General features: G+C 36.2%; 4 protein-coding genes and 1 long non-coding RNA gene across 13 annotated transcripts in view; 3 read left to right on the plus strand and 2 right to left on the minus strand.

The window, feature by feature from the left end:
• Positions 1 to 7,338: 7,338 nt before the first annotated feature.
• Positions 7,339 to 18,587, plus strand: herc56.1 (HECT and RLD domain containing E3 ubiquitin protein ligase 56.1). 2 transcript variants are annotated; one of them, XM_067405411.1, is made up of 25 exons: positions 7,634 to 7,714; positions 8,214 to 8,258; positions 8,631 to 8,748; positions 8,831 to 8,907; positions 9,019 to 9,240; positions 9,359 to 9,450; positions 9,549 to 9,679; positions 9,818 to 9,945; positions 10,046 to 10,116; positions 10,208 to 10,317; positions 10,544 to 10,603; positions 10,691 to 10,796; positions 10,879 to 11,068; positions 11,154 to 11,317; positions 11,417 to 11,491; positions 12,026 to 12,121; positions 12,209 to 12,292; positions 12,386 to 12,487; positions 12,617 to 12,757; positions 13,450 to 13,616; positions 14,895 to 14,955; positions 16,972 to 17,042; positions 17,251 to 17,434; positions 17,529 to 17,631; positions 17,849 to 18,587. In XM_067405411.1, exons 3-25 carry the CDS (start codon positions 8,726 to 8,728, stop codon positions 18,058 to 18,060), a joined length of 2,670 nt encoding a protein of 889 aa, XP_067261512.1. In that variant the 5' UTR covers positions 7,634 to 7,714; positions 8,214 to 8,258; positions 8,631 to 8,725; the 3' UTR covers positions 18,061 to 18,587. The 2 variants fall into 2 exon arrangements, with proteins under 2 accessions (XP_067261511.1, XP_067261512.1); XM_067405410.1 differs by lacking the exon at positions 8,214 to 8,258 and having other exon boundaries at positions 7,339 to 7,714.
• Positions 18,588 to 19,827: 1,240 nt separating this feature from the next.
• Positions 19,828 to 53,463, plus strand: herc3 (HECT and RLD domain containing E3 ubiquitin protein ligase 3). 2 transcript variants are annotated; one of them, XM_067405408.1, is made up of 25 exons: positions 19,828 to 19,958; positions 21,338 to 21,660; positions 25,076 to 25,235; positions 27,844 to 27,920; positions 28,013 to 28,234; positions 29,004 to 29,095; positions 29,358 to 29,488; positions 30,600 to 30,754; positions 31,209 to 31,282; positions 31,658 to 31,782; positions 32,933 to 32,992; positions 35,005 to 35,116; positions 35,345 to 35,534; positions 35,620 to 35,783; positions 35,973 to 36,086; positions 36,799 to 36,822; positions 36,902 to 36,991; positions 39,470 to 39,640; positions 40,543 to 40,686; positions 41,399 to 41,565; positions 46,069 to 46,132; positions 48,967 to 49,049; positions 50,830 to 51,013; positions 51,120 to 51,222; positions 51,894 to 53,463. In XM_067405408.1, the coding sequence occupies exons 2-25, from the start codon at positions 21,435 to 21,437 to the stop codon at positions 52,100 to 52,102; spliced, it is 3,141 nt and encodes a 1,046-aa protein (XP_067261509.1). In that variant the 5' UTR covers positions 19,828 to 19,958; positions 21,338 to 21,434; the 3' UTR covers positions 52,103 to 53,463. The 2 variants fall into 2 exon arrangements, with proteins under 2 accessions (XP_067261509.1, XP_067261510.1); XM_067405409.1 differs by lacking the exons at positions 19,828 to 19,958; positions 21,338 to 21,660; positions 25,076 to 25,235 and adding an exon at positions 27,632 to 27,761 and having other exon boundaries at positions 51,894 to 53,462.
• A 1,294-nt stretch (positions 53,464 to 54,757) lies between these two features.
• On the minus strand, positions 54,758 to 118,990 carry fam13a (family with sequence similarity 13 member A). 7 transcript variants are annotated; one of them, XM_067405402.1, is made up of 27 exons: positions 118,812 to 118,990; positions 113,644 to 113,842; positions 110,625 to 110,834; positions 106,846 to 107,023; positions 100,807 to 100,954; positions 98,968 to 99,054; positions 97,042 to 97,134; positions 94,528 to 94,620; positions 90,484 to 90,707; positions 85,199 to 85,240; positions 80,151 to 80,192; positions 79,826 to 79,993; positions 77,786 to 77,942; positions 72,691 to 72,764; positions 72,110 to 72,149; positions 65,515 to 65,617; positions 61,875 to 61,940; positions 59,854 to 60,070; positions 59,630 to 59,771; positions 59,327 to 59,408; positions 58,883 to 59,088; positions 58,704 to 58,787; positions 58,522 to 58,617; positions 56,447 to 56,530; positions 55,796 to 55,992; positions 55,020 to 55,121; positions 54,758 to 54,896 (listed from the first exon to the last, which is right to left on the minus strand). In XM_067405402.1, the coding sequence occupies exons 1-27, from the start codon at positions 118,836 to 118,838 to the stop codon at positions 54,773 to 54,775; spliced, it is 3,285 nt and encodes a 1,094-aa protein (XP_067261503.1). In that variant the 5' UTR covers positions 118,839 to 118,990; the 3' UTR covers positions 54,758 to 54,772. The 7 variants fall into 7 exon arrangements, with proteins under 7 accessions (XP_067261503.1, XP_067261502.1, XP_067261506.1 ...); XM_067405401.1 differs by lacking the exon at positions 118,812 to 118,990 and having other exon boundaries at positions 113,644 to 113,956; XM_067405405.1 differs by lacking the exons at positions 56,447 to 56,530; positions 118,812 to 118,990 and having other exon boundaries at positions 113,644 to 113,957.
• Positions 65,684 to 75,909, plus strand: LOC137033201 (uncharacterized). The gene is made up of 3 exons (XR_010896831.1): positions 65,684 to 65,819; positions 71,554 to 71,640; positions 74,560 to 75,909. It is a non-coding gene; the product is annotated as an uncharacterized lncRNA (long non-coding RNA).
• Positions 118,991 to 121,253: 2,263 nt separating the features above from the next.
• zgc:154142 (uncharacterized protein LOC555481 homolog) overlaps positions 121,254 to 144,179 on the minus strand; it is a 24,042-nt gene continuing 1,116 nt past the window's right edge. The window contains exons 2-20 of the mRNA XM_067404122.1: positions 144,126 to 144,179; positions 142,364 to 142,457; positions 141,743 to 141,883; positions 141,338 to 141,435; positions 138,905 to 139,031; positions 138,574 to 138,798; positions 137,904 to 138,125; positions 133,332 to 133,472; positions 130,543 to 130,779; positions 130,156 to 130,341; positions 129,027 to 129,136; positions 128,554 to 128,654; positions 126,790 to 127,067; positions 125,302 to 125,465; positions 123,656 to 123,839; positions 123,338 to 123,556; positions 123,084 to 123,224; positions 122,599 to 122,823; positions 121,254 to 121,402 (exon numbers count right to left, since the gene is read on the minus strand). The exon at positions 144,126 to 144,179 is cut by the window's right edge and continues 83 nt beyond it. Of these exons, the coding sequence (XP_067260223.1) occupies positions 121,254 to 121,402; positions 122,599 to 122,823; positions 123,084 to 123,224; positions 123,338 to 123,556; positions 123,656 to 123,839; positions 125,302 to 125,465; positions 126,790 to 127,067; positions 128,554 to 128,654; positions 129,027 to 129,136; positions 130,156 to 130,341; positions 130,543 to 130,779; positions 133,332 to 133,472; positions 137,904 to 138,125; positions 138,574 to 138,798; positions 138,905 to 139,031; positions 141,338 to 141,435; positions 141,743 to 141,883; positions 142,364 to 142,457; positions 144,126 to 144,179 (3,096 nt within the window). The remainder of the gene's footprint in view (positions 121,403 to 122,598; positions 122,824 to 123,083; positions 123,225 to 123,337; positions 123,557 to 123,655; positions 123,840 to 125,301; positions 125,466 to 126,789; positions 127,068 to 128,553; positions 128,655 to 129,026; positions 129,137 to 130,155; positions 130,342 to 130,542; positions 130,780 to 133,331; positions 133,473 to 137,903; positions 138,126 to 138,573; positions 138,799 to 138,904; positions 139,032 to 141,337; positions 141,436 to 141,742; positions 141,884 to 142,363; positions 142,458 to 144,125) is intronic.

Consider the following 144,179-nt stretch of genomic DNA (forward strand, 5'->3'; position numbering starts at 1 on the left):
TGACTTGCAGTATATGAAACTGGTAAGACATAAGCTTTAGATATCATGTAGCCATTGACCCTGCATTTAATTGCCTTTCTTCAGTCTCATATGAACAGAAATGTGAATTTTATAAATATATTATGCTGTGTAATATATTATAAGAATGTATTCAAATTGAAACAGTTTTGTATTTAGTGCTGAAACAGTGTGTTTGAACATGTCAGACAGATAAAAATGTCAGTTTTCTTTAATGAATTGAGGTCTAAGTATGCAAACTTTATTGGAAGCTTCAATCAAAAATTCTTCAGATAACATTGTGAAAGAAACAGTGCCTTATTAAAGGGCAAAGTAAAGTTATTTTTCTTTTTTTGCCTTTGCTTTTTTTCTTCTTAGTGCTTAACGGCCAGATTTAACCTTTATTTTTACCAACTCGTTGTATACTGTAGTACTTGATTTACTGTAAAAGAATGACAGGCAAAATTTAAAAAATGAAATTCCCCTTAGCCACAGGGTAGAACATTTCACAGAAAGTCAAGTTAAGGCAAAGCACCAACCCTGACCAGAGGCCTACACAATTTCAATGAAACTGGACGAAATCAGAGATGAACATAAAACATGAAAGAGTCATCAGACTCATTACTTGTTTAACATGTTAGGATCAGTGCGATGCCATTTCTAAATGTGACTTGATGCTTGAACTTTTCTTGATACTTAACTTTTTCACACTTAAAAAATGATTGCACACACTCTAAAAAATAAAACATTGGTTCAACAACAACAAAAAAAAAAATATATGTTAATGTTCCACTAAAATTTTTAACTTAAGCCAATTGGGAGAATTACATTAATTCAAAGCAATATTTTGAGTTGAACCAACATAATGTTTTAAGAAAGATAAAGATGTTTCTTTGCCACAATAAAAACACACTTATAAGTAACATGAACTTAATAACTATCAACATGAATACAACTATTTAAGTTGATCCAACATACAATAAAACTTCTTTTCTAAGTAACATGATCTTACCAAGCACCGCTTGTCACCATGATGGTAACTCTCTAAAAACCCACATTAACACATTAACTCTTCTAGCATAACAAAACCTCAATTACTGCTAAATCTCCCTTACCATTAATCTTGTGCAAAAAAAAAAACATTATATAACACTTAATTTTAGCATTTACTCTCCCTTTCAAGTGCCATGGGCAAAGCATGATGGGAAATATAAATCCCAGCCCAGTTAAAAGAAGTGTTCATACAACTCAAAACAATGAAACACGTTTACACGTCATCAAATTGTATTTTACATTAACAGAACTTAAAATTAAATACATTTTGATTAACTGAAAATGTTAAACTATGACAAGTCATGATAGTATATCGAATCAATAGGCATAATTTGTGTGTCATCCAAGCTCAATAAAATAACAATTACAAGTAAAAAGTCTAACAGAATTTCAGAACTTGATTTTTTATTTCACAACAATATATATATTTATATTTAAGTAATGACTAAAGATCCCCTGAATTAGCTTTTAGAGTGCAATAATGTTTACAAGTATACAATAAATAGCAGTAGTTCCTGTTGATAATTATAGGTTTGAGATCAGAAATAAATGATTTAAGAAAGCAACAAATAAGTAAATAGGAGAAACTATAAAAGGCAATATACACTTGCATTTATACATTTTAAGAGTTCGCTTCTGGGCATATCATTTAATGGCACAGAACATAATCAGTGCCCGAGCAAGTGATGCTTACTGGATCATTCCAACTCTGAACATCATAAAACAAACCTGCAGTGTCGAGTCTGGTGCCAATATTACGCTGGTGTCATCATCATTTTAACACTTCGTTCTGCCAAGCACTCTAAACATCATCAAGTGGTAGGGCAGCCATGACTAGTACAAGAATAGATAGATTTCTATTCTTACACTAAACTATCACTTTCTGAGCATGTTGCATGTAACCGTGGATCTCAGTTGAAAGGTCAGTGATAATTGTAGTCACACCTGACTTCACCAGCTGGTTGACATGAAATGTTTTTGAAAGCTTGCATGTTAGCATCCCAAAGAATACTTTCAGGAATCTTTTAAGAGATTGTTTTCTTTCTTTTACTGTCAGAACTATGCCGCAATTTTTAATGTCTCTTTATAATCATACAATAATCAAAAATCAACTTTTCAAATAATTCCCTTTCGAGTGAAGATCTTCTCATTCCAAACAAGACCGCACCCGTTGTGTTATCATTCCTGACCTAAGATAGACGCTGAACAGTCAGTGATGAATCAAAGTACACATGTGGTTCCAAAGTTTTGGATTGTTTCTACTGGCCTTAATACAGACTGCATGTTGTTTTTCTGCCAAGCAAACATGCAAATATTAGGTCTTTTAAATAGTGTGGAATTTTTAATGACATCCTCAGATAAACATTTCTGTACATCAAATGGCACAATCGTGAATCATGTATTGCTTCTGAAATCATTTTTAAAAATCTACAGTTTGCTGCAATTTAAGACGCACACTAAACAACAACAGAAAACAGGTTAAAAATGCACAAATACCAGAGGTGTAAAGTCCAGGGGTCAGAAAGTAAAAGTCCTGCCATATTTTTTATTCCACCCACTGAAGCAGTGTCAGAGTTAATGAGATAATTAAGTAATTAATTGAGTGATGATTGACCATTATTGAAGACACCTGATGATAACAAGCAGAATCATTTCCATCATGGAGTTCAGGGTTTGCTTTAGTTAAACTCTTGACCCTTGACATTTTAATATTAGATTTGGGCTGTTGTAACTGAAATATAACAGCCAGCCAAGCAAAGAGAAAAGATGATCAGGTGGTGTTGATTATGTTTTCACATAATTACAATTTGACCTGAATCACTGCACTCATTTAGAACCCAATCTCTGAGTTAGGTTTGCTTTATTGATTACAGCAGCACTGTGATTCTACAGCAGAAGATCAACTTTTTCAGTTTAAGCCAAAGAACTTCTTAAAAGTTGTTCTGATCAAAATATAAAAAAAAAGGATCTTTTTTCTTCCGGTGGCACAAAGTGACATCAAGAATCGGCCTGTGAATCGCAACAGTGGTGACCATCAAAAAGTATGTTGAAGTGCATTCTGGGAGCCACCAATCAAAATTCATCCATGGCTCCCATCATGCATTGCTGCATGAATAAATAGAGCTTAATTGTTTTAGTAATTTCCTTTATTCTCACTATTTTTTTTTCTTTTCTTTTTTAATGTGACTTTTTAGTAGCTTGTTTTCTAATGTTCAGAGTTGATCTGTTTATCAGAATATGTTGCTTGTCGCTGTCATTGAGATTCAGATTATCCTTCAGATTATATTGATAAAGCTGATCTTCTGCTGTAGAATCACAGTGCTGCTGTAATCAATAATGTAAATCTAACTCAGAGATTGGGCTCTAGATGAGTTCACTGACAAATACTTTTAGTAAGCATAAACAGTTTAAAGAAAGTACAAGTTGTTTATTTATTTAAGCATTTGAAAGGTAATCATCACTGTTAATGAAGTCCTGGAGTAGATTAAATGCATAGTTGAAATATTTAAAAGTGTCAATTTGGCATTATATGTCTATGGATGTAGTTCCCTTTCATGGGAACTCGAGCTGCGTTGAGACGCAGCGTCTCGTTCCCTATTCAGGGAACCAGGGTTACATACATAACCTGAGATGATCTCATGTATGCATAGGCCTAGTTCTAAAACTAAAACATACTAGTATGTGTCTGGGCTTGATCCACATGGTTTCTGCATAGTTGTACAGATAGGCTAGTAAATGCCATACAGAAGGGAGTATTAATCATAGCTGACAGACTGAAGCATTATTCACTCTCATCAACCTTAGAGCTTATAATTATCAAGTGACATGAGACATACAGGTGTTTTCACTGAGGAAAATTGTTGCACTTGCTGTCCACCTTCTCTCTCAGCCACTTGTACAAAAATTATACATGATGGAACAGAATTATGAGAACAATATAAGGTAACCATAAGAACCATATGATGGTCGAGGCCTCTCCATTTCGATCAGTTTCTGGCAGTATGTCGATAAATTCAAGTCTGAAATCGTTTCACACCAGATAGCAATTTTATGCCGGCCCAAATCCGGCCCACATCTGCCACACGTGGTATGATGATCTGGGCCACATGTGGCGTGGAATGATGGCATTTGGGCGGATTGCTCCTGTTTACCAGATTTGAGCCACAAGAAGGCCATAACAATGCCACATGTCAGCCAAGAGCAAAAAAAAAAAAAAAACAGAACTGGACCTCATCTGAGCCACAAAGTCTTTATATACTGTATTATTAGAAGTGTTTGTCAAACACATATGCAGTAGTAAAGAAAGCTAAAATGAGATCAGGTGATGTTAGTTTTATAATTGCCGTGAAATAGCCTGAATCACTGATGTTGTTTGAATGTAATAATTGTGTTATGTCCTTAAAACATTTAAATTACAAACCCTGTTTTACTGCAATATGAGATCACACTGTATTGCAGAAATCCATTAGAAAACTGAAGACAAAAAAAAAAAAAAAATGCAAACATTAGCAATTATGTACAATGACAAAGACAGATATGAGCAATCAGCGTATGAATCTCAACAAAATACTTACACAATCAGATCAACTCTGGACATCACAAAAAGCTACTAAAAGACAGAAGAAAAACCACAGTACAAAAAAAAAAGCAAATAGTTAGAATTAAAGAAAATAATAGGGAAATTCAGTGGCATAATTATTCATAAATATTCATGCTGTGTTCCCACATGAATTGCAGCATGACACTTTTGATTGTCACCATTGCATTGACGTCTTTGTGTCATCATGGAATATTTTTGTTTTTTTTTAATCTTCTAATTCTAACTGTTTTCTAATTTTAATGTATGCAATGTAAATGTATTAACTGCACAACACAATTATTAGATACATACAGTGGCATGAAAAAGTGTGTGAACCCCTTGCAGAATCTGTGAAAATGAGAATTATTTTAATAAAATAAGAGGGATAATAAAAAATGCATGTTATTTTTTGTTTTGTACTGTCCTGAGTAAGATATTTTACATAAAAGATGTTTGCACTTAGTTCACAAGACAAAACAATAGCTGAATTTAATAAAATAACCCCATTCATAAGTATGTGAACCATTGATTCTCAATACTGTGTGTGGTTACCTGATGATCCACGACTGTTTTTATGTTTTGTGATGGTTGTTCATGAGTCTCTTGTTTGTCCTGAGCAGTTAAACTGAGCTCTGTTCTTCAGAAAAATTCCTCCAGATCCTGCAGAATCTTCAGTTTTGAAGCATTTTTGCATATTTGAACCCTTGCATTTTTGAATTATTCACCCAAAAGTCAATATTTATACACTTCAGTCTAACCACAGGCTCTACTCTTCAGCACAATGGTTACCCCAAAAACTCAGACATACCAGAAACCATTTTAAATTCCAAAATAATAGAACAATAAACACTAACAGATCTCCCTCTATGTTAATACTGAGCAAAACACATGAAATAACAATTAATTTAAACATTGACCCTTCATTTAACAATCAGAAGCAAAGCATGCTGGGAACTAGAAATCTGCTGTAAGTCATTCCATGAATGTGTGTGTTAGTGTGTATTAGTTAGTTTCATATCACAAATGATAGAGTACTTTATTTAGTTATTAGGACCCGAGCACTTATAGTGTGAGGACCCTATTGTAATCACTCAGTCTATTATTCTTCTTCTCCGAAATGAAATGCATTTTTGAGGGCCTAAACATGCTTGAAAACGTAATAATCTTTGCACACGTGTCAGAAGTAGTGAAAATTTATGGCTGGGTTTCAGAATTAGATGTGGCAGAATGGCTCGATAGCGCCACCTACAAAATTTCAATTAAGTGCCCTTTGCGCTAAGTTTCACATACAAATATGAAATTCGGTAGATAGATGTAATAGCCCAATACCTATAAAAAAGTCCCTGGGAGCAAAATCTGAAAACCCGACAGGAAGTGAGATATTTTGAATTTTCTCTGCAAAATTTTGGCAGTTTTTGCCATTTCCAGACTTTAACGAACTCCTCCTAGAGATTTTATTAGATAAATATCATATTTGGTCAGTCTAATCTAAAGACCTTTGCAACGTTAAAGGATTAGTTCACTTTCAAATTAAAATTTCCTGATAATTTACTCACCCCCATGTCATCCAAGATGTTCATGTCTTTCTTTCTTTTTTAAGGTTTTTGATGAAAACATTCCAGGATTTTTCTCCATATAGTGCACTTCAATGGAGCCCAAACAGTTGAAGGTCAAAATTAGTTTCATTGCAGCTTCAAAGAGCTTTAAACGATACCAGACGAGAAATAAGGGTCTTATCTAGAGAAACAATCGCTCATTTTCTAAAAAAAAAAAAAAAATTGTATACGTTTTAACCATAAATGCTCATCTTGAACTAGCTCTCTTCTTCTTCTTCTTCTCTATTAGAATTCCAGCAGTGTAGACACTGCTAAGTAGCTACATTACTGCCCTCCACAGGTCAAAGTTTGAACTAAATTGTCATAGACAATATGCTAGTGCAAGTATATAACAATTAGTTCAAACTTTAACCTGTGGAGGGCAGTAATACACTCAGTGTCTACACTGCTGGAATTCAAATAAAGAAGAGAGCTAGTTCAAGATGAGCATTTATGGTTAAAACTTACATAATGTTTTTTTTTTTTTTTTTCAGAAAATGAGCAATGGTTTCTCTAGATAAGACCCTTATTTCTCGTCTGGGATCGTGTAGAATGCTTTGAAGCTGCAATGAAACTAATTTTGACCTTCAACTGTTTGGGCTCCATTGAAGTCCACTATATGGAGAAAAATCCTGGAATGTTTTCATCAGAAACCTTAATTTCTTTTCGACTGAAGATATTCAGTTACAGTCATAGCGCCACCTGCGGGCAACAGGAAATGTCATGTTTAACTCCTCATAAAGCAGGGGTGACCAACTCTGCTCCTGGAGGGCTGCCGTCCAGCAGATTTCAGTTCAAACCCGCCATAGGCTATGTTGTTGTGTTGCACTTCACCTTTATGAAACGTGGTTTAAGCACGTAACGCTCAATGATAACAAGTAAGCAGTAAAGAGAGACGTTTGTACTTTCAAAAGTTGTTTGTCTGAAGTTATTACGCATGTAAACAATAGCCTACATGTCCACGTTCTCGCGCAGTTTCAGCACGTCACTCTTTTTAATCAGTTGGCTGCACAAAATAACTAAATTATATACAGTCTTTGGTGTGGAGGAGTTTCACCTAGATTTTGCTTTCGTTTTCCGATCATCATCAATTCATTCAGTGACTCTGACTCGCTATAAACGCGGAAGAATAACAACAAACATTACTTTCGTTTCGTGGGAAATCGTGTCGTTGATTTGGAAACAGTCCAGCAGTTTCGCTCTCGTTTTCGAATTGTATTTAACGAGAGGATGCAGAGAGACACTGCTGGAGTCTGAAGGTTTCATCCGTCAGCTGTGAACATGTTGTGTTACTGGGGAGCGCCGGTCAGAGAGGGCTTCGGTTTTCCGGACAAAGTCAAACATGGCAAATGTGGAATACGATCCATGTGTCCGAAATCAGGAGTTCAGGACGTGTCAGCTGGAAGGAGTTTTGTTGGATTTATCCGGGATGGGAAGGTCTCGGTCTTGAGATTGCGCGATGAAGACTATAATCAAGATGGAAAACTAAGTATGTTGCACTACATGACACTTGTTCATTCATAAAGTTGACATCGATAGTAATGGCCTAGGCTACTTAACAGATACAAGTCTTGAATCTTTTATTTTCATATTGCCTAACTACATGAGTTATCACAGCTAATGTTCATCTAATTTATCAATGCAAAAATGTTGTCTGAAAACGCATACAATTGCTGATAAAGCAATTGTAATAGTAACAGCTCTGTTATAGTCAGGGATGAAGAACTCAACTAAAACAAACGCTCATCTCCATGATGGTGACCTCAAACGAAACATTTTCAATAAGACATCAACATCTAAAAACCTCTGTTAAGAGCTTCTGTAGACGTGTGACAGAAATAAAGTCAGTCTGATTAGTAATAAGTGAAGCTGGTAATGCTGTTTGTGGAGTTGTTTAATCAGATCTTCAGAGATTTAATGTCTTTTATCTTCAGTTCATCTAAGGCTGTGGCTGAAGAAAGTTGTAGTTTTATTTCTCTTTCTTTCAGTGTTTGTTCACAGCAGGTGTTTGAATGATTGAAAGAATGTTTCAGGTCAGGAACATCACACTAACCTTTAAATAACGTTCTACTAACATTGAGGAAACTGGACATTTTTATGTTCTTGGAATGTTACAAAACAACGTTCTTAGATTCTTAATTTTAGATCAAAATTAAGTTGAAAGAACATTTGAGGAACATCATACCTTATAAAAACGTTCCTATAACATCAAGAAAACTGGACGTTTTTTACGTTCCCAGAACCAACACTGAAAATTTAGAGAATGTTCTTATAACAAAATTCTGTTAGCTGGGATACTATACTGTATAATGTTTGTGGAATTAATTATAATTATATAAGAGTCTATTTGTATGTTTACAGTCAGAACAGAAGTTGAACTGATGAAAATATTTAATTTACTCCAGAGCAACTGCAGCTAAAGAAGAATGACAGAATCAGATCGATTGTCTGTGGAGGAGCTGATGCGGTTCTTCTTGCTAATGGAGGAAGAGTTCTCATTATGGACAAATCTACTGTGTGCAGGTATGTTTATGTAGGCAAAACAGTAAAAATTACCATAAATTGTAATAACATATATATCTGACAGATTGTCTTGTCCCTGCAGGCCTCTCAAAGGTCTGGAAAACAGGCAGGTGAATCAGATCACATGTGGAGATCAGCATTCAATGGCATTAACCAAGGGTATTCACGACCATTTCATCTAACATCTGATGTTTTGTTTTAATCTTTTGACATCTCATGAATTGATTTGCATTTGAGTGTAGATATGCAGAGCTGTTGTTGGTCTTTCAGATGGTCAGTTGTTCGTATGGGGTGAAAACTCTCACGGTCAGCTGGGTTTAGGGAAGGGAGAGCCGAGCACTCTGTCTCCTCAACCGCTCAAATCTCTGTGTGGGATCCCACTGGCTCAGATCAGCGCTGGAGGAGACCACAGCTTTGTGTTGTCTCTCTCTGGAGTCGTGTTCGGATGGGGAAAGAACTCGGCTGGACAGCTGGGCCTCGGAGACACTACAGGTCTGAATACTTCATGTACAAACTAAACCAGTAATAGTATAAAAGCACATATAAATGTACTAAATTTGTGCAATACTGTGTCAAATCTAAATCAAAGCATGACGTTTTTTCACCACAGACAGACACGTCCCAACGGTTGTAAATAGTCTGAACCGAAAGAAAACTGTGTCCATCTCATGTGGAGGAGAACACACTGCCACTCTATCAAAGGTAGTATGTTGTACTATATCATACATTTATGTCTTTGATATTAGATTAGAGGATTCAACAAGCTTGACAGAAAATGTATTAAGTAGTTTATCTTTCAGGGCGGCACAGTGTTCACATTTGGATCCGGAGGTTTTGGTCAGCTTGGGCACAACTCGTTTAAAGATGAACATCATCCGCGGGTGGTTGCTGAACTGTGGGGATCTAAAGTGTCACAGGTCACATGTGGGAGGTAAACTTGACTTTTCACAAGCTTCATTAGCAATCAGTATCTCAGAGCAGTAGCAGATTTATTTCTTTTCTTGGTTAACATGTCAGATATATGAGTTCAACTCAGTAATTAGACATTGGTTTTTTTTCTTGTATAAAGACGTCACACACTCGTATCAGTCTCATCGTCCAAACTGATCTACTCATTTGGATGTGGGATGCAAGGGCAGCTGGGAAATGGAGAAATGATCAAGCAGTCTGTGCCTTTCCAAGTAGATCTGGCTACTGGTAATTAAATCTTTTAGCAGTAGGTTATTTTCTCATGAATACTTTTGTACTCAAGATGTTACTCAGTCTGAACTCTAAACTAAATGTTTGTTGCACACAGAATGTGATCATAAATATATGATTAAAAAACTCATTGCTGGGGAGAATCATTCCTTTGCCTTGTTTTTCAAGGTACAGTAAGACAGACAGATTTCATTCACAATTTTTTTAAACAATTAAATTATTGCTGCACTGTGATTACTTATGTTTATGTATTTTGTAGGAACTTGGGAATGAGTCTAAACCAAATCCAAGCAGAGGGATTTTGACATTAGATGACAGAATGATTGACCGATGGGTGTTTGAAAGGGATTTATGGAAAGTAATAAAGAAGTGAGTGTTTGACTCAGTTTTATCAACAGTGCTTCTATTGAGATTCTAATGCTAAAAGCTGCTGAGTTTATGTGTACTACTGTACAGTAGGTCAATAAAATAGTCTTTCTTTACATCTTTCTTAACAAGTGATTCAAGAAATATGTTCCAATGAGGTGATGAATTTTAGACATAGGAATTAATATCAATAGACTATAAAAACAAAGTGTTGTTTTGATATTTACAGGGACATAAACACAGTGTTCTCCTCGGCTGCCTCTCTGAATGGAAGTTTCCTCAAAACAAGGTAAATATCCTAATCAGAATGAAAAAAGTAGTTCCTCCTTTTTGTGCCTAAAATGACTTTGACTTTAATGTAACGTTCTGTTTGTAGTTGTGATGATCATTACCAGACGTCTGTGGAGAATTGTGGGTTGGATTTTGATCTGGTTAAAACATCTTTTGCAAAGTTATCAGAGAATGAAAGGTTGATCTCAGAGGTAATGATGAATCCAACATTTGCAAAACATGTTCATTACATTTTAAACAGTGAGATGCAGATGATGTTTTTTTGTACCTCAGGTAGTGAAGGTGGTTCAACAGAAACTGCTGCCGTCTTTGAGTCCAAATCAAACTGGTGTTGAATCCCTGAGACTTTACCTTCTCCTCCCTGAGCTCATCAGAGGACTCCAGGAACAACAAAGAGCTGAACTCATTGGAGCACTGGCCTCCAAAATCCTTGATCTGAAACCTGCAGCTCGCAAGGTGTTAGGTAAAGATGGAGGACATTTACATCCTTTGTGTTGTTGTCCGTGTAGTATTTGTATTTTTACGTGAAATGTATGTTATATTCTCAGAGACATACTGGTCCAAACTCCCTTATGATTGGCTCAAAAACTTGGTGGACATATTTCAAAAAGAGTCTGCTGTGTTAATTGGCAGGATTGCTGTTGAAAAGTTGAACTGGGACATATCGACACACCTACCAAAATGTGTGCGGATCCTTCAGATAGTCTATCAGGTGACTTTATTACACATTAGATCAAAATTAGATCTAAAATAAACATTTAACCATATTATTTTGATAAAAGTTGTTTCAATAAGTGTTTCTGTTGGAAAGGTCTGCTGCAGTGCCCACAGAGACATCACAAAGAGTGATTTCATCATTCATGAGGTCAATGGTCTCCTAGACGTGGTGAGAACCAAATCATTTTGAAATTCTAGTTGCCAACCTATATGGGCTTTTCAATGACCGATGATGTTACTGTATCATCTACTGCATGGGTGTCCAATCCCACTCCTGGAGGGCCAGTGTCCTGTAGAGTTTAACTCCAACTTGTCCCAACATTCCTGCCTAGAAGATTCCAGTAATCCTGAAGACCTTGATTGGAAGAGCTTGTTTTAGTTGTGTTTAATTGGGGTTGGAGCTAAACACTGAAGGACAGTGGCCCTACAGGACAGGATTGCACACCCCTGATTTACAGTATATCTATCTTTTAATACATTGGCTACAGTAAATATGGCAGCAATGCTCAATTTATGTTTGAAAAAAAAAAAAAAAAAACATCATCAATTGACAAGACTGTTGTTACATTTTAGAAATGACACTCCTGTTACTGCTGTTACCCATAGTTATCTACTGATAATTTCTGCATTGGTAATGATATATTGATCATCAACCATTTATTCCCACTTACAAAAAATAATTTTGTTTACCCCAAATCAACAGCTGCAAACCACCAATGAAGATATAAATAACAACTGGCAGTGGTTTAACTTGTCTGGACATATCAATGCATTGGTGGCACAGCAAAACTACTATGATGTGAGCACCAAAGACTTTTCCCCATATCTGTTATGTATGCAAATTTCAGATGAAGTAAGCATGATGTTTCAATTTCTTTTGTTACAGACAATCTTAAAAAATCTTATATCACTTCCATGTATCTTTAACCTGGAGGCCAAATGTAGCTATATGAAGAACAGAGTGTTGCAGGTAATTTTGCCTTGACCTAACAAGAAAAATCCTGTGAATTACATCTGTATCCATGTTCTTTTTTAATCACAGAATGAAATGCTTTAATTGCAGGGTTGTCTAAAGCTCGCTCTGAGACGCACAGCACTGCTGGAGGATTGTTTCTGTCAGCTAAGAACGGTCAGCCAGCAAGATCTCGGAGGATGTTTTCTGTCGGTAAGTTTTGACGAATAGAAACTTCATTTTGATTCAGTTTGATTTCAAAGTTTTTTTTGTGTGCAGTTGTTATCATACAAACTGTTACGAGCTGCAGTATAAATGCATTCTTTTGGTTATCTAACATAGGTGTTTTACACAGAGGATATGACAAAAACAGATGTCAACAAGAGAGACTTTTTTCTCAATGTGTTTCAAGAGCTTTGCGCACCAGAGTATCAGCTGTTCATGTACAATGACAACAAAACTTTGAGCTGGTTCCCGACAAAGGTAAGGCAAAGACTTCAGTGGTAACATGTTTAGTAAAGTCAGGTAACATACCTGAAGCTGGGTGCTCACCTTTACAGTCCTTTATGACTGTTGCTTGTCAGACTGTATGAACTTGATCCCCACTATTAAGTCATGTCACACTGTGGGATCTCAGTTATCATTAATGTCAGAATGTACAACAATCAAGACGTGTTAAAAATGGACACACACCCCAAGCGAACGTCAAACTACGATCAAAGTCTTCAGATTTTGGCCCAGGATCTGAGAAATCGTTTAGGATTCACAAAATTTGTCTCAGCCTGTCAAATCATGGCCAAAATCTTAGAGTGTGAACCCGGCTTAAGGGGCCATTTGCACAGAACATGTTTTTTGTTTGAAAAAAGTGAGGTGCAGTCAGTGGAATGGGGGAAAAAAAATAAGGAATCAAGACTTTTTTTTAAAACTGTAACGTCTTTTAACAGTGTTTTTAGAATGCTGTCATGCACTGCTAGACACTGCAAAAGACATGAGCGCAATGGTCAAACACATCCATCCAGCATGTTTAAAACAATGTAAAGTAGTGCAGTGAAATGGAAAAATGCTTTCTGTGTGAACGGCCCCTAAGATACCTAATGCCTCTTTTGTGTTTTCCCATTAATTTACTTTTTTATTATTGTTCTCTTTGGCCTTAACCACTCATTATCCCACACCAGCCCAGCGTGGAGAAGGAGAATTACTTCCTGTTTGGGACTCTGTGTGGCTTGGCCTTCAACAACAACTCTGTAGTGAATCTGCATTTTCCTTTAGCTTTGTTCAAGAAGCTTCTCAATGTCAAACCATCTCTAGAAGACTTGATAGAGTTCAGTCCGGTTCTTGGCAAGTGAGTGTTTTTACAACCAATGTTATTTTGATATTCTTTTGATTATCTTTAGCTTCTGTTGAAAATGAGCTCAAAAGGGAAATATGTATAATTAATTACAATGAATTATAATAAATTATAAATATTTGGATTAGTTTCAGAATTCATATACAATCATTTAATCAGTTTGTCCACCGAACAGAGAGCATAATCAGTTATCAATTGTTGTCTTGATTCTCTTGGTTATCTTGGTAGATTTTTGTTTAAAGGTGCCCTAGAACTGTTTTTTTAAAAGATGTAATATAAGTCTAAGGTGTCCCCTGAATGTGTCTGTGAAGTTTCAGCTCAAAATACCCCATAGATTTTTTTTAATCCATTTTTTTAACTGCCTATTTTGGGGCATCATTAACTATGCACCAATATATAGGTTGCGGCCCCTTTAATTCTCGTGCTCCCCCACCCCCGGAGCTCACGCTTGCCTTGAACAGCATAAACACAGTTTACATAGCTAATATAACCCTCAAAATGGATCTTTACAAGACGTTCGTCATGCATGCTGCATGCATACATAGGATCATGTGAGTATAGTATTTATTTGGATGTTTACATTTGATTCTGAATGAGTTTGATAGTGCTCTGTGGCTAAAGCTAACATTACACACTGTTGGAGAGATTTATAAAGAATCAAGTTGTGTTTATGAATTATACAGACTGCAATTGTTTAAAAATGAAAAGAGCGACGGCTCTTGTCTCCTTGAATACAGTAAGAAACTATGGTAACTTTAACCACATTTAACAGTACATTAGCAACATGCTAACGAAACATTTAGAAAGACAATTTACAAATATCACATGTCAGTTATTATTGCTCAATCTGCCACTTTTCGCTATTGTTCTTGCTTGCTTACCTAGTCTGTTGATTCAGCTGTGCTCATCCAGACGTTAATACTGGCTTGTCTAATGCCTTGAACATATGCAAATATTGGGGGCGTACATATTAATGATCCCGACTGTTACGTAACAGTCAGTGTTATGTTGAGATTCGGCTGTTCTTCGGAGGTCTTTTAAACAAATGAGATTTATATAAGAAGGAGGAAACAATGGAGTTTGAAACTCACTGTATGTCATTTCCATGTACTGAACTCTTGTTATTCAACTATGCCAAGATAAATTCAATATTTAATTCTAGGGCACCTTTAATGACTGCTAAAATGTATGTCCTTGTTCTATGTATGTGTATGTGCTGCCACCTATCATTGAGTAACATTGTTTAATGAATCTGAAACATGATATTTTCAGGAGTTTGCGGTACATCCTGGACTACAGTGATGATGTTGAGGAAATGGGCCCGTTATTCACGGTTAGTTTGTTTGGTTCTTGTGTTATCATGTGCAGTAATGTAGCTTTTAAAGACATCAGGTCTCATTCACTAATAATTGTGTGGATTATTAAAATTTATGCACACAGAAGAACTTCTCACGAAAATTTTTCGCCTCTCATTAAACAGCTATAAATATCCAAATCTGCATTTTTAGGCAGAGGAATCTCTCAGCTCGAGCAACAACTCTCCAATTTCTTACTCTTTATGATAAAATGTATTTAATATGAAATATCTATGAGTAAAATTTCATCTTAACATGTTTGTAAGGCCACCCACCCATACAGAATTTTGTTATAAGAACGTTCTCTACATATTCAGTGATGGTTCTGGGAATGTAAAAAATGTCCAGTTTTCTTGATGTTATAGTAACATTTTTATAAGGTATAATGTTCCTCAAACGTTCTTTCAACTGAATTTTGATCTAAAATTCAACATTGTAGGAACGTTCATTTGTAACATTCCAAGAACATGAAAATATTCAGTTTTCTTAATGTTAGTAGAATGTTATTTGAAGTCTTGTATGATGTTCCTGTAACATTCTTTCAATCATTCAAACACACATATCCGGGAACTGCAGGAAAAGCAGTAGAGTACCGAGCATAATCTCCATCTGCTGAAACATTTTCAATAAGACATCAACATCTAAAAACCTCTGTTAAGAGCTTCTGTAGACGTGTGACAGAAATAAAGTCAGTCTGGTTAGTAATAAGTGAAGCTGGTAATGCTGTTTGTGGAGTTGTTTAATCAGATCTTCAGAGATTTCATGTCTTTTATCTTCATTTCATCTAAGGCTGTGGCTGAAGAAAGTTGTAGTTTGTGTTCTTATTTCTCTTTCTTTCAGTGTTTGTTGACAGCAGGTGTTTGAATGATTGAAAGAATGTTTCAGGAACATCATACTAACCTTTAAATAACGTTCTACTAACATTAAAGGATTCATTCACTTTTAAATAAACTTTTCCTGATAATTTACTCACCCCCATGTCATCCAAGATGTTCATGTCTTTCTTTCGTCAGTCGAAAAGAAATGAAGGTTTTTGATGAAAACATTCAAGAATTATTCTCCTTATAGTGGACTTCAATGGAGCCCAAATGGTTGAAGGTCAAAATTACAGTTTCAATGCAGCTTCAAAGGGCTTTAAACGATACCAGATGAGGAACAAGGGTCTTATCTAGCGAAACGATCTGTCATTTTCGGAAAAAGATACAACTGTATATGCTTTATAAACACAAAATATACTTCTGGTTTCTGCATTCTTCAAAACGTTTACGCTTTGAAACTGGCGCCGCGTTTGTTCTGTAAGTAGAATAGGAAAGGTGTAGAACATACAGCGTAAACGCTTTGAAGAATGCAGAAATCAGAAGTATATTTTGTGTTTATAAAGCATATACAGTTGTATTTTTTTTAGAAAATGACTGATTGTTTCGCTAGATAAGACCCTTATTCCTCGTCTGGTATCGTTTAAAGCCCTTAATTTCTTTTCGACTTATGAAAGAAAGACATGAACATCTTGGATGACATGGAGGTGAGTAAATTATTAGGAAAAGTTTATTTAAAAGTGGACTAATCCTCTAAGGAAACTGAACAATTTCATGTTCTTGGAATGTTACAAATCAACGTTCCTACAACGTTGAATTTTAGATCAAAATTAAGTTGAAAGAACGTTTGAGGAACATTATACCTTATAAAAACGTTCCTCTAATGTCAAGAAAACTGGATGTTTTTTACGTTCCCAGAACCAACACTGAATATTTAGAGAATGTTCTTATAACAAAATTTTGTTAGCTGAGCATACATTAGAGTATGTGATTTTTGTCGTATTGTTTCGTTTTCGTTTTTCATTTTTTTTTTTTTTATAAATTTTGAATATACTTTGAAAATTTAATGTTTGTACTGTATATGCAGATTGCATACAACATTTTCAAGGTTAGTGAATGAGACCCATTATTTCCTAAAAAAAAAAAAAAAATAATAATAAAAAAATTTTTCTACATAAGATCTCTTGGGATGGAACAGAAGTAGAACTGGATCCAGCTGAGCCAGGAAAAATTGTCACAAATTATAACAGGTCCGGGTTTTTATAATTTTATAAAGAAATCTTATTATATTGAGATATAACTGTCACTAGAACATTGTATTCTTTTTGCTTATTCTTAATCATGAACATAATTATTAATCACACATTATTCTAAATCTTAGATAATATTTGATAATCTTAGTAAAATGCAAAACTTAATTGTTTTTCTGTTTTTCTTTATATATAATTTCTGCAACAGAACTGAATTTGTGGACAAGTATGTGGATTATATCCTGAATAAATCAGTAGAGGAAGTGTTTGAAGAGTTCAAGAGAGGCTTCTTCAATGCGTGTCACAGACACTTGGTGAAGATGTTTGAGCCGGAGGAGCTGAGAGGAGTTCTGGTGGGCAATGAGGAATATGACTGGGACATCCTCAAACAGGTCCATGTTATGTCAAACAGAAATGTCATAACTACTCTGCTCTTAACATTGTGAGCAACTAAATACTGACTACATTTATATGTTTGATCATTAGAACACCACATATGAAGGATTATTTTATGCTGAGCATCCAACCATCATCTCATTCTGGGAGGTGTTTGATGAACTGACATCAAATGAGAAGAAGGCCTTTCTATGTAAGTTCACTAGTGATTCTATGGTGCTGTGATTGTGTCTAGTAGTTAGTGAAAATTATGTTTGCCGAAATGAGATCTAATTTAAGAAATCTTAATGTTTTTGCATCTACTCTAGCTGCTCCTAAGATTTTGAGGTAGTGACTTTGACCTGTATGCCAGAACACATCTACTGTAAAGTGCTTTCAGTTAAATCTTTCCCCTGTTTTCTTCTCTCAAGTGTTCTTAACAGGGTTTGAGAAAGTGCCCATTCTGGGAATGAGCGCTGTGAAGATGAGAGTAAGACCCCTGTTCAACTTTACTCAGGACCATCTCCCAGAAGCCCTCACCTGCCATGCTCTTTTAGAACTTCCTATTTATCAAAGCAAGAAAATACTCAGGGCAAAAGTAATTGAAGCCATCAACCACAAGAGGGGGTTCTGGGAAGAGTGAGACAGATGCTGGAGTTCTGAGATCATCTGTGTACTCAAGTCACAGATCTAATAACTTGATACTTGATCCATGATCAAGGCATTAACCGTGTCTTAAACATTGGGGGACCAAACTATTTTTAAAGGAATATAAGGTAATAAAGAAGAACTCTAAACTAGAATTTACTTGAACTATTTGCAAATAATATTTTTATTTTAAATATGCACATTCACTCTTATTTGTATGCCTAATATGTTGAAAATGGTCCTGTTAATATGTCTTGTCTCGTTACATTCAGTTTTGAATGACATGAATCACATAAATGACCTGAGACGGTGGAATGTTTGTAACAGCTCATGCTCAACGATCAGTTCCTGCTGTAATACCTAAGGAAAAAATGTTTGCGGTTATAAAGCAATTTTTGATAACAATGTTTACATTTGTTTTTTCACAAACAGATTCCAGGACTTTAACACTAAAGGAATTTCTTTTCCAACTGCTGTAATGTGATGTGTTGTATTTATGAACTTAATTTAAAATAAACATGTCTTAATAAAATGGATCAAACTAAATGTTGGACTAATTAAAAAAAAAAAAAAAAAACAGTAGGCTATAAGAAAATAATAGTCTTTAAATTTATTTTAAAAATCTTTAAAAAAGACTGGGGCAAAATGAAAAAATTCAGTCCTCGTCCAATATCATATAGTTTAGGAAAATATGTTATAAGAATAAAATAAATAGCCCACATTAAAGTAAAACAGAAGCATTTCCTCAAAATATTAAATAAATACCCTATAAAAACATTATAATTATATTGTAGTACAGTAGCATGTTGTATTTTATTATTATTGCTTTTTTTCTATATTATTGCTATTTCGTGTACACTGACTGAAGGCAAAACTTAAATCAAGTCAACCTCCAACACTGCATGTTTGTTAATAAACTATATGTGAAAAAAAAATCCTCAAACGACCCAGAAAAAAAAAAGAAAAATGAAAAATTATATTTTATTCATATGTTATGCTATGTTCTCTGTAGTGGACACCAGGACTGAGTTGTTTAAAATATAAAATGGCAAAACAATGGGATATTTTTTTTAAATTATTATTCACCTATCAATTTTTAGGTTTCATGATTTTTTTTTTAAACAAACTTTGTTTAAAGATGATTCTCAACTATGTTATAAAAGATATAATGGAATTAATTGATATACCATTTTATTTTATGCAATATGTGGGTAAAATAGCCATGGATTTTTCCATTCAATACAATGCATCTATAAACTGTATCTTATTTGCATATTAATATATTCTTGAGGTAACATGTAATGAAACAAGAAGTGTAATAATGGGAGTAAGATTTGGCAACATTTTCATAATAATATCTAATGTCCTGTTTTGTAACAGAAAGTCATATTTTGATTAGAAACTCCATAACATTTTCCTGAGATGTTGATTTATGACAAACAATTTAAAAATAATCCAATTTAAATGATAATTACAAAATATTATCATATTTCCATAAAAGTGCTAAATTTTATCACTAAATTAATCTTAGTCATTTTTAAAGTTGTCATGGTGAAACCTCCAAACATTTGGTGTCTCTGAAAAGCCCTGAATGTGCTCTTTACAGGACATTAATGATGTCAGAGAAAACACTACAGAGGACAAAAGTCTGTTCCCGGGTCACAGGAGGATAAGTACACGTCAGGAACACGTACAAAAACACACAACCATACTCAATGTCGCCCTCTATTGTCTCCAGCAGTAAGTATGGCTCTGGGCTGGTTGACAGGTGTCACGTGATCAGTGACGCCGTAATCTGAGTCGTAACTTCCTTGTTTTTGTCGGAACCATTAAACTGAAACCATTTCAGTAATATACGGACAAATAATCAGGAGACGAAATGCATTTTACCAGGTAACACTATCTACTACCTAAGAACATTTTTGTTTTTGACTTGTGTCAGTTAGAAAACTGCATTTGCGTGATAGAAAATGACAGTTTGGTGAGTGTCAGTGCGTTGTTATGTGTCAGTTTGTCCTTACATTATCCTGCATATTAGTATTGAGCCACTGTATTTAACGCGTAGACAGTTTAAGCATTAATGTCTGCAGTATATGCACTTAAGTTTGTTTTGGCTTATTAAAGACGTGAAACTGAAATATGTCAGGATTGTTCTTACAGGCCGAACTCATCTTGGACAGATTGTACCCACATATGGAAGATTTCGTCTGTGTTTCTAAACCTAGTGCGCTACCTACCAACCTAGAGAACAGTTCTAGACATTATAGGCACTTTCGCTAAGCAATGTTGACGCCCCTAAATCGCACCAGTCGCATATGCAAAAAGTCGAACGTTCGTAACGCCCAAGAATTTAACAGAATATTTTGGAACGCGCTTAGATGCTCTGACATTTAGTTTCGAACGTGCGGAATTTGTCGATGATGCTCAAAAATTTGATTCGAATGTTCAGAACACGCCTATGATTCCCAAGACATTAGATTCGAATGTTTGGAACCTGTTTATAATGCTCCAAAATGCAATTCTAATCAACAGAACGTACCTCTGCCATAAATTCACTTTGAACGTGCAGCATGGATCATGACGATCCATTAGAATTCGAATTAAACTTTAAAATCTCTCTGTAAGTACGAATTTAATAGGATATTTTGAAACACGTTTATGATGCCCCATCAGTAAGATTTGAACATTCGAAATTTGTTGATGATACTAAAAAAATAAATTTGAATGTTCAGAACACGCCTATGATTCTGCAGAAATTAGATTTGAACCTTCAGAATTCGAAATGTGAACGAAAATGGAACATGTCACTTGATTCAAACTTTTGGAATGTGCCAGGTGCATTAAAATAATTTCGATAGACATTATTTTATATCTCTATTAGAAAAATAAATAAATAAATATATATATAACTCTTCCCAGTATGTTCTGAATGCATGTAGGTGGGTTTAATCAAATAATAGTTTTCCCCTCCCTAGACATACATGCCCAATTTTATGTTTCACATAGTGAATTGTGATGAATCAGTAGGTTTTGGAAGAGTTAGGCGGATGGATTAGTAAATCTATGATTTTATTTAACCAGAAAAACCACATCAGGTGATTTATGATCTGCATTCTAGTCTCAAGTGCCTGGCCCTCCACACGAGCTGTCATTTACACACACGCTGCCCAATATGGAAACAGGAATGGGGCGTGACCTCTTCCCTTCCCTTCTACTGAGTTCTCACCCATTTGCTTCCCAGTATCTTATGCCAGACTTTTGTTCTGTTCCAGATCCGTCATTTCCAGGCGGAGACGGCAAGGCGGTACAGCCTAGGAGCTCTCCCTTATCCCGGATCCTTCCATCTGTCTCTCTCTTTATGTGTGAATCATGATGCTGTGCTGGGGAAGCAGTGCCTCGGGTCAGCTGGGCATCGGTGCGTCAGAGGCGTCTGTCTTTGAGCCCAGGAGCTGTTGCATGTTCGATGGGAGGGGTCTTAAAGAAGTGGCATGTGGAAGCCAGCATTCGCTCTTCCTGTTGCATGATGGGAGCGTATACACCTGTGGCTCCAACAGCAGCGGTCAGCTGGGCCATGACAAGCGAGGATGCAGGCCAGGTAACTGACATAACCTGAATTTGAACATACAGTACAGCATGATTCATGACAGTGATGCTGCAGAATTTAAATCAGACTTTCAGAACATGTCAGTAATGCACAAAAAGTTGTTAAGGATGCTCTTGTCTCTCCAAAAGATTATATTATATAACACGCCTCCTGTGATGTCCCATCAATTAGATTTGGACATTTGGAATTTGTTGATGATGCTCAAAAATTAGGGCGTTTTCACACCTATGAATTGTTTGTTTTGTTCCGAAACAGGGACTAAATTTGTTACAATGTTCCTTTTCCTTCTTGGTTCGGTTTGCTTTTACAAGGCAACATTTCAGAGCGTACCAAAATGTGTTTATGCAAGTCACATGCGAGTACATCAGTCCTCTTACTGGTTTTCTCAGCATCATCCATCGAAATCATTGACAAGTTCGCTCCATGAGCTTATTGCGGCTTTATTTGTAACTGTCGAGACACACGCAAACACTATGCAAATGTAGCCATCATTCCTGATGTTAAATTATATACAACATTCGTATTGATACTGCGACAAATTCAAGCTTGTTCTCTCTTGATCTCCCAGCGCTGTCTTGTAGGCCAACTGTGTCGAGACCATATGAATGTTATAATGCAGGCAGGTAGAGCTGGAATCAAGGTTTCGTTGGGACAGCATTCTTGCACGAAGCACAATTACACAACATTTTAAGACCAAGAAGCACTCTTTGGTTTTCGACTAGGGTAACTAATGTGTTCACTCACAGAATCAGACAGTACTGCTTTTTATATAACACATTTCCCATTATGAATTATGATATCGTTTGGTCCATTGGGTTTGTTTGCTTTCACATCTCTCTTGTCTCGGTACATTTGTTTGGTCTGCTTTTGGTGCACACCCGAATGCGATTGCTGCATTCACACCTGCTCAAACGAACCGCACCAAGGTGGACAATGAAAACACCCTTAGATTTGAATATTCATATCATTCCTACTGTTTCACCGAAATTAGATTCAAACATTTCTAACCTATTTATAGTGCTTCAAAATGTAATTCTCATGCTCAGTACATACCTTTACCCTGGATTTATTTTGAACATAATATAATATAATATAATATAATATAATATAATATAATATAATATAATATAATATAATATAATATAATATAATATAATATAATATAATATCATTTGGCACTGATGCTCCAGAATTCCATTCAAGCTTTCAAAATGTATGTTTGTATGGATGCATTTATTATGCATCAACAATTCATACATTCAATTTGAACGTACAGTTTGAAACATGGCACTGACGCTCCAGATGCGCCTATGATGCCCCAACAATTAGATTGTAAATTGTTCAGAATCTGTTGATGATGCTCATAAATTAGATTTGAATATTCATACCACACCTATATTTGCATTACGTAACGTTTCCTTTCATGCAATGCCATAATAATTGATGGAATAAAGGTTTTCCAGTCTTTGCACATTGAAATGTTAATGAATGTAGTCTTTTGTGTTTAAATATAATGAATTTCTCATGTTCCTGCTGAAGTTTTATGTCCCATGTCAATTAATTTGACAATCTCATGTAATCACAGTATGTTTTGGCACACACCTAAAATTAGGTTCTCAGAAATAAGGCAACAAACTAATCATGTGGCATTACTTGCTTGATCATGCTATTATTATTATTGTGTTACAGTGTATTAACAGTCAGGGATGACAGCAGATCTTGTTTTATCCAGCATGCATTGGGACTCGCCAGTCCAGGGTTGTTAATCCGGTTTATAAGAAAACAATTCCAAGCAGCAGACGGTCTCTCACATGTCTGTGCTAATGAGATCGCACCATTTGTTCAATACAAGGCCCTGTTATGTGATTTGGAACGAGGGACATGTAAAAGAAGTCAAGAAACTAGTCTCATTCCCAAATGATAAATCAGAAAATAACCCAACAAGAAGCACTACTGCTTGATTAAATGTATTCAAGTCATTCTATGTCCAACGCAGAAACCAGATACGGATTCAAGAAACTGTATATGAATCTAATGTGTAGAATGATACATATTTTGACTCTAAAAGGGTTGCATTGATTGTAGAAATACATACTGGTAAGGTTTTGTTCTTTGTTTTTCAAATAGCTGTGTTGCTATTACTTACTGTAAATTCATAAAATTCTTAACAGATGTTGAGCATTTTTTTTTTTTTTTGTCCATCAAGATTGCAGCTTGCAGAGATTCAGATGATTTTGATTTAGATGCTACAATGAAAAGCTTTTGCGAGGAGTGTGTGTTCCGAAATGCCCTACATTTTTTTTCGAAAATGAAAGTTTTTTCTGATGCTGTTTTGGTTAAGTAGGCATTCAGTTTCGTCTCGCCACATTCACACGGCACAAGTTTTTTTTTTTTTTGTGGTTTCCTTTAAGCCACTGCTGTATTGCTGACATCTTGATGAGAAGATAAAAGATTACATGTGACATTGTTTTGATGCCACACAACCTAGAAGATTGTGATTGGTCAATATGTTTTTGAAAGAAGTCTCGGTAACACTTTACAATAAGGTTCATTAGTTAACATGAACTAATAATGAACTGCACTTATACAGCATTTATTAATCTTTGTTAATATTAATTTCAACATTTACTAATACATTATTAAAATCTTGTTAACATTAGTTAATGCACTGTGAACTAACATGAACAAACAATGAACAACTGTATTTTCATTTACTAAAGTTAACGAAGATTAGTAAATACAGTAACAAAAGTATTGCTCATGGTTACTTCATGTTAGTTAATACATTAACTAATGTTTAACTAATGAACCTTATTGTAAAGTGTTAACGTCTCTAATTCTCACCAAGGCTGCATTTATTTGATCAAAAATACAGTAAAAACATTAATATTGCGAAATATTATTATAATCTAAAATAACTGTTTTCTATTTGAATATTCTGTGATGTCAAAGCTTAATTTTCAGCATCATTACTCCAGTCTTCAGTCACATGATCCTTCAGAACTCACTCTAATATGCTGATTTGCTGCTTACGAAACATGTCTGATTGTCAATGTTGAAAACAGTTGTGCTGCGTCATATTTTTGTGGAAACCCTTTATTTCGTGATTCTGTGATAAATAGAAAGCTCAAAAGTGCGGCCTTTATTTGAAATTGAAATCTCTACATACAAACATTATAAATGTCACATTTCCTCCATTTAATGCATCCTTGTGGAATAAAAATATTAATTTCTTTAAAAAAAGAACTTTTGAATGGTAGTGTTCAGGGAATTCTAATTTTTTTATATACCAAAAACATTATAGCAGTTACAAACCTTTTACTGCACAAAGCAGTACCCGTCGAATTCACAAGGCCGGAGTGTGATATTTTCATCTAATAGATTTGTTTGTGTGTGTCTCTCATAGAGCTGGTTGGAGCTCTGGATGCTCAGAAGATAGCCGGCGTGTCGTGTGGTCAGGCTCACTCTCTGGCGGTGAATGAGCAGGGGCAGGTGTTTGCCTGGGGTGCTGGAGAAGGAGGGCAGCTCGGTCTGGGTACGGCTGAAGAGGCGGTTCGCGTGCCCAGGTAAAACATCACTTTTTAATGCAAAGTTTTCATAAATGAATAAGAATGTTTCATAAAATTTTAAATGAGAACAGTCTGACTAAAACACCTAATACAAAGTCCTCTGTGAAGCACATGCTCTGTTGAAATCAGATTTTCCTTAAAAATGTTTAAATTTGGTATTGTGCAAATTAAAGGGATACTCGACATAAAAAATGAAAATTCTCTCATCATTTATTCACCCTCATGCCATCCCTGATGTACTGTATATGACTTTCTTTCTTCAGATAAACACAAATAAAGATTTTTAGGAAATTAATCTGTCTCTGTAGTCCAGATAATGCAAGTGAATGGTTTCCGATTGTGACGGTAATTCATTCGACCCCAGTGGATGAATCAATGGCTGCATTCAAATTCGCATACTTCTCTACTATATAGTAGGCGTAAAACATTATGTGACAAAAGAAGTATGTTCGACATCACAGTACTCATAAAAGTGTAGGCAAAAAGTACCCGGATGACCTACTTCTTCCGGAGAGATTCTGAAGTGCGCATATGATGGACACTTTACTATCCCATGAGGCCACTGGAAAGGATTTGTGAATGGCGTTGAAGTGATGCAACTGATGCTGGTCGGTCACATGATAATGACAACATGGCGAATGTAGTACATCCAGATTACATTCATACTACACACATTCATAATATATAAAACATACTTTTTTTAGTGGTCGTGAAGTAATTACTTATTCAAAGTAAGTACAGCCTCAAGACAGTATGCGATTTCAGACGCATCCATTGTCTTATGAAACAAACAATAGGTCTACTGACACGAGCGTTTTTGTTTGTTTTTTTTTGACATACAAGTGTTCATGGGGGGGTGTTGTGATACGTGACGTAACGGCATTGTGAAGTTTGTGCGAGAAGTAGAATCGCAGAGAACCACCACTTTACACAAACTTGACGCAATTACGTCATGCTTCACTACGCCCCCTAGTGATCGCTTGTATCGTTTGCTTCAGAAGATATTGATTTATCCTCTGGGGTCATATGGATTACTACAATCATCATGATTCATGCACTCACAGAGATGGATTATTTTCCTTCATTTGTGTTTATCTGATGAAAGAAAGTCATATATATTGAGGATGGCATGAAAGAATTTTCATTTTTGTGTGAACTTTACCTTTAATGCACATCTTGTTTTTTATCTGCTCTGCATCAGAACCAAAATTCAAGTTTCAAACATGATGCTTTGTTTCCTGTTATTTTGATTCCAGTGTAAATGCATTTATACCACATTTACAGTTACATCCTTTTTTCATCATATTCGACTTCCTTTGCATTGTGAAGTCTGCCCTAGATAGGGGAATCTAACTGGCTCCTAATCTCATGAGGGGGTCTCTGCATGGGGCCTTCCTCACCGCAGGGGTCTCCCGAATGCAAGTGATTTAGACTTAATGATAGTTATAATGTGCTATTACTGAAAGCTCTTCTGTTCTGTTGTGGATTAGATGTTTGCTCTAGTATTGCTGAATAAACCACAACAGATGGAACAACATTTCCTGACATTTATTTGAATGAGATCATCACTACTTCACAAGTATAATACAACCAGAGAGGGTTAATGATTGAGGGTTATTTATTTGGTTTCACATTTTGCAATGTGATCAAGACCACTGGGATTCGACTGTGAGATTCCTGGCCAGTCAATAAATCATGAATTTCTTTATTAAATATTTGGATGCTTTGATAATGCTTTCAGCTGCCAATAATAGTGCAGTACTCTCAGCTCAGCTCAACCATATGTAGCTCTTTGCTGCTTAACATTCACTGGTCAACCTGCTACCTTTGACCCTTTCCCATAATTCTATATGTCTGTCCTATTTATATGCTTTCAACAATTAAAGTGGCTGAGAAAGTGTATCTAATTTGCACTTATTATTATATTTAAATAAAAATAAATAAATATATATATATATTTTTTTTTTTTTTTTTTTAAATGATCAAAATAATTGGGAATAATTATGTTTTTGTTTTGAAGGGAAAACACATTGAGAATTGTTTCGTTTATGATTTAAATAATTAATGCATCAAAGCATTTAAATCCATTACACAGAATACCTCAGATTTCTCTCCACAATCAATGCAGAAAATATGAAAAACATAATAAATTGGTGATGCACCAAGTACCCCTGGAATATGAATATTTATATAACCTTCTGCAATGGATTTTGCACAGATGTGTCACTCTCTCAAAATGCATATTTTTGATTATTATATAATTATTTTGTAATTTGTAAAAATCATTTGGAATGAAGATTTCTGTTTAGAAGTAAAAAAAAAAAAAAAATCCTTGAATTCAAATTAAAGTTGCAATTACATAATTAATAATCAAAGTGTTAAATCCATTCTATAGAATTTCACAGATTTCCCCCCACAATTGGTGCAGAAACTGAAAAAGAACCTAGTCATCGATTATATATGTTGAATGGTTCTTATTCTCCAACATCACCATAACAGTTAAAATGGAGTAGCATTAACCAGGTAAATTTGTTAGATGTAGTCTAGAACTTGTCTTCTTAAATACTTTTCTGTATTTTTTCTATATTCCTTTTTATTTTTTTAGGTTGATTAAAAAGTTGTGCGAACATCGAATCTCACAAGTAATGTGTGGCAACCAACACTGTATAGCACTTTCAAAAGGTAAGAGCAGATGTTGTGTCAGTCGTTTTTCTTTTCTGTTGTGCTTCTGCTGTGTCAGTTAAAGAAGATTCCCGCTGTCCTCCTCTTCTCAGATGGTCAGTTGTTCGTATGGGGAGAGAACTCCAGTGGTCAGCTGGGTTTAGGGAAGGGAGAGCCGAGCACTCTGTCTCCTCAACCGCTCAAATCTCTGTGTGGGATCCCACTGGCTCAAATCAGCGCTGGAGGAGACCACAGCTTCGCCTTGTCCCTCTCTGGAGCTGTGTTTGGCTGGGGGAAGAACTGCGCTGGACAACTAGGCCTCAATGACGAGCAAGGTAAAACACACACGCTGATCTAGTGGTTAAAAATCTGCTCTGCGAAGGTTGTTGGTTTGAATTCTGCAACAGACTATTCCTGAAACTTTTATACCCTTCAGTAAGGTGCCAAAACTTAGGTTTGATTTGTCAGTCCAAACTGAATATGATTAAAGAGGACCTATTATGCCTTTTTTACTCTCTTTAGTGTGTAATTTGCTGTTTGAGCGTGAAAAAGGTCTGCAAAGTTACAAAGCACAAAATCACTCCAAAGGGAGTTATTCTCTATATCAGTGTCCACTGTTTCTGAACTCCCTATAAACGCCTCCATTGTAGTCTTGGGTTTTCTGCCGGGAACAAACATCTCTCAGTATACCTTATTTAAATAATTCCTGTCCAAGGCATATGCAAATAAAGGGGTGAGACATGGTTTAGTTAGTAGTGTGTTGAATCTCACAGATATGATAAGGGGCGTGACATTTCCCGTACACGCTCGAAGCGGTTGACCAATCACAAAACACTGGTCCAGCCGACCAGTCAGAGCACATTGTGTTTTTGAGGAGGAGCTTCATAAAGACAGGAACTAAACAGAGCCTTACTGACAGACTGGGAAGAGAGTTGCTGCAACAATGTCAAATATGTGAAAAATAATGTTTTTTGAACATTCAAGCATGAAAACCTGTTCTAGTAGACCCCAAAAACAAAATCAAGACTTTGAAAAAGGGCATAATATGGCCTCTTTAATAGACTGGCATAATGTTGCCTGATATTTTTGTCTGTAATCTCATAGACCGGGCTGTTCCCTGCCACATCAAGTTCCTGCGGTCACAGAAGGTGGTGTACATCAGCTGTGGAGAGGAACACACCGCTGCCTTGACAAAGGTGTATTGCAGTATGCTGAAAAACACATGCTCCAATCATTTTTAAAACAATTTTTTAAATATTTTAAATATTATCAAGTTAAAAATTGAGACAAATTGCTACAGTTACTTGAACAATCCATTAATTTAATCTTTAATCTTTTTTTTTAATGATTGTTTCTAAGAATTTTTGTTGAACTAGCTTGCTAAAAGTTGTTTGATTTCATTTTTGATTTTCGGTCTGGAGCATTGAAGCATTGCTGTTTGTGCCGTGTTTGTTTTAGGAAGGGGGTCTGTTCACATTTGGAAACGGTTCAAGAGGACAGCTGGGCCACGATTCCACCAACAACGAGCCTCTTCCACGCAGAGTTATGGAGCTCATGGGCACTGAGGTGTCTCAGATCGCTTGTGGGCGGTAAGTATATGTACTAGACAAGATGCACATTCTGTGTCCATCTGTTTCAGAATGATGTGCTGTTTTTCTTTGAAAGTGTTAGATTTTGTTTGTGTCATATCCAAAAATATATACTGATAGATAATGCATATATTTGTTCTGTTCAAAAGTTTGGGTTCATCAAGATTTTGTTTTTTTTAAAGAAATTAATACTTTATTAAGCAGGGATGCATTAAATTGATCAAAAGTGACAGTCAATACATTTAAATAAAAAAAAAAATTGTTTCAAATAAATGCTGTTCTTTTGAACTTTCTATTCATCAAGAATGCTGAAAAACAATGTTTCACGGTTTTCACAAAAATATTAAGCAGCAAAACTGTTATCAACATTGATAATAATAATAAATGTTTCTTGAGAATCAAATCAGCATATCAGAATGATTTCTGAAGGATCATGTGACACTGAAGACTGGAGTAATGATGCTGAAAATTCAGCTTTGATCACAGGAATAAATGACATTCTAAAATATATTCAAATAGAAAACCGTTATTTTAAATTGTAATAATATTCCACATTTTCTTACAATTACAATATTTCACAGTACTTAGTTACTGTATTTTTAATCAAATAAATGCAGCCTTGATAATAAGAGACTTTCAAAAACATTTAAACAGTAGTGTACATTATTCCATTTGAAAAAGTATGATTTAAAAATAAATGAATGTACATTAAATTGTATTATATCATACACCTGATCTCTGGAAATCAACATCCATTGAAAAAATATGTATGTTAACAATTAGTATAGATAATTATTTAAATGAATCAACTATTGTATGCTGCCACTAATTTGCAGGAACAAAAATATGGTGTAGAAGCATAAAAGATCGTCATTCTGCAGATGCTATTATCCATGACTTGCTTTGCACTTATTACAAGGCCATTTCTTTACAAATACTATTTATACTCCTCCATAACCTTACTTATTATCACTCAATTGCACCTCATATCTCAAGCACTGTGCAACATGCATGCAATAGTTTTTTTGGTTTAATATCGTTTTGTGCATGCAGTCATCAGAAAAGAATGAGATGGGATATTTCACAACATGTCTCTGTGTGTACGTCACAGGCACCACACCCTGGCATTCGTGCCCTCAACGGGCCTGGTTTATGCTTTCGGCTGCAACACTCAGGGCCAGCTGGGCACAGGCCTCCGAGGAAATGCAAAGAGCCCACTTCCTGTCAGAAACATCCAACCCCTGTGCATTGGAAATACATACACAAGTACGTACATATGATCACCAGGCCATTGTGGAACATTCTCTATGGATTACATAAATCCTCTAAATAAGTGATAACAAGCTAAATGTTAATTACAACTTACCTCTAACTGGAGTGACAGGGATAGTCAGATATTAATAGACGCAGTTGAACCTTTGTAATGCGTCTGATTGGTGAATCTTCAAAAGCTGTTTGAATGTGTAAAAAAAAAAAAATAGTAATAATTTGTAAATTAGTCTTTTTTTCTCCTTCAGGTTCCTCTGATATGTAAGCAAATATTATTGAAATCACAAAGTCGACATGCATTTTGCAGAAATGTGCCTGTATCAATTGTAGCTTCTCTTCTCTAAAAGCACATTGTTTATTTAAAAAAGTCTTGGGGTTTCTTTACAAATGATTCTTCATGTTCTTTTATATAACTATAAAAGGAACCATTCTATATGTTCTTTTTCTATAGAAGCCGAGCGCTACACCGTCAGTAAAATTCACAGTGGAGGTGATCACAATTTCCTGTTGTTGTCTGCCAAGGAGGTAACCTTGCTGCTTTTCGCTGTAGTATCATCAGAGCTGTCATCAATGTATTCCTCGATATCTTCTCATGAATTGAGTAGTGTGTACCTGCTCATACAAATGTGATGCATTTGATGTTTATTTGATCAATCTTATCTGCAAGTTTGATTGGTCAGTAGCTACTGTTATCCACATGGTGGCGCCGATACATCAATATAATGGTTTTCGGGATCAGCATAAAGACTGATGCCCTGTTTTGTTTCATTAATTTAGTTTCTGTGTAGGACAATTAGGAATTTGCCCAATTAACACTGAAACACTTGTTTACAGCCGGAGTAAATTTTGCTCTGGGGTCATCATATTACATTTCTAAGTGTGTTGTGTGTTTGAGAACAGGGTTTATCTTGTCCTGAGGATTTCCGCATCATAAATAGCACCAAAAGCATCGCTCTGATTAATTCTGAGAGTCTGGACAGCTGGAGGATGAAGCTCCATGACAACAGCGATTCAAGCATCACCAAGTGAGTGTATGACTTCATCCGGTTTACAGTTATGATAGAGGCCTTACGGAAATATTCAACTTTAGTAATGTTTTATCATTTCTAAGGCAAAATTAACTGCATTTTAAAATATTTAACTTTCATAATATGACACACACTACCATTCAGTCAGTAAGATTTTTTAAATGTTTTTGAACAAAATCCTCACCAAGGCTGCATTTATTTGATCAAAAATACAATAAAATCATGATAAAAATCATTTTATCAATAAAATTGATACCGGTGATCAAAGCTGAATTTTCAGCATCATTACTCCAGATTTCAGTGTCACATGATGCTTCAGAAATCACATTTCTGATTATTATCAATGTTGAAAGCGGTTATGCTGCCTAATATTTGTATGGAAACCATGATAATTTTTTTTTTAGAATTCTTTGATGTATAGAAAGTAAAAAAACAGTATTTATTTTAAATATAAGCCGTTCATGTTGTGTCGTTGCTACGGAAGAGGATTAGGGTCAAGCAATAATAACAAAATAAAACCATCTCAAGATTAAAGTTGTTAAATTTTGAGAGAAAACTTGTTAAATTTCGAGAAAAAAGTTGAAATAAAATGTTGAGAATAAACTCATTAAATTATGGGAAAAAGGCGTTAAATTACGAGAACAAATTCGTTAAATTATGAGAAAAATGTCGTTAAATTACAAGAAAAAAGTTGTTAAATTACAAGAACAAATTCGTTAAATTACGAGAAAAATGTCGTTAAATTACGAGAAAAAAGTCGAGATAAAATGTTGAGAATAAACTCATTAAATTATGAGAATAAAGTCATTAAATTACGAGAAAAAAAGTCGTTAAATTATGAGAAAAAAATTGTAATTTAACGACTTTATTCTTGTAATTTAATGAGTTTATTCTCAACATTTTATCTCGACTTTTTTCTCGAAATTTAACTTTAATCTCGAGATGGTTTTATTTCTTTATTATTGCTTGACCCTAATCCTCTTCCGTACGTTGCAGAATGAAAGTGTCAATTTAAAAATTTTTAAAAATATAAATTTTATATATAAATTGAAAAAAAAAAACACCTTTTTATTTTTTGTTTTTTACACTGTATAAATATATTGATTTGAATTCAATGCTGATTACAAAAATCTTCCCGTCCTTCTAGTGACATCATACTCCTGTTGTCCTCAACTGCATGTTGGAATGCCAGCTTTTTGGACCAAAGGTGAGCAGTTAAGATGTTCCTGCCTTGCATTCCCATGTCAAAAAGCATAAGTGCACGGGGTAATGCCATGGAGAGTGGAGCGCCTTTCCATAGGTGACTTCTGCTTAATGTCAGGAGGCAAATTCTTCGCAGGCACCCGCAGGGCTCCTGGTTACAGCTCTGTGTGTAAAAGAGCAGTCCCTCTTTCAGAGCAAATGTGATTCGATGGGGATCTTATTCTGAAGAGAGACTCTAGAAACCTCATTGTGCCTGATGCAGTTCTTGATGTTCATAATCTGCACTGCGGCCGAAAACATTTCAAGAGATTATCTGGTTACATAAGGAACAACTGGTGTTGCTGCCGTTCAGACAGGGTATTATGATTTCTGAGGTCAAGTCTTCATTTTATAATGCGGTTTTGGATATTTGATTAAAACTCAGCTGTGCACATGTTCCAACTCCGGGTTGGCGGGCATTTGGAGCGACACATGGACTCTATGGCACACAATGAACTCTAGATCAAGAGTTGAGGTTTCTGTAGAAATTTTCACTGCTGACTGGGCAGCTTTATTTCTACAGATTGAATTGGATCAAACTGATTTGGAATTAGATCAAGAAAATCTAATTAAATAAAAAATCACTGCCTGAATTGAAATGAATCAGATAGACCAAATCCAGTTAAATCTTATTGAAATAATTCTGATTACTCAGTCAAATTAAAAATGAATATGATTGGTCAAATGCAGTTGAATTGAATTAGTTTTAAATGAGTTTGATTGATCAAATTCAATATAATGAATCAGATTATTCAGATCCAGTTAAATGTAATTGAAAGGAATTGGATTGATCTAATCCAATTGAATCAAGTTGAAATTAATCAGATAATTGGATCAGACTCCATTAAATTGATTCATATCAAATAAAATCTGAACGACCAAATAATCATACAAAGACATGCAAAAACAAGAGAGAACAAACCAAATATTAATAATTGATTATGTTGTAATCAATGTTTGCTTTTTCCTGTGAGCTTTTTATTTTTTGTTCTTCCCATATATTTAAAATATTATATTTAATATAAAATATTTTCCACATATTTTGATGGTTTAATCAAATTTGTATGGTCATTAAAAACAAATATCCTCCCTCCTTTCCATCTTTCCTTTCAAAATTGCAAATTTAACTTGTAAAAATCATGTGAGACGCCTCTGAGAGGTCATAATACCAAATCATTCCGATGCCAGACTTTGGCTCACATTTGAGATGCTGTGCAACGAAATTGGTCCACTGGTTAGTCCAGTTATCCAATCACATCCACTGTTGATTCAAAGTCACATGAGTTTTTTTGTTGAGCATCGAGGGATTTATTCTGTAAATGTGTTTCCATCTTAGTTCATGCACATCTCTTCTTATCGAATAAAAAATTTTTCCACCTAAATTGAGTGCATACATTATTTAATGTGCATTTTTAGAATTTATTTATCTTGATATCCCAAAAATGAGCATAAAAATAGGTGATGGAAACATAACTATTGAAACTGGACACATATTAATGTCCTGGTGTCGTTTATTATAGATCAACCATCTTACCCGGACATGCTTAAAATACACTGGCCTCGGTTCATATTGTCATGCGTATGGGGTTCACCGGTCTGTAGTGCAGGATCAGCATCAGGCTTAAACACCTGCAGCTCTGTATTTACACCCAGCGTGTGATCCTACTTTCATCCCTCCAGAGCGACAGACACAGATAAAGAGCAATGGAGAGGACAGGCCTTAAATCTCCTCACCTCAGATCCCTCTATTTGTTCATCTGTTCCTTAACCAGTTCCCAGGCCAGGACCCACTGTTGCTTGGATATACTAAATCTCAATGTTATATGTTTCCAAATGGTTTTAACTTATATAGCAACTAATTCAGCAAATGCATTTTTTCTAATCTTAAATTAGTCAATTAAATTTGTACAGTATTAGATTTCATATCTTTTTGCAAACCAACATTTGGAAACCAGTTTTCACTTGCTGTTTTCACAGTGATGACGGACATTTTAAGACAAACCCCAAAGTCCCGGGCATCGATTTCAATGCCGTTAGGCTGCTTTTTGAGACGCTTATGAAACCAGCCTTCGCAAGACTTTTGGAGCAGGTGTGTGCTTTGATATGTCACCATAATCATTTATTTAGGTCTTTAATGCATTGCGTACTTGGAAGGCAATTACTCTGCTGCGAACATTAGCATGTTTCTAAAACATTCAAAGCATTCAAAAGAACAGCATTTTTATTTGAAGTACAAATCTTTTGTCTTCACTGTCACCTTTGATCAATATATATATGTATTTTTAATAATAAACCACTTTCAAATGTGTTCTTCTAGGCCACAAAGAGCTTTGAGAGTCTCCTAATCCCCCAACTGCCCTGCTCTCCTCCTGACGTGGAAGCCATGCGGATCTACTTGATCCTGTCTGAATGTCCCGCTCTCCAGGACTCCAAAAACTACATCTCTCTCACCATCCCTCTAGCCATGGCCATCCTCAGATTAGACGCCAACCCTAGCAAAGTGCTCGGTATGACGTCGCCAACATGTTCCACTGCCCAGCAAAGTTCAAGATTAAAAAGTCTTTTGAAATGAATCTGTATGCTGTTTCTCAGATAACTGGTGGTCTCTGATGGATTGCGAGGTTTTCTCCAGACTAGTGGAGATGTACAAAAGCATCGTTGTGTTTCTGTTGACTGGCGGGAAGGCGCTCCTGGTGCCTGTGTTTCTGGAGAGCTACACCAGTGCCGCCCTTCGACTGCTGGAGAAACTTCACAAGGTACAGCCAAAATCCACACAACAGATTTCGGTTTTAATGAGTAAACGATAAACTGCTTATTAATAACTTATTAATTCCCCAGCTGAATTGCTGTTTTTCATCTGTTTTTGCAGACATACTTGCAAAATTTAGCTTGCGTTGTTGAATGATAAACTACTGTTAGTGACGGATCCAAGTATTTTGCTGCAGGTCAATCTGAAAGCTCATCATGTGGAATACAACCACTTCTACATCCCTGATATCGCCACCCTGGTGGACATCCAGGAAGACTACCTCAAATGGTTTCTGCGCAAAGCTGATATTGTGCGTATATTGCTGCACGTAGGCCTTTTGTAGATGAACAGCATTTATAGATGCTTGCTAAGGGTTGCATATTTGCATGCAAGTTATGTTTCCATTCAAAGTTGCAAATTTAACTCATGTAAAACAATTGCAAACAAAGCACCATCCTTACTTCCTGGGACATTGGTGTAAAATATCGGGGCTCTTTTTCTGTACATCAGATGAATGTACATGCAGATGAAACGCAATAAACATTATCTTGGCAGATGCTTAAGTTTGAGAAGGGCATTCCAGAATGACCAACCAACATTTGAGATGCTGTGCAATGCGATTGGTTTGCTGGTTAGTCCAGTTATCCAATCACAAGTTTTTTTGTTGCGCATCCAGGGATTTATTCGGTAAATGTGTTTCCGTCGGTATTTAATGCGCATGTCTTATTGGATAAAAATATTATCCGCCTCAATTGAGCGCAAGCTTTTGATGCACATTTTTAGAATTTATGTGCATCTTAGCATTTTCATCCATTGTTTTATTTTTTTTTATGCGATAACCCAAAATTTTTATAATAATGGATGGAAACATAGCTAATGTTAATGTGAACATGAACTAGACCCCACTATGTACACAAAATGTTATCGTTTCACATAGACATCTCATATCTTGATTAGCCCAAGCTGAAAAATAAAAGTACCCCATAATTTAACATATATATTCTCCTTTTGTTTTATTGTAGAAAATGCGATACCCTCCAGTGCAGGTTTGTTGATTCAATAACTCAGTTTGTTTTTAGACAATTGTGATGGTCTCAGCTTGATCATCTGAATCTTATTTCCCAGGGTTCTGTCACGTTATGTGCCTATCCGTTCATATTGAACGCGCAAGCCAAGACAACCGTGCTGCAAACAGATGCTGAGCTGCAAATGCAGGTAAAAAAAAAATAACACAACTCAACACTCAACTCTGAGTTGTTAAAGGGATAGTTCACCCAAAAATGAAAATTTGATGTTTATCTGCTTACCCCCAGTGCATCCAAGATGTAGGGTGACTTTTTTTTTTTCAGTCGAACGCAAATTATGATTTTTAACTGCAAACGCTGCCGTCTGTCAGTCAAATAATAGCAGTAGATGGGAACTTCAACTATAAGAATGAATAAACCTTGCTTAGACAAATCAAAATTAAACCCTGCGGCTCGTGACGACACATTAATGTCCTAAGACACAAAACGATCGGTTTGTGCGAGAAACCGAACATTATTTATATCATTTTTTACCTCTAATACACCACTATGTCCAACTTCGTTCAGCTTCCTGTTAGTGAGGTCAAAAAACGCGTTGTGATGACGGAAGTGATGTCTCGCCCATATACTTCAATGAGCGCGAGACATCACTTCCGTTGTCAGAGCGCGATCAGAACTCACTAACCGGAAGTTGAACGAAGTTGGACATAGTGGTGTATTAGAGGTAAAAATTATATAAATAATGTTCGGTTTCTCGCACAAACCGATCGTTTCGTCACGAGCCGCAGGGTTTAATTTGGATTTGTCTATGGAAGTTTTTTCGACTCTTATTGTTCAAGTTCCCAATCACTGCTATTATTTGACTGATAGACGGCAGCGGTTGCAGTTAAAAATCATAATTTGCGTTCGACTGAAGAAAAAAAGTCACCTACATCTTGGATGCACTGGGGGTAAGTAGATAAACATTTTCATTTTTGGGTGAACTATCCCTTTAACTTGCACCACCGTTCAGAAGTTTGGGGTCAGTAAGATTTCTCAATGCTTCTGAAAGAAGTCTCTTATGCTCACAAGTCTGCATTTATTTGATCAAAAATACAGTAAAAATAGTAATATTGTTAAATAGTTTTACAATTTAAAATTACTGTTTTGTGTTTTGCTAGTTTAATGTTATTTATTTCTGTTTTCAGCATCTTAACTTGCTTTAATTTGGTGCTCAAGAAACATCTGAATTATTATCAATGTTGAAAACAGTTTTGCTGCTAAATATTTGTTTTTGCTGATAAATTTTTTCAGGATTCTTTGATGAATATAAGATTCAAAAGAACAGCATTTATTTAAAAGAAATCGTACTGACAGCAAACTTTTGAAATGTTGTTAGCTTTTACAAAGTAGTATTTTATTTCCACTATTTTTTTTTCATATGTTTATAAGCATTATACATTTTAGTTCCAAAAATGACTTGGTTTGACAAACACAATGTTTCCTATTAAAGGTGCCCTAGAACTTTTTTTCAAAAGATGTAATATAAGTCTAAGGTGTCCCCTGAATGTGTCTGTGAAGTTTCAGCTCAAAATACCCCATAGATTTTTTTTAATTCATTTTTTTTAACTGCCTATTTTGGGGCATAATTAGAAATGAGCCGATTCAGGGTGTGTGGCCCTTTAAATCTGGTGCTCCACACCCCAAGAGCTCGCGCTTACCTTAAACAACATACAAAAAGTTCAAACAGCTAATATAACCCTCAAAATGGATCTTTACAAAGTGTTCGTCATGCAGCATGTCTAATCGCATAAGTACAGTGTTCATTTTGATGTTTACATTTAATTCTGAATGAATTTGAGTCTGTGCTCCGTGGCTAACGGGCTAATGCTACACTGTTGGAGAGATTTATAAAGAATGAAGTTCTGTTTATGAATTATACAGACTGCGAGTGTTTAAAAATGAAAATAACGACGGCTCTTGTCTCCGTGAATACAGTAAGAAACGTGTAACTTTAACCACATTTAACAGTACATTAGCAACATGCTAATGAAACATTTATAAAGACAATTTACAAATATCACTAAAAATATCATGATATCATGGATCATGTCAGTTATTATTGCTCTATCTGCCATTTTTCGCTATTGTTCTTGCTTGCTTACCTAGTCTGATGATTCACCTGTGCACAGATCCAGACGTTAATACTGGCTGCCCTTGTCTAATGCCTTTCATAATGTTGGGAACATGGGCTGGCATATGCAAATATTGGGGGCGTACATATTAATGATCCCGACTGTTACGTAACAGTCGGTGTTATGTTGAGATTCGCCTGTTCTTCGGAGGTCTTTTAAACAAATGAGATTTACATAAGAAGGAGGAAGCAATGGAGTTTGAAACTCACTGTATGTCTTTTCCATGTACTGAACTCTTGTTATTCAACTATGTCAAGATAAATTCAATTTTTGAATCTAGGGCACCTTTAAACAAAGAAGTTAAAGTGGACATATTACATTAGTTCATGTTACAGTTACGGCCTGGCAAAATTATGATTTGCTATTGGTTTCAGAGCAGATACAGAGGATGTGCTCTGCATGAATAGTACTATTATCGTCTCATAAATATACACAGGGTTTATGAATAAGACTCTTATTATTTGACGTGTTTTGCCTGCTTCATTACTGTACAGATGGCTGTAAGCGGCGCTAACTTGCACAACGTCTTCATGCTGTTGACAATGGAACCTTTGCTGGCAAGAAACCCTTTCCTTGTGCTTCACGTACGAAGGAACCACTTAGTCAGCGATGCTCTCCGGGAGCTCACAGTCTACAATGATGTCGACTTGAAGAAGCCGCTCAAGGTTTGTCTTTGTCATTCCAATGCACATTGTAGCATATTTTGAAGAACCACCCACTTAGACATAAGTTTGACTAACATAAAATCTTATTAAATTATGCCCCTTTTCACAAGATGTAATATAAGTCTCTGGTGTCCCCAGAATGTGTCTGTGAAGTTTCAGCTCAAAATACCCCAGAGATCATTTATTAAAGCTTGTCAAATTTGCCATGCCTTTAATTGCAAATGAGCTGCTGCTCCCTGCCCCCTTTCCAAAAGAGGGCGGAGCTCTAACAGCTCGCGCTTCGGTTGCTCAACAACAACAAAACTGAAGAATCTCACGCAGTCAAAATGAGGATTGTCAGTAACGGTGTTCAGCCTTACATTGTTCAAACCGGAGTCGACACTGATGGAGAGACTCAGGAAGAAGTTACAACTTTTAGAATGAATCTGGATGTTTCTGAATGGTTAGTGGATAAATTTATGTAGTTGATGCGGAGTTGATTCATCATGGAGTTGAACTCATCCACTAGTATGTGCCGTCATGTTAATCTTTTGTGCAAATCCAGCGTTAAATTGACCCTCGTTTGTGAAGCAGTTCGGCGTAAAATGACGGCATGGCAATGACACTATCTTACAACAGCTCTTCCTCTTCTCTTCTCCCCCCCTTTGTTGTGTGTTCTCGAGGGTGGCATTTATGTAAATTTTTTGGGTTTGTGATGTCCCCAACCCAGGAAGAAGCTCCTTGTAGTCCCTACCAGCCTTTTGTTGTAGTCCTTAAAAAGCGATTTCTGTGAAAAAAAATACCTCCCTTTGCATTGAACTTTGAGCGTTGTAACTTTGCAGACGTTTTTGCTCAATAAGCAACATTACTAACTTAAGTAAAAAAAAAGAAGTGAAATCATAATTAGCCTTTAATAATTGCAGGTCATCTTTGATGGAGAGGAAGCTGTGGATGCTGGAGGAGTCACCAAGGAATTCTTCCTGCTCCTGCTAAAAGAGCTGATGGATCCGATCTATGGCATGTTCACGCAGTATTCAGACTCCAATCTGCTGTGGTTCTCTGACAAAGTGAGTTCAGCCTTAGTTACTACTACAGAGTTCAACATTACATGATAAACTTATAATCAACGAATTTAAATGAATAGTTTTATATTTCTTCATTGTTTTGGATTGTCATTCACAATGGGATTCTAGTTCTTTCCCTCACTAGAGCCGTTAAGTACACAGTCTTGTACCTTTGTGTTTTTGTCTGACTTTTTGCTTTAAATAAAAGTTTGTAATTTTGTTTTTCACTTCGTAGCTGGTTGGTTTGTTTCATGACTTATAACGCTTTTAACAAAGACTTTTTAAAAAACTATATGGAAAATTACTTTCAACGTCGCTGAAAAAGAGGGTGGGCACTAATGCACTCTATACAGTAGGTGTTTCTCAAAGTGCCGCGTGATTGAGAACATAAACACAGATAATCTTATCGGCCTGGCGATTTTGAAATATCTGGACCAGCTCAGCTGTTTTCATGCAAACATGATGATCCTGCTGGATTTTTCTATGGCATGATGACTTCCAGAACACTTCAGCTGTGTACAAAACAAGACTGAGGACTACACGTGATTCGACAAAGTTTAATGAGTTCAATTTACTTTCTCTGCTGGAGAGACTTTGTAGACAAACATTCTTGGATAATTAAAGGGTTGTAATGGAAAGATGGCTTTTAGATAAAGAAATCTTGGTGACATCAGTATTTTTATGTATAACTCATGTCTGTGCATTTGCATTGCAGTGTTTTGTGGAGCACAACTGGTTCCACTTGATTGGGATCATTTGTGGTTTGGCCATCTATAACTCTACTGTGGTGGACCTGCACTTTCCCCTGGTGCTCTACAAGAAGCTTCTAGACGTTTCACCCACTCTGGATGACCTCAAAGAGCTTTCGCCTACAGAGGGAAGGTATGCAACATGATGCTTTTTTTGACTGTCTTAAAAGTCAGCATGAAACAGAAGGTGCAATAGTCTTTTCTACCCTACTGTGACATATTTCTGAGTAAAACAGCTTCTTGAACAAGAAAAAATGACTTGATTTCATCCATGGAGAATTTATTGGTTGATCGGATCACTGTGGTTTGCTATTGGTTGATCTCATGTGAGTGACAGGTTGTCCCGCCCTCACGCCAGTAAACACATCATGAATTTAAAAAATAATAATTATGTGCACACATACAATTTTTATAATAAATATAATAATACTCCACTATTCCATAAAATAAGAATTGTCCATTTTGATTTCATGGTGACTTTTTGTTCAAAAATGAAAATTCTATTATGACTTAAAAATGGCATAAAAGTAGTCCATACAGACATAATTCACAAAAAACCTTCTAATTCGCTGTAGCTCTCTATATGAGGTAGGGGAGTTTTTAAAATAGGTATTCCAGAGTTGCCGAATCCAACTTGTTCAAATTAAGCCTGTCTGTATCTAAACTTGTACCACTTAGCTCTTGTAGGCAACATGTTGTTGTTTTTCCACGAAAAGTCATCACTCGCTAATCAAATCAGCTCGGCCTCCCACAGACCACTGTATCACAGCCCTCGTTAGACCAAATCAATGGAGTTCCTGTGACCCCTGAGGCTTTACTGAGAAATCGAAGTCCTAAACGGACTGCACAAACCAGTGAAGAGGAACAGTTTTGTCTCATTTTTCGCCCTACGCGCTGTGTCCTTTGCCACTGCATTACAAAAACAAGTTGTTTTTTTATGTAACATTAATTAAAAGCCACCCAAAAAGCTTTTTGAACTGCTCAAGTTTGTGAGTCACCATCAGACCACTAAATGGTTACAGAAGGAGATCAGCCCTGCTCAGAGTTGATGGCTGGTTGAAGCCTGTAATCGTGTTTGTGGTTTGCGTCTTCAAGGCTGTTCCCCACATACTGTAGTTCATGAGTCATATCACCTTATGAAAACAGCCGTCAGCAGACCTTGACCTGGCAATTACAACTCCATGGTGAATGATTTTCTTGTGTGCTAATGCGTTTAAAAGCATCAATGATTAATTGGCTTCCTCTCAGTTAGATGTGTTTGACACTGCTGCCACATTGTTGGATTTATCCGTGGACAGTTTTAATCTGATCAACAGCTGAGGAACAAGATTTACAGCAACATGAATTTGAAGAGAATACTCAACTTATTTGATTTAAAATAGCAAGTATGCAAATACAGACTAGTGTTGTTGTACTTTTGAATTTTGAGGTTTTATTTCTATTTTATTTTGAGTTTGTCTTTAAGTTATTTATTTTATTTAGTTGTTTAATTTATTTTATAAAATGGTTAGTTCCTGTCCTTGATTCTGATTGGTCAATAGCTGTGTTTTATTCACGATAAAACACGGCTATGACTGCTTCACCCTAAAAGTTCTGTGTATCACTACACAACACACTTAGCAACCACTCTTAGCAACGTAAACTGTATGTTCTCAATTGATATTGTTCATTGAAGCTTACTTTATTATGTAGAAGAGTATTGTGAGAAAGAGATCGAGTGAGCGAGTTTATTACCTGCATTCAGATTTAGCATTTTCCTTCAGGTCTGTTCTATGTTCATAAAAAAAAATCTGTTTAAATATCTGATGTCTTATCTTGCCCTTTTAACATTTAAGGGGTTTACCCATGACTGACAGCGCTAGTCAAAACATTTATCAGTTGCGTCTTGTTCCGTGTTCACAACAATTCAATCTTTTCAATTTAAATGTCTTCGTTACTGACTGACGCACTCATAAAGACAGTCTTTTGCTGCCATCTAATGGCGTGAAAATGTAACTTCTGTTGCTGTTCACGGTCAGGGACTATTTTTCCGGCGGAAGGAATGCTTTTAGAAAAAGTTTACTTCATGAAAGTTGCATTGATACATATTTCTGGCTTTAATATTTGTATTGTGTGGTAACCGTTTTATAAAAGCAATAAGGTACTTGAGGCTAGTGCTGTATTGTGAATAAGTCACGGCTGAAGGAGATGTAGGCACGACGCGAAGCGCCCTTATACACGATACAGCACTCTCTTATTGCTTACTTAAAGTATTAAATTGTAATTTTTAATTTTGAGCTGCATATTTTTTAGTTAACTGATTTAAAAAGTAGCATTAAAGTGCCCCTTTTATGCTTTTTCGTATATTAACTTTCATGCAGTGTGTAATATAGATGTTTGTGAATGTAAAAGTTTCAAAGACGAATAAATGCAGTTATTGCACAATTAATGCAGTTATTGTCTCCCAAAAGAAGGAAAGGATTCTGAACTGCCTGAAATGAGTCATAAGTTATTCCTGGCTGACCAATCACATCAGACTAGGTCATCTGACCAATCAGAGCAGAGAAGGCTCTCAGAAAGGAGGTTTCAATCTTTATTGAACCGTTCCAGACACTTTGAGAAAATACGTGATGCTGCAATGTGTATTATAAGAAAATTAAAGTGTTTTTTGACCTTGGATGCATGTAAACTTATTGTAGGATACTCCAGAAACAACATTAACAGCCTTTAACACTAGAAGTCCCAGAGAGCAGCCATTTGGCTTTTCTACCTATAAAACCCGCAGGACAGCCGATGGGCTGGAAGCTTTTAGGCTAATATCCTTAATCAGCTGTGAACAGTTGCTTTTGTTATGTAAACAATGTGGGGCCATGCTGAGCCACTTGCCATCTTAGGGAGAAATCAACACACATGTTTTTTTTTTCCTTTGTTGCTGAGATCTATTGATAAAAATAGTACAAAATAAAATAAAGAAACCAACCATTTGTACACATATTTACAAATAATGTTAAAAAGTGAGTGAGTACATTCCAGAAATCACTCACAACCCTGGCACTGCCTGGCAATATATTATAAATACATTTTGTATATATTCATTATATATTAATCTTATATTTGAAATACATCTTAAGTCCATTTTTAAAAGTGTTTGAAAGATGGGTTCAAGTGTACTACAAGTGGTAACTAAATACATTTTTCTATACAGAGATAGTATGTTAAAAGCACATTTTAGTTCAAATTCATGGTGTCTCAAAATAGCACAGTTGCGTACACTTAGATGTTCTTAAGATTATCTTAAGAAGTACTAAAGAAGAGCTTTTAGTATATTAAGTACAAAATAAGTGCACGGAAATAGAGCACTGTACATTATGGAAGTGTAAAAGTGTACTAAAATAAAGTGTATTTTACTGCACTTTTTTTTTCACCTGGGTAGACACTCCAACACTTTCCGTTTGCATTAAGATTATTTTTATTACCACACTGGCAGATATTGATCATTTTACTTAAGTAAAATGCACTTAATTTAGATCCCCCCAGGAAACAAGACTAAATATCATATATAATTTTCTCATATAGAAAATCCATCTTGATTTAAGATTTTTTTTTTTAAATTTACTTGAAATAGGATAAAAAAATACTTAGTATGAAAAGCATTTTTGCAGTGTGAATGAGTGAGTTAACTTTTTAAACATCACTTGCACTCCCTCATTTCAGGGTTAACATACTCAGAGTTTTCACTTAACCTCCTTTCTGAAACCGGCCCATGGTCAATCAAGTTCTCTGCTTTTAGCAGCCCTCCCTCCCCCACACATACAAACAAGCCACCAGCAACCATTCACACACACACACCCCCAACCCCCCTGCAGATTGCTCAGGTAATGACCATATTTACACATGAATTGATGCTAATGATAGCCAAAAGACTAGCCAGTTAGCATCCACTTGGCTAAAGGAGGGTTACAAATCTCTGGGACTTCTAGTGTTAAAATAACATATTAGGGGCACTTTAAATTTCTCAAGGCTGTTTATTATTATTATAGGGACATTTTCATGTTTAATGCAGGTGGGTTATAAAATTAGTAACCTTTACAATATATTCTAAATCAAAAACTATTTTTTGTGTTTATTCTATTTTTTTTATCACACAAAATGTTACTGTGCTGGAAACAAACCTCAGTACTCAAGAGGGCAATAAAGTTACCTTTAAATGCTATGAACTTTAAACGTGAAGCGGGTGTATTCATGTAGCTACCTATAAACGTGTCCTTGTTTTGAGACCTCAGTTGAATCTGTGTTCTGAGTTAGACTGGCTGCTTATGTAAAAAGCAAACATCATGATTTATATGAGGTTTATAATGTCATAGGCAGAAGAGTGTCATTTGTTAAATGTAGGAGATGATGTGTGTCCCCTGTCCCTGTTAGGGTAAGCCAGGGGTTTGCTTTTATACCCTACAGCTGGTGAGCTCTTAGCTGCGATTACAGGAGACAAAGACAATTAAATGCCCGTCGAAGACTCTAGAGATAAAAAGAGACATTGATGATAAAGTTTGGCTTGGACATCTGTCATAATGACAAATGGATGTATTTTACGTTTTACAACTGCTGCAAATTTTCACTAAATGTTTGTTGTTTGCTGTTTGTGTTCAAATGTGTGCAGGAGTCTTCAGCAGCTGCTGGACTATGAGGGTGATGTGGAGGAGACCTTCTGTCTGAACTTTGCAGTAAGTTGCTGGACACCAAATTAAACACGTCCCCTCAAATTATGCCATATGTAGTCAAGAGTCTGATTAGCAATTCACAAGTTTTAGTAAAGAAACTAATTCAACTGAACCTATCCTTGATATCACACACATGCTGCCAAGACACTTATTTAAATGTGTGCTTTTACATCTGGAAGATGAAGAGAATTTGCTTATTTGCCATATGTCCAGTCAACGTTTCCTGTCAGATGATAGAACGATATTCAGCAGATGTTTTTGTGATTTATGATTTAGAATTAGGGCGATAGAGATGAAAAATCGCAGTATGTTCCAAGCTTTTGACAATATTAGCTCTGAAATTGCTTAAATTAAAAGAAAATAAATTGGAATTGTATATTAAAATAAATATTAATGCCTGAACTAAAGAAACTTCAGACTTTTCAGTAAATTAATATGCACTCATATTTATTTATATGTACCAGTATATTTATTCAAATATATTCTGTTTTAGAAATAAAAATATAATACTTTTATCGTTCGAAGCCGTTGTAAAAATCCCGAAAACATACAGCTGACCGCATTACATAAGTATCGCTGCGCCTAGTGATAAGGAGTCGACTCTAAAAGAGTCGATTCCTCGACTCTGAATAGCCCCAGAGTCGGGGTCGACTCCAGCATGTGAATTGACTCTCAGTGTCGACTCTGTTGCTGTGTGCGAAATCGCTCACTTGTTTACTGATTTTTGAATCCCTAGTCTATAGTGCATGGCAGTTGAGTGCACTAGAAGCAAGGAGTGAACAAAATGAAGCGAGTAATTCAGACACTTGACGAATCGTGTCAGAGAGCTGTCGCAGAAACTTTGTCACATACATTTATCCCACATGTAGCTTACTTTAGAAATAGATAACAGTCATAGTGTCTTTAGTTTGTAATTATACATGCCTCCGTGCCTGCTTAAGTATTGATGGTCGCTTATATTCATGCAACAAACATTGATTTCCATGGTTAACATGTTTATAATCATTAAACTAACCATAAATAATAATAAAAACTCACATACATAAAAACACATTAATAAGTGTACATTATTGTATGCATCTTTGCATGTATTGTATTCATTTTAGTATCTTTAATTCTCATCTCCAAGCACTTATAAGACAATGATCATGTGCATTCAGCGCCACCCGACCATTATAATGAGATGAATTCATTAAAGAATCCCTTCTTTCTCGTTTATTAAATTCGGACATAATTTTTGTTTAATGTTTAATGAGCGGATTTTCGTGTCGGGGAAAAGTAATTAAGTGTGTAAGGACTGCCATCTTGCCTTATTTATGACCCTGTTTTGACTCCTACAGTCGAGTCGACTCCAAAAAACCTGAAATCAAACACCCACTTAGTGTGTCTGTCTTAGCAACCACTCTTAGCAACGTAAACATATGTTTGTTCCCAATTGATTTTGTTCACTGAAGCTTACTGTATTATGTAGAAGAGTGTTGTGAGAGTGATATTGAGTGACCGAGTTTATTACCTGCACTCACATTTAGCATTTTCCTTCAGGTCAGTCCTGTGTTCATAATAAAAAATCAGTTTGAATGTCCGCTGTGATCTTGTCCTTTTAACATTTAATGGGTTTCCCATGCCCTGCTGACACTGACAGCGCTAGCCAAAGCATTTATCATTTGCGTCTTGTTCCGTGTTCACAACAAGTTTCAATATAAAAGTCTTTGCGATCGAGTGCCTCGCTCATAAGGACAGTCTTTGCTGCCATCTAGTGGTGTCATAATGTAACTTCTGTTGCTGTTCATGGTCAGGGACTATTTTTTCCAGCGGAAGGAAGGCTTTTAATGATTTTAATTCATGAAAGTTGCATTGATACATATTTTGTGGCTTTAATATTTGTATTGTGTGGTAACCGTTTTATTAAAGCAATAAGCCCCGTGAAGCTGTGGTTTACAGTGAATTAAATTAACAGCTCTGCGTCGTGCCTAACAACGTCCCTTAACTGTTATAAATTCACCGTAAACCACGGCTTCTAGGTGCTTATTGCTTTAATAAAATATAATCTCATAAAATAACATAGAGCTGATTTGTGGCCTATAGGACATTCCAAATCTGTGTAGTTAACTAAAATTAAAACAAAAATTAACTTTAACTTAACTTATATTAAAAATTGTTTTAGTAATTGAAATAAAGCTGAAATAAAATAAAATACAAAAATTAGTAGAAAACTTTACATTAGTAAAAAACTCTTGCCTTGGTAGCTAACTGAAATAAATTTATGATGAAGTACTAAAATGACAAACTTAAATCTGAAATAAAAACTAATTGAAGCTAAATATATATATATATATATATATATATATATAAAAAAATTAAAATGACCAAAGTAGGTAACAAAATGAGTAAAACGTAACTAAATTTTAATTGAAAACTGAAGATATAAAAATTAAAAAGACAATTAAAAATATTAATAAATAATATAATAGTATATAAAAGATGCTAATATAACAGTTTCAAATTGATTACAAATTTAATGAATGAGTTTTAAACAAGATCCTTTTAAAATGTGTCCATCTTAACACTCATACTTGCAAGTTGTAAGGAGTGAACCTTTTAACTGTTCAAATTTACACTCTAATTTTACTGTGATATTCACAATGTTGTTTAATTTAATAGCGCCAACTAAATCTTTACTAATATATCCTAAATATTGAACATTTCACCCAATCGTTTATTAGTGATTCTTTCCTGATGGTGATCGAGCATTTGTCACAGACGTGTGTGTTTACTGGAATGCTTGTGTTAGACAAACCAAAATGCTCAATGACAAAATGTAACCACTGTATCCACAGATTACGAGAGAGTATTATGGGATCACAGAAGTTAAGGAGCTGGTACAGGGCGGGAAGAACATCGCTGTGGACAAGACAAACAGGTGCAATTGTTAGCAGTAAAGAGTGTGGTGTGTGTCTCTTTAAATGAAGGTCTGAAAGAGGTCATGTTGTTCCTGCCTGTGCTCCATATTTCAGTGTCTGTGGGAGTGAGAGAGAGTGCGTGTGTGTGTGTGTGTGTGTGTGTGTCAGCGGTGACAAAATTGCACAGTTTCAGAAGCTGCAGGAACAGATGGGACAGCATCAATGCAAATCCAACCCAAACCCCAAAAAAACATGTAAATGCACACACATTTGTGATGTATGTAGAATTGTTGCTGCATTCAAGGGCAAATTTCAAATAAAACAATAAGTGGAGATTGTATGAAAAGAAAATGGTGAACGTGTTTGTTTGAATTGTGCATGTTTTGTTTGCATATGTGTGTGCGTCCTGCTGTCTGATGGTGAGATTAGGCAGAGGGCCAGTTATCTTGAGCTCAGATCAAGGCCCGTTCCACACACACACACACAGATCACATTCTTCAGCAAACCTGACGCTGCTATATGACCTCCTGAAGAGATTACAGGCCGTTAGCTCAGCTCAGAATTTCAATCGTAATTCACTCGGTCTGGTACGTGAGTGCATTTAAATCCTCAAGGGAAGATTTTACAAACTGTTGACAAGCAAATATTCCCTTTCTACACATTTTCTACATGTACAGTAGAATCATTGCTGATATTAACTAACTGGTAAATTCATCTCGGCAACTAGCACTGTCAAGAACATGTCACAAGGAAATCAAAAGAAGGAAATGAGAGATTATATTATGCATAATGAAAATACAGGCTATTTTAAGCCCACAACATGTTTTTTTTGTTAAGACAATTCAGCAATGTGGTCAGATAGTTTAGTTTTTGATCTCTTTGATCCATGTGATTATATTCTCATTACTTTAGTTTCTCATTAGATAGTACATATTTTTCATTATATAACAATCATCTTTTTTAAATAAAAATTACTGTAATACCATCATTAAAAAAAAAAAAAAATTAATCAAAATGAAAACAGCAAATGCTACCATGATGTATAACTACATTTAAATAGTAATATATATATATATATATTTCCCATAAACATTTTGTATTTTATTTTACTAGAAAATTAAGCATATTTTATTAACCAAACAACTGTGCCATATATATATATATATATAATATAAAATATGCTTAAAAGTTTGTGAACCCCTTGCAGAATCTGTTTAAATGTGAATAATTTTAACAAAAATGCATGTCATTTTTTTAAATGTAAAAATAAAAAAAAAACATAAAAAAAGTTTTATAAATATGACCCAATTCTTTTGAGAACCTTTGGTTCGTTATACTGTGTGTGGTTACCTGGATGATCTATGACTGTTTTTTTGTTTTGTGATGTTGTTCATGAGTCTTTTGTTTGTCCTGAGCAGTTAAACAGCCCAATATTCTTCAGAAAAATCCTCCAGGTCCCAAAAATTCTTCAGATTTCAAGCATATTTTGCATATTTGAACCCTTCCCAGCAGTGACTGAATGATTCTCTGATCCATTTTTATAAATTCAGCTATTTTTTTGTCTTGTGGATTATATGTAAACATATTTTATGTAAAATATCTTACTCAGGACAGTACTAAATAAAAAAAAAAAAATGTCACATTTTGTATGATCTCTCTTATTAAAATTATTCACATTTAAACAGATTCTGCAAGTGGTTCATGAAGCAGCACTGTGTGTATGTGTTTGTATGTATATATATATATATAATATAAATTGTGTTAAGAAAAATGTCTTGTTTTTGTATGTTCCTCTCTCAGGAAAGAGTTTGTTCAGGCGTATCTGCAGTATGTATTCAGTGACGCCGTACAGGAGCTGTATTCGGCCTTCTCCAGCGGTTTCCTGAAGGTCTGTGGTGGGGAGATTCTCTCTCTCTTCCAGCCCTCTGAGCTTATGGCCATGGTGGTGGGCAACAACAACTACAACTGGGAGGAGATGGAGAAGGTGGGACACAGAGCGGTGCTCCAAATTTTTAACACACACTAACTCAACATTCATATTGATGCCTTGTGTTTTTTCATGACTTTGTATCTCTTCTTTTTCCTCCCAGAATGCCTCCTACAAGGGCGAGTTCTCTGCATCCCACCCAACAGTTAAGATGTTTTGGGAGGTGTTTCATGAGTTTCCCTTAGAGAAAAAAAAGCAGTTCTTATGTAAGTGAGAGACAACTGCGTAATGGTTTGTGCTACTGAATGTAGAGTCACACCAAAATTTATGCAGCCACCTTGAACATGTCATTCATTAATACAGTTTATTTACTATAGTTTAAAAAAAATGGTTATAAAATATGACAAGATCTTAATTATGTCAGATAACACTTGAGTAAAACATGGTCAGGTCAAAGTGTCTGAATAATTTTTGGTAGTCAGTTTTACTGGTAGTCCACTGTATGAAGAATTTTTGGCGATAATATGTCACAGTTTACTTTATTTTGCTATCCTCACTTGCGTAAATGAACTATAGTGTCCTGCACCTACTAGTAAAAATATATCAAAAATGTCTATTTTTGGTTTGACTGTATAATATAAACAGTCTGAATGGAAAGCCTATTCAAACCAAAAGTGAAAATCACAAATCTATATATTTATGCACCTTTATACTATATTTTGCGCTCCTTTGATCTGCCATCATCCAACTTGCGGAGAAGAGTTTGGCGTTTCAAGTAAAGGAGAAACATTATCTTTTTCAAACTAGCTTCAAGTTTTGTTGAATGCTACTTGGTTTAAAAATAACTCCTGTGTGAGCGGTGCTGGATCTTCTTTCGCTAATGTGACAGCGCCTTCAGAACGCAGACAAAACAAGTGTTGTTTATGTGCTCCCACAGTGTTCTTGACCGGCAGTGACCGCATCCCCATCCACGGCATGGCCAGTCTACGCATCGTCATCCAGTCCACTGCTGCGGAAGAGCACTACCTTCCTGTGGCTCACACCTGCTATAACATGCTGGACATGCCCTGCTACCAGACCAAAGAGACCCTGCGGCACCGGCTCACACAAGCCGTGGAGCAGTACGAAGGATTCAGTCTGGTCTGAGCAGGAACTACGGAGGTGGCTGTCTGTATGCTGGCACTGCACTTTAAACCTGTGGAGAAATGGAAACGAACGCTGCTCTCGCATTTATTTTACCACAGAAGAGCACGTCCAGAATCTCATGCGAGTAAATCTATAATTTTCCTATTTTTACAGACTTGATTCTTGACTTGCTTATTTGGTTGCATCTTGAGATGTGCACTTTTGTTTTGTTTTTTTCTAAAATTTATATTTTTTAAATGACAAAAATAAATTATAAGATTGGGATTAGTTGAGTAGTTGGCAAAATAAATTAAAGACTTGACTTTCTTTATATTTTTTTTTCTGAATATAATTGTTTTTGAATCGGATTTCAAAACCGATAGGTTGCTCTTGTCTAGGCCGTGTTATTTTGCCGTTTTGACTTTAAGGAAGGAAACAAATTTGGAACATATTTACTAGTCTAAGCATATGAAATGCCCACCAAAAGCTCAATATAGAACAGATCCATCACAACCCTCTAAATTGGGGGCTCGTCCGGGTTCAGGATGGTAGCGATAACACAGCCCCATCAGCACAGTACACCATTAAAGGCCCAATACATTAAAAGAGTTTAACTTGAGTAACCCCTTTTGTTTCTGAGCTTTACCCTTTCAGCTCATGCTCAAATCGGAAGTTAAGCATTTTCGCACCTCCTGTATCCATTCCAGCGGTTTTCCTTTTATGTACAGTAGAAAGTAATCAGTATAAAAGTGTCTCTTATTAAAGATAGGCATGCATGAGCATGTCATGCCCAGCTGCTTTTCGGAAATATTTAAATTAACTAAATCAGATTTCTCTTAGGATGCTATGGGGTTCAACTGAGGATGTGATCCAGCAATAACTACTGGTTGATGTATGACGTGTACTAGTTATGGGATTTTAATTACGTTTTAATCCAGCAAATGTGAATATTCTAACAGCTGTGTTCTTCCAGTCAGTCCATTGCCGCTTTCAATTTACTCCTTCTTGTTTCACAGGAAGGTCATATGCTGTAAAATTAGGTTTTCTACTCACATTTTCTTTCTGATGTTGGGTTGCAATTAAAAATGGACCAGAGTTCCTCGGTGGTTTCTTGAGATGGGGGATGATAAGGGACTGTTGAGACCACGGTGATGTTTTGCATCTAGCTGCATGAGATGTATTTGTTTGTATATGATGGAAGGCCATATAAAGAAGTGTGTTTCTATCCAACCTATTCCTTTCTGTCAATGTATGCAAACAAGGGCTTCTTAGTGGCTACTGATGCATTGTTATTTTAGTAAAGTATATTTACTTTTATAGCTTTCAAATGGAATATATTGTTTTATCTATTTTTTTCCAAAACAATAAAATTATTTCACCTCAAGCGTTTTCTTGCACTTAATGACTCTGAAATGAACACCCAACACCAGCATAGTCAGAAAAAATATTTTGGTTTTATATCATATGTACAAAATACAAATACAATCATGTACTAAAATGTACACACAGTATTCATCATCTTTATCCATCATTCTTGTCACGTTCAGTAAAAACAAAATTCACGCTACAATTTTCCAATCTGGAGAATAAGAGAAGTGGGTGACGTATTCAGTCGGTTTGTATCCACGTTCACCAGGCGCAAACGCTCAGTGAGGCCCCATAGGTTTGCTTTCTATTGCTGGCTAACAATAGAGATGTGTTGAGGGGATTTGATCCACCCACATCACTGTTAAACAGTGAGTTTCATAGTTTCAGTGAGTTAGACACTGGAGACTATTTAGTACAAAAATATACACACACAAAAAAAGCACAATGAAAGCTGGTTTATAGTACCTTGGTTTGTGCGTTTCTACACCATTACAGCATAACGAGATTTTTTTTCCTTTTTTTTTTTTTTTTGGTTGTTCATTTGCACTTTTTATCTTTCGTAAAGAAAATTACTGACTTGAGTAAATTCTAGCTTAGTCAATGGCCTTAAAGATTACAGCTTCAGAGATGGAGGGGAGAGAAATTAGATAAACACTGAACAAATGCAGATGATGCATTTTCTCAAAAGCATTAATATTCTAAATAAAGCCATTTGCATGAATTATGGCACCAGTAAATAACAAAAAATAATATACAGAGAGCCTTCCTTCCATTAATTGGTTACTTTCTTCAATTCATCAAATACTAAAAGTTCCTATAATGATAAACTCTCCTCATCTCTAAGTATATACATAGGCAATTTAAGACGCAATAGCTCAATGTTCTTCAAAGCTTGTGCCTGATTGTGAAAACACAGTTGTTTCTATATTACAGCGATATTAATATAGAAAAAACGATCTTAAAAACCAATACGAATTGTCGTATAACACAACACAAAATATATCAGAAACATTCTTCTGGACCTCAAGGGAATTGGGATCAGAGATTCGCAAGTAACCTGATTGCGTTCTGAAATCCACGGTCTCATAGCAGACTGCAAAATAATCAGAAGTCAAAAGCAGAACACGAGTCCTTATCACTCTACGGTGAAACGAACGGAACTGTACATCTGCTATTGGTGAACCAGGCATGTCTTGGTGTCCTTCAAAGCCAAATGTTCCTGGAAAACGTCTCCAAGAGAAACATGTCTTTGTACCCACTGTATTTCTTTGGATAGCAGTGGCTGGTCCTTGTTTGGCTAGTGGAGTAAGTCTTAGCTGAGCACTAGATGAACTTGGAGGAGTCTCTTTTACTGATGAGCACTTCCAACAGCCTTAACTTGGCTTTAATATGCTTGTATTCATTGTATTCCCCAGCCAAGGGTGAGCGATCTTCCTTTTGCACGTTTCTATGGGAACAGCAAATGTAGAGCATTCAATAATAAGATTCTGTTTCTCTCTGTAGAGAGTTTATGAACATTTTCAATACAAACATGGTCACTTTGTATTTGTATTGTGGAAGTTTTCTTTACCTGCCGTTCTGTTTGAAGAACTCATCCTCAAATTCGCGGAGGTTTTGGCGGATTCTTTTCTTTTCCTCACGGGCTTCCTGGAGTTGCTCCACAAGTTCCTGCCTGTGTGTTTGGTTAGGAGGGAGTGGAAAGTTTTAATATTCTTTTGACCCACCGCAGCAACAATGCAATAATTTGCTGTTTCAATAGTTGGTAAATATTACTAAACAATTAGCTTTTTTAAAATGTACAAATTACTTTTAGCCATTTGTACATATCTGGCTTTGGAGTTCCACAAGATGAATTATGAATATGAGAAAAAAGGTAAAAGGTCTTTAAGGGCGCTTACACACTAGTTTGTTGTGTCAGAAAACACGCCTATTCATTGACTTCAATAGAGATGATATGTAGCAAGGATGTAAAGGCAAATGCATCACACAACCAATAGTTGACAATATTTTAACTACGATGCATTGAACATTGACAACTTGCTTTTTTAAATCTGCATTCTTTTAGTAATTATACATTTATGGTGCTTTTGGAAAATGCAGCCCTGGTAAACTAATTGTAAGTAGACTGTAGAGACCACTGGCACTAATGGTCTCTACAATATCTTTTGGTTTACTATGTTTTTGAGAAACCCAGCCTGGGTTAGTTCCTATTTTCGGGAGAGACAGACCTGGCCATTAGAGGTCTGGTCTGACTCTTTCCAATCCTCAAAATGGATCTCAAAACAAGCCTTATCTTGCGTGTCAGCGCCCTAAGACATACGTTTCTACTCTAAACCGAGTACTTACATGGTAGCAGCATGCAAATTGGACAATCTCATGTCCATGGTGTTCTTGGAGGGTGATAGTTCATCAACAGGTGAGATGAAACCATCTGTGTCCTCATCCAGCTGGTCAAGAAGTCCCAGCATGCTCAGCTCTGGCTTAACCGTGACCGTGAACTGTGTCCTGGTGTCACTGTCGTCGTCCGAGCCATCCTCCTCCTCCTGGAAAAGAGCAGATGGCGCTGGTTAGATCAACCCTGAGGGTTTACACTACCATGACTAAGCAGTATCATGCCTGAAACATTGATTTGGAAGGCAAAACTAAATGGGAATCATTTAGGAATCATTGTGCATCAAGCCTGTGTAGTGACAAGTGTTAGTACAAATGAAAAGCATCAGTGCTTTAACAGTGCAATAAATAATTTTCATTTCAGTTGGAGTATTTAATGCACTGCTTTACATTTGAGTCACCAATTCAAGTTTTCACATCCCTGGTGCCAAAACCCAACAGGGATGATCAAACGGCAATGGAATCAGCAGGAGTCGAATCTCACAGCACTCCCAAGTATGTGCCCATGCAGTTACTGATTCATGATTAGGTTAATGAGGAAACTAGTGGGGGGGAGGAGGTGGGTCAGCCGAATCACTGGTTGATTGAGCAGTAACAGCTCTTCACCTTTGTGTCGCTGAAGAACAGGGCTGGTACACCCTCGATAATGGGCTGCAGCAGGGGGCCTCTGCGCTTGCTGGAAGGCGAGCCCTGTGGTGGGTGTTAATAGTGACATTACAACCCGGTAAACTACCTTCACATAAGCCCACTTCAGGGCAGGACTAACTCCACTAATGGACTATAAGATTCACATTAAATAAACCTTGAAATCTGAAGATGGCTCTTCAAGTAATTGTCTTAGGGCATATTCACCAAATTGGGAACCCACGGTTTAACTGATGCTAACAGAAAATGTAACTAGAGAACCTTATCTTTGACTCAAAAATGGAGAAGCTAAAGCTAAAAGACAATTCAATTCAAACATGTATAATCAGGCTTTAGAGTATTATATAATAGTAATATCCATTTTGTGCTACATAAGCCAGATGTTTTCAGAACATACCAATGTAATATTTGCATGCACTTAGGGTGTATTTCACACGCATATCATACTGTATTAAGTGGGGAAAAAACGCTTCCTGTGGTGTGGGAATGTGCCCAGGGTTGTGGTTTAATGTTTTTAGAGTATGTGTGTAAGAGACTTAGGAATTATAAGGAATACTGTTGCAAATATCCAGCTACAGGATGTGACCTCAGTGAGCTACTCTTGAGCTCTTGTTAAAGACGGGCTTATAGGTGATAAAAAGCCCCAGCACTGCCATTGCATCAATACTGCAGCTAAATGCTTATATTGTGCTACTGCTAATGCTATTTCCTCTACTAATACCGTGGAGATTTATCCATACCGTTTAGATCAAGAGTAAAGTAGAAATAGCAGCTAGCTATCCTTTAATACAACAACAGTAGCTTAAGCATTTCTGCTAGCATGGCCCGGATAAGTATTAGCTTTATTCCAAAACCTAATAAGCTGCCTCGCTGCCAAATGCCTACATGGTCAGCAAACGAACTGTCATGAACCTCACAAGTGGCCGATTTGGAACAGTCTACATAGGCAGCAACTTTGCACAGCTAATATATGGCGCCCAATGCAGGACACTCGACTCGTAATGGTTTAAATACACTTCAATGTTAGCATTTTGCTAAGCTAACCATACTCTAAGCAAGAGCACATTAATCAAATTAAACTTGTTATTTGACCTAATATTTGTGAATACTGTATATATTTATGCTTAGTCAGCCATCTTGCTCCATGGCATACTGGTAATTTGGCTATAGGTCCTGTTTACACCTCGTATTAAGATGTGTTTTGGCCGATCAGATCAAGTAGACGATGGAGACACATTTCCATTTACACCTGGTGTTTTAATCCATCTCTTTTGTCCACTTTCAACCAATTCTGTCCTGTTTTCCTTGAAGGGAGGGTCTATGGGCAGGTAAATGTATGGGCTCAGATCTTTCGATCTAATGGACAAAACAAAAACATACGAAGAGCAGCAGCTTTCGTTTCTGCTCTGATAGCCGCAATACCAGCCGAAAGTGGCGAGTGCTTGTTAGAAATAAGGAATGGCAAGAGAACATTGTGCTTGGTACATTTGTCTTCAAACCAAAATTGGGTCTTTAGCCAACTAAGTTTAAGTTTAAATCACATCTGGCTAGTGCGCTTCTCATTTATGTTTATGCGTTAGGTCAGTAGGTGGCGAGTAGGCGTTGTTTTGTGGTTGTTCGAACACATCCGACCGAATGAGCGCCTACACTACGAAAGCAATCCCGTCTAATGCATTTTCGGCTACCTCTGGAAGTGGTCGAAAGTGGACAAGCTCAAAATTTTACACCCTGTTTACACCTGTACTTAGCGTCGTCCACTTGTGATCTGATCAAACAAAATGTGTCATAATACTAGGTGTAAACAGGGCCTTAGTGAGGTATCTTATAGGCAAAATAATGAAGTTGCAACAGCCTAAACTCTGAAGGACACTGGCCCTCCAAGAGCAGGATTGGACACTCCTGTTGTACATGAACTCCTAGATGAGAGATTTCTCCAGTAAATGGAGAAACAGAGTTGGGACAGAAGCATGCAATGGGAAGGGAAAAGTGAAACATGGTTAAGAAGAAAAGAAAAACGGTGGAAAAACAGAACTTACAATGACTGGAATGGCGGAAGCTCTGCAGAGGATCTGTTTGACGAGTCTGTACCGGTCGTATAGAGGCTTCATGACCTGCCTCTCATTCTTGGTGATCTAGAATGAGTGACAAGAAGACAGACATTAAAATCAACCTCAGCCGATGTAGATAATAAGTATCTTTTGAAAAACTGTATACTTACTGGTCTCCCATGGATGTTCTCATAATATAGAAGAGCTTTCTGAAGGGCCACTTTTTCTGCTCCAATCTGCTCACGGGTCATGTCCTAATGAAGAACAGAGAATGAAATTTTAAAGATTCAAGCATTTGTTTATAATAAAAAAAGGTCAAAATTGGAAAAAGAAACCCTTAAAATCGCACCTTAATGTCCTCAGGTCGGCCAGCCTCCTTGCGTTTCTCCTGCAGTTTGTTCATGACTGCATCCAGTGTGCTCTCCACAGGGGGTTTGGGGGCTTTGGTCTCAGGAGTTTTCTTCTCCAGCTGAGACCCAAAGCTCTTGGGAAGCGTGTTGCTACGCTGGCGGGGGATGGGCGTCAAATCCTCTTCTGACTTTAGCAACTTGTGATCTGTGATGTAAAGCCAGAACATGGAGCTACTTGTTTATAAGAACTTTGCAAGCCATGAGCAGAGCAGATTAGATCAGATGTTGTTTTCCTGGTAGGCCCAACCCACAAAGGTTAGTGAGAAATTATACCCAAAACATTTTGTTTGAACCAAACATCATGAAGATTGGATTAACATGGCTTACATGATACAAACCACTTTCATAACAGTAATTGTTTTCACTTGCAGAGGCATTCATACCTTTCAAGTCTTTGCGCATCTTGGCCAGTTCATTCATCCAGCGCAGAACCTCTGGATTGGCAGCTTTGTCACCGTGTGAAGGCTGTCGAGAAAACACTAGACTCAATGTTTGTAGCAAATAGAGCTAAATACATTTTGCACTGGTCAATTACATCATAAAAATGGTGCATTGAGAATCACTGCTTCATTGATTATAATGAGATTGGTTTTTCAGTGTCTGATTTTTAGTTGTTCCAACAGATTTAAAAATGACTCATCCAATCAGATATAACGTTTTACTGTTTAGGCATCTCTAAGGCTCACCCTGTATTTGCGCTCATCCTCGAACTTCTCCTCAAACCTCCGGATCTTCTTCTTGAGTACGTGGATCCGCTTTGAAAGCTGAGCAGAGGTCAACTCTTCCCGGTCGTCGTCGCAGGAGCCTAACGAAGAACTTCTTCGCCTACTGTATGAAGAACATCATTCATTTCACCCTCTGAAATACATAGTATTTCGTCTTCCAGACCTCACAAGGGTTTTTGTTTTACCTGACAAATGAGTGGGCATTGGGTGGTGATGGAGGAACCTCTGTGTCGTCCAGATACTGCTGACCGTCTCCGTAAGCATAGAAACGTGGCGAGACCATTGGGTCACTATCCTCCTCCAAGAGCTGGCGAATAAGCTTGCCACCAGCGTGGGGAGACAGACGAGCTTCCTCGCGGTCCATACTCTCCCTTTGCCACGACGAGTAGGCCGGCACTGGTTCTGTTAACACATAAGCATTGAAATTAAGGGACAATAACAAAGCAGCGTGCCTAGAATTAACAAGTCACTTACTAAATAGCCAAACAGGAAACAAGTGGCAAAAGGACATCCACAAAGTAGATGGTCTTTGTTGTTATAAGTCACAGCCAAACAAATTTTTGAGTACACATTAAATTTTAACTAAGCTGATACTCTATTGACCTTGTTGCTATTTCGGGTCAAAACCACTAAAATTTGTACTACTCAGCTCAGTTGTTTTTAACTTTGATAAACAGAAGTACACTATCACCTTTGAAAAACCACACATGTATTGTGTATTTAATATTGTAGACTAGTAAGTGTGACAAAGTGTTCTGAAGACTATCATTAACTAAAGATTATTAATCAAACACAGTGAGCACATGCTGTGATACGGGAATGTTTTGTTTATTTACTATGCAGATGCTGTGACCGTAAAGTAAGGTCAGAAGAGCAATTTAATGATGCAGCAAGAAGAATGTTGCGATAAACGCTGACTGCAATGTGACCTGTGGAACTGGCGTGCATGATGGATCAAACTCGATCTTATCTTTTGTTATAAAGTTGATATCAGCATATTTACAGCATTGAAGTGAAGGTAAAACCCTCATTCATTCAACATTCATGAGGACACACAAAAATAAAACAATGTGTTTGTGCCCACGTTTGGTACTGTAACTTTTTTTATTGATGTTCTTACTGAACTCTAAAAGAACATTAAAATACTCATCAATAGTTTATGGGGCTAAGGTGTTCTAATTGGTTTTCACATGTTGCTATGCAGTTTCTGATTGGTTGTGACTGGTTTCTAGGGTGTTGCTATGTAGTTTCAAAGGTGTTTATTTTTTTTGGGGGGGGGGGGTGCACATTGCTTTGCAGTTTATATGGTAATGTGAGTCTTTGCCAGGTTGTTTAGCAACTATATGATTGCTAAAGTGCTTTTAGCATGTTTCTATACAGTTTCCTAGCTAATGTGAGTCTTTGCTAGTTTGCTGCCAGTTGCAGAAATGTTCTAAGTGGTTTCTTTGCAGTTGCTAAGGTAATGTCTTTGCTTGCTAAAGTGTCCTGAGTGGTTTTTAGCACATTTCTATGCAGTTGTTTAGGTAATGCGAGTTGTTGCCAGTTTGCTTTCATTTGCTAAGTGATTTTTTAACATGTTGCTAACTTGCTATACAGTTGTTAATGTGTTGTAGGTGGTTGGTTAGGAGTTGCTATGTGGTTTCAAAAGTTCAGAGTTTTTTTTTTTTTTGGCACATGTTCAAATCACATGTTTAATGTTCACAATATTAGCAGTAATATTAGCAGGGATGCTATTGCAAAGAACAATTTCAATACATGCACACTCACTTAAACACACAGTTCAATATGCCATTCAAAATGCTGTGCAGCCAATCTGTTAGAGCTTACATTCCCACAGGTTCTGTGCACTTTTTGTGTCATGTGCTTAACAGTCATGCTTGAGGAGCTAATGGGTCAGGTGGACCTCTCCCTCATGGCAGCACATTTTGAAGCCATTTTGTTGAGCCGGCATAATACATCCAAGCATGTACTACAAGATGGCCTTTCACTGAAAGACTCACAAAGTCTCTCAGTAGGCTATTGCGAACATAAATAAAAGCACATATTACTTTGCCTGTCCTCAAAGGCTGCAGGTTGTTAGATGCTAGCTTGGTACATGCCAGTTTGAGGTGTTTTATTGGTTTTCCATGCAGCTTTTAAAGGTCACTGGTGAGAGATGGGGCTAAGGGATGTCAAGTTGTTAACAAAAGCAGATCTCAGCCCTTACCCTCATTGTGACTTGATTTTAAAAGGCTTTTGAAATCAAGGAAAGGTGCGCTAAAGAAATGAGAATCTGAAAGACAAAAAGAAAGAGAAGAAAACTGTGAAAACGACCCAAGGAAATGCTGTTTTACTCAAGAGAGCAAGACGGGCAGAAAAGCAGGGAGTGATAGATAAGACTGTAGACATCACAGCTGGCAAACAGCTGCCTCTTGGCACTGCAGTGGGTCACCGCAATGTGCTTTGGCACTGGCCTCAGTGGGACAAAGGTCTGGCAGCTCAATGTTACATACAGTCCTGAACACTCATTTGACCACTCCCATGAGCTGGAGCAATAGGTTGTTTTTATTGCCACTGTATATTTACAGTCGCGTGAGCTCCTTTCCAGCAACCATATGCTTCCAGAGATACAAAACACTTTTAGCTTGTATAATCATTTACTCTTTTCATCTGTGATTTTATTCCACTTAGCATAATTGCTATGATTATATTGAATATAACTATGTACAGCAGAATGCACAAAGCATTAGATCTGTTTTGTTATATTTGTATAGTGTTTTTACCACACATAAAACTGCCTCTTTTCATCATCACTCAGGCACTGTGAACTACTCAAAATAGTTAATTTCAAAATAAATTATGTTATTTTTTTTAGCATAACTAATTAAATTGCTAGGATTTGTGGCACATAAATAGATAATAATGCACAACTGGACACTGACTGCCTAAAAAAACAGTGAATTTATTTATTTTAAAGCGCTTTTCACAATAAATTTTGTCCTTAAACTGATCTATTATCATGTTATCTGTGATCAAGTAGTTCCACTTGGCATAACAAACATGATTGCACGGATTTGTAGAATATAACTAGGTAAAGTACACAAAACCATTCAAATTAATGATCTGTATAGCGCGTTTCAAAAAATAAATATTCCGAAATTATCTTTTTCATCATGTTTTTCTAATTCATTTGCTCTATTTAGCATAAACTAAGCTAGGATTTGCAGAATAAAACTAGGAAATATGCAACTTAAAACTAGTAATTTTATTTAATTTAAAATGGTTTTCACAATAAATACTGTTTCAAAACTAGTCTTTTTCATCATGTTATCTGCAGTTTTATCTGCAAACTTAATTGTAAGGATCTGTGTATAAGATGAAAAGGCCTTAAAATTATTTAAATTCCAAATTCTATTTAAGTATAGCGCATTTTACAATACATATTCCAAAACTACCAAAAATGCCTTAAGAAAAAAAAAACTTTTCTGCCTAAACAAGACAGCACATGGAGGAACTATCATGTTGCAATCCCAGGAATGTCTGTACCTTGCAAAACCACAGGGCGATTTATTTTGACCATCTTAGTCTAACAGTCAACCGAGATGTGTCATTTTGTAAGCAGCCATTTGAAGCTCTCACTAGAGGGTGCCGTTGAACAACTACATTATACAGTATAGAGATTCTGCCAAGGCTGTGACCACAATATTAAACACTATATTAAAGTAAAGGGTAACTGTGAATCAACATGGCAACCCTCTCAGCAGGGCAGCTCCATATATGTGCACTTCACCGCCTCGGGTGAATCCGTGCCAGGCCTTGAACGGAGAAATCTAGGATTTTGTACACTACAACATTTCCAAGGTCAATGCGAAAAGGGGTGTGTTTGCGCATGTTTGTACAAGTCAACAACTAGCACATGCTGCACGAACAGGAGAGGAAACAGGAAGGGAGAGTGTTGTGAATAGCCATGATAAGTTTTAAAGGCTCAGACGTGACGTGCACATAGCAACAGCTCCCAGACTCCTGGATTTAAACCTCCTCCTGTTTCACTTCTCAGTTGCTATGACTATACGGTCCTCCACTTGTAGAGCAAAACGTCTGCTTGTTGCTAGGCTCACCCTCCTCCACCCCAAACAAATTTAAACCCTGAAGACAACAAATGCTGTTCATCGTAAACTTGACTGAAATGCAGCAGCTGTGGAAATGCACCAAACCATTTTATTGTGATGCATCTGATCAATGAAGTTCATTTAGATTCTATGGACTGCTTGCATAAAACATGGCCTTATAGAGAGTAAAATATGAATGTTGAAAAAGATAAATGAAACCAATAAACAAAAAAATGCTATAATTATCTATCTATCTATCTATCTATCTATCTATCTATCTATCTATCTATCTATCTATCTATCTATCTATCTATCTATCTATCTATCTATCTATCTATCTATCTATCTATCTATCTATCTATCTATCTATCTATCTATCTATCGATGAAAAATTGATATCTATATTTACAAATTAATCTTAAATTAAATAAATTCATTAATAAATAAACTCATACATATATACATTATATTCATATTACACATTATTACTACATATACACACCAATTATATATACAGTCTAAAATTAAAATTAAGTAAAAAAAATAAAATAAAACACTATACATATTATATATATATATATATATATATACACACACACACACAAAGTCTGTCATCTATTTTTATAAATTAATCTATACATTAAAATTTAATTAAATTTTTTAAAACAAAATACAACATTCCATTTTATCTTAAAGAATATGACGACTAAAAAAAGTGCTATAATCTATATTTATTAATTAAAATTAAATACAAAAATTTAATAAAAACCTATGTATATATATATATATATATATATATATATATATATATATATATATATATATGTATATATATATATGTGTGTGTGTATGTATGTATGTATGTATCATCTATATTTATAAATTAATCCATACATTAAAATAACAAAAATCAATATTCCATTTCATCTTAAAGAACATAACAAAAAAGTGCTATAATCTAGATTCATTAATACACATTAAAATTAAATAAATTAAATAAAAACCTATATAAATGTAAATATATTGTAATTGTAATATTGTATTGCAAGTCTATCATCTATATTTATAAATTAATCTATACATTAAAATACAAACAAAAATCAATATTCCATTTCATCTTAAAGAACATAACAAAAAAGTACTATAATCTAGATTCATTAATACACATTAAAATTAAATACAAAAATGTAATAAAAACCTATATAAATTTTAAAATATATATTTTAGCTTAAAGAATATGATACATAAACAAAGAAGCACAAATATGCAATTAACAGCCTTTCAATTGTTTACAAACAGAGGATTATGGCCAAAGGAGAAGTGTGGGAAAGAAAAAAACAACAAAAAAAAAACATGCAACAGCAAGAACTGCAGCTGAATCCAGCGCAAACTCAATAAATCCCAGAAGCATCAGAGTCAAAATTCTCATGGGACATCGCAGGGCTTTGAAGAAGCTGTGGCTCAAACCTCAGTATTTACAACAACCATGCACTCAAAAAAAAAAAAAAAAAAAAAAATTTGCTATCACGATTTTGCAATGCAAAATCTGGGCTGAACGCAACAGTATGCAATGCATGAGGAGGAAATCAGATTGCAGACTGCTTGTAATCTTCTTCCTCTGTTAAGTGACTTAATAAGATCCACTGCATGAGGACACAATGTGGGCAAGGCAGACTTGCAGCTGCCGCCCATGTGCAGAGAGACAGACAGCAACAAAGTGAGAGAGACAAATATATATAAAAAACAAAAAACACTAACCTGCCCAGTTGCTGTCGTCTGTCAGAGTAGAAAGGTCCAGTCGAGGGACATCGTCGCACGGCTCTGCACCACTAAGAGCCTCCTGGATCTTCATGGCAGGCGTCTAGCAGAGAAAAGAGCGAAGGATAAACACCAACTACACCAGAGTGGGGGTAGTGCGCTTCTTAAGTTGAGCAATACCCTGTCTGCGCCTGTCCCCGTCTACTTACAGGCTGGGAGGAGGCAGGGGGCGGCACTGCAGGACAAACCCCTGCCTGCTGATTGGCTGTCTGCCCTGCTCAAACCCCACCCATGTTCCTTTGAAGGTGGGTGTGGTTAATTTTATGTTCTTTTCTATCTCTCTACCCCTCCCTTTCTCTCTGCGCAGCTGTGTCCCTGTAGCTGAGAGAGAGAGACAGAGGGAACATGCCGAGCACGCAGAGCACGCAGGCAGAAATGCCTTCCCAATCATTTCACTTTAGCATTGCCGGGACTCTTCCCTCTGTTTCGGCAATGATCAATCACACAGGAGGGGTCGCGAAGGGTGCAGACAGATCTAATCCGGACAAACATGCAACTCGGTCACTCGCACAAACACACACTTCCGCCACTGGGGCGTGGGATGGGGTCTATTTTTGGAGCAGAGGGGTGACTTTTTCCCTAACTACAATGTGAAAAGGAAGTTGCAAATAAAACAAAGATTATTGGAAATAGGGCTGTCATTAATGATTATTTTGATGAATAAAAAAAAAAAAAAAAAAAAAAAAAAAAAAACAGACCCAAGCAAAGGCCTAAACCTTTAAAAATGACTTAAAATACATATATAATAACACTGAGGAAATGATATTTGGTTGAAATAAAGTTATCAAAAGCAAGTATGGTTTTATAGAACGACACTAAAAATACATAATATAGGCTACATAATATAAACAATCATCTTATGTACATTATGCATTATAAAAAAAAAAATGGCTGAAGAGGGCGTCAAGGGCCTTGTGTTGTTACACTTTACAGCAGATCAAATCCTTGTTTAATTCTGGCTAAATGACATTCAATTCAAATGTCCACTTAATCTTTCTTCTATCTTACTTTGTGATAGAAATGCTACAGCCACTGTTATTTCTTGAACAAGAATATGTGGACATCAAAACATGCATACTCGAATCGAGGGTTTAAACTTTTATTTTGAAATCGCCTTGCATGTTTAGAAACATACTGATGTAGCCTATTCTCCTGTGTCCGTAGGTTTGAAAATGATTTACCTTACAATGTGATGAAATGGAACACAATGTGTTCCCAGATTAATGTTATAAGCAAACCAAACTCACAGCATATGTAAAGATGAAGTTTGAGACGCGATTCACACATGTAAATAAAAACAATACATGTGGAGCAGCATTTACTGTGAACAGAGTCGAACTGAGACGCACCTATGTATGAAACCTATACGCTTGTAAGTGCATACCGACTATTAAACCAACAGCGCATATATTTGTTTAATTTAATCGCAGCCTTTGGGAATTCACAATAACACTATGTTATATTAAAGGATTAGTCCACTTTCAAATAAAATTTTCCTGATAATTTACTCACCCACATGTCTTCCAAGATGTACATGTCTTTCTTTTTTCAGTCGAAAAGAAATGAAGGTTTTTGATGAAAACATTGCAGGATTATTCTCCATATAGAGGACTTCAATGGACTCCACTGTTGATGGTCAAAATTACAGTTTCAATGCAGCTTCAAAATGCTTTAAACGATACCAGAGGAGGAATAAGGGTCTTATCTAGCGAAACGATCGGCCATTTAAAAAAAAAAAAAAAAAAAAAATACAATTGTATATGCTTTATAAACACAAAATATCGCCTTTCAAGTGCTTCCGCTTTCCGTATTCCTCAAAAAGCTTCTGCTGTATGTCCTACGCCTTCCCTATTCAACTTACGGAACAAATGTGCCAGTTCTGTTTTTTTTTTCCGTAAGTAGAATAGGGAAGGCATAGGACATACAGCAGAAGCTTTTTGAAGAATACGGAAAGCGGAATGGTGGAAGCACTTGCAAGGCAATCATCTGTGTATATAAAGCATATACATTTTTTTTTTTTAAGAAAATGACCGATCGTTTCGCTAGATAAGACCCTTATTCCTCGTCTGGTATTGTTTAAAGCACTTTGAAGCTGCACTGAAACTGTCATTTTGACCTTCAACCGTTTGGAGGCCATTGAAGTCCACTACAATCCTGGAATGTTTTCATCTTCATTTCTTTTCAACTGATGAAAGAAAGACATAAACATCTTGGATGACATGGGGGTGAGTAAATTATCAGGAAATTTTCATTCAGAAGTGAACTAATCATTTAAGATTTTTAAATAGCTTAGCCTTAAAAAAACGGTCTAATAATGTGGTTCATGTATTCTCGTCCGTGTAATGTGCCACTTGTGGTATTTTGCTGGTTATTTGACACTGGTAAACTGCATTTGAGAATTTTTTTTTTTAAATAGAGTACTCGAATCGATGAAATCGTGACAAAATTTCACATTTAATTAGGCAACACTTTCCAATAAGGTTCATTAGTTAAACATCAGTTAATGTATTACGCAAAATGAACTAACCATGAGCAATACATTTGTTACTGTATTTACTGTTACTGTTCATGTTAGTTCAGTGCATTGACTAATGTTAACAAGATTTTAATAATGTATTAGTAAATGTTAAAAAAAAATTCACAAAGATTAAAAAATGCTGTATAAGTGCAGTTCATTATTAGTGTTACTAACGTTAACTAATAAACCTTATCGTAAAGTGTTACCTTGAAATCAGTGTGTTAATTGCCAATTGTGAAATTTACTAGCAATTTTGAGTTAAAACTGGTTTTACACCAGGTTTTTTTTCCCCAGTATGCATGGCCTGCATTACTGACAGCATGACAAACAGTCCAGTTTAGTTATTACGCCACACATGGCTTACTCATGCTAATGCAACTGGATTTGGAACGCACTTGTGCCATTGCAGACGTGCTATTTTTGGCGATGTGATTTTCATTACGTGCCTCATCATGATCCTTAATTGCAACACTGCTGATAATGTGTCAATCCAAACTTAGAAAGAGGACTTTGTGCTGTTTAAAGTTGTGCACTTGGCTCTGTAAAATGCCTCTGCCAACATGCCAAGAGATGTGATGTTTATTACCACCAGAGTAGATAAGGAACAGAATGGGAAACAGACTGTCCAGACTTCCTGAATGTGATAAACACTGCCACTTCAATGGAACGAGACTAAAAGCAAACATTTAACCTGAAATGAGTCTCATTGCACAAATACACACTCATCAAAACTGAAAAATAAACACCAGTTCATGAGCAGGCTAACTGCTCATTTAAAACGAGAATGTGTTTACAGTACGAACGTAAACCTAATGTATATACAACATCTACATGCTTTTGCTTAAACCATGACGAAAACGACTTTAAGATCTGAGCGGTGGAAGTCAGTTGACTTAGATCAACAGGCTTTCCACAGATTTACAGCCTTCACATGATGTTTGTCCCAGAAAAACATTGACTAAAATCTGTCCAATCAAGGGCAATCAACAGTAAACAATTCATCAGATAATCTTCTTGTCATCACCTGATTAAAGAGGTGACAACAATAATGAGATTATATGGCTGATGAGATTGGAGTTATTATGGATATAAATATTTCAATCTACGCATCTCATCTTATCCAGAGATGCCAAAACACCAGTAATCTTATCTAGAATCTCAAACTGTGGCCCAAAAGCTCTGAAGCAAAGGTTTTGTTGAAAAGTTAGGGGGGGAAATTAAGCATTTAAAATAAGTTGTGCACAAACTAATCAATAAAATAAAATAAAAATTGACTAGTACTTAAGAGATCTCAGGGTTTCAGGGTTTTTTCAAATAAAATGTTCATAATGCATTCATTTCAAACAGTGTAATCCTTAACTAAACTTACTGAAGTTGAAAAAGTTAATGGTGTACTCAGTAATGTTTTATGTTGCTTCTCAGATATTCAAGCCAATACAGAAATGCTATATTCCCAGTCAGCCAAGATTAGTTTATTCCACAAGTGTCCAAAAACCCTCACAGAGAGTCACCAAGATTAAGCGAGTAATATTCGACTGGTCATGTGATCTCAAAATGACAGACCCCCATTTCTGTATGTACTTTTAAAACTTTAAATAAGGAAAAAATTATGGAGTGAACCTTAAAAGAAGCCATTAAATATGAAACTAAGACAAAATTATGTATTTACCAAAAAAAATAAAAAATACATTCATTAGCGACATGCTCAGTATAGAAACGGAACTGTCAGAGATGGCTTTAAACACTGTGGTTAACTAAAAAAGCTGCAGTAAAGCTCTGCATATGAGTAAAGGATTGTGCTTTTCAACACGTTCAAAGAAAAAATTGTCTCTAATCAGCTGCCAGTATCAACGAGATGGGAAGCACTTATACCACAATGCACTGCGTACGTGTCACTTCTGTGTACAACATGTTCTAACTGTTAGAGCGCATGAAGTAGTAAGATCTCACGCATGACATGCAGTGACACACTGATTCAACGTGTATGTGACATCACAATGGCAGCAAATCAGGTTTGGGCTTAACAAAAACCTAAATTCCTTGTTAAAAAATAAATAAACGCCTTTGAAGGACAAAGAGAAAGAAAACTGAATTGCTTGATTTCTATCTTATTTAGACTAGACTGTTTTACAGACTGAACGTTGATAGAGAAACATTTAAACAGAGGATGTTCGTGACTATATCAACTCTTTCATTGAACCTCAAAGTATTTGAACGCTTGAGTCACTCTCAAAAATGTACGAATGTTGTTGCATCAGTTAAATAAACAAAGTGACGTTCATTTTAAAGGCAGAGGCACTACATTTCACTTCAAGGTTTGTTAGTTTCAATTTTAAAAATGAAGGTTCTAAAAGGAATGTCATAGAAGAACTAGTTTGGGTTCCCCAAAGAACTTTTCAGTGAACAATTTGTTAAAAGAACCACTTTTCCACTATAAAGAACCTTTTGTGGAATGGAAAAATTCTATGGATGTTAAAGGTTCTTCATAGAACCATAGATGCCAATAAAGAACCTTTATTTTTAAAGGGTTAGTTCACCCAAAAATGAAAATTCTGTCATTAAAGTTCTCACCCTCATCTCATTCCGTCTTCATTCATCTTCGGAACACAAATTAAGATATTTTTAATAAAATCCGATGGCTCAGTGAACCCTCCATTGACAGTAAGATAATTAACACTTTCAGATGCCCAGAAAGCTACTAAAGACATATTTCATGTGACTTAATGTTATGAAGCGACGAGAATACTTTTTGTGTGCCAAAATAACAAATATTTATTCAACAATATCTAGTGATGGGAGATTTCAAAACACTGCTTCATGAAGCTGCGAAGCTTTACAAATCTTTTGTTTTAAATCAGTGGTTCGGAGCGTGTATCAAACTGCCACAATCATGACCCCAATGGTGAACTATTGAAATTTCGAAACACTTATGACGTAACGAAGCCTCGTTTACTGAAATCACGTGACTTTGGCAGTTTGATATGTGCTCTGAAACACTGATTCGAAACAAAAGATTTTTAAAGCTTCGAAGCTTCATGAAGCAATGTTTTGAAATCGTCCATCACTAGATATTGCTGAATAAAGTCGTTATTTTGTTTTTTTGGCGCACAAAAAGTATTCTCGTTGCCTCATAACATTAAGATTGCACCACTGCAGTCACATGAACGGTTTCAAATATGTCTTTAGTAGTTTTCTTGCTGTCAATAGAGGCCATCAAAAATATCTTACTTTGTGTTCTGAAGATGAATGAAGGTCTTACAGGTGTAGAATGACATGAGGGTGAGAAATTAAATTACATAAATTTTCATTTTTGGGTGAACTCACCCTTTAAGAGTGTACAAATTCATACAATTGAAGTGTCCAAACACTTTAGGACCACTGTGTATCAGTAATTGGAGGACAACCAACGATGTGCAACATAATTGTCACAGCTTTATAAACCGACTGGTTTGAACATGCAGGAAGACGACTAAAGCTGAGGGTTTGGTCCATTGGCACATTGACATTAAACGGCGCCAGAGCCCAGATGGCATGACAGCAGGCTAAAGGTAGGTGGTGGTCCAACAAATCCAGGATGTTCTCACAGTAACACCAACAGACACAATTGTTTGGACGCAATTCAGATGCTTTCTAATCGCTTTATCTAAAGATCTGGCAATGTATATCAATGTTGACATGTCTTAACACCGCCGTAACAGATGATCACAAGACATTGTGAAAGCTCAAAGATTTAGTACGGCTATCTATTTGGTGTTCTTCCTGTAGATGTCTTTTCACCTAAAACAATAAACCACTCACTCAAGTATCTTGTTAATCTACATTTTTCTTTAAAAAAAACAAGGCTGTTATTACATGAACTTATCTTAGAACTATGTATGGTACTCAAACAAAAAAAAAAAAAAAAAAAAAAAAAAAAAAACAAGATAAAGAAAGCAGGAAAGAAAAGTAGGTTGCAGGAAATGTGATACAGACAAAAAAAAAAAAAAAAAAAAAAAATGCTAGAAAAACTACACTCACCTGAATAAAATGTAACCCATGTTCCTTTTGATGGTTCCCCCTAAAAATATACATTTCATTAGTGATATTTTAACGGCATAACATTGCTAAAATGATATATGCACTCCTCAATCTGTAAAGATCAAACTGAAATTATCAGGGATATTGTTAAAAAAAAAAAAAAAAAGAATATCGTTTGAAATGCTGTGATCCAGTGTGCAGAGCGGTAGGTGCTACACACGGTCAGAAACAGCACAAGATTTGACCTTCTATGATTTTACTTGTATTGTTAAATGAGAGTGTTTAGATATCCATAACTTATAACCACCAAATAAGCAACATTGTACTGTAAATGTCGCTATCACATGGTAATGTTTTCAGGTTTCTGATCTCAGAAATCCAAGGGTCTCAGTTAAACAAGCTTAGTAATTCAATAGATAATTTTTTTTGTTGAGTTCTGAAAGTTAGGTTAGTTAAGTTAGTATGTTGCTCTCAAAAGATCAAGGAAAATTTCATTTCTCATGATGTGATCTATTTAAGTTAATTCTACTGCCCAATATACATAGAACTGCACATAATGCATTTAGAGGTGTTTAAATTACCTGTTATCAGCAGATGCCATGTTTTCTGTAGCATTTCTATCGTATGCCCCAGGTGGCACTTGGCAGTCCATTAGCTAGATTTAAAAGAAAACCAACACATGTATGTTCTTAATATATTAACTGTAAGACAACAAAGAAAACATAAACCAACATTGAATAAACATTAAAATAAATAAAGTGACAGTAAAGTGTGCAATCAAATTCAGGGATATTATTATCATGTTTAACAGTTGTAAAAGTGACTGGACAGTATCCACCTAGTGTATCCACCTAAAGTGTAGTCAGTGAATATTCTGTTCATTTAAATTCAGCAATTATTTAAAAATTATTTGAAAAAGCTTAAAACTCACTTTTTTTACTGCTGATTTTTTCCCCAAATAAATTCGAAGTACATCAATTTGGTTGAAAAGTAGAATTAAAGAACAAACAAGAACTTTGTCATTTCTTAGTACTTCATGTTTAACGCATTTGTTTTAAATCTAGGTTTACTGTTACGTTTACATTTTTTTTTTTTTTAAATGTGGTGTCAGACTTTTGTCTACGTTACAAACTGTATATCTAATTAGATTGGTTATCTGCCATTAAAAGCCCATATTGGTTGACCACAAGTTGACCAAGAGATGTTTTAGTATAACCGAGACATTACTAAGGCGTCAGTAATGGTGTCTAATGCACGTCACTGTGGTGTACCCGCCAATGCTTTGAACACTGTGGTCTGATCTGCTGAGATGAATCCAAAATACAAACACACACGTAGTATAAACATGAGTCAGTGTCTTCGTCAAAACACTATTCCCATAAAAGCAAACCCTGCAATTTACCTCCAATTTTCCAAAAAGATGCATTAAGAAGGGCTTTAAGATAATTAGCTATTCCTGTCACTGTTCCGTACCACTCTTTAATTTGTGTGTTTTTTCTGGGGAAGGGGAACGAAGTATTTTGAAGAATGACTTTCGAAGAATGTTTTTGTACATATAACGAGTGGAGCTTAAAACAACATGGGACCGAAGACTATAGATATACAAAGATGGTGCAATCCTATTACTTATAAATGGGACAAACTGCAAAAAGCAATATGGTGGAATAAGTCCCGCCTTCTAAACAGAAGAGCCAATCGCTGATTGATAAAATCATTGCATCTCTGCAGCTGCCGTTAGAAGCTCCGATTCCCATCGAAACCAGAGACTTGCGCTTACGACTGCACATGCGCATTGGCTGGTATAGCCTGAAAAATATGCTTTTTGAGCATAAGAAACAACATTCATGGGGCACTTCATGTCTGATTTTGTTGCTTATTTGAAATATGCTATTTAATTTTGAGTTTGGCAAGCAGTTTTTGAGATTTCAGGATTTCCCCATTCAAATAGAAAGGACTTGGTATTGAATGCCTGAAATAGCTGCCGGAGGTGTTTCAAATATGGCGGCCGAGTGAACAGACTTTCCTTTAAAGGGACTTTGATTGGACCCATTGATGCTGTAGAAGTAATGAAAAAAAAAATGACTGATGTAATTTTCAAAATATTCCAATATATTTAATGTTTCATAAATGTTTAAAATGACTTGATGGTGAGTAAAAATGATTACAATTTTTTTCTTTTATTGGTGAACTAAATTAAAATAAATGAAATAAATTTGTTAACATCTAGTTTAGGTATCATGAACTAGAATTTATCAATATTGGTTCAAGTTAACTGCATATAGTAATGAACATGAACCTAGAACCTAATAAATGCTGTAAAAAGTTGTTGTTTATTGCTAGTTCATGATACGGTACCCAACGCATTACCTGTAACACTTTACAATAAGGTGAATAATATAAACGAACAGTAAAAATCTAATTGCTCGTTGTTTGTTGATGTTTGTTCACAGTGCATTTGGATCTTGGCTCAGAAGCACATGTGCGACCGTTTGGGGTCTATTGAAGTCTACTATAAGGACAATAATCCTGGAATGTTTTCATCAAAAACCCTTAATTTCTTTTCGACTGAAGAAAGAAGGACAATAAATTATCAGGAAATCTTCATTTGAAAGTGAACTAATCCTTTAACTCAGTGGTTCCCAACCTTTTTTTCAAGAGACCCCTATTTTAACACTGAAAAATCTTAACGACCCCCATGACCCCCCCCCCATTCAAATACACCAGTATAGACATCAGCTTAATGTGACTGTCAGTTGTTTAAGTTTTTAATAACACCAGAATGCAAACAATTAACTGCAACTTGCAACTACTGAGTTTTTCCAACAACAGATTCCATTTATTTTCCTAAACCCGTTGAGCAAATAACAGCACATTTTAATCTGTTAGCGTAAATATCAAATCTATCCATTTCACTTATTACCTTAAACGTGTAACAACATGCAAGGGTTCACAATGACCGACTTTTGTTTTCAGCCTGTGCTTTTTAACTGATGAACAAACAGAAGCAAATTAAAATTTACTAACATGAATATCACTTATTCAGAGAATTAATGTATTTTTTGTTTTGCATTCTAAAAACTAAAAACATTCACCAATTAAAACACAACAATAACCACTGCATAATAAATATTTACATATTGTAAGTTATGTTTTTTCATGCCTTTTCTCTTGTTCCTGGTTGAATTAAAGCCCTTATTTAATTGTTTTAATGTGACTATTTAATGTGAAGTCTGGGCCTGCATATCCAGGGCTAGAGATTGTATATTAGGCATGATTTTCGTGACAGCCATACGAAAGTCATGGTGCACATCCAGCTTGTTGCGTGCCTTCGTTTTGATGGTTACCAGAGAACTAAAAGCAGTCTCGGACAGGTATGTTGTGGCGAATGGCAGGATGAGTCTGGTTGTAGCATGGTGCGCAAGCTTGGGTGCGACGTTAGGTCCTTTCACCAGCCAGAACCGTTTGTACCCGTGTTCATTGAAGAATCTCCTCAGAAGAGAATTAGACTTGATATCCAAGAGCTCGTCCTCCGCTTGTAAATACTCCACGTCCTCCTCCTGCGCAGTGAATGGATCCATTACCCATGCGCATTTAGCGACATGTTCATCAACATCCGAAAACCGTGACGTCATCTCTTTCTGTAGCCGTTCCATGTGAAGTATGAACTCCTTGCTCAAGGATTCAGGCAAATTTCCCCCGGTCTGTTTAAGAAGTGATGGAAAATGGTGTAGGTCTCGTTTCATCAGCTTATTCCTCCTAAAGTCCACTTTATGCACAAATGCGTCAATAATTTCCTTGCATTCCAGCACATTTGCATCCGCGCTCTGCATGCGCTTGTTTGTTTCATTATAGAGGTTGAAAATATCCGCCAAGTATGACGTTCTGATGAGAAATGCATCTGTCATTTCGTCAAACAGCTTCTGATTGTTCATTTTCAGGAACTCTTTTATTTTTTCTTTTAGTTCAATAAAACGAACCAACACTTGGCCTCTTGATAGCCAGCGCACTTCGGTATGAAGGAGGAGTGTCTGATGCACCTCATCTTCACACAGCTCCGCAAAGATTCGCTTGTTTACCGGGCGGGCTTTTATAAAGTTAACGATCTTTACAACTGTCTTCATTGTTTCATTAAGTTCATCAGGAGAGGTGTTTGCTGGCCAAGGCTTGACGGTGTATCATACAGTGAAACACAAGACAGTAGGGTGCTTTTTCTTTCAAACGTGCATTGAAGCCCTTGTTTTTTCCCATCATTGAAGCAGCTCCATCAGTGCAGCATGCGACTAAATTATTATAGGGAATCTGATTCTTTGTGAAGTACGTGTCAATCGCGTGGAAAATATCTTCTCCTCGTGTTGTTGTAGACAAATTAGTCGACAAAAGTATGTCCTGCTTTAGTTCGGAGTCATCAACGTACTGCACATATGCAATGAGGACTGCTTCATCCGCCACAGTAGACGTTTCGTCAAGTTGGATGGAAAATGGGTGCATCTTTAACTTTTCAATCAGTGTGTTCTCAACATCATTTGCCATTCTGTCGATTCTGTGCTTTATTGTATTATTAGACAGAGGTACAGTTTTTAGTTTTGAAGCTGCCTGTGCCCCGCACATTATTTCTGCCATTTTTACACATGCGGGTTTGAGCAGAGTTTCCCCGATGGTGTGTGGCTTTTTTGATTGGGCAATTAAGAGAGCGCACTCGAAGGATGCAACCGTTGCCTGTCTATTTTCATTTCCAGCTCTTGTAAAAACATCTATTATGTTCTGGGGTCTATTTGACATAACAAGTTCTTTTTTCCTCAGGAAAAATTCTGTAGGTTTACCCACCGTCTGTGGGTGTTTGGTGCTCTGATGTCTCATTAGTTTGCAGGGCTTCATGCTTTCATTCGCTAGTCTCTCACCACAGATTACACACTCAATTCTCACCTTGTCCATCGCTTCAATGAAACCAAATTCAAGATAACTGTCTAAATAAGGCCTTGTTTTCTTTTTAGCGCATTCATTTTTATCTTCTCCTCGCCGCTTTGCCATATTTTCTCTTTGCCTCGTTTTTTTTTCGAAGTTACGTCTGTATCTTCCCACTCTCGCGATATGTTGCAAAATTCTCGGCGTTAAGGATTTTTTTTTTGTCATGTTTAATTTTTTTACATTTTTTTTTTTTCAGAATTATTTTAATCAGAATTAATTTATCGTGCTCTTTAAAAAAAAAAAAAAAGATTGGCGACTGGCGACCCCTCGAAAATTATTAGCGACCCCTAGTGGGGGTCGCGACCCCAGGGTTGGGAACCACTGCTTTAACTAATATGGTTAACTATGAAATGAACAAATGAAAGCTTACTCTAAAGGGTTAATGCATTTGTTCCCCAAAAAATATAAAGATTATTCAAAACACCATTTGGAAACACTCCAGGTGGTTTTTAAGTGGTTGTACTAGGCTGTTGCCAAGTGGTTGCTTACTGGCCCAAGTCAAAAGAGCCTATTTTATTGCCTGGCAAGTGAAAACTAAGTTTTATTGCATGAACTCTGTCGGACAGGTTACACTTCTAAACTGAATACTTACGGTTAGTGGTTTGTTGAAATCACTAAACCTTAGTAAGTGAAATATTTATAGTGATGCTTGCCTTGCTTGCAGAAAGACAAAGAGAAGGCCATGGAAATAAGACTAAAAATCAGACTTACAGTGAGGGTGTCCTGGTTGTCAGAGAGCTCAGTCAGTGTTGGACTGTGTTTGGGCTTCCTGTTTCTCAGAGCCTCATGTGGCAGCAGCAGACACCCGTCAACCTCCTCTGTGACCCTCACACCCGGAGACGGGATGTTCTCTTTATCACCCTCGACCCTGAGAAAGACACAATTCGCTTTCAGACACCACAGAATGAAGAGAGATGAGCCAAGGACTTCCTGTGCTTGTCCATTACTCAAGGGATCAAATCATAAGACGAGAGCAGAAATGAACCTGTTGCTCTGATACCTCACCTACTTTAAGCAGACATGACTGTTTATTTACATCTGTGTAATACAGCAAAACTGTTGAGCCACTAATCTAATGTTTTCAGTGTCTCTGTGGATAGTTTGCTTAGAGTTCATGTCAACAGGATTAGTTCGATCGCTCTGAGATCCAGGCTTCAACGACCCAAGCTGGAATGGAAATGAGAGTGGATAATAGTGATTCGTAAAAATTAACATCTAATGTTTTTTTTTTTTTTTTGCTTGAATCACTGCGATTATATGGGATTAACTAATCATTTTTGCTGGGTTACAATTAGCTATAAGATGACATACATTATATTAGCCAGGCCGATTGGATAGTAGATATTTGGCCATTTTAAGATTATCAGCAATCATCAGATATTTATGGAAGCTTGTTTCTGCCACAGAATAAAAATAAAAAAAAGATAATTGAGATTTTTTAATCACACAATTCTGACTTTATAACTCACAATTACATGTTATAAAGTCAGAAATGCAAGATATAAACTCACATTCTGAGAAAAATAGCCAGAATTGCGAGTTTATATCTCAATTCTGACTTTATAACACATAATTACAAGTTTATTTTTCATAATTCTGAGAAAAAAAGTCAGAATTGTTAGATAAAAAAGTCGCAATAATCTTTTAAATTTTTTTTTTCATAAACATTCATATTCAGTGGCAGCTGCAGAAAGCTGTTAGTGGATTTTCTTTTTTTTATTTTAAAAATATTTTTAGTTTTACAATTAAAATATTTTGAAATAAATAACTGCTAAATGCAAGTTTTCTGTACATCTTATGTGCATATATTATAACATATAATTTATATATACACCACATAAATTATATATAACTGTAAATGATGTAGGGATTGCCAAAAGTCTGAGACCATTTGGTCTCAAATTATTGAATTTAGCACAAATTGGCATCAAGTTTCCCCCCCAAAACAAACAAACAAAAAAAAAAACAATTAAATAATTTTATATGAATAAAATAATATACAAGGCGGTGTTTATTTTATTATAAATACAATAAAAACAGTAATATTGTTAAATATTACAATTTAAATGCCTTCTATTTTAATGTATTGTAAACTGTAATTTATTCCTGTGATCAAAGCTGAATTTTCAGCATCGTTACTCCAGTCTTCAGTGTCACATCATCCTTCAGAAATCATTCTAATATGATGATTTCTTATTAATTATCAAAGTTGAAACATAGATTTTTTTCAGGATTCTTTGACAAATAGAAAGTTGAAATAGAACATTATAAATGTCTTTTCTGTCATTTTCAATTATTTTAATGTATCCTTGGCTTGCTGAATAAAAATAATTTCTTTTAAAAAAAAATTTACTGACCGCAAACTTTTGAAAAGTAGTATAATATAATCTAGTCAACTCAAAGCGTTTCTCTGTTAATCTGGTTTATTCCGTTGTGAACTGATAGAGACAATCACAACAAACAACCCGTTAATTGTTGAGGGAGTCTGCTATAGAGCTTTAGAGATTGACATCACAGACGTAAATTGCAGTGAAACTGCCAAAGGCAAGTTGATGAAGGAGTTTTGATGAGCTGCAAAACATCTTGGGTAACTAAGAACCATGTGACGTTGATTAGAATAAGTTTACTAAATATTCTACAATGACCTGGATAATTCACTGCACAGACAAGCTGCCACGTTGTTTGGCTGCAGCCACACCAGTGTCAATATAACCCAAGAATAGCTGTATTTCAGGAGTAACCTGCTCCTACCTGAAGTTCTGCTCCTGTTCTCGTAGATGTCTCCTCCTCTCTCGGGCCGTTGTCAAAGGAGATGAAAAGTGGGCAGTCGGATCCAAGCCCTCTGAACTCTGACCTGTGTGCATGTGTGTGTTGAAGAGGTGCTGCTCGACTGCTGAGCGAATAGTCTTCTCCAGAAAACTGGGCAGAGAGAGAAGGAGAGAGAGACATTTTAATGGTCAAACGATGATTGCTTTAATTACCTGACAAATGGAACTCTGCTGTCTATTTAGAAAACTGACTAATCACTGATTCAAATAATTGAATTGTCATATTACGGCACTGCTTAATCACTTACTTCGTTAAGTCAGGTCTGCAGTGTCTAGGAGAGATCTGTGAGCTATTGAAAAGAACAAAGAAGAAAATACTGAATTACTAAGCTTAAAAATTTGCTTTAGTTTTTGTTCATATTATGAAAGTCAATGGGGCCCCAAAATAACATTGGAAATATCAATGCAATTTTCAAAATATTTCAGTGGGTGGTTGCCAGTGGTTGCTAAGTTGTTCTGGGTGGTTTCTTAAAGGTTCCTGATATGCTGATTTGGTGCTCAAGAAACATTTCTTCTTATTATCCATGTTAAAAACAGCAGCTGTGCTGCTTAATATTTTTGTGCAAATCATGCAAAATTTTCTTTAGCATTTTTTCATAAAAAGAATCACATTTATTAGAAACAGAATTTTTTGCAACAATGTAAAAATCTTTATTTTCACTTTTGATCAATTTAATAAATCCTTGCCAAATAATATTATTTTTTTAAATTCTTTACTGACCCAAACTTTTGAACGGTAATATACATTTATATATAGTTACTATAGTCAACTCAATGTGTTTTCCTGTTAATCAGATTTAAACAGTTATAAACTGCTATCAGAGATACAACACACAATCACAACAAAAGACTTGCTAATTGTTCTAGGTGGTTTCAGTTGATGCACAATTCTGCACTGAAATGATGCCCTGCCTCCAAATATAGCAAAAATATTACACAGAAAATATTTTAAACTTTTGCTTACAGTCTACAATACATTTTGGACCTCTAAAGTGAGTACTGTATTTGAGTTTGGGACTTTAGGGAGCTGTTTTAACATATTTTTGAACCACTGTTGTTTTTTTTAAGACAACGCCTTCATGTTGTTACGCAAGGAATAATTGACAACGGACCACTGAATTATAAGAAAATAATGTACACCCGAGGTGGAAATGCAGTTACACCTCGGGTGTGCATTATTTTCTATTAATTCAATGGCCTGGAGTCAATTATTCCACAGTTACGACACCTCAGGACATTGTTCAGATGTTGTATTTCAAGACATTTGTCAGGTTTTGTCCTTAAAACGCTCTTGTGTGTAGGACTCATTTCGTAAGTGGGGCCAAAAAATAATCAACAAAACGAGAGAAAAAAAAAAAAAAAAAGATTAATTGATCATCAAAATAATCATTTGTTACAGCTCTAAATACAAGAAATATTTAAAATGTATTAATTTATTTTGTGGCAGGTCCAGCTCCAGAACACCGATCAGACATGTGCATTGGCTCTTTTGATTCAGGCTGCCAATTCAGGCTTTCTCAAGCCAACATCAAAGTTTGTTCACAAACTTTAGCTTCTAGTTTGAATTGAATTGAATTGAGAGAGAGAGATTAAGCGTGTGTATTACCTGATTCTCTCAACAGTGTTCGGCAGCAGTGTCTGTACTAATAGCGAAACTGTAAGTTTATCTTATTACCTTGCTGGTGAGAAATGTCATGTAGATTTTAACTTGCTAAACTATTTTACTGATAAAATCATCAGAGCAGCGCTGACAAAAAGTTTCTGTGCAAGTGTGTGTCTGTACTGTATGTGTGTGTGTTTGAGCGGGAGAGACAGTATGTGCTTTCCCTACATAATAAAACTTAATTTTGTGTTTAAAAAACATGGAAATAACTTGTCGTTTTTATCTTATTGTTTACTATATTTTTTTTTGCTTAATCAGTGTCGTTTTGTGCTTTAGTTCTTTTGCTGTTGAAGCCTGTAAGGACCTTTGAAATAACTCAAATCATTGGGCGAAGTGATATGGACATGTAATGCGGTCAAGACCTGCGTGGAACCAATTTAGCCATGCGTTTAACACCTTAGAATGCTTGTCAACCAATCAGATCCAAGCATTCAGCAGCCCCAGAGTATAAAGCATTGAATAGAACGCTGCACTGTACACATTGTTCGGAAGCCAGGAAATCTCCTATTGGCTTACTGACCTCATTCAACCATCCAAATCAGAAAAACAAATATGATTTACCAGAAAAAAACTAATCTAAATACTCTTACATTGGAAAGAAAGTTCCAGAAAATGACTCCACGGTAAATAAATAGCAGCATTATCTTTTGGATCCGGAAATACTCCAGACACAACAGTTATGTCCTTTACCAGCAGCGCTCTCAGGGTCAGAGCCAGTTAACCACTCACAGCTGACCACTCGCTATTTAAACACCATGAGTGAGTAAACAGTTTTCTCAGGATTGAGCACTATCAAAAGGGATGACTATTAGATGCAAACATAGATGCTATAAAAGGCTGGCAAGAATATGGCAGTGAGAACAGTTAGGAGTTGAGACAGAGGACTAAAGATGATTTGATGAGGTCTGTCGGTCTTGCATAACACAGTGGTCATAGCATGTACTTCAAGGGCAAGGACTGAGTAAAAGCTGGCACTAAAGCTAGTCTCTTACCCTAGACATTTCTTCCATACAGTCATCTCCCAAATCTAGTTCACTGCAGTGGGCAAAACAGGAGGGAACCAAACTAGCAATGCTAACAGAAAACAGGTCCAAACTTCAAGATAAGCATGTTACTTTAAAAACTAACAAATACAAACATGGCATTTTAATGACATTTTAAGGATCATAGAGCAAATAATAAGCTTATGTCTTCAACATAAGCTTTATGTTTGAGGGCAGATATGGAAAAGTGCCTTTTGCCATTTAGATTTTAAAAATACATTTTAAACTAACAAAAAATGTTCTAAAACAGACTCAACATTTTAAGACCAAGGACCACTTATCGATAGAGATGGAACAGGGATCCTATTAATGAATGACTATATCAATATCTAGATGTCAAAAGATGTTAAAATATTCAATTAAAATGCATATATATGTTTTGTTTTTAATTTTCAATGTGAAACAAATTAAAGGTGCCATCGAACGTTTTTTTTACAAGATGTAATATAAGTCTAAGGTGTCCCCTGAATGTGTCTGTGAAGTTTCAGCTCAAAATACCCCATAGATTTTTTTAAAATATTTTTTAACTGCCTATTTTGGGGCATCATTAGAAATGCGCAGATTCAGGGCTGCTGCCCCTTTAATTGTTCGCGCTCTCCGTCCCCCCCCAGAGCTCTCGACTCAATCATTGTATAAACAAAGTTCACACAGCTAATATAACTCTCAAAATTGATCTTTACAAAGTGTTCATCATGCAGCATGTCTAATCGCGTAAGTAAAGTATTTATTTTGATGTTTACATTTGATTCTGAATGAGTTTGAGGCTATGCTTCATGGCTAATGGCTAATGCTACACTGTTGGAGAGATTTATAAAGAATGAAGTTGTGTTTATGAATTATACAGACTGCAAGTGTTTAAAAATGAAAATAACGATAGTCTTGTCTCTGTGAATACAGTAATAAACGATGATAACTTTAACCACATTTAACAGTACATTAGCAACATGCTAACGAACAAATCACAAAAAATATCATGTTATCATGGATCATGTCAGTTATTATTGCTCCATCTGCCATTTTTTGCTGTTGTCCTTGCTTGCTTACCTAGTCTGATGATTCAGCTGTGCACATCCAGACGTTAATACTGGCTGCCCTTGTCTAATGCCTTTTATAATGTTGGGAACATGGGCTGGCATGTGCAAATATTGGGGTCATACATATTAATGATCCCCACTGTTATGTAACAGTTGGTGTTATTTTGAGATTCGCCTGTTTTCCGGAGGTCTTTTAAACAAATGAGATTTATATAAGAAGGAGGAAACAATGGAGTTTGAGACTGTATGTCATTTCCATGTACTGAACTCTTGTTATTCAACTATGCCGAGGTAAATTCAAATTTCAATTCGATGGCACCTTTAATACTTTTATTCATCAAGGATGCATTAAATTGATAAAAAAAAATGACAGTAAATACATTTGTAATGTTAAAAAGTTTTCTATTAACATTCTACTTAAAAATATTTGTTTTTCAAAACAAAAAAAAATTCCACAAAAAATATTGTTTTTAACATTGATAATAATAAGAAATTATTATAAAATATAAAAAAGTTTAATGAGCATCAATCCAGCATATTAGAATGATTTCTGAAGGATCATGTGATGATAATATAATAAAACAAAATAAAAATTCACAGTATTACTGTTCTGTAATATTTGTAAGCTTTATTTGGCAGGCTAAAATGATTTACACTCTGACTGACATCTCTGGCCTGAGTAAACACACTTCAACCATGTACACTCCCAAACAAGAGGTTAAAGGTTCCAGAAAACACACTAGTATATTATATTTATTTGCTTGCATTCCTTATTGACAGTAAAATGCAGTGGAATACAATAAAAGACACTAGTGGTTGGCTGAAATGTCAACACTGTAAATAAACAAACAAGATCAATTACAACTTCTCTATATGTACAATAAAGTCGTACAGGTTGGTAATGATATGAGGGGAAGTACATGATGAAGAGAATTTTCATTTTTGTGTGAACTATTCCTTTAAGGCTCTCTTGTTCACTAGTGCCAGAGAGAGTGTGAGTGTCCGCAGCACGAGGGCTGGGTTGGGTAAACTATGTGATGGGAAATGTGTGAAGGGTCAGTTGCTATGGTACGAGAGGGGACCTGAGCTGATGCAATGAGTCAACACATGAAGGAACTGAGAAAACAACCACAGGAGAGGTTTGTTTTGACCTGTTCGCTACCAGATTCATCACGCTCAGTCTGTACTCAACCAGAAACCATTAGCAGCTGCCCCTGACATGACGCTAAGTGGATTTCAGTTGTTTGAGCGATCTTTTGTACATAGTGTTGTGTTGTTACGTAAAAAGATCTGTGCAAATAACATTTGTGAGATTTACTTTACTACCACAAATCATCTAGCAGCTGAAGCTTAATGTACAAAATAAACACAAAGTTGTTGTGTCAAATCTGAGGATGTAAATTGAGACCTTGTTCCCTGGTTTGCACAATAAAACAACTCATGTGCGGATCATTTCCAATTTGAGATATTATTAAAAAAGTCCACCAAAATAACTTTTTCAACAGCAGGGAGAACAGAAGGAAAAAAACAGCGAGAGAAACTGTCACTGGTCCTACCTAATATAGAAAGGAGATATTGGTCTTTCATCTTCTTGGAGGCTGGAATGGAGAAACAAACAGGTCCGAATTACTGAACAGCACAATATACACATATCTGGTATTTGCCAGAGTAAACAAACCGTTTTTTGGAACACATGGAATGAGTGTCTAAGAGTGCCTATTGTCTGCTGAACAATGAACACGTCGTGCCGCAGTTCAGGGCTTTTGTTTGACTTGTCTCCAGTAATTACTACAGCTGGAAAGAACTGTATCCACTCCATATGCTGGAGTCCGGCCAACAAAACATGATGAGTTCAGGAGTGGATGTTCCACAGATTCAGATTTGTTGGGAATTAATATCGTTATGGAGAACAAAACAATCCACGTTGAACAAAACAATCCATCTCCAGGAAACCAGTGGGACTGCATTAGTGTCAAGAAACAATGGCTAATATAGTCATGATATTGTTGCTGAATCAAACCTTTTTTGTGAGAGGAATATTTGTGGAATGGACTAAAAACAGTAAAATGTGTTAAATGGAGCAGAATATTACACAATTTTCAGTACATATTTATCAGATTTTTTAGAAAACAATGATAAACAATCATCAGATACCTGGAAATTGTAATTTGAATGAGTATTTTTCACTTTTTGTTGTAAAAATATCTAAACATCCTTCTGACTAAAAATATAATCATCAAATACAAAATAAAGTTAAATAAGATAAGACAAAGACAATAAAGACAAAATAAAATTTAATTATTTGAGGATCTAAATAAGTAAAATGACTCACATTGGGATGGATGGATGGATGGATGGATGGATGGATGGATGGATGGATGGATGGATGGATGGATGGATGGATGGATGGATGGATGGATGGATGGATGGATGGATGGATGGATGGATGGATGGATGGATGGATGGATGGATGGATGGATGGATGGATGGATGGATGGATGGATGGATGGATGGATGGAATTTATCTTATTTGTTCTCGTTTTAAAGCATAAATAAGTGAGAAAATCTTTTCTTTAAAAATGTTTCATCTTATTCAGTTTTGTTTCTCAAGTAAATTCTTATATATCTTGGATGTTTAGATATTTAACTGGAAATTAAAGGGGAACCATAATGCACAGTTCACTTTTACATGGTGTTTACATAATTCCCCTTGAATCATAAACAGAGTCGTTTGTGTTTTCTATACTTTGTGACATTACATTAGAACACATTACCTACATGATAAACAATCTAAAAATATTATGTTGGCTGTATCAATGAACACAGAACACTGCGCTACTTTACCATTTCTTTTCTATGTAAATGCACTAGACGGACGAGATTGACTGCTGCGCTAGTGTCTCGCGCAGGAAACAGCGCTCTAAAAACACAGAGCTCCAGTTAAAAGAAGTTTAACTTTTAAAAAAACGCGTCTCGACACTTTGCTTTTTCAACTGCCACTTGTGTGATTGAGCAAGGTCTGTCTAGTGCATTTACATAGAAAGTAATGGAAAAGCAGAGCAGTGGCATGCAAAAACATTTATTTTGTTGCTGCCCGCATATCCAAGGCACAAGCTGTAAATTTTGTGCAAACAAATACTTGCGTCGCTGCATAAAACATTAAACCACTGGAGTCACATGGATTACTTTAGTGATCTCTTTACTACCTTTCTAGACCTTGAATTTGGTAGTTGCGTAAACCGTCAATGGAGAGACAGAAAGCGGTCAGATTTGTGTTCTGAAGATGTATGAGAGTTTTACGGGTTTGGAACGACATGAGGGTGAGTAATTAATGACGGAATTTTCATTTTTGGGTGAATAACCTTTTAAAGATACGCACAAGAAAACAGTGTGTTTTTGCTTCCACCCAAAAAGGGGCATTTCGGACATGGTATAATAAATTATCTGTGGGGGGGGGACACATTCTGGGGACACCTGAGACTTATATTACATTTTGTAAAAACGGGCAAAATAGGTTTCCTTTAAGATACTTCTTTTCAGTGCAGCTGAAAGCATAATCAAATAATCCAAAATATTTCATAAACAAACATGCAAGGGGCATAGGATCTGTATAACTTGATGTTCTTGTACATTCAAATGATGTAGAAATATGTGTAAATTTCTGTGGCTGCAAATTCTTGTTATAATCCATATAACTGCTATGCTTGGATTGTGTTTAAAAAAAACGGTACTAGAAATGTAGAGATCATTGAAAGGTCCATTCATTGAGTTGAGTTGGCATGCACTGTTCAGAAGTACGTGTGATATTACCATGAACGCTGTTGTAAGATGTGTGTTGTTGTGTGTGTGTGTGTGTGTGTGTGTGTGTGTGTGTGTGTGTGTGTGTGTGTCAAAAGGTAAGTAAATAATCTGAGAGTTGGCCACATTGAATCACAACCATCCAATACAACGGATTTAGATCCCATTCACACATAAAATAATAAAAATAAAGTCCATTTGGCTCAAAACAGCTCATGAATCACAACATGATTATCAAACAAAGTTCTTGTGCATGTGTGTGTATATCGGGATGCTTCCTTTTTGTTGTAAAATGTGAAATGACCCTTCCCGTAAAGCCTACTAAGAATTAGGGTGCCGCACATACCTGAAAAGACATTTCGCAAGATTTCTTGGAGAATCTGAATAAAAGGGAAATATTTTTCCACTTCACCAGAGCTCTTAAGTGGTGTTACACAGTCTGACAAGGGTATTAAAATAATGACTGCCGTCATGAATTACAAAACGGAAATCCTGCTTAGCCACCACCTCCCTGAGGGAACAACAAGGCCCTTTTACTGAGCTTTTGTTCTGTGAGAAATTATGGAAAAGTACTTGACTACAAAGGACAATTTTAATTATCATTACTGATCAAAGTTAAATCAATGCATTAATCTACAGACTTCATGAGGTGTATATGCTGATAAATCTACAGCAGTCACAAAAGGTATCTCATATTTGACACAAAGGCGAGATTGCGGGATTGCTATTCCCTTCAAAGACCCACAGGAAGATGCAATGTCCACATATACATATGGAAAGTCACAGCAAACTGACTAGACAGCTGGATCAACTGAAAAACTGTGCTGTTTTCTGAATTCCAGGGTTAATTATTGGAATACTAACTTGTTGGACGAAATATTACAATTAAAGTTTTCTAAAAATGAATAAAAACGTATTGTTTCATGCCACAATGCACATACAGTAGCTGCTGCCACTGTATTGCACAATTTGCCCTCACATAAAGTCAAGAAGTTAAAGTCAGCATGAAACAGAAGTCGCAATAGTCTTTTCTTCCCCATGCGACATATCCGAGTGAAACGGCTTACGAATAAGAAAAAATGTAGGGCGGGACTTGATTTTGTCCATGGGGAATTGATTGGATGGTTGTGGTTTGCTATTGGTGGATCTCATTTGAGTGACAGGTTGCCCCGCCCTCATGCCAGTAAACACATCACCAGAGGAGAGAAGAGATGACGCTGCAAATGGGAGGGGGAGTTATTTTAATTAAAGATTACGAGGGCACATGAATTATGATGTGCACGGATAAATCATTTAAAATAAATACTGTAATATTCAATTTAAAAACATTTTTGGTTTTATGGTGACTTTAATGTTATTCCTAAATGGTAGAATAGAACCAAGCTTTGGGCTTGATAACATTAGCTGAAACGTAAGGTCATTTTAGAGGTGGAGCAAGTTATTATATTTTGTTGAAATATTATGAAGACAAACCTTTTTCTTTCTTTTTTTTTTTCATTGGAATAATGTGCTTTGATGAATTGGCATAACACCAATGTAATAATAGTAGATGACATTCACCCCAGACAGTGTTACATAAGCATGTCAGGTACAGAACCTCTCACATCAATTGCTCTTATTGACATACCTTTATGCTTCTGGTGTGTGTAAACAAAAATCTATTTTTGGACAAGTACATTTCAAACATGATGCACCTGTCTGAAAAGCCAGTACAGAAAAGGCATAGCTTGTCCAAAAATGTCAGCATTTTACTGTAATATATTCCTATACAAAATAAATTTTTGACAAAACTAGCTGACTACAACTAGATTTTATATTAGAATTAACATGTCTCATATTAAAGGGTTAGTTCACCCATAAAGGAAAATTCTGTCATTTATTACTCACCCTCATGCCATTCCACACCCAAGAATTTTCAATATTAATATTATGAAGTGACGAGAATATTTTTTGGAGCGCCAAAAAAACAAAATAACGACTTATTAATGATGGCCGATTTCAAAACACTGCTTCAGGAAGCATCGGAGCACAAATTAATCAGTGTGTCGAATCATGATTCAGATCGCGTGTCAAATTGCCAACGGCTGAAATCACGTGACTTTGGCGCTCCGAACAAATTCGAAACACTGATTCCTTTGTGCTCCGATGCTTCCTGAAGCAGTGTTTTCAAAATCGGCCATCACTAAGTAAGTCGTTATTTTGTTTTTTTGGCGCTCCAAAAATATTCTCGTCACTTTATAATATTAATATTGAACCAATGTACTCACGTGAACCGATTTAAATATGTTTTTAGTACCTTTATGGATCTTAAGAGAGGAAATGTCATTGCTCCCTATGGAGGCCTCACTGAGTCATCGGATTTCAACAAAAATACCTTTATTTGTGTTCCGAAGATTAATGAAGGTCTTACGGGTGTGGAACGGCATGAGGGTGAGTAATAAATGACAGAATTTTCATTTTTGGGTGAACTAACCCTTTAATGACTCAACTTGAAGACGGAAAGTCGCAAATATTGAGTTGAAGTCTTGCGCTTGAACAGACAAATTCACACAAAAATTATGTCAACATGCCCATCTTGGCAAGTATCCTAGCAAACATTATTAGTAGGTTGTGTCTTAAATGAACGCAAACAGTCTAGAAAGACAACGCATGTGTATCAGTACACATGCGCCAGGATTTTGGATCCGTGCAGTATGTCTTAAAGTGACAGCAGCCAAATATTCCTGCTGTCTGTGTTTTTAATGTTAATCAAACAAAAGACAAGGAAATCAATCATTGCTCTTGACTGAATAACTTTTGTAACTTTAATAATGATGAATCTTTATTTAATTTGTACAGTGAAGATTATATGCAATTTTATATTTGATTGCTTTATTCAAATAACTTGAAAAGCAATGTTGATTTTATTTGTATCTTTGCTCTTTTGTATTTATTTGTGCTGTTGCTTGTAGTTTGATTATTTGTTCTTATTTTCTTTATTTTTATTTGACAGTAGTCCGTTTTTTCCCCGATAGATGGATGCATTTTTGATCAAATAACTGACCTGTTGAAGGTCTCTGTGGATGTGGCGGAGCTTATAGTCTGATGGGTCAGATTCATGCCGTCAACACTGAGGCTGATGCTCCGGTCTGGACTGTGCAGAGGAAACTGATCTCTAGTCCCAGGGCTTTTAGCTGAACGATGGGACAAAAGCCTGGAGTCAGGATCACCAGAGGGGGCCGGTTGAGGAAAAGATCTAGGCATTTCCTCCGTCTTTATCTTCTTCACCTTAAGGATACAGATCAAAAGAAAGACAAAGAGGGTGAGGCTGTGATTGTGTTTGATTAGTGAAGGAAACGCCCTTGGACTGACATCAAGATAGCACAATAACAAGTAAAAGGTTCTTATAAATAAGCATAGCTCACGTCTTACCTTGCTAAATGATAAAGGCTGTACACGGCGAAAACCAGTTGAATAAGTGTAAGAGGTAAAAAATCTGACCCGCACAAGAGCCAAGTCAAATTCAGATCGATTCATTGCCACTTAATGATGCTGAACAGCTAACTGACCTTCAAATGAATAATACCCATGTATTATTGGTAAACAGAGCTTAAACTATACTAAACCACTTGTATTAGCAGGACCCCAGCAAATAATGGCACCATCATCCTTGGACTGCAGCTGCAAAACTGTGTTTATCCAGAAGAGACTCTTGAGCACTGATTTCTGAATAACTAGCCAATCTCTCACAGCAAAGCAGAAGAGATGACCAAATTTACCTCACAAAGCAAATGAGATCATGCAACAAATTCACAAAGACTACAATAGGATTAGATTGATCTTCAACCCATTTAGTCCTGAAGGCACTAGGCAAAGGTAGGTAATGGCTTTGCCTACGGTAAAGGGGACACTAACGATCGAGCCCACGTGGGACCTATTTAAGTCACAGTAACTGAGTGAGATCTGGACATCGATACACTAATGCGTTAATGATGCAAACAGCACCGGAAAATCATTGTTTTATTGAGTTCTGCATTAAACGCCTTCGACTGACTGTTTATAGAAGGGTCAAAGCACTGACGCAAAAGCATCATGTTGTCATGTGATCTTTTAAGATGGTAGATGTAAATGACAAGGTCAATCTAAATATGAAAATTCTAAGTAAAATTTTAGTAAGTTAATCCTTCAAAGCAATCAATTGGCTTCAGAAAACTTAGTACTTAGAACTATAGTGCACAAACAACTTTTAGGGTGCCTCAGTATTCATTGAAATACACTACCGTTCAAAACTTCAACAGGTCAGTGTGCTTCGCATGGACATTTACTACTGTGTGTGTATTAGGGCTGCCCCCTAATATTAAACTAATAGCTAGTCAACTAGAAGAGGCTTAAGGCCTGTACACAACGGGACGAATATCGCATGCGCTTATCGCCAGCGTTTCTCGAGACGTTTTTTGCGTTCATACCAAAAGATTTTCACTGGCGATGCGTAGAGTGAACGTGCAAATTCACTCCCTGACAGTATATGGCGCTTGTGCTTAACGGTAGTGCAAATAAACATATTTATGATATTAATAAAGTTAAAAGAAGATAAAAATGCAGATATAAAATGGCATATATGGCATATATATGACATATGAGAGAAACAGTAGTGCAAATAAGTGCAAGTGAACGGCAGTGCAAATAAACATTTATGAAATAGACATTCCTAACTATATTTCTTGAAAGTAAAAGAAAAAAAATCAAACAGTAAAAATCCAACAATAATACACATCCATTGGTGTGGCCAAGAACTGGCAGAGCACCCATAGCATGCATCTCAATCAGCTCCCTAGTTCAGAAGTCAGGGCACTGATCAGGGAGTCGGTTGCATTCATTTACACAGTATGCTGATACACAACCTAGGAAGCTGTTTGAGATGCAGGGATAGTTAGTTTGTAGGGGTCTTCCTCTTCTACTTACTTCCTCTTCTTCGTCTTGGTATCAATGTGTGCTAGGCAAGACCGTTTTGTGCTTGAGCGCCACCTAGTCGTGTTTTACTGTAACTTCAGCAGCTCCATGCACATGAACAAAAGCGCCACTCTCATTGGTCTGCCAGTTTTTAACGCGACACGTCAAACCAGAAAAACGAAGCCGAGACGTTTTTTTAAAAAATGATGCTTTTACGTCTGCCGTTTTTCACGTTGGTGTGCACACTCACATTGGCGCCCGTTGTTTAGTAATGAGGCGTTAAACGTCGGCGATAATCGTGTGCGATATTCGTCCTGCAGTATAACCAGCCTTTAGTCGACCAAAAATTTTATTAGTTAGTCAAAGAAAAAAATTTGTGGTGAAGTCAAGCTTTTCATGAGGGACAGATCATTAACGGCGGGTCCTTGTAGTAATTACAGTATGTCAGGCAAGAAATCCAAATGTTCGCTTATCCATCGACCTCAAATATGGCTTATCATTTAAAATATGTATGTAGTAGCAACTTTACATGGCCGCTCGCTCTAAATTTAACCTAGATAAATGTGTGCCATTATTAGGCGCATATCCAAGTGTTTGTGCGAAGTGTGGAAGCCGAAGTATAGCGCTTTTACTGCAAGACATGGAGGCACCGGCGCGATCAGTACGCGGAGCCGTGGAGTACGTTTATGATGGATGGAAGCACTTTCTTCAGCTTCATATTCGGTCCCGTTCACTGCCATTGAAAATCTTGGATGCATCAGGATATTTATTAATATAACTCTGATTGTGTTCATCAGAAAGAAGAAAGTCATATAAACCTAGGATGGCTTGAGAGTGAGTAAAGCTTGGGGTAATTTTCATTTTAAAGTGAACGAATCCTTTAAAGGCTTATTATCATGATTTATATGGCTTATTAATATACATGTAGGCATGTGACGGTATCAAATTTTCATGTTGTGATAATTGCTTAAGCTTATCACGGTATACAGTATTATCACATTATTGAAATAAGTTGCAAAAAAAAAGTGTTGTAATACTATAACAGGTTTAAGAACTTTTTTTCTTGTAACAAAATAAAACTCTGAAAATTTTAATACAATAACACAATACACAAAAATTATAAAGTAAAATGTTTCAAACAGATTAAGGTGCAAGAACAAAGAATTATAAAGAACGACAGTTAACACTTTACAATAAGGTCTCATTATTTAAAGTTATTTAATGCATTAACTAAGATTAAGAATGACCAATAGCTACATTTGTTACCGAAGTAAAAAAAAGTTAAAAAAAATACAACTAATCATTGTTAGTTTTAGCTCAGGTCCATTAAATGATAATTACAACTTTTGATTTTAGTTACATTACTTACATTAACTAAAAAATTAACATTAACTGAATGAATTCAAATGTTAACTAATTCAGCCTTATATGTCAAGTGTTGCTAAACAATAACAAATAATCAGAAAATGTTCAATCATTATAGGGCATAATTTAGTCCATATTAAAAATATAAAAATGTTTAAGTTTGAAAATATTAAGCCTATTAAGTCTTTAAGTATTTGGTGCTGTGATGAACAACATTGCGAATACAAAAAAATAAAATAAAATAAAATAAATAAACAAATAAATAAAGCATTTTAAATACTGTTAGCGCAGCTGGTTTGTTTAAGGGTTTACGGGGTAACCGCTGCATTTCTGCTGTTCCATCAGCATCCTCTGCTAGAAAATGTTTAGTCGAGGGCAGCCCTACTGTGTATACCTTTCAAAAGTTTTGGATTGGTAAGATGTTTAATGTTTTTGAAAGAAAAACCCTTATGCTAACCAAGACTGCATTTATTAGATCAAAAACAGTAATACTGTGAAATGTTATTACAATTAAAATAAATGTTTTATGATCCTATAGACATACTTTTAATATGCTGGTTTGGTGCTCAAGAAACTTTTCTTATTATCTATGTTGAAAACAGTTGTGCTGCTTAATATTTTTGTGGAAACTGTGACTTTTTTCCATGATTATTTGATGAACAAAGTTCAAAAGATCAACATTTATTTGAAACAGAAATCTTTTGTAACACTGTAAATTTCTTTATTGTCAATTTCAATCAAATAAAATAAAACATTTCTCTGCTCTTTGCTGAATTCTTGCAGCTATTCTTACCTTCTTTTTTTTTTGTGTGGGTACTGGATTGTCTGGACTTGACTCACTTTCTCTTGACGGACCTGTATTGTCAGCTGAAGTGCAAGGAGTGACCTAACGGAAACACCTAGTGATCAGCCAACAATCTTAATTTATAGTTTTTATAAACAATACATTCTGTTAAACAGTAAACGGTAAAACTTGATTAAGTTGAAAACAACCTTTTGTCAATTAGTTTTTTTGTATTTACTTTTTTTCTTTCTACCTTGTTTTCTGTGTGATTCTGCTAGGCATCCAGAATAACAGAACTAGATTTTTATATTTTAAATGAGAGTTTCCACCACCAAAGTTTCGGAGTGCGTTGCTATGCAGTTACTAGGGTGGCCTGGGAGGTTGCTTACTAGCCAAACATCATGGCTTGCGTCCATGCTTCAGTGTAAGTCTATTGGATTTGTTTGCCAACTTTATCCCTCAGCACTTAAAAACACCAAGATCCATGATTTTTGAGGTATAACTTCAAAAGCATGAACTGTGGGGAACGAGTTACAAACGAGAATTTAATAGGGCTGTTCAAGACTGTCACAGTCCAGATCTAGAAGTTTCTCGGTCCTCACCACTCACTGGTAGAAAGTCTTCCACTATCAAAACTGACTCACTAGTTACATTTCAACTTATAGACTTATGACACAGCCCTACCAGATTCACTTTCCTCATTGATAATCAATCACCGTAACTGAACAGCAAACAAAACACTCACAAATTTTGCAAACATAAATAAATAGAGATGGTAGACAGTAGGCTGTCAAATTAAAATTCTAATTTCGAATACTCAATGAAATAAAAATAAAAAATTGGATGCACATTTGGATGCAAAAACAGTGCGTTCATATTTTAGGCGTAAAAGTTCAACTTTTAAAAATCATGCCTCGATACTTTGTGGGTTTTTCCTATTTCCTGCACCTCATGTTTTTAAACACAAAAAGTATTCTGTGATCGGCACTTCAGCTCTTTGTATTAAACTATGCTTAAATACAATGCTTTTTTTGTTGTTTTTTGTTGCTTCTGTTTATGCAGTATATAAGTGTATGTATAAGTCATGTTATTTCATTTCTTTGAATAAACAACTTAATGCGGTGCATTAATATTTTTTGCTAAACCCATTTATTCAACTGAAATTATGCCTTTTAAATTTTAATATAACTCAAATATTAGTAATATTTAAATAAAATTTTTTTTTTTTAAAAATCGAATTTATTTTTTTCAGCAATTTTGACAGACCTAAAGTGCTGGTGCACTCAAATATTCTGTAAATTTTTGCAACATCTTCGAACCTTCTAGATGCTCAAGACAATCCCAATACAAAGTTCAAGTAAGCATAGGACAAATGAGGACTTTGTAATCTTTGACCCTTGTTTAGTGAGGTTTAATGATAAGCAAACCATTTCCTTCATGTTTCTGTGACTGTGTGTCAGCTACTGATCACAACAAAAGAAAAATCAAATCATAAAACTTAATGTCAGGTACAATTAAATAATCCAAAACAAGGAAATGTTCTCGTTTCGAGAGATAACAAGTATTCCATTCAAACTAACTCATCATGCTATAAAATAAGTCAATAAATAAAAGAAATATCCCTCTCCTTTATCCACTTAGAAACACACTCGTTAAACTATCACTTCAAAATAATCAGCGTTGATGTCAAGAAATGTCCCGTGTATAAAGTTCCTGTTTGTTTATGCTGGTTTTCCCAAAACAAAATGAGGTAATCCGAGCAAGCCAGTTCGTTTAGCGCTACGTGTTAAGCTGAATGATTTCATTGACCCCTTATGTAATTGGAAACATCTCCGCTGTAGGAAGTGGTCTTATATTTCATGAAAGTCACATCATGTATTTTTTTCCATCAGCAATTCTGAGTCTGTTTACGACTTCGTTTTGCCGATTAGACGGTTCTCCCACAGGCCTTATCTGGTCAAACTCGGTTTGATCAGCACCACATGTCTATGTAAACAGAGGACTTTCAATAGCTTTGGATTTCAAAGATAACACAAAAACACAGCATAAGCCAGTATGTGTTAAGACCTTCCTCGGCTGAGATATTTCAGGAAGGTGGAAGATGGCGAAATATTTCAGATTTATGAACGCGAAGACTCTTCCTGGCAGGAAGCCATAATTAGGATCTGAACTTACTTCTGGTTTACGGAATAAAGTTTGATAATGAATACATAAGGACTGTAGAGAATTCACTTAAGTAAATACAACAAGCAATACAATTATTTTATTGACATTGTAATCCATTTTATTGATGTGTAACTTGGAATGGAGGTTGTAATTTACAACAGTTCCAGAAGTAGGAAGTGAGAAGTTTTGTATATCACATGAAGTAGCTTAATCATATTTTGTGTATAATTTTAATATTAATAGCCAGCAAATTTAAATTTCTTTCTAAAAGTGTTTATTTGATGAAGCAAGTCTCTAAAACATATACTGATACCTAAACAAAATATATAATGAATAGCTAATGATGGTGATTCTTACCTTCTTTTTTCTTGGTGTGGGTATAGGGTTGTCTGAACTTGATTCCTTTTCTTTTGAAGAATCTGTATTTTCAACTGGAGTGCATTGAGTGACCTAACAAAAAGACAGTGATTAGTCAAATGATTTCAACATTATAGACCAGGGATGTCCAATCCTGCTCATGGAGGGCCACTGTCCTGCAGAGTTCAGCTCCAACCCCAATTAAACACACCTGAAGCAGCTAATCAAGGTCTTACTAGGCATACTAGAAACTTCCAGGTGTGTTGAGGCAAGTTGGAGCTAAACTCTGCACGACAGTGACCCTCAAGGAGCAGGTTTGGACACCCCTGATATAGATACATATTACATCTGAAGTTTATAGAAACATAGGAATTTCAAAATAAAATATGAGGCAGTTTAAGAGGTACATTACAGTTCAAAAGTTTGGGATCAGACTTTTTTTTCTTTTTTTTTTTGGAAGAAATACCTTTATTCTGCATGGATGCATTAAATTGATCAAAAGTGACATTTATAATGTAACAAAAATAATGTTTTTTTAACTTTCTATTAATCAAAGAATCCTGAAAAAAATGTATCTCGGTTTCCACAATAATGTTAAGCAGCGTAACTGTTTTCAACATTGATAATAATCTTTAAAATAATATTTCTTGAGCATTAAATCAGCAGATTAGAATGATTTCTGAAGGATCAAGTGACACTGAAGACTGGAGTAATTATGCTGAAAATTCAGCTTTGCATCACAGGAATGATTTCCATTTTAAAATATAATCAAATAAAACAAATAGTTGTTTTAAATTGTAATAATATTTGCTGTTTTCACTGTATTTTTGATCAAATAAATGATGAAATGAGACTTTTAAATAAAGAACTTAGAAAAACTTGTGTGCAAAGGGCAAGTAGTTTTTTATATATGCAAGTACCACCTCGATTTAAGCTTTTTCAAAATATAGAAACAATATTATTGTTTTCAAAACATCATGCCAGTCATTTAAGAGGGTCACGGTTCACACTGCTTCATAGAGAGAACACACACAAACATGAGATCCTGCCCATCTCCAGCAGACACATAAACACTACATCGTGAGTTTCTGAGCACGTACACATGGCCGCCGTCACATGCAACTGACATAATTCAATTGAGAGGGATAATTAAATTCACAGAAAACAGAACTCTCATTCTGTGTACATATTGTGAAACTCCTGCATATATAAGGAAATCAGGGAAAACTCAATAACAATATGCATGTTTGTGTGGTTTATCAAGAGAGCAAATACACAGATGATTAAATAACTTTATATATTTATTGACTTAGTGTTTATCAAGATGTGCACTTGGCACAAGCTACTGTAGATCTATTCTTCATCTTTTACTCAATGTTGTTCTTCAGGGCATGAGCAAACATCCTGTAGCCACAAAAACACCTTTTGTGTTATACTCAGGGGTGTAACTTTAATACCCATCGGAAAGACAAATACATGAATCTTCAGGGCCTTTAATGGGAATTAAGGTCACAAGAACTCGATCCAAAGTCAACATGACATGAATATCAAGAGTTTTAGTATCCCGGACGAGCCCCCACTTTTATGTCCCATCTCCATCTGTGGCAATAATCTTGATGTGCTGTTAAAGAAACAGTAATCCAAATGACTGCATTACTGGACTTAAAAAAAATAGCTTTTGACTGACTTCATCATTTGGATTAAACTGAAAGCTGAGTCTTGTGATTGTACCTTTCACCTCAGGCCGAGTAGTGTTATTGGATTGCTGGGGTTTTTGAATTGCTACGTCACTGGAATTTAACAAGGTTCGACACCATAATTGCATATGACTGTGGAAACATACCCACACTGACTCTGTGTACTGTAGCAGGTTGCCTATACAGGCGTACACTGTCTGCAAATACACACACATACTATCAGCCATACCTTCATCTTCTTGACACGTGGAGCATGTGCCTTCAGAACAGGGTTGTAAGATGCCATCTCTGTGTTTTCAGTGTTTGTGTTGGCCTCCTGGGAACACAACAAGGGATTCACATGAGAGCACCTGTACACACTGACCACAGCAATAAAGCGTCAGTGCACATGACTGGGCTGCATTTCAGACGAAACTGCTTTCGTGTGATAAATACAGAAAAGCAAACATTGTTGATGGTGGCAAAAGAGAGATAATGCGATGACATCTTGAAGTTTTGGCGAGTCGGTGCAAACAGCAACAATGCGAGGTCAGGGAGACACACTGGCTATGCATGTGACAACCAGGATAAAGCAGGAGAGAGTGGCATGTTTTGGGGTGTGAAGGATGTGCTTCGATACACGAGTGTGATCTTTTCAGTTGGTCTGAACTATTGAGGTCCTTTGACATACTGAGTTATGTCTTTTCAAAATTCAGATGTTAGTTTATCAACTATCTAAATGAAGAGGAGAGAATGGGATGGGGAAATGTTGCAAGTCAAATTCAAACTGGTATCGCTCACATGAGTACTATGACTAAATGTTTAGACCAGTGTTGTTAATCTTAGAGGGATAGTTCACCCATAATCGAAAATTTTGTCATCATTTTGCACCGTCAAGTTGTTCCAAACCTGTATGAGTTTCTTTCTTCTGTTGAACACAAATATGAAAGTCAATGGGGTCCATCAACTGGTTGGTTACTGACATTCTTCAAAATATCTTCTATTGTGTTCAACAGAAGAAAGAAACTCATACAGGTTTGGAACAACTTAAAGGGTTAGTTCACCCAAAAATGTCATTGTCAATCTCATGCTGTTCCACACCCGTAAGAGCTTTGTTCATCTTCAGAACACAAATTAAGATATTTTTGTTGAAATCTGATGGCTCCGTGAGGCCTCCATAGGGAGCAATGACATTTCCTCTCTCAAGATCCATTAATGTACTAAAAACATATTTAAATCAGTTCATGTGAGTACAGTGGTTCAATATTAATATTTCTAAGCGACAAGAATATTTTGGTGCGTCAAAAAAAAACCCAAAACAATGACTTTAGTGATGGACGATTTTAAAATACTGCTTCAGGAAGCTTTGGAGCATAATGAATCAGCATATCGAATCATGATTCAGATCATGTGTCAAACCGCCAAACTGCTGAAATCACATGACTTTGGCGCTCCGAACCGCTGATTCGACACGCTGATTCATAACGTCCATAATGTGTTTTCATAACATGTTTTGAAATCAGCCATCACTTTATAAGTTGTTATTTTGGTTTTTTTTGGCGCACCAAAAATATTCTCGTCGCTTTATGATATTAATATTGAACCACTGTACTCACATGAACTGATTTAAATATGTTTTTAGTACATTAAATGGATCTTGAGAGAGGAAATGTCATTGCTCCCTATTCAGGCCTCACGGACCCATGGGATTTCAACAAAAATATCTTAATTTGTGTTCCGAAGGTGAACGGGTGTGGAACCGCATGAGGGTGAGTAATAAATGACAGAATTTTCATTTTTGGGTGAACCAACCCTTAAAGTGTGAGTAAATGATTACAATTTTAATTTTGGGGTGAACTATAAAAAAAAAAAAATGTATAATTATGTTAAATGAAATAAATTCAACACAACATTCAACATAAAAATAAACTTATTTTCAGTCAGTTATGAAAGAAAAATTTCTAACTTTTGTTTAGTTGAAGTACTAAAATAACACTGATTTCGACCCCAATATGATATGCAGTATTCTGTTCCCTTGCACTGCACAATTGTAATTATTACTTTTAAATTATGTTATGTCAGCACTCACTTTGACCATGATGATGTTTGAAGGTTCCTCTTCAATCTGTCTTCTCTCCACCACAGACTCAAAGATGGCACTGTACTTCTGGATTAGCTTGGCCATAATGTTATTACAGATATTCTGCTCCCGTATACCATCAAAACCGGATGACACACTGCAGAAAAACAACACATACATTAACATGCTGTAAAAACTGAAGTGCATGTGTGGTTAAATGATAAAACCAGGAACAACATTATCCCTTTTTATCCAGTCAGTAATAAATCATAAACAGTGAAAAGTCAAGTCAATCAAGCAAAGTAAGTAATACAGTAATTAAATTTATTTTATATATATTTTATATATATATATATATATATATATATATATATATATATATATAAAAAAAAAATGTAAAGCAACATAAAATAAAGCAATAATAAAATAAAAAGCACAAAATAAAATCTGATAGATCCTTATGGGATCTAGGTCACATTCATTCAAATTTAATTTATTGTCATTTAAGTAAAATGTAAAAAAAAAAAAAAAAAAAAAAAAAAACCTTTAAGATTAAGAGTAAAATAAATAAATAAATAATACTATTTCCCTCAGTGTGTGGAGCCACATTGAGATTCTGTCCCATGATAGAGTCATAAAACATACACTAAATGCTGCTTCTGTATGGGGTCACTGAGTGCTCATCTGACAGCTGTATTTGTGGTTTAATTATTCCCAACAAAAAGAACATGTTGTACAAGGGTACAAGCAGGAGAGGTATGTGGCTAAAACAGGCAACAGTTTTGTCACTTCCACCTTACTGAGCTGAGGTTACACACGTCACTTATACACAAACGCTGAGGTGTCAAACACACATGCTGTGGTGACAGGGATTCCCTGAAACTGAGTGGCTGAAATATTATTAGGGCTGGCGTTCATATTGCATCAGCTGGCTACTTACTTAGGGTTAGTCACTATAACAGGGAACATATAAAGCTATATTTAAAAACGGTATTGCATTGATTAAAATTAATTAATCAATTTATGGCCCAGTTTCACAGACAGGGCTTAGATTAAGCCAGGATTAGGCCTTAGTTCAATCAGAACATTTAAATAGCCTTTATAAACATACCTTAGAAAAAAACATTACCGGTGTGCATCTTGAGACAAAACAATGGCACTGACATATTTTAAGATCTGTCAGTGCAAGTTTCTTTCAGTTAAAACAGCTCAAACATGCATTTTAGTCTAGGACTAGCTTAAGCCTGGTCTGTGAAACCTGGGGTTTATTTCTTTAAAATCACATTACTTTATGTCCAGCCTCCTTAAGACAAACTGAAAATATTGAAGAGTGTTTGCTTAAAACTGAATATATATAGTTCTTTTTTAAAAAATACATCTGCTTTGTGTTGTAGGGGCAGATGGCATCTCAAATAATCTTGGGCTGTTATTTGTCAGAGCTATTGACTTGTGAATAATCAGCCTAAATGTTTCTGTGCCTGAAAATAACAACCAAAGAATTTATGACCATAGAAAGTATGTAAGTGCTATTTGGGTTAGCGCTGACATTGAGTTAAGAATTCCACCTGGACTTTGGCCCCCTCTGTTGGAGCCAAAAGCCAGGATATAGCTAGATGTAAGATAGATAGACAAAATTGGCATAAAACATGCTTTATCACGGACACAATGAAAATTACATCAAGATTTTAGTTTAAAAATGTATAGGAATGTTTCTGTCACATAAGGAAAAAAAAAACATGTTTTGGTAAATCACAATTATGACATAAAAAGTTTAAATTGTGTGAAAATCTATTAAAATAAGATAAAATGGCAAAATGATGGCATGAAGTCATAATTATGTCAAGTGAATTTTTTTTGTCGACTCATTCGAATCGTGCTTTATATATTATATATTATATATTTTATATATTATATATTATATATTTTATATATATATATATATATATATATATATATATATATATATATATGTGCTGTCAATTGATTTAATTTGATTTTAAAATTAATATTTTTATATTGCAATACTTTCACATTGAATCTCCATAATAATGTAGAAAGGCAGTATATTTTAAATATTTGTTTAATAGCATCTTTTCACTAAGCACTATAAATGAATGATGGCCAGTATCACTGATGCTGATGCCTATATTAAATGGATTTTTTTTTCTCAATTTTAGGCATTAATTAGAGCCTTTCATCATTACAGTATAATTCAAAGCTATCATTTTTAACATTATAGACTTTAAAAATATAACAACTTTGAATTTAAGTGAATAAACCCATCATAATAAATGTCACATTTAGCTGTGCCTTTAACATATCAGGACCATAGACTGTAAAAAAATATGGACGTAGTGTCCGTGACATCACCCATAGAGTTCTGAACAGCAGTTTTGACGCGTAAATGAGGCCGCGGCCATCTTAGCTGCGCATCACCGCACGTCACTCCCGGATAACTGAAAATGGGCAAAGAGGCGGGGAGATGGTTTGAGCTGATGTGACTGGTTGCTGAAACCACGCCCGCCTAGCTCGACGTGACCATGCTAGCAACTATGGTTAGCAAGCAAAGGAGCTATCTATCTATTTTAGATACTATCTTAATTATTAATGAAGATAAGTTTTATCGTCAGAATGTTCTAAAGGTTTACTGTCAATCTACGGTGGGTTTTTTTAAGATGCTCCAACACCAGCCATATTTTATAATTGTATAAAATAATCGAGCACAAATACGGCTGAGATGCCAAATTCAGTGGCTGGAATTAGCTGAGGTAAAGTGACGGCTCACAGACAGCAGCGGCATCTACCTGTCACTCAAGTGACCACACCCTTAATTATGCAGAACTTTAAGACTTAATATAATTTAAAAGAATGAGTTAGAAAAAAATTCACCCCCCTCACAGTTGTCATGAAGGGCAAAATTAGCAGTATAGACCAAAACCACAATTTGAACCAACTTGTAAACATGTTTTTCACCCAATGTATGTAACATCTGCTATAAACTTGGCCAATTTAACATGGGACTCAATGAGATTCTGCTCTCTTTTGGAGCCTGTCCCTAGCGGCCAGTCGATGAATCGCAGTTTAAGTCACTTCCGTGTTGGCTTCACGAGAGACTGGGGGAGGTTGCCGCTTGATCAGGACTCAACACTAAAGATTTTTTTTTCTACTGGCCAAGTCGGGATGGTTCAGATTTTTACCTGCCATGCTAAAATGCACACAAAAAGTTATTGTTTTCTTTGATTTTGACCCATGTAACCTTGTAAACACAACTTTAAGATTTTCAGGTAGGTCTAACAGGTAAATATAGAGAAATTTAATAATTTCTTGAAAAATTTCTGTATCGGTGCAGTAAATAAAATGCAGAGTCTTCATTGCACAAATTGAGTATACATTAATCCTTATTAAAGCTACAAAAGTTATGCAGTCAAAAGCAGTAAGTGATTTTCTCTTTGTCTTTTGTTCTTTGACTAAAAGGCTGGTTCACACTGCGATTTTGGCCAAGATTTGGTCGTCTGAGACAAATTTTGCAAATCCTAAAAGATTCCTATAATCCTAGCCTAAAATCTGTTGTCTTTGATCGCTAGTTTGACATGTTCACCGTCAGCCGGTTAATGACCGTTGCGATCAAATTTTACCTCCGACGAAATTCTGGCAGTGTCAGAAGATTTGGCGCACAATCCTCCAGTGTGACTTCTCCTATGACGAACGTCAAATTGGCTTCTTTTTTCAAGACAAGCTGTGATCAAAATTAATGATAGAGATGTCGTTGTTAGCCACCATTTTAGTCCCGTGTGTAATGCAGCTCACTGTCAAGGAATGTGTATGTTTTGATTCTGTTTTAATGCGTTTTGACTGTCGTGCAGTTAGGGCTGGACGAAATGGCCAAAATTTATATCACGATATAATTCTTAATTTCGGTCGATACGATATAATTCCGATATCGATATGAACTATATAATAGCCTCAGAAAAACTGCCAAGAATGGCCACAACGGATGTCTGTACCTACAAACGTCTGAAAAATGAATTTGCCAAATCTATGAAATCTCTTCCTATAAAACTATATAGGATTTTAGAAATAAAAACAGTACAAATAAATTTGTTCAACTTTTATTTGTATTTAGCCATCATACAAACATAAAAATAAACATAAGACTCACTCACTTTAGTAATATTAATATCTTTAACATTAAACTATAACGTAGGCTGATTTTATTATTCTTAAAGGGTCATGAAACCCCAAAACACTTTTTTTGAGATGTAAACAGATATGTATAGGCTGCACATCATTGAAAACACTAAAGGTACTCAATGTTGTTCATAAGTGAAAAATAGTTATTTTTGCATTTTTCATAGCGATTTCTGTCTTCCTGTTTGAAAAGCTGAGTCGGAGCAACGTCACAAAATCTGACGTAATTGTGTACTTTCGGCCAAAGTATGGGCATGGTCGAACATGCTGACGTAGACCGTTTCGAGCTTATCTCGACATATTCATGACATAAAGCTCATTTAATCCAATCACTGCGCTGTAGTAAGGTTATAAATGCAGTATTATGCATAAGGAAGCATCACTTCTCTCGAAAGTGGATTGTTTTGCTGTAATCTACCAGCAGCACAAATGGAAAATATGTTCGCATGAGATCGCATTACAGCGGAGAATTCAAATAACACAAAAGTGCTGCTCATTCACCTCTGACTGCTCTAGCTGCGTTCAAATCGGTTCAAATACTCAAGCCGTAGGCTGTTTACCTCAGCACAGCACGTGTGTTGTTTGTATTTTTTGCTCTCAATGCGGTCAGAACTGGAGTCTGAATAAGAACACATGAAAAATACGATTTTTTATGATATACAGGCACATATGCTCGGTTTCAGCGCGGAGCTCCGCGATGAGTTTAATAACACTAGCCACGTGACACATAGCTCATACAGAATAAAGTATCCGTGTTTAAAGTTTTTATTTCACACATTCTCCTGCACCAAACATCAACCAACACGATGTAGTTATGCACACATACTTTCATCAAGTTGTGGAAGCTTGTTCCGTCGCATTTGCATCAGGTGTACTCATTTTGTAAAACTTGCCGCGTTCGCTTTTGATCTTAGCGTACAACTGTTGAGCACTGGCTGGTGGCTGCATGTCTCTGTGGTGTACATTTTTTCATAACTCTAAACATTAATTTAAAACTATTTAACTCATTTATAACTTATGAAGTCTTCTTTCATTCTTACGAGGATACTCGCCAATAACAGGCATTTCAACATAATTTTAAGTGTTTTTGTCAGTTCAAGCAGGAAAGAGAACTCAATGCAGCACTGGCGGCACTGTCTGAAGCGACTTTCTGTGCACACATTTCGGGTGTTAGTTCACAGAGAGCCGCTTCACGGCACTAATACAGATTGGAGTTTTTTTGTAGTGTCTAATCACGCTTGAATGGTTTACAAGCACTTGAATGAATGATAGCATTATCTTATAATGTAATGCTTGCCAAAGGATGCCAGGAAAAAAACGGATGCTGCGTTAATTAAGCTAAATATTTTTAACACATTAAACTGGAAAAAATAAGTTACATGTGTTAATTTTGACAGCCCTAATATATTATATATATATATATATATATATATATATATATATATATATATATATATAGTATGTAAACAAATCCATTCATCACAGCAGAGAATTTAAACTATGCAATGGTCTGTGGGGTTGGTCAAGATCTGTGTGAAGTGCAAGTGCTGATCACTCTACAATACAGCCAATGAGAAGCAAGACTGAGAACATGACACTCATATTACATAACATGCAGTTTTTGGCATTGAGCAGTCGAGACACGATTCACATAGCTGGCGGATACATGCACAAAGAGCTAAAATTATTCTATTGAGCCTGTGCTTCAAAAATAAATTGCAGTAAAAGTGAACTTAAGTTTAAAGTTAAAGAATTGATTTGAGAAGATGAGAGGTATCAGATTAAGGATCAGTTATGTTTGATGAAAGAGAAAAATATTTCATTGGTGTGCTCATGATGAATGGTGTGATTGTGACTTACTGGAAGACGTTGGGCCCAAACACTGTGGCCAAGTTGGTCGCAGTCATGCGGTTATGAGTGTGTTCCTGTTCCACCTGGGACAGGAAGTGACATAGGTAATGCAGGAGACTGTAGTGGATATCTGGCAGCTGATGTAGGAGCTCACGCAGGTCCTTACAGAAGTCATCCTCATCAGTTTCTGACAGAACAACATAGAAATATAATTAAGGGTTTAATATTTGAAATAGGAAGATATTAATATAATTAAAATAAGAGATGTGCCCAGTAAAGCTCTGAATCTTCTGAGCAAACAAGGCCAAAGAAACAGGAAATGCCATTTTAAATTAAATAAATAATTGTTAAAAAGAAAGTCTATATAAAGTCTGTGTATTCCTATATATATTATATATGTCATTTTTTTTTAAATAATAGAAATAAAATGTTTCATTTATATTTACATTAATAATACATTTTAAATAATAATATTGTAATTGTTATATATTTTCTATTTTAGCTGGTTGTCACAGAGAACCAGAGCTCCAGAACAGTGGCAGATGGTGGGAAAAAAAGCTGGAAAACAGCAAGTGGCTACAAGGATTATTTTTGGCGCTTTTATGATGAATAGTAAATGTGGAAGTGAATAAAGCTGACTCAAAACTACTCTGTAAGAAGTAGGGGAAGGGTGACGGTGTGTATGTATGGTAAAACAGTGGTGAAGGGTGGCAGGAAGAGAAAGGACCACATCACGCTAAAGTCTCTAGTCAGTCTATGGAGAAAGTTGGACAAAATTGCTGAAGTGTGCCTGAATTATAACCACTAATGGAAAAAGAGAACCTTACTATGAGCAAAAGGTAAGCTACAATTCACTAGCTATCATCTAACATTTAAAGGTGCAATATGTAATATTTTTGCAGTAAAATATCCAAAAACCACTAGGCCAGTGTTATATATTTTGTTCACTTGAGTACTTACAATATCCCAAATGTTTCCAACTATTTGTAAATCATGAGAAAATGGCAATTTTAGCCAAGGCTCCGGGACGTGTGAGGAGTCGTCTGTCAATTGCGTCATACCGTTACCCTCGGTTTCCGGTTTTATTTTGTAGAAACCATGGAAACACCAAAGGCGCTTTAATATTTACATGTTTTAATAGACAAGGGAACAACTGTTTTGATATATTTATAGACAGAAAACTAATTATTGTTATATAGCTCAACACGTTTAGTCTTATTGATTAAATCTAATTTTCTTGATTTTTTGCGAGTACCATGCTTTACCGTGCCTCAGAGAAAAACACTGTTTTGTCAAGTAGCTAACATAGCATAATCAGATGCAGCTTTATTTTTAGTAACAGTAATACAGCATTTTCTCCATCATACAATACATTTTAAAATGAATTGCATGCCATTTATCAACACAAGCCATCCAGCATTTAATATGATATTCTAAAATGGATCTATCTTACTGCAGTGTGCAACAGTGTCTCACAGCAGCCACCAAGCGAACGCACAGAGTAACATTATAACATCATTTTCAACACACTCAAATGTATCTAATATGATAAACAGAGCTGTGTTACCGCATACTCATGACCGGAAAAGCAGAAGCAACGCCGGCGACTGTGTCATAATAAAAGTTCAGCTGCTCGTGAGGCGTGTGTTGCGCAATCGCTCCAGCTCCTCGTTCTGCTCCCACAACACTCGGTCCTGCTCTGCTTCATACTACAGTAACGTTAATAATCGCATCCATGAACATGATTTCTTCCCGAGTTCCATCCCTATTCTTTTGCACCGTCCGTTGAGGTGAAGACCACATCTCCCAAGATTCCGCGCTCAAACTTGGCATCATCAAGCTACGCCTTTGTTTTGAATAGATCTCTAGCGACCTCTAGCAAACAGAATTCTTACTTATTGCACCTTTAATATGCACAAATATCTATATATATTAAAAACTGTTACAATGTTAGATTTAGAGGACTTATAAAAATTATATTTTAATAAATGAATATTAATTAAAAATATATATATTTTTTTATGTTTGAAATCACATCCAAGATTTCATCTGTGTAACTATGGTATGTACATGAATACATAACATTCACAATACAAATATGTCTTTTTTAATCCTCGTTTTCTGGCACCCAAAATGCACCATCTGCGCAGGATATATGGTGTCTCGCACATGCCACAAAAAGAGGGAGATTGGGACACCAGAGAAAGAAAACTGCAGCAAACAAGTCTGTTAAGAAAACAGTTCACGTTTTTTCTTCAGGAATTCCATTTCTATGTTGCTGTTGTTGCAATATTTAATATGGAAGTGAGGTGTTTATTACTGCACTGCTGATCTCTGACACCAAGACTACATTAATTAAGCAAAGTCGGTAAAGGATGACACAGTTGCAAATTCAATATTTTTTTCACATTTTAATGGATCCACTGGATGTGAGCCAGTAAAATAATGCAGTTTATTAAAGCCCTAACTAATCTTTTATCATCCATTCTACAGGTCTTCAGTCAGTGGGAAAAGACAGTGTGATTCACAGCACTTACTGTTATACAGTCTAGATTAAACTTCTACTACAGAAGAAAACCTGAGCTCGGCTCAGTCACTGGCCTGAAGATATGACTCATGTGCTTAAGATAGAACCAAACCTTCACACAAATCATTTCAGTTGATAACACCTAACAGGTTTGACTGGCACTAAACCGCTGACCTACTTTGCTATTATGAATTAAATATATCTATGATATGTAAAAGTATTGTGTATAATATATAAAAATATCAAAAACATATGCATGGGATGAGGATGTACTATGAGAATTCATTTATCGTCTCATATGAAGCCCCAGCCTAAGGGGACATGGCCAAAGACTTTTCTGATTTGGGATTAAAAAATATGAAATGGGAAAGGAAAATATATTTTAATGCTTCTGCGTTCATTCGCTAAAGTATTGTGCTCTCCTGAGAAACTTTGATTTAATTCGCAAAACATTTGCACTCTCTCACAAAGCTATTTCATTCCCTGAAAAACTTTGCATTTGCTAACAAAAGCACTTAAGCATAGCTTTTCCTCCTGCATCATGTTATTTCCATCTAGTTCTGTCAAATCGATTAATCGTGATTAATCGCATTGTGTGTATCTTTCTATTGTGTGTTGCATTCTCTCGTAAAAGCAGGGGTACGTTCGCAAAACATTTGCGTTCCCCCGAAACACTTTGCGTTTGCAAAACGTTGAAAATAGAGCTGTCTAATCGATTAATCACGATTAATCGCATCAAGCATAAAATGATATAAAAGCTATTAATCACATCCAACATAAAATGTTGTTATATGATAGCGATTAATTGCATCTAACATAAAATGTAGTTATATAATCACGATTAATCAATTTGACAGCACTATTTCCAACGTTTTATGAATGCAAAGTGTCTCAGGGAACGCACAATGTTTTGCGAATGTACCCCTACTTTTACGAGAGAATGCAACACACAATAGATAGATACACACAATGCGACTAGATGGAAATAACATGATGTGGGAGGACAAGCTGTACTCCAGTGCTTTTGTGAATTTGGGAACGCACAATGTTTTGCCAAGGAATGCCTACTATTAGAAGAGAATGCATTACTTTTGTGATGGAACCAAAATTCTAAATAAAGGGTCGAAATTTGTGTAAAAATTGTTTCTACACTAGTTTTTTCCCCCAAGTAGTATAAACCTACAATCTTTCAGTTATCAGCACAGATGTTTAAGCACTGACCCAAACCACTTATGATGAATGAAGGCTAATGGTGACTCACCCTGGTGCAGCTGAATGAGGAGATTGTGGATGGAGGGTTGGATGAGACCTTCAGGTAGATCCCTCAAAAACTGCTTCAGTAAACTGGCAACTGCAAACGTGTCAGCTTCCTGATGCAGATCCACCTCTTCTCCACCATCAAACCTCTGGCGCAGGTTATCCACTGTCCGCACGCTGCCGTTCACCCTGAACAGACCCTCCTGACGAAGACCTGACAGATTGAAGCATCATAAGAGAGACGCAAAGTTATTTTTATTTAAAACTAACAATTTAGGTTTTCAACAGCAGGTAATAAACAAATATATGCCACTTTTAGCTCAAATGCAAAGCTAACCTTGATAAAGATTAGAACATTTTTAATTTTAAAAATCAAGTTCAAGTAAAACTCTTGAGTACTGCCATGTTAGGCCCTGTGCAGTGATTGGCTGATCTGAAAGGGCACAGCACCATCTAGTGGACAACAAGCACAACTGCAGCTTCTAGGCTTCAGATTTATCACGTTTGATTTTGCTTGTACAATATGACACAAATATGATAATAACGAATTATAATATTTTAGTAGCCTAATGAAAGTTTACTTGGTTAATGGATGTAAGTTATAATCCAAGCAATGTGGTATTAATAAGAAGTGAGGTAGCTAATATTCAGATTCATTGGTCGTTAGTTCATGATGTCCCATACTGAATAACATGATACATTTTTATCATACAAATTTATATAGTAATATTATGAATAGTATTGGTCTCTATTTGCAGTTGTCATGTTTTTGTCTGTTGTCATTAATCATATTTAAACTTCTTTATACATTTATAATGTTTGTAACTTTAAAATGTGCTTGTTATCCTTTGTGTTTTCAAATAAATAATAAAAAATACTCGATGAAATATCACTAAAATAGTACTTATTATATTAAATGTTATTCATTTTCCAAAAGTAGTCATATGTATGTAATGCTAAAAATCAGATGGTGTTATTTTAAATGTACATGTCCTTCCTTTTTCATTTGGGTTGACTTTGATCCGTTACCGAATTACCTAATTGTAATGCTCACAGCTTGGTCCTTGTTGACTAAAGGCTTGGAGAGTTCACTAAAGCAGTAAAAGCTGTGACTTTGTGTTCTTAGACAACATGTACTATTGGCAGGAAGAAAATAGACAAGGCCTACTTGCCAGTTCACATTCACTGCAGCCAACATGGTCAAAGTGCACTGATTATACCCACAATATTCTTAAAAAAAAGCGCTAAAAAAAGGTGGTACATTATGTAATTTTTACCCTCTAGTGGTAAAAAAGAAAAATGCATCCATTCCACATCGCTTACAACATTTCAAATCCCTCAGCTCTAGTCATCCAGAAAAGTTATATCACGAGCTCTGTCGCGTTTCTCTCTTTGCCGGACACTCGCCTCTGTTTGGCGTTTGTTTAAACGGTCGATTCCCAAAGTACCACGAGAGCGATTCAAAAGCATAAGGAGTCGTATGCTCTCCAATCAACCGTTAAATATGAAAAGAGTTAGTTCACCATAAAATTAAAATTCTGTCATTTATTACTTACCCTCATGCCGTACCACACCTTCGTTAATCTTCGGAACACAAATTAAGATATTTTAGTTGAAATCCGTGAGGCCTGCACAGCCAGCAATGACATTTCCTCTCTCAAGATCCATAAAGGTACTAAAAACATATTTAAATCAGTTCATGTGAGTACAGTGGTTCAATATTAATATTATAAAGCGACGAGAATATTTTTGGTGCGCCAAAAAACAAAAACAAAATTTAACTACTTATGAAGTGATGGCCGATTTCAAAACACTGCTGAAGCATCGGAGCATAAATGAATCAGTGTATCGAATCATGATTCGGATCGCGTGTCAAACTGCCAACGGCTGAAATCACGTGACTTTGGCGCTCCGAGATTCGACACACTGATTCATCTGTGCTCCGAATCTTACTGAAGCAGTTTTTTGAAATCGGCCATCACTTTATAAGTCCTTATTTTGTTTTTTTGGCGCACCAAAAATATTCTCGTTGCATTATAATATTAATAGTGAACCGTACTCCCATGAACAGATTTAAATATGTTTTTAGTACATTAATGGATTTTGAGAGAGGAAATTTCATTGCTCCATCAACCCTAACCCTAACCCTGAGCCATCGGATTTCAACTAAAATATCTTTATTTGTGTTCAGATGAATGAAGGTCTTACGGGTGTGGAACGGCATGAGGGTGAGTAATTAGTGACAGAATTTTCATTTTGGGTGAAATGACCCTTTAATGACAAAAACATGACAACTGCAAGTATGAAATAGAGAACAATACTATTCATACTACCGGTATATGACTAATGACCAATGAATCTGAATAGCTACCTCATTTCTTATTAACATAACATCGCTTGAATTAGAACTTTATCCATTAACCAAATAAACTTGTACCGCGAGACAAAAACACGTTTTGGAAGAAGGATTGATGATGTATTGACTCATTGTTTAGATTTTGTTAATTTTGAACAAAAAAGTTAGCCTACATAGTGTAGTGTCTCACACTTTGGACTTTATCTAAAACTATTTTAAATAACATTTTTCTCATTTAAAAAAATATTTTATACATTCATTTTCTATTACCTCATCAATTGAGATATCATGACTTGAAATGTTGAAATGAGGAAATGTTTGTAGCCTTTAAAATACCTTTAAAAATGTCACTCCACAGGATTATTATGTCTGATATAATGTCTGGGATCATTCCCATTAAGTTTAATAAAACAAAGTACTCTGCTTTTTGTTACTATAGAACCTGTTGCACCTCTTAAAACAATCATATATTATAAATTGCCAAGTAACTCTTAGGCCTATATTAGACACCTGATGATTTCTTTGTGAGAATGCAGTAGGCCAGGATATGACATGTTATCAGTTATAATAACTCACCAAAGAAATACTCAGGTTACTTTTAATTCTTTATTATTGTCCCCAGATCAGATTTCTTCACACCAACAACTTAGAAAACCATGACACTTACCATGCTTTTCCAGATACTCCACCATACACCGGACCACTACAGGAACCCCGTCCTTGACCAGTCCCAGATCTCTCAGCTCCATCAGGGACACGCCGAAGATCTTCTTTCCCCCTGTGCCGGTGACCGGAGAGGGTTTGAGCATGGGCAACTGCACCATCCACTTCATGTCCTCCTTGATCTGCACTGCTGCTTTGTTGTGCTTTGAAAAGCAGAAGAGAAAGGAGCAGTCAACCACATCCACCGTTTTGACTGTCTGCATCATGAAGACTTCTAGTACATATATCAGCCTTTATCTGAGACTTTTCCCACTGCCAGTGCAGGTGGATCTGTCACTGGCAGGAAACAGGAGGGAGGGAGGCTAGTGTATGTGTGTCTACGTCAGGAGGGGTTGCCATGCACCTGTAACCAGGTGAGAGGAAACATACAGACTCAAGCTGCCAGCTGACAATATATCAAACTTAGCTGTGGCCAGAGAACAGGGTGTACCCTAAATGCTCTAGAGGAGGAATATTTTGAATTATATGCATTCAGGAAGTTACACTAATATGGTGAACACATTTTTACAATAATAAATAAAAATCTAAATATTATATATAAATATTATAAATATATATATTTCAATGAAAAGAGCTTGGTGAGACATTAATAATTAACTCTAAACAGGTTTATTAAACCTGTATATACTGTATATATAGTATACATATATATACATATTATTTATAATATATGAATTAAAATTATATAAATAAATCCATTACACATAAATAAATAAATAAGTTACATAGAAATGTAATTTATTTATATTAAAATTATATAGAGAATTTAACTTATATATATATTATATATATAAAATGTAAATGTTATTTATATTATAAATATTTCTATTAAAATGTTATTATATATATATATATATATATATATATATATATATATATATATATATATATATATATATATATATATATATATATATATAAATAATATACATATACATACATACATACACAAACACTAATTATATAGATACATATAAATACACACATATATATATATATATATATATATTTATATCAAATTTTATTTTTTATATATATGTTTATTATGTAAATATAATCTTTCTGCAGTAACTTTTAAAATGCAATAATGAAGTATCCAGTTGCATCATGGAAGAATTTTTTTTTTTCATCAAAATTCATTCTTTGTGTCACAAACATAGATACAATGCATACATCTTAATGAATGAAAGAGCAAAAGAATGGATTGCATTCAGAGGTTGTTATCAGTCCTTCTAAATGAGATGTCCTGCTCATTCTGTGCTCTACAGCCTATTGTGAACATCTTCTAATTGGGTGTTCTGTATCAAATGTCCTCTCTCAGCAAAGTGTGACCCAGGCTGCATTGTAAACACACATGCATATCTTATGCTCAAATGCATAATCAGCTCAAATACCAATTATTTCTGTTTCAGTAGTAAGAGGACCATATACAGTATAAGTGCATGTATATTTCAAGAGCAGGCATGACAGCATAGAGAATAAACTGAGAATAATCAGAGGGGATCTGCTTCAGGAAACCATTGTTACCACACACAAGCATATGGAGAAGTGCTGCTCAACACAAACTTTATTCTTAGTTGCAGGTCTAATTTGCTTCATAATCATAAAAAAAATGTACGTACTATGTACTATGATTTGGTTTCTTTTATATTGTTCATGATGGACATGAAAATGCTAATATTTATGTTCAATTTGTTTTTGAAGTGACATATTTCAAAGTGGCCTCAGACTTAGAAACACATCTATACTCAATAAGACTGCATTTATTTGATCAAAAATACAGTACAAACAGAAATACTGTGATATATACAGTACACTCCAAAAGTGTGGAACCACTAAGATTTTTAATGTTTTTAAAAGAAGTTTCGTCTGCTCACCAAGGCTACATTTATTTAATTAAAAATACAGTAAAAAACAGTAATATTGTGAAATATTATTACAATTTAAAATAACTGTTTACTATTTAAATATATTTGACAAAGTAATTTATTCCTTTGATGCAAAGCTGAATTTTCAGCATCGTTACTCCAGTCTTCAGTGTCACATGATCCTTCAGAAATCATTCTAATATGCTGATTTGCTGCCCAATAAACATTTATGATTATTTTCAATGTTGAAAACAGTTGTGTACTTTTTTTTTCAGGATTCCTTGATGAATAGAAAGTTCAAAAGAACAGCATTTATCTGAAATACAAAGCTTCTGTAGCATTATACACTACCGTTCAAAAGTTTGGGGTCAGTAAGAATTTTTATTTGTATTTTTTTTAAAAGAAATTAAAGAAATGAATACTTTTATTCAGCAAGGATGCATTAAATCAATCAAAAGTGGCATTAAAGACATTTATAATGTTACAAAAGATTAGATTTCAGATAAACACTGTTCTTTTGAACTTTCTATTCATCAAATAATCCTAAAAAAAATATTGTACACAAATATTTTGTACAATTGTACACATTAAATGTTTCTTGAGCAGCAGATCAGCCTATTAGAATGATTTCTGAAGGATCATGTGACACTGAAGACTGGAGTAATGATGCTGAAAATTCAGCTTTGCATCACAGGAATAAATTACTCTGTTAAATATATTCAAATAGAAAACAGTTATTTTAAATTTTAATAATATTTCACAATATTACTGTTTTTACTGTATTTGTGATCAAATAAATGTAGCCTTGGTGAGCAGACGAAACTTCTTTTAAAAACATTAAAAATCTTAGTGGTTCCAAACTTTTGGACTGTACTGTATATACTTCTATTTGACTATATTTTACAATGTAATTTATTCCTGTGATCAAAGCTGTATTTTCAGCATCATTACTCCAGTCTTCAGTGTCACATGATCCTTCAGAAATCATTCTAATATTATGATTTGATGTTCAAGAAATATTTCCTTATTATTATCAATGCAGAAAGCACTGTTTTTATTTGTAACAATGATAAATTTGATCAATTGAATGTGTCCTTGCTGAATAAAAGTATTAATACATTTTAGTGTACATATTTAATCTACAGTAGTTAGCAGGAAAGCTATACATCTCATTATGCTTCCTTAAGTCCCTGAATTTGGTGTTAAGAACATAAGCTCGTCTGAGCTACTCATGAAAGACCTACAGGAACAGATGTCCATGAAATCACCCCCAACCCTCACAACACCTCATATGTGAATGGGCCACACATGTGTTTGCATACAGTCATGCTATTCACAGTCAATGAGAGCAGTAAAGAACTCTGTGCTGGAAGTGTCCATTACAGGTTCAAACAATGTCCTAATTATTTAATGACGCCCCCCTGCTTTGAGGTCAATGGATCTTCAAACCCTCCCCCATAGTCTGATAAATACACCTCACTAAGCTCCTCATATCACATGAGTTACTGCAACATAACATGTCTAACGTTGTTTACATCTAGCTGAATAGTGTAGTTAAAGGGTTAGTTCACCCAAAAATGAAAATAATTTCATTTATTACTCACCCTCATGTCGTTCTACACCCGTAAGACCTTTGTTCATCTTCAGAACACAAATTAAGATATTTTTGATTAAATCCAATGGCTCAGTGAAGCCTCTATATACATGCCATTGTAAATCTCAAGATCCATAAAGCTACTAAAAACATATTTAAAACAGTTTGTGTGAGTTCAGTGGTTCAACCTTAATATTATAAAGCGACGAGAATACTTTTTGTGTGCCAAAAAAACAAAATAACGACTTTTCAACAATATTTCATGATGGCCGATTACAAAACACTGCTTCGGAGCTTTACGAATCGAATCAACGGTTCGGATCAAATTATTTCAGCAGTTTGGCCATTTGATAGGAGATCCGAATCACTGATTCGATTCGTTAAGCTCCGAAGCAGTGTTTTGAAATCAGCCATCATGAGATATTGTTGAAAAGTCGTTATTTTGTTTAATTTTTTTGGCACACAAAAAGTATTCTCGTCGCTTTATAATATTAAGGTAGAATCACTGAACTCACATGAACTGTTTTAAATATGTTTTTAGTACCTTTATGGATCTTGAGATTTACATTGGCATTGCTGTCTATAGAGGCCTCACTGAGCCATCGGATTTAATCAGAAATATCTTCATTTGTGTTCTGAAGATGAATGAAGGTCTTACAGGTGTGGAACGACATGAGGGTGAGTAATAAATGACATTATTTTCATTTTTGGGTGAACTAACCCTTTAAGCAAGCTCAAAAACGAAACTAAAATACACTACTGTTTAAAAATTTGGGGTCTGTAAGATTTAAAAAAAAAAAAAAATAAGACTTTTATTCAGCAAGGACGCATTAAATTGCTTCAGTAAAGAAATGTATAATGTTAAAATATTTCTATTTCAAATAAATGCTGTTCTTTTGAACTTTCTTCATCAAAGAAAAACAGTGGGATTTTGAATGCAGGGTTTGCCCTGTTAAAAGTAGGCTACATGGTTAAAAATCACAAACTCCATCTCTGTTTGGTGAGCAGCGAGTCTCGGCATGTTCATTCATTTCTCACACGCATGCGTGCACATATGCTGTGTGTGGTCCTGAGAGCAACTGGCTGTAGCATTGCACGCTAGCAACAGCTGCAGAACATCCCTGCTATTATAGGGTAGAAACTAGCAACACTGCCAGAAGAAGTGTGCAAAAACTGTTCCTTCAGGAGTTCGACAGCTTGTCAATGGGGCAGTTTCTTCTTTGTGCCTTATCTACACCTAAAAGGTACGTATTAGTACCTTAGAGTAGTAATATTTCCCCTTATACGACACGATTGTGAACCTTATATGGGTAAACATGGTAAAAATTTGTCCTTTGACTGTCTGTGTAGCTGTTGTACCCCTAAATTTTGGATGAATGCACACTGCACAAAAATAATGTTGATTTATATTTAAAGTTTCACTGACATTGACAGAAGATGTTTTCAGTTCCAACACAGGAGACAATTGTGAGCAGATGGGAAGAAATGACCTCAGTCTAGCGGATTTTACCCAGTTTTAAGTCCAGGATCACAGCCAGCACTCATTCACACTGATGTATTCAGAAACTCCTCAGTGTGTAAATACAAACACACACTCTTTCAAACTGGCTGCCTTATATGGAGTTGACCAGCATGTTTTTTTGTACTTACACAGATGGTTATTGCTCCAGCCCCCATCTCCCTCTTCTTCCAGGAAGAGCCTGTGGTGAAAGAGTAATTAATTCCCCAAAATCCTTCTGCTTTCTTACAGTGGCCTCCTTAACATCCCATAACAAAGTCCACAGCTCATAATGTGTTGTTTAGTCCATCTTTGGACCGACTAAATGTATCGGAAAACTTCAGAGGCTAAGCAGAGGAGTCAGCCTCCCTTTCCTAAAAGCTTAGTGGAGGAGTTTAGTGACTCCTCACCAGATGAAATCTGAGCCCTGCGCTCCAATTGGCTGTTGTAAGTCACATGACCAGCTTGCCCAAACCTTTGAAAGTCTCTCCACATGGGGGAAAAGGAAAGGAAGCTGCATCACTTACCAATTCACAACTTGTCTGTGTTGGTATGAGGGGTTTTTGTTGTCTGTTGGATATATTTTAAAGAATATACTTAAATGATAAAGAAAATGAAACTTTGGCTTTCTTTGCATGTGTTTATGTTTTGATATTTTAGAATTTTGTCATTCATTTAAGTGAGAAATTCGAGACCAACATAAAAAGGCATGCATATTTGTATGCACACTTGCACAGGCTTTTGGACTGAAGACAAAGTCTTTGTGTGCAACAAGCACAAAGAGTGCTGGTCTTCAAAAGCTTCACTAATGGATGCATGGTAATTATGAAGTGGCCAAAACAACGTATTCAAAGTCACCACCTTTAGTCTATAGATTCCAGTTTAGAACCTTGTTTATTCTCTCAACCAACTTCAGGAGGTGCATCCTGGGATGATTTTAAACTATTTAATGAGTTCACAAGTAGGCTGGACACTTGTTGGCTGCTTTTCATTCACTATCCAGTTTAATTCTTCTCAATTTCAAAAGTTCACTTTAATACCTCAAGATTTACTCACTCTCAAGCCATCCTTGGTGTATAAGACTTTCTTCTTTCTGATGAACACAATCAGAGTTATATTAATAAATATCCTGACACATCCATGGCAGTGAACGGGACCAACAAGTATGAAGCTGAAGAAAGTGCTTCCATCCATCATAAACGTACTCCACATGGCTCTGGGGGGTTAATAAAGGCCTTCAGGGATGTTTTGTGTAAGAAAAATATCCATATTTAACAAGTTCTAAAGTAAAATATCTAGCTTCCACCAGACCGCCTTCCGTTTTCAACTTACAGAAAAAGCGTATAGGCATAGGGCGTAGCGCAAGTGTTTTGAACTACGAGAGGCGTAACACTTTCTTTATAAGACTGGCGGTCTTTTATGAATACTGTGGATTCGGGCATAGGCCTACTTCTTTTGTCGCATACTGTTTTTTTCCGTACTATACAGTAGGGAAGTATGCGATTTTTGCAGCCAATGACTTACTACAACCGAAACTTAACATTACACTACACCATGAACCTCCCACGATGCTTCACGGCCCAATGGCTTACACACAAACAGACCACCAGTCAGCTTATTGAACATTAGGTAAAAGAAGAGATTGTTTAGAGTGTGAAATCAGGAGCAAGAACCACAAGAAGGAAGTACAATATCAGAATTTAAAATGACATTTCCAGTTGAGTTAAGCATTAGCACACCTGAAGGGCATTTCAAATAGCTAGATTATTTGTTGTGTTCATGCATGTGTTCAAGTGTCATTCCCTGCAGGTTGATTCGAGGAGGTCCATTGACAGGAAATAATATTCATTACTACACTCAAAAAATATTTATACCTTATACGTCCATGTACTGCCTAACATTTCAGAAGGGTTATCTTCAAGGTCAAAGGGCACATTATGACCCTACATTTGCATCGTAACCATTTCACAATAAATGCATAATTAATATCCTCTGATACTCACTAATCACTGAATAGCAACTAGAACAAATGACAACAGATGCTCAACTAAATCAATCAACTCAGATGAACAGGTCTTTGTTCCTCTGACCTCTCTCATTCCCCCAGCCCGTTACGTAACCAACATCTCCGGCAGGCATGACAGACTCGGGTTTGGGTCTGATCTTGGGAGTCATGGTAACCGTTTTGGCCAATCACATCAGGGCGATGTCATTGGTGAGGTTTTTATAGAGTGCACCAGTCGGCTTCCAGAAGTAAAACAGATTGGCTGGCACACATTATATAACCACCCCCCTGAACACAATAAGGCTTATCATAATGGAGGTTCTTTATTAAACACTGACAAAAACTAAAACAGTTACACAGAATATAATATGCTACATATTCAATTGATGAGTTGTCAATAGATTATATAACCTAGGGTATGATTTTACCCCAAGCTTCAACATATCTGACACAAAATGGCAACTGCAAATCCACATTTTGATGCCTGGATTCCAGTTTGGTTTTTGTTTCTCTTTACTGTAGCTTTCAGTAGTCTGTAAAAATAGCTCAGATTCCTTGTTGAATCTTCACACAACAGCTCTTTCCCATGTTAGATGCGTCTATTAGGAAAAACAGCAGGATCAGTGGTCCAGTGTCCTTGGAAACCCTTTTTCTGGTTAGTATCATTACTGAGAAAGCGAATGGTGGCCTTGTCACCTTTGACAGTTAAAGATGGTGAGATAGAGCCACACAATTTGCCTGAAGAAAAAAAAAACAGGATGCGATATGACAATGGGAAAATGCAGCTTATTATAAAAGCAACAAAATTACAAAGTTCTGTCATGAAACTCTAGATGGTTCCGGCTCCTTAAAGGGATAGTACACCCAAAAATGAAATTTCTGTCATTAATTACTCACCCCCATGCTGTTTCAAATTAATAAGACTTTCATTCATCTTTGGAACACAAATGAAGATATTTTTGATAAAATCTGAAAGCTCCATAGAGCTGTTTCCATAGAGCATTTAGACAGCTACGCAACTGAAACTTTGATGCTTCAAAATGTTCATAAAGAGATCATAAAGCTAATCCATATGAATCGAGCAGTTTAGCAAATTTTCTGAAGAGCCTTGATCACTTTATTTGATGAAAAGATTGAATTATAGGCTTTTATTCACATATAAACATTGATCAGCTAACATAAACAGAAGCTAAACCAAACCTACTTGACACAAAAGTACAAAACTCTTGTGGAAGCTCAAACGTGCTAATTAACACACAAATCTCATTGGCTCTCACAAGAAATAACCTTGTTGGTTCTTGCACTTGAAGCAAAAATGCTTGAGGTTCCGTCGGTTTACCACAACTGATATCTGAGTTGATTAATGTTTATGTGAATAAAAGCCTAAATTAAATCTGTTCATCATATAAAGCGATTGTGTCTCTTCAGAAAATTTTGGACTAAACGGCTCAATTCATATGGATTGAGGGTGAGTAATTAATGACAGAATTTTCTTTCTTGGGTGAACTAACCCTATAACTCTATCTGCTTGCAATTACATCATTCTCTATAGGGCGCAGCTGATAGGTTCCCACTGTTTTGGCCAATGAGCTTGCTCAACATTCAAATTCTTGCCTATATTTTGCTGTAACAGTTTGCAGCGCGCTTTCAGAAACCCTCCATCTTCCCCAGCTCCACCTGTATAGATCTGCTACGGGGGCGATTCATGTATGCTTGTACAGCAACAGCATGTCTTGCTTGCTCACAGCAGCATGTCATGTGTATTGGCAGTGGCAAGTCCAGAACTTGCTCTGCAGCAGCTGCAATAAAAGCAGCAGCAGCTATTTCGCCAAGACCAAATACATTAACATTGTCATACTCATTACCATGCCAAACTCTCAGAGAGCTGTCATGACAGAAATATTTATTAACTATGCTATGGTATATAATCAAACCTTGTGATGACCCAGCAGCATCAAAGACCTCCACATAATCCACACACTGCCCCAGCAAACTAACAGCCTGCAGTTCAAAGTGAGTGAAGACAATATGAATTCCAGTGGCTGAGGGGATGTAGATAGTCCAGGTGCACACCGCTTGGCTTGGGTACTCATTGGGCCAGTTGGGTGATTGGAGCTCCCCTTTTTGACTTGTGAAGTGCCCACCGCAACCAACAACAGCTGGAGATGTACAGATAAAGGTGGTCCAAAGTATGGAAATGAGAAGATGTGATGTTATTTTGGGTGTTCTGAGTGGTTGTTTTACAGTTGTTATGGTGTTAGTGGTTTGTTCAAATGAAATGCATGTATGATTAACATAATACTGACGCTTGTCTTAGCAAACACCATTGACCACAACCCAAATCTTAAACATAATATGTATTTGATGGAATGACAATATTCATTCAGAGGGAAAAGAAGTGTTTTGTTTTTTCACTCACTCTCTATTTCAGTAGGATCCACTGCTTTCCATACAGCACTGAACCCTGTGTCCACAATTTTGTCATTGGAGGAGAAACTGATAGTCAGTGTGTCACCAGCCGTGACTAGATCTCTAGGAGGAGATGTGCTGCAGTGGGTACCTGAGAAAAAGAGCAGGATACACAGTATATTATATCCATATTCCCAAAACACTGCGGCGGCCCACATGAGAGCAAACTACTATATATGGACATGCAACATGGGATATGTCTACCTAGAGTGCCGATGTTGTCATTGAGAGTGACTTTGTCATTGAGGCACAGTGTGGTATCCTCCAGGGAGAAGCTGCTAAAGTGAAGGTAGACATTTTTTCCTGTGGGCACACGGATATTCCATTGGCAGGAAGCTTTGTTACTGTAACTATATGGATGATCCATTGATGTCAACATGCCCTCCGTGCCAAACAGATCCTTCAGTCCACCACAACCAGAACCTTGAGAAAAAGAGAATGCTTTTTAAACTCCACCCCAAAATCTTCAGCTGATTCCAAAAGAACCAAGATTCTCCCGTCCAGCAATGCTAACGTACATACCAGTGAGGTCATAGATGTCTTTGCGAATGATGTTCTCAATCCAGGGTAGGTAGGCGGAGGAACGAGTGAAGACGCTGGGCTTCTTATCAAAGACACAGCCGATTGGACCAAAACTAGTGATGCCATGCACCTCCCAAGGGGCCGAGGAGCTGTCTTGGCATACCAGGGGTCCACCCGAGTCACCCTATCACATTAAATGAATGCTATGAGTGTAATGGAGGCAAGCTACTAAGATCTGTATGTGTAAACCTCACTTCCCTTGGCCTTAAGAGATTCACTAGCAACTGACACTGCGGTCTTTAGTGTCCTTGTTAGCGTGGCCACCTCTCATGTGGGAGACGCCAGTTCAACTAGGAGCGAGTAGGAGCGGTTATATTTGGTGCCGTGACCCGGAATGGGAGTGAGGTTTAGGGGGGGTGATTGTAATAGAGGCAAGCTAGTAAGATCTGCACATGTAAACCTCACTCCCCTGGCCTCAAGAGGCACACAAACGTTGGTCGCTAGAGACTGCGACACCTCTCATGTGGGAGACGCCGGTTCAACTCACACTTGGATGGGGTCGAGTAGGAGCGGTTATATTTGGTGCCGTGACCCAGAATGGGAGTGAGGTTTAGAGGGGTGATTGTAATAGATGCAAGCTAGTAAGATCTGCACATGTAAACCTCACTCCCCTGGCCTCAAGAGGCAGACAAACGTTGGTCGCTAGAGACTGCGACACCTCTCATGTGGTAGACGCCGGTTCAACTCACACTTGGATGGGGTCGAGTAGGAGCGGTTATATTTGGTGCCGTGACCCGGAATGCGAGTGAGGTTTAGGGGGGTGATTGTAATAGAGGCAAGCTAGTAAGATCTGCACATGTAAACCTCACTCCCCTGGCCTCAAGAGGCACACAAACGTTGGTCGCTAGAGACTGCGACACCTCTCATGTGGGAAACGCTGGTTTGAATCCCTCTCGGGAGTGGGTCGAGTAGGACCGGTTATATTTGGTGCCATGCCCGGATAGGAGTGAGGTTTACAGGGTTGATTGTAACGGAGACAAGCTAGTAAGATCTGTATGTGTAAACCTCACTCCCCTAGCCTCACGAAGACTGCGATCTTTAGCATCCTTGTTAGTGCACCCACCTCCCATGCTGGAGATGCTGGTTTGACTCCTGCTCGGAAAGGGTTGAACAGGATCCAGATATATTTGGTGCCGTGACCCAGATGGGAATGGTTTGGGGAGTGATTGTAATGGAGGCAAGCTAATAAGATCTGTATGTGTAAACTTCACTCCCCTGGCCTCAAGACTAGGACCGGTTATATTTGGTGCCATGACTAGCGACTGATGCTAGAGATTACGGAATTTAGCGTCCTTGTTAGCACACCCACCTCTCATGCCAGAGAGGCAGATTTGAATCTTGTTTGGAGTGGGTCAAGTAGGATCGGTTACATGAGCAACAAACATTTTTGTAGAATGTTTTTGGTTGGTTTGTTGTTTGCTCTGCTCAATTTAATTTGATTGTAACTGTAATTACAAATTAGAGCATATTTGAAGTGTCTAGTATCTATTGGATAAGCAAGACAATCTGCTCAAATTAGAGTTGAAAATGCCCATTGAATATAAATACAGCAGATGTTTACTCTACATTATAGAATAGTTCCACACCTGGCAGACAGACTTGAGCTCATCAGGTAAAGTATAGCCGCAGCAGATCATGGAGGTCTTGACCTGGAACCACCAGTAGTCCATGCGTTTACAGGTGTCATACGGCACTACCGGCAGGGCCACCTGGTTCAATGCCTCAGCGACTTTAGGAGCAGTGGAGTTACCTGTGGGCAAGATGGCATTATGTATTTGTAGATATTTTACGCATTATCTCTCACTGCAGAGGTTAAGGCTTAGAGCTGATAACTGGAAGATAAATAAGAACTCTAATCTACCCTAATATGATTGTGTATTCTAGGATGCATTATCAAAACTGCACAGCAGAGGGAGCAATCACTCCAGAGTCTTTGGGGACTATCGGGACTGTCAGATATGTGGGCCAGGGAGTATATATTGTACATGTTGGATCTGTACATTTTTAGTGCCTGTTTTTATACATCAGGGCAAATATGTTTATAAATCAAATTCAGATGGGGATGTTGAAAAAGTATCCAATTGCCTGAGTGTAAAAAAATGCCATGAGACAGATCACTCTATAATATTAGCACCTTGTAGCAGACAGAAAAATAAGTTAAGACCCCACCAAGAATCCATCACTGACAAAATATGTAGTATAATATAATAAAATAAATCCGGTCATTCAAGGCAGCATTTCTATTTTTCATTTATGTTTTTTAAGTTTAAGTTTTTCACATTTTTTTTTTTTTTTTCAGCCAGTGTAATTATTGTTATCTAAAACTATTAAAAATAATTTTCTTTAATTGAAATTAAGCTGACATAAAATTAAATCAATGAAATAAAAAAAACTAATAAAAATGGCACATAATGAAAATACTAAAACTTAAAATGAAAACAGAAAATATAAAATAAAAGTGTATTCAAAATATTAATAAATATTATAATAGTGTATAATTTTTTTTAAATTCAGTTTTATTTCATTTAATGAAAATTATGTTTAATAGTTTTAGCTTTATTTAACAATAACAACGCTGATTTTGCATGCAAATAATATTATTATTTTTTATTATCTAAAAAAGTTGTCATTTAAGGTTGTATTTATTTATTTATTATAATGACTTTGAAACACAGAGTTACTTTTAATGACCATCAGAGGATAAAGATTTTTCCCCTTAAATAATGTTGTAGTGAAGACATCTACCAGCTGCTGAAGTTAACAGTCTAGCTGCTGAAACTAACAACCTTTGACCTCCTGACATCAACTACCCACAAACAGGAAGTCCTCCCCAAAACTCACAGAACTGGCAGAAAGCCTCTCCAAGTTTTTTGATTGAATACATTTTATGTACTATAAATAAAACCACTTAAATGAGCAAAACCACCTCAAAACTTCATCCCCCGGTTTCACAGACAAGGCTTAAGCGTAGTCTCAGACTAAAATGCATGTTTGAGCTGTCGAGTTGAATACCAATCACTTTAATTCAGGGACAACATAGAACAATATTATGCGATTAAAATGAGTAAACTAACCTGTTTCATCTCCCCAGCCGGTGGCGTAGCATTTTTTGCCCCCGGGCAGGACCTCCTCAACTGAAGGCAGACAGGCGAAATTAACGTAGTCGGTGGGTGTGACCTCTCCATCCAGTCGCACCAGGGCGATATCAAACTCTACGGTTGGCACAGTTGGGTACTGGAAGCCTTCGTGGCGATAGATGCCAAGCACGTTAAAGCACTGCTCAGTTGGCTCAGAGAAGGTCAAGTTGTGTTTCCCTAAACACATTTTCCAGCGCTGCAGCTCATCGGCATACCTGATGAAAATCGACACACACACATGTACATTGAATCGTTATTACAGCAAAAACCCTGACGGGGTCATCAGGACTGAGACAAATCATCACCTATGAAAAATACTAATTACAGATAAATAAAATCTCATTTAAATTAAATTGAAATAAAATATTCTAAAAAGGATATCTTGCTCCATGTGTCATATTTGTAAAAAGGCTCATGCATGTAAATGTTTTCAACATTGATAATAATCAGAAATGTTTCTTGAGCGTCAAATCACCATTAGAATGATTTCTGAAGGATCATGTGACAGGACTGGAGTAATGATGCTGAAAATTCAGCTTTGGCATCACAGGAATAAATTAGATTTTAAAATACAGTACAGTCCAAAAGTTTGGAACCACTAAGATTTTTAATGTTTTTAAAAGAAGTTTCGTCTGCTCACCAAGGCTACATTTATTTAATTAAAAATACAGTAAAAAAAACAGTAATATTGTGAAATATTATTACAATTTAAAATAACTGTTTTCTATTTGAATATATTTCACAAAGAAATTTATTCCTGTGATACAAAGCTGAATTTTCAGCATCATTACTCCAGTCTTCAGAGTCACATGATCCTTCAGAAATCATTCTAATATGCTGATCTGCTGCTCAAGAAACATTTAATGTGTACAATTGTACAAAATATTTGTGTACAATATTTTTTTTCAGGATTATTTGATGAATAAAGTTCAAAAGAACAGTGTTTATCTGAAATCTAATCTTTTGTAACATTATAAATGTCTTTACTGCCACTTTTGATTAATTTAATGCATCCTTGCTGAATAAAAGTATTCAATTCTTTAATTTCTTTTCAAAAAAATAAAAATAAAAATTCTTACTGTCCCCAAACTTTTGAACGGTAGTGTATAATGCTACAGAAGCTTTGTATTTCAGATAAATGCTGTTCTTTTGAACTTTCTATTCATCAAGGAATCCTGAAAAAAAAAGTACACAACTGTTTTCAACATTGAAAATAATCATAAATGTTTATTGAGCAGCAGATCAGCATATTAGAATGATTTCTGAAGGATCATGTGACACTGAAGACTGGAGTAACAATGCTGAAAAATCAGCTTTGCATCACAGGAATAAATTACTTTGTCAAATATATTCAAATAGAAAACAGTTATTTTAAATTGTAATAATATTTCACAATATTACTGTTTTTATTGTATTTTTAATTAAATAAATGTAGCCTTGGTGAGCAGACGAAACTTCTTTTAAAAACATTAAAAATCTTAGTGGTTCCAAACTTTTGGACTGTACTGTATATTCAAATAAAAAACAGTTATTTTAAATTGTAATAATATTTCACAATATTACTGTTTTTACTGTATTATAATCAAATAAATGCAGCCTTGGTGAGCATAAGTGACTCTTTCAAAAACATTACAAAATCATAATTATTCCACACTTTTGACTGATAGTGTGTATATATAGAATAGAAATAATTTTTGTTACCTGATGAAGCAGTGAGCAGCTGTCAGGACCCAATTCTTATGGATGAGAGTTCCACCACATGTATGACCGAACCTGGGTGAAGGCTCTGAGTCACGCCAAACCTTCAATAAAATTGTATTTTTACTCTTTATTTATTTTTTTATAAACAGGGCAGGATGAGTTATGCATTATGTTTAATACTTAGAGTTAGAGGTTTGTTTAAATCCCTAGTCCTTAAGACCAATATTAATATTAATGCTTCCTTTAGCAAACATAATTAATAATAGCAACAAGCTGATTTAATAACTGATCTGAAGCACACTAACCTTGGTAATATTTCATTTCTCAAAGTTCATTTCTCGTATCATTAGCTTTAGATAAACATAATTTTATCTTTAATAAGATAAAACGACAAACATTAACTTTCCTGTCATAAATGATATCTGAAATCTCTTCGAGGAAGGGTGTGAGATTGGATGAAGGCATAACCATACCTGCATGGATACTTGCCATGGCCAGGAGTGAGCATTGGCAGGTTCTCCGTTGACTATGCGAGTGCTGACAGCGGGAGGGATCGTGGGCTTCCCACAGCTCTCAGGCCAGTCTGTGCATTCAGATGAAGGCTTTTATCTGAGGAGATTTCTAACATGCTGAATGATTTCAGCTGTCAATTATCTTTGCTCTAAATCACCCAGAAAAATAGACCAGAGTTTTAAAAGGATATTTTGGTATTGCACAGGAATATATTGAAAATGTGAGCAGTGCTTGTAAAATTATGACCATGTTGCCAAGGATTTTGCCATAACAAACTTTGGGGTGGTTGCCAGGTCATTGTTCTGGGTGGTTTTGAGTGCATGAGTTATTCCTACAGTTTGGTGGATTTTGTACTGAGTAGGTTTGTTTAAAAAAATAAAAGTAAAATTACATTATTTTTTAGTCTTGTAAGAGGGAAAAATGTCTGTCTATCATAAAAAGACACTGGTCAAGCTCAGGCTTGTACAACCTAATAATCCTGACCTAATATTTCACATTTCACATTCTATGTAATCTGTTCAATTTATCACATGACATTTTTACAACTATAAATTGTATTTTATGTCAAAGATAATAAATAAATGTGTACTAATACTCAAAATTAATCATTTAGAAATACATATATGTGATGTTTAATTTTAAGTGAAGTTGAGAAAATATGATTTGGGATATATGAATTTGCCTGTCAAGTGCTTTAAATGGTTTTCTTTTATTTTTTATTGTTCTTAGGTACTAATCATTATGAATTTGTGTTAATTAGGGAACATCTATGCATGGAAAGTTGATTAACATTTTATGTAAAATATGCAGTATTGTTTCATGGAAACGTAAAACACTCCAAGCTGTCCAAATGACCCAAATTTCTATGCAGTTTTGGTGGTTGTGATGGCATTGCTTGGTGGTTACTAAACTGTTTTTGGTGATTTCTAGCCCAGGTAGAATTTCAAACTACTTTGTGACAATACACACATGCAATATCTGGTTAGAATTATCAGCTCTCGATTTATATTATGTATTGATTTATACTTGCTGGAAATGACGTTTACTTGGCAATGAATCTCATTCTGATTCGGATGATTTTGCTCATACCTATCGTGATGTCATCCCATGGGTTGGGTGGCACCGGAGGTTCAGTGGGGGTAGGTAAGAAAGAATCGCTAGTCCAGTGTGCACGGAAACCTTTGCCCTCAATGAAATAGTCGGCATAGAAACGTATCACAAGTTCATTTGTTGTGCTTTCGATGACAGCAGGCATTTTGGAGCCACAGAAGGGGCCTGTAAGAAAGTACATTTATTTGAATGTATTGCCCTCTATAGGCCTTGAAAGCATGCAAGCCCTACCATTTTAGTGGACGATAAATTATAAACACATGTCCGGTTTGAATGAATGGAGGTTATAAATATGTCACAGTTTTAACTGATTTAAAGGGTCTCATAAAAAGGCGCCCTTGCAAAGCATTCCTTGTCCTTGCTCACCGTATTTTTTTGCTCCAGGTTGTGTTCCGTCGTAGACAACCACGTTGTCATTGCACTGGCCGAAAAGGATGCCAGCCTCTTCCACGTCAAAGTCAGTGAACGTCAATTTAATGGTCTTCCCCTTGGGATCGCGTATGGTCCACAGACACATGCTGTTAGCCGGATAGTTCATGGGCCAGTTTTGAGACTTGATGATGCCTGTCTCCTCCTGTGAGAAACCTCCACATCCCTGGATATCTGCAGGACATCATAAGTGCGGTTTGGTGCTTTCGGACAGAGTAACGGCTATAAAATGTGACAGTGAAAGGTAGAATTGTTCCAACCAAGCAAAATGTCACGAAATTGTGTCTTGCTGTTAAAGCAGAAGTCACCCTTTACATGGAATCTCAGGTTTTAGCCCCGGGCCCAGGACAAGCCACGTGTCACCAAGGTCCAAAATTAACTTTTTGCCAACCCTGCCAGTGGCAGGTGAATTGAGAAACTTTTATCATTATTTCCAACCAGCCATGAGACAGTATTTTGTATTTTTATAAACATATATTTTGTCCCAATGACAATGGGATTATTTAGCTGTTTTTCCTTGCAAAACAGTACAGGGCTGCACTTTCAAACCAATCAGATTTCTGTTCATCAATCAGTGATTTTGCATGAAAAACGTAGAACTTGAACACCATGTGATATCTGCATGTGAAAATGCAGATTCTTTTGAAATGACTGGATTTTGCTTATGAAATTTAGCAGAACAATAGTAAATGTGACCACAGCTTAAGTAGATTGTAGAGACAATAGATGCCAATGGTTTGCACGATTGGGAAATGCAGCCCAGGTCATTGGCCTACTTGCAAAATCATATACAGATCAGACAACCACAGATCACAGAAAATGTAAAGGGACTTTGTTTCTCATATTTTTGTGGCTTAATGGGTCCTATTATGCCTTTTTACTTTCTTTAGTGTGTAATGTTACTGTTTTAAGATGAAAAACTTCTGCAAAATTACAAAGCACATAGTCACTCCAAAGGGAGTTATTCTCTATATCAGTAACACTGTTTCTGAACTCCCTGAAACACCTTGATTGTAGTCTTGAGTTTTCTTCTGGGAACGAACACGTCATAGTATTCCTTATTTAAATAATTCCTGCCCAATGCGTATGCAAATAAAGTGGCGATGCCTATAGTGTTATTGAAACTCACAGTCATGGTCCCAAACACACTGAAAGCGGTTGACCAATCACAACACACTGGTCCAGCCGACCAATCAGAGCACATTGTGCTTTTCAGAAGGAGGGGCTTCATAGAGACAGGAACTAAACAGGGGTGCGTTTCCCAAAAGCATCGTTAGCCAACTAACATCACAAGTTCCGTCGTTACTAAAATAGTTCAACGATTTTGTGTTTCCCGAAACCATCGTTCAAACGAACATTCGCAAACTTGTGAAGTTGGAACAACAGCTCTCGAGCTGTGGTTAGAAGCATAGTTTCTTGTTTTTATAACATGTGGACTTAATAAATCATTATTTTGAGCAAAATAAGCAAGCTGACATTAAGTACAATGTATATCTTTTATTTCAAATACATACAAATCTTTTTGTCAAGGCATTTTAAGCACCGTTTTTGAAGAGTGCGCATGTGCGTACGTGCTCTGGTACGTACGAATGAGCCTATGAATGAATCTGGAAATAAAGCAAAATTACTGAGAAAAACGAGATGCAGTCCTCAGATGCCACGTCCATAATTTATAGCAAAACATCAATCTCAAATGGATTTGTTTAAATAAGTTATTACTCCATCACCTGCGTGACGTCGTTCACCAACATGGTTGAATGACAGGTTTGCAACAATACGGTTTTTAGGAAACAGTCGTGACTAGTTGATTTATTCAGTGATGCATCGTACTATGGTAGTGAAGCAGCGAGTTACGTCATTGTACGGGAAACGCACCCCAGAGCGTTACCGACAGACTGGGAAGAGATGTGCTGAAACAATTTCAAATATGTGAAAAATAAGGTTTTTTTTTGAACATTCATGCATGAAAACCAATCCTAGTAGACATCAAAAACAAAATCAAGACTTTCATAATTGGTCCCCTTTAACAGCATTTTTGTATTTCAGAAAAAGTTTTAAAATCATATTAAAATGACATATATAAATGTTCTGTAAGGCCTTCTTTTTGTTCAGATAATTTCTAGTTCACTGCACAGGCAGTGGGAATCTGCAGGCAGAATTTACTGTGAGTCTAAGTAGAATATGTCATAGAGACAAGCTTTAAATGTGAGCACTTGCAATGCATGTTAATGCAGGCGTCAATCAGCATGACTCCAGATGGTTTCCTCTCCTTTTTTAGGGGTGTAGCATCTGGTGAAGGGGGAATGTTTTTCATAAATCCAGGAATGTGTATACTTACTGTGAAATATAGCTCTTTCAATTGCCACTGTGTCAGCCAGGGTGTTTATTTGAGCGATTTGGCACTATTCCAGTTTGGAGATGTGCAACTCTAAAATGAGATTTCAATTCATTTGAGTTCTAAAATATTATTAAATTATTGTTAAAATTGGACGATCAAATGTTGACTTTGTGATTGCCATACTCTTTTCCTATGGTTATTTTTGCATTGCTATTCTACCCTCATTACCTGGATTTCAAAATCTCCATAGGACACACACACATACAAAATCTCACAAGACACACAGGGTTGCTGATGGCTCGCAGCTGCATCAGCAGGATTTATCTGAGGTGTGTGTGTGTGTGTCTGAGTAGATGAATGTCTTTATAAGTTTGCAAAGGTGTTTTACCAGAAAGGTCCTCTGGATACACAGCTTCCCATGTGGCAGAGAATCCACGGTCGGCTAGCCGAGCATCTGACTGGAAACTTAGCAGCATGTTGTTACTGACACTGATAAGAACTGGGGGAAGAACAAACCCGCAGTGTGTGCCTGAGAGACAGATAAAAGAGAAAGAGAAAGTTTCTGCATTACTCTGCATTAGAACATTGACATTACTGGTTTTGCATCAGTTGCACTTAAGTCCAATTACAATGTTCGTCAAAGTTTCTTGTATCAACAAGAAATCAGCCATAAGAGTCAATTTTTGGAAATTGAGATTTATAGATCATCTGAAAGTTGAGATTTATACATCCTCTTAAATAAGTTATCCATTGATGTATGTTTGTTAGGATAGGACAATATTTGGCCGGGATAAAACTATTTGAAAATCTGGAATCTGAGGGTGCAAAAAATCTAAATATTGAGAAAATCGCCTTTAAGGTTGTCCAAATGAAGTCCTTAGCAACACATATTAACTCACAAAAATACATTTTTTATATATATTTACAGTAGGAAATTTACAAAATACCTCATGGAACATGATCTTTACTTAATATACTAATGATTTTTGGCTTAAAAGAAAAATCGATAACTTTGACCTATACAATGTATTGTTGGCTATTGGTACAAATATACCCGGTGTGACTTATTACTGGTTTTGTGGTCCAGGGTCACATTTAGTTTCACAAAACCTCCTGGCTCTCTATTTTGGGTCCTGTATCTTTAAGGAAGCCCATCTGTGCCACATACGAAAAAATAATCATTCTTTGGATAATAATTATGAATATAAAGTCATAATTATGGCATAATAAATTCAAATTATAGGCTTATACTAAGTAATTGCATTTTTTTTCATAATTATGACTTTTTATTTTACTTTCTCTCAATTTCCAAACTTTTGTCATAATTTCAAATTGTTATCTTATAATTAAAAAGTATTATCATAATAATTTATCGTATAATTTTATCCTATAATTTCTCTTAATTTAATGCTCATTAGGGCTGATCTACCCGAAAAACATTTTTCCTGACAATACTGCAGCATCATGTCTCGTGTCACGTCCCGTGTTTTATTGAATCTTTTGGCTGAAATGCTCCAATCGTGAATAAATCATTCTTCTGAGTCTGTAATTTTCAATCAACCGGTCCGGTAAGTTAGCTAGCAGAACAGTTTAATGATTGGTACATTTTTTTTTAATGATTGGTACATTTTTTTTACTCGACAGTGGGCCTGTGCAAGCTCTGTTGTTAATCTAGATTTGATTCGTCAGTAATAAACAATGGCACCTTTCTGTGTTTACAAGTTGTTATGCATTAAAAAAATACTCACTTCAGCTTTAATAGTACAAAAAGGCATTTAGGAAGTCATCATCTCCATTTCATATGAAGATAATGATTATTTCATTTGTCCAATGGCATCTAATTATGTGAGAGAAATTAACTCATGCCATGTGTGTTAATCAGTATTCCTGCAATACAAGTCAAATTCATTATTAATATTAAGAATTCCAAATAGGCCTACTGTGGGCCTATTGCTCAGGTTAATATGGTGTGTTATTCATTTCTATTCAAACTTATGAACTCCTATCTTCAGGGTAATACAGGCTGTCAGCAGAACTAACACTCACACACCGCTTCATCTTGACAGCCAGGATAAAGAAAGTGATGTGAAGAACACACACATACACACTTGCAACAGGCAAGTAAGGACACAATGTCAAGACAAATGAGCCATGCAGTCCATGACTGCTGGTGGACCAAAACTGAACTTGTTTTTATTCATTTAATGAATTGCAAAGCCCTTTTGTTCAGTGGTTTGATGGAATCATTTACATTTAGTATCACAAAATCACATTTAGTATCAAATTTAGTTCACAAAACAATTAGTAATTATTATTTTTGAGTTTTGTTGTTCCAATAATGTTTTTTTATTGCACTGAATTTTTCCATGCATTTACGATAAAAAGTGATTGGAACTTAACTTTCCATGTTGTTGTTTTTTTAAACATGTCTGTTTATGACTTCAAAACTCTTGGAATATAGTTTTATGAATCATATATACTGGATATGGTGCCTTTTTGAAGTTTGAAAGCTCCATTCTCCATTCATTGTAATTGAAAGGGCAAGAGAGATTGCCCCACGGAAGAAAGAAAGTCATACAGGTTTGGACAGACATGAAGTAACGCTTTAGGGGGTAACTATTACTCTACACTTTCACTGCTCTGCAAATAGCCAAAAACACTTGTCCTTATTGTCTATTCTTGTAGTTCAAACACCCCAAACTTTTGGTTCTTTTCTCTCACACTTTCTCTTCTATTCTTTCTCAACCTGCACCAGGACTCATTGACAGTATCTGGGGTGCAGTCCTTGAAAAGCTACTCCAGATAAGCGTATCGGCTGCTCACAGCTCTGTTTGATTTTCAGTAATAAGGAGCCGTAATTTATAGTACGCTCGCCTGCTGGCTCATGCCTCACGGAGACTGATGATAATCAGTTTTTACAGTCCCTTTGTGTGAGGGATAAGAGAGAGCGATGAGAACGCCAGCTACTCTTGCGCCAGAAGTGCCATTTAGCCTTAGTTATGGGCCCCAAAACTGAGCCGAAGGTCATCTCTGATAGGCCACGTTCTGGCACAGTGCTATGCTGGCTTGACACATTTTATCTAATTAAATTACTGGAGGATGTGTCACATGAATAGGACAAGTCTGTTCACATATTAAAGAGGACCTATTATGCCCTTTTACAAAGTCTTGGTTTTGATTTTGGGGTCTACTAGAAAAGGTTTTCATGCTTGAATGGTCGAAAAACACATTATTTTCACATATTTGACATTGTTGCAGCACCTCTCATTCCAGTCTTTCAGTAACGCTCTGTTTAGTTCTTGTCTCTATGAAGCCCCTCCTTCTGAAAAGAGAAATGTGCTCTGATTGGTTGGCTGGACCAGTGTGTTGTGATTGGTCAATGCTTTAAGCATGTTTCAGAAATGTCACGCCCTTACCATAACCATGAGTTTCAACACACTACTAACTTAACCAGGCCTCACCCCTTTATTTTGCGTATGCCTTGGGCGGGAATTATTTAAAGGTGCCGTAGAACGTCTTTTCAAAAGATGTAATATAAGTCTAAGGTGTCCCCTGAATGTGTCTGTGAAGTTTCAGCTCAAAATACCCCATAGATTTTTTTTAATTAATTTTTTTAACTGCCTATTTTGGGGCATCATTAACTATGCACCGATTCAGGCTGCGCGGCCCCTTTAAATCTCTCGCTCCCTGCCCTCCCGAGCTCTCGACTGCAAGTGCAGTTATACAGTGCATAAAAAAAATTCACACAGCTAATATAACCCTCAAATGGATCTTTACAAGATGTTCGTGATTCATGCTTCATGCATGCATCGATTCCTGTGAGTATAGTTTTTATTTGGATGTTTACATTTGATTCTGAATGAGTTTGATAGTGCTCTGTGGCTAACAGCTAATGCTACACTGTTGGAGAGATTTATAAAGAATGAAGTTGTGTTTATGAATTATACAGACTGCAAGTGTTTAAAAATGAAAATAGCGACGGCTCTTGTCTCCGTGAATACAGTAATAATAAACAATGGTAACTTTAACCACATTTAACAGTACATTAGCAACATGCTAATGAAACATTTAGAAAGACAATTTACAAATATCACTAAAAATATCATGATATCATGGATCATGTTAGTTATTATCGCTCCATCTGCCATTTTTCGCTGTTGTTCTTGCTTGCTTACCTAGTCTGATGATTCAGCTGTGCACAGAGCCAGATGTTAATACTGGCTGCCCTTGTGTAATGCCTTGAACATTGGCTGGCATATGCAAATATTGGGGTCATACATATTAATGATCCCGACTGTTATGTAACAGTCTGTGTTATGTTGAGATTTGCCTGTTTTCAGGAGGTCTTTTAAACAAATGAGATTTATATAAGAAGGAGGAAACAATGGAGTTTGAAACTCAACATATTTTCCATGTACTGAACTCTTGTTATTCAACTATGCCAAGATAAATTCAATTTTTGATTCTAGGGCACCTTTAAATGAGGAACATTGTGACGTATTTGTTCCTGGAAAAACCTCGAGACTACAATGGAGGCATTCCAGGGAGTTTAGAAATTAAAGTGCGCACTGATATAGAGAATATGGAGTGACATTGTGCTTTGTAACTTTGCAGACTTTTTCATACTCAAAAAGCAACATTATACTCTAAAGAAAGTTGAAAATGTAGAAAAGCATAATAGGTCCTCTTTAAGCCTAGTTGTAATAATGCAGATTCGGGTAGTTGCAAAAGATTTTTGGTTTTAAACAAAACATTGTTTAGAGCGCACTATAGATTACAGATTAGATTTTAAAGTTTTCTGAAACAAATGCCTTTGCAAAACTCACTGTCATGAAGCTTGGGTCTTGTGAGTGGTTTCCAGGGTGTTGCTAAGGTGTTCCAGAGTTTGCAAGCACCATTTATTAAACATAAAGCTATAGTAAGTAACCTTGGTATCTGTTTTTTTAGAGTCGTGTCTTACCCAGTGACTGCTGACTATCGATGACGGTGAGTTTATCTGTGCCGCATTGGCCTGCTTCACCCACGATGGCCAGATCAGTGATGTGCAGTTTGACAAGAAAGCCCTCATCCACTGTGATGTCCCAAGAGCAGCTCAAGTTTGCAGGATATGCCTGAGGATAGTTTTTGGAGCTTATCTGACCTTTACGTCCGAACAGCTTCCCAGGAGACCCACAGCCAGAGTCTGAACAGAGAGCGAGTGTTATTGTCTGAACAATAATGCTCAAAAGAAATTCATCAGACCCTGCAATCTTTAAATATCATCTGGCTTCATGTAGTGTAGAAGCATGTCATGCTTGATGATGGCACTGCAAAATGTGCTTGTTATCTCTTCATGTCTTTAATGCCTAAACTGTTTTTCCTTGAGAGAAATCAAATTAAACGGAGTGTAAACTGAGACTTTTGCAGTGTCAAACTGTGCTCAGATTTTCCAGTATATCCAAGTCTTCAATCAAAAGTCAGAGATTTTATGTTTAGTTTCATGTTTAATGCCCTTAATTGTGCACAACAAGCAATATTAATTTACCCTCCTTAGTCATTAGACTGCATTGATCATCAGCCTTATACGTTAATATCACCAGGTAAGTGATGCATTGATGCAGTTTCTTTCAAAACACCATGATTGTACTTACCTTCTGGAGCAGGTGTGGGTGTCTGAACTGGTGTGGTGGTTGTTGGTCCAGTGGTCGTGGTCTTGATGGCGGTAGTTGGTGTGGTTGTAATTGGTGGGGCACTTGCTATGGTGTAGGTGGCGCTGAAGCCTTTAGCAGTCCCGCTCGAATCAGACTTGAAACGAACCACCATGCTACTGCCACTAGACAACACCGGAGCCGGGACCTTGTTTCCACAGAAACGACCTACAATAATTGAGATTCATGTTTTTTGGCAGATAAAAATGAGTGCACAGATGTTCAGCGAGGCACAAAGGCAAGCTTTTTGGATTCAGTAAATGTCAGTTCTCACCCAGTTGAGCGGCACCATCCGAAGCACCATCGTAGACGTCCACAAAGTCACCACATGATTCTGGGACAAGGTCAAAAGCTGTGAATGTTAGCCGGACCTTTTCCCAATCAGGTACACGTATCATCCACTGGGCAACACATACATATGAAAAAATTACTTAATTTAACATTAATCCTCGCCTTAGAATAACTATACTACAGTGCATTTAAACGGCTTTTTTGGCATTTTGTTTTGCACACTTTTGCAAATGCACAATATATAGACTGATCCAAATGCAATTTTGGTATCCTGACAGGGCTGTTGATTGAAAATGTGCTTTCTCATGCATCTTTAGTTAGTTTCAAGTCAAGGCTGGAAGGCTGGCTGTAGATTAGCTAATGTGGGTAAATATCCTGCCAGATGGAGCCGCACCGTGAGGAAGCTTCCAGCAATCTGACTTCCACAATCAAAGCCCCTCATGTCAAAACTGATCGTCAAATCCTCCTCACAAACCCCACAATTTCCTCTGTGTGTGCAATCTGATCAGGACTGGATTCATTATTCATAAGCATTTGTCAAAAACATGATGGAATTATATTTTTAGAAGTTATGAAGAAAATGTGTTAGAATGTTGTGGATGGATGCAAGGACATTGCTATATGGTTGCTAGTGTGGTTCTGGGTGGTTGTTAGCTGACTGGCCCGGTCAGAAGAAACTAATCCCAGTGATATTCATCTCCAAGAGAATATATTTTCTTGTATTCTCTTTCATTGTGGATTATTTTTTTCATTTATTTAATCATATGGTGGCCAAAAATCAATTTCAATCACTTGGAAAAGTACCATACTCTCAGTCTGAGTTATCACCAATCACTAACGTGATTGTAAGTATGAGCAGTAGGTTAGATCTTACTAAAGTTGCGGACACATTTACTGTTATTCTGTGAATTTTTGTGGGCGAAATCCAGTCAATAGGAATCCACACAATTGACAATTTCATATGAGGACGAAAAAGTTCTCGAGCTGATTTCGCAACAAGATCTATTGGTTACGCAAATTTGCCACCAATAGAAAGCTGCTTGCCGAAATTTCACTAATGTGTCTACTCCTTAAAGGGGTCATGAACTGAGAAATCAAATTTTCCTTGAGCTTTTGATATATAAAAGGTCATCATACTATACAAATATCCTGAAGTTTTAGAACTGAAACTTCCTTCTTAGTCCAAAAACAGCTTTTAATGTTAATAAGCCCAGCGAACAACTTGTCCTGTAATGTGCCTATTTATGACGTAATAGATAGGTGAAAGACCGTCTCTGCAGAAGAAAATCAACACCTACTTCACCATTGCAACTTTGGCCCTGCCCACTGCCGTTAGTGAGATGAGGAAGAGAGAAGAGCACAGGATCACTCATCTCATTGGACTAAAGATAACACCTTGAAAATGATCCTAATGCTAAGAATGTGGTTATTTCATTTATTTTTAACAATGTGAGTATCTCAGTTGATCATTATTTATTTTTGATGCAATATATATTTCACTGTGGACTCTTTGGTAAATAGGTGTTAATTCTAATCCCTGATCCCTGACCAGTGATTTCTGATTTACAATTTACAATGATTCATGTACAGTCAGATGTCTATGTGTCAGTAAATCAAACCAGTGATGACTTAATGGTCAACTTCACATTATTTCTCTTAGTAGGATGAAAATAATCTGTTATCTAAACTGCGATTAAATTATAAATAGAAAGCGATCAAAGAACGCTCCCTTTGCAATCGCTGGAGCTGTCAATCAAACAGCGCGAGTTTATCGGTGACTGAGTACTCCTGTAATAATCAACAATTTGCTTAGTAACATCGCGTTTGCTCTGTTAGTTAGGATAGCATTCGTTAGTGTGCAGAAATCAAGTTGCAATCACGAGATCGCTGCATTCATGTGCTTAACATGTCTGTGATCGGCTACATGCTCATCTCTACAACCTTTCATGCCACGATCTAAATATAATGTCATATATCTAAATACAATCAACACTTTACACCTTTAGAGCTCTAATAGTAAAAATGTACTAAAAGTTTTTGAGAGAGTTAATCATGTAATACTAAAGCTATCTCATATGCAAAGATGTCAGCCAATCACAGCAGACATGCCCCTTAAAACAGAGCGTTCAAAGCAGAGGGCTAAAATCAGGGTAGGAAAAATGCCTTTTATTTCTAAATTATGGCAGTTTTTGATATAAAAATCATAATAACATTATAAGTGCAACCCAGGAAACATTCTAAAACAATGCAGTTCATGACCCCTTTAAGACAGCAGATATTGAAAACAATGTTCAGATCAATGGCATAGCGTAGGTGGAAAAGGACAACGATACAGACTCCAGAAAACAAATGGGAAAAAGACAGATTGTGATAAATCAAGAGCAGGTGTAGAGGTCATATTGATCATTGGAAGCACCTGGTAGAGCACGCCATTCTCATAGTTTTGTGCAGGAAAGCCAGGGGTCAACAGCTCCCCACGGTCACCTTGAAGAACGCCACCAGTCCCAACTATTTCTAGAAGCATGGGAACGAGAGAGATTTAGCTGCATAGAGAGACACCAAAAGGGTATTCTGACATCCCCCCCTCCCATACACCCCAGTTACACACACACACACACATTAATGCGCTGCGTCTCTTTCTAGGTCAGCTGCAGCGAGACACATATAACAGCCTCTCAGTATCTGGCAGAGTACGATACAGTCACTAAATGATGATATGAATGGTACAACAGACGTGCATTGTTAAATCTCCAATGTTCTTCCACCGTTTTAATAATACAGTTATGTAATTAAGTCATTATGTAACTCTCATTATCGTTACCTGACGCCGTCTCAGGGGCCACAGCTTGGTACAGGGCTTTGAATCCCTTCTCTGTGTATCTGTCATTGGTGTCAAAGTACACAAAAATGCTGTTTCCTAAGGTCACTATTGGTTTAGGCTTTGAATAACCACAGTACCTCCCTGTGAGATAAAGAAATAGAGTTTTTATTGAACACACAGCCTCTGACATCAATAAAAAAGATTTTCTCTTACATTTTCTCATAAGTTTTTATTTTGCTATCCTAACTAATCAAGATTATATAGTTATCTGAATTTATTTTCCATTTTTGGGTTGTGACCCACCAGTTGAGAACCTAGAAAATACAGCGCTTTTGCTTTAGGCAGAGTTGCCAGTTTTTGTCTTGGTGTGTTTCCTCTCATTCAAACTGAAAATTTGGCAGGACATGCTCAGCATAAGCAATGGCTCAACAGTCAAAAAATTGTGACCTGTAACATTCACTCAGTCTGTCAGAAGTTAATTGCCTCATGCCCTCTGGAATAAATGCAGGCAGATCTCTTCTGTGCTCATGGTAATTAACTTACAGTGATTTTTTTCGGACTCTCTGCAGGGAAGAGAAATAGTTTTGCCAAAATGATGACCGACCTCAGCACAAGACTCACCAATGGTGCCGAGTTCATCCTTGAGAGTGACAAAGTCAGCATGACACATATTTGAGTCCTCTATAGAGAAGTCTTCAAACCACAGATGGATCACCTGTAAGAAGAAACCATGAGAATTCATTTTCCATCAATGGGGAACACATTTGTGTCCCATTACACTGAAAATAATTTTAAAAGAACTCAGAAATTGCTACACTCTTAAAAAGAAAGTTTCCAAAAGGGTGTTTTCACAGCGATTCCATAGAACAAGAATATTTGGTTCTCCAAAGAACCTTTCAGTGAACAGTTCTTAAAGGGATAGTTCCCAAATCAATCCATGATTTACTCACTCTCACGCACGTTGACTTACGGCAAAAGAGTAACCCCTGATATTATGTAGGAGTAGTGTAAACTTAGACACCTCTCGTTGTTCAAACAAATACGGCTGGGCAACAAACTCAAGCTCCTCTTCTCTTATATCAAAATCGTCCTTTATTTCTCTTTTAAAAATGTTCATTTTAGACATTTAATACGTGACCAGTGTTTTGTTTTGCTCTCTCCTGTGCGCTTCCGCGTTCGTCAATACATTGTGCGTCAGGACAGAATTCACTCTTTCGCCATAAATTGATGAGTTTCTTACACAAATGCATCACTTCACTTTAGAAGGCCTTTATTAAAAGTGCTCTAAGTGATGTCACGCGTTTTTAGGCCAAAACATTTTTTGTCACATACAGCAAACATCTCACTATCCGCTAGCTGCCTGTCCCCTGAACACACTGTAAAAAAACGCGGTCTCTGTAGTTGCCACAAGCTCCGAAAACAGCAATAAAAACAAACTGATCCAGCCTGGACCACAAAACATAATAAACATGCTCCAGCCAATAACCAACAAGAATGATTTTAAATGCACGTTCATGACTGTTTCAGGAAGCGCGGAGGGGAGGGGGAGGAGGAGGAGGAGGGAGGGTCTAGCTAGCCTCTGTTTTGTTTGACAACACTTCAAACGTCATCAGGAAGTTACTCCACCCAGGATCACTTAGAGCACCTTAAACCCCCCGGAGCTGTGTGGAGTATGTTTATGATGGATATTTGCACTTTTTGGGCTTTTATAATCTCATCCTCTATTTACTTTCGTTAAAGCTTGGAAGAGCCAGGACATTATTTAATATAACTCCAATTGTATTTGTCTGAAAGAAGAAAGTCAATAACACTAGGATGGCTTGAGGGTGAGTAAATCATGGGGTAATTTTAATTTTTGGGTGAACTATCCCTTTAAAAGAACCAATTCTCTTAGCATGAAGAAATGTTTCCACAATAAAGAACCTTTTGTGGACTCTATAGATGCTAAAGTTTCTTGGACCCAAATAAAGAACCTTTAATTTTTGAGAGTGTAGTAAATTTCACAAACAATTACAGTGAAACAGGAAGTAACACATTGAACTAAACATTACATTTTTAAGTTGAAAAACTGAATATTGTATTTTCTTGTAAAACATGTTCAAAAAACTATTTTTAACCTTGAAAATCGAATGTAAAATAAATAAAAACAGCACATTCAATTCTTATATTTACATTATAGCAGTTACAAGAACCTCCTTTCGCTGACACATAAAAAGGGGGGATTACATTGTTTTGTTTTGTTTTTTTTAGAGTTGGGGTTCCTATTTGAAGCCTGTGCAAAGTGCTTTCAGAAACCAAAGCATGTAGGTCATCTTACAAAATCCTTACAGTGTCCTAATGAGCAGCTAACGGCTAATTAGCTGAGGTAAGTGTCACCCGGTACCTTATTGGCTTCTACCGTGATGTGCCAACTGCAGCTCATGCCGTTGTCGTAGCT

Source organism: Chanodichthys erythropterus, chromosome 12, assembly GCF_024489055.1.
Source record: "Chanodichthys erythropterus isolate Z2021 chromosome 12, ASM2448905v1, whole genome shotgun sequence".
NCBI classification, from domain to species: Eukaryota; Metazoa; Chordata; class Actinopteri; order Cypriniformes; family Xenocyprididae; genus Chanodichthys; species Chanodichthys erythropterus.

Bases quoted from the DNA above. Each gene is read 5' to 3' on its own strand.
- herc56.1 (XM_067405410.1), top strand. From the start codon at position 7,507: ATGTTGTGTTACTGGGGAGCGCCGGTCAGAGAGGGCTTCGGTTTTCCG. The intron at 7,715-8,630 runs GTATGTTGCACT...AATTTACTCCAG, and splicing joins TAATCAAGATGGAAAACTAA to AGCAACTGCAGCTAAAGAAG. The intron at 8,749-8,830 runs GTATGTTTATGT...TTGTCCCTGCAG, and splicing joins GACAAATCTACTGTGTGCAG to GCCTCTCAAAGGTCTGGAAA.
- herc3 (XM_067405408.1), top strand. From the start codon at position 21,435: ATGATGCTGTGCTGGGGAAGCAGTGCCTCGGGTCAGCTGGGCATCGGT. The intron at 28,235-29,003 runs GTAAAACACACA...GTAATCTCATAG, and splicing joins AGGCCTCAATGACGAGCAAG to ACCGGGCTGTTCCCTGCCAC. The intron at 36,992-39,469 runs GTAAAAAAAAAA...ATTACTGTACAG, and splicing joins ATGCTGAGCTGCAAATGCAG to ATGGCTGTAAGCGGCGCTAA.
- fam13a (XM_067405401.1), bottom strand. From the start codon at position 113,905: ATGATGCAGACAGTCAAAACGGTGGATGTGGTTGACTGCTCCTTTCTC. The intron at 100,955-106,845 runs GTAAGTCACAAT...GTTTTTCTGCAG, and splicing joins TTTGGGCCCAACGTCTTCCA to TGTGTCATCCGGTTTTGATG. The intron at 77,943-79,825 runs GTAGGAGCAGGT...TGTCTTTCTCAG, and splicing joins GAACAGGAGCAGAACTTCAG to GGTCGAGGGTGATAAAGAGA.